General features: G+C 36.8%; 9 protein-coding genes, 2 non-coding genes and 2 pseudogenes across 16 annotated transcripts; 5 read left to right on the forward strand and 8 right to left on the reverse strand.

Annotated features, from left to right (window-relative positions):
- Positions 1 to 17,044: 17,044 nt before the first annotated feature.
- On the forward strand, positions 17,045 to 19,373 carry LOC116108677 (uncharacterized endoplasmic reticulum membrane protein C16E8.02-like). The gene is made up of 4 exons (XM_031394919.1): positions 17,045 to 17,486; positions 18,838 to 18,900; positions 18,982 to 19,053; positions 19,151 to 19,373. Exons 1-4 carry the CDS (start codon positions 17,133 to 17,135, stop codon positions 19,307 to 19,309), a joined length of 648 nt encoding a protein of 215 aa, XP_031250779.1. The 5' UTR covers positions 17,045 to 17,132; the 3' UTR covers positions 19,310 to 19,373.
- Positions 19,374 to 27,033: 7,660 nt separating this feature from the next.
- Positions 27,034 to 27,140, reverse strand: LOC116108696. The gene has a single exon (XR_004124670.1). It is a non-coding gene; the product is annotated as a small nucleolar RNA R71 (small nucleolar RNA).
- Positions 27,141 to 39,022: 11,882 nt separating this feature from the next.
- Positions 39,023 to 40,156, forward strand: LOC116108667 (protein JINGUBANG-like). Its single transcript, XM_031394909.1, has one exon. It carries the CDS (start codon positions 39,023 to 39,025, stop codon positions 40,118 to 40,120), a length of 1,098 nt encoding a protein of 365 aa, XP_031250769.1. The 3' UTR covers positions 40,121 to 40,156.
- Positions 40,157 to 44,555: 4,399 nt separating this feature from the next.
- TRNAT-UGU lies at positions 44,556 to 44,627 on the reverse strand. The gene has a single exon. It is a non-coding gene; the product is annotated as a tRNA-Thr (tRNA).
- A 100-nt stretch (positions 44,628 to 44,727) lies between these two features.
- On the forward strand, positions 44,728 to 47,230 carry LOC116108675 (protein MHF2 homolog). Of its 5 annotated transcripts, none has more exons than XR_004124664.1 (8): positions 44,728 to 44,791; positions 44,886 to 44,934; positions 45,006 to 45,046; positions 45,128 to 45,167; positions 45,265 to 45,318; positions 45,412 to 45,524; positions 46,492 to 46,614; positions 46,820 to 47,230. XR_004124664.1 is itself a non-coding variant. In XM_031394915.1 (7 exons), exons 1-6 carry the CDS (start codon positions 44,768 to 44,770, stop codon positions 45,513 to 45,515), a joined length of 312 nt encoding a protein of 103 aa, XP_031250775.1. In that variant the 5' UTR covers positions 44,728 to 44,767; the 3' UTR covers positions 45,516 to 45,524; positions 46,820 to 47,230. The 5 variants fall into 5 exon arrangements, 3 of the variants coding, with proteins under 3 accessions (XP_031250775.1, XP_031250776.1, XP_031250774.1); XR_004124663.1 differs by having other exon boundaries at positions 46,507 to 46,614; XM_031394915.1 differs by lacking the exon at positions 46,492 to 46,614.
- An 881-nt stretch (positions 47,231 to 48,111) lies between these two features.
- On the reverse strand, positions 48,112 to 50,206 carry LOC116108624 (leucine-rich repeat receptor-like serine/threonine/tyrosine-protein kinase SOBIR1). Its single transcript, XM_031394871.1, has one exon. It carries the CDS (start codon positions 50,170 to 50,172, stop codon positions 48,262 to 48,264), a length of 1,911 nt encoding a protein of 636 aa, XP_031250731.1. The 5' UTR covers positions 50,173 to 50,206; the 3' UTR covers positions 48,112 to 48,261.
- A 4,593-nt stretch (positions 50,207 to 54,799) lies between these two features.
- Positions 54,800 to 58,206, forward strand: LOC116108617 (protein-L-isoaspartate O-methyltransferase 1-like). The gene is made up of 4 exons (XM_031394859.1): positions 54,800 to 55,074; positions 56,569 to 56,839; positions 57,196 to 57,360; positions 57,687 to 58,206. Exons 1-4 carry the CDS (start codon positions 54,865 to 54,867, stop codon positions 57,935 to 57,937), a joined length of 897 nt encoding a protein of 298 aa, XP_031250719.1. The 5' UTR covers positions 54,800 to 54,864; the 3' UTR covers positions 57,938 to 58,206.
- A 481-nt stretch (positions 58,207 to 58,687) lies between these two features.
- LOC116108616 (28 kDa ribonucleoprotein, chloroplastic) lies at positions 58,688 to 79,917 on the reverse strand. Its single transcript, XM_031394857.1, has 4 exons — positions 79,296 to 79,917; positions 79,084 to 79,185; positions 59,252 to 59,533; positions 58,688 to 59,009 (listed from the first exon to the last, which is right to left on the reverse strand). Exons 1-4 carry the CDS (start codon positions 79,824 to 79,826, stop codon positions 58,947 to 58,949), a joined length of 978 nt encoding a protein of 325 aa, XP_031250717.1. The 5' UTR covers positions 79,827 to 79,917; the 3' UTR covers positions 58,688 to 58,946.
- Positions 63,903 to 67,802, forward strand: LOC116108618 (annotated as a pseudogene).
- Positions 79,918 to 87,107: 7,190 nt separating the features above from the next.
- Positions 87,108 to 90,804, reverse strand: LOC116108668 (annotated as a pseudogene).
- Positions 90,805 to 97,710: 6,906 nt separating this feature from the next.
- LOC116108635 (probable galactinol--sucrose galactosyltransferase 2) lies at positions 97,711 to 101,935 on the reverse strand. Its single transcript, XM_031394881.1, has 14 exons — positions 101,531 to 101,935; positions 101,156 to 101,418; positions 100,965 to 101,055; positions 100,818 to 100,866; positions 100,641 to 100,732; positions 100,419 to 100,526; positions 100,201 to 100,320; positions 99,706 to 100,116; positions 99,483 to 99,624; positions 99,061 to 99,128; positions 98,805 to 98,939; positions 98,490 to 98,716; positions 98,312 to 98,400; positions 97,711 to 98,225 (listed from the first exon to the last, which is right to left on the reverse strand). Exons 1-14 carry the CDS (start codon positions 101,707 to 101,709, stop codon positions 97,944 to 97,946), a joined length of 2,256 nt encoding a protein of 751 aa, XP_031250741.1. The 5' UTR covers positions 101,710 to 101,935; the 3' UTR covers positions 97,711 to 97,943.
- A 4,330-nt stretch (positions 101,936 to 106,265) lies between these two features.
- LOC116108692 (aldehyde oxidase GLOX-like) lies at positions 106,266 to 108,062 on the reverse strand. The gene has a single exon (XM_031394930.1). It carries the CDS (start codon positions 108,060 to 108,062, stop codon positions 106,365 to 106,367), a length of 1,698 nt encoding a protein of 565 aa, XP_031250790.1. The 3' UTR covers positions 106,266 to 106,364.
- Positions 108,063 to 109,207: 1,145 nt separating this feature from the next.
- Positions 109,208 to 115,181, reverse strand: LOC116108630 (E3 ubiquitin-protein ligase RGLG2-like). 2 transcript variants are annotated; one of them, XR_004124661.1, is made up of 13 exons: positions 115,013 to 115,181; positions 113,960 to 114,231; positions 112,020 to 112,104; positions 111,804 to 111,944; positions 111,604 to 111,717; positions 111,408 to 111,505; positions 110,899 to 110,978; positions 110,719 to 110,824; positions 110,491 to 110,618; positions 110,214 to 110,391; positions 109,939 to 109,995; positions 109,721 to 109,857; positions 109,208 to 109,273 (listed from the first exon to the last, which is right to left on the reverse strand). XR_004124661.1 is itself a non-coding variant. In XM_031394876.1 (12 exons), the coding sequence occupies exons 2-12, from the start codon at positions 114,206 to 114,208 to the stop codon at positions 109,777 to 109,779; spliced, it is 1,317 nt and encodes a 438-aa protein (XP_031250736.1). In that variant the 5' UTR covers positions 114,209 to 114,231; positions 115,013 to 115,181; the 3' UTR covers positions 109,515 to 109,776. The 2 variants fall into 2 exon arrangements, 1 of the variants encoding a protein (XP_031250736.1); XM_031394876.1 differs by lacking the exon at positions 109,208 to 109,273 and having other exon boundaries at positions 109,515 to 109,857.
- Positions 115,182 to 135,159: the final 19,978 nt, after the last annotated feature.

The raw sequence follows: 135,159 nt of genomic DNA on the forward strand, positions 1-135,159 counted from the left end.
TGCCCTTTACTAGGGGTCATGTGTACAAAAATCTCACGCCACTTTGGGTTGGCAACTAAGAACTTCACAACCGCCAAGAATAACTTTAAATCCAGTGCAAGTTGTCAAAATGTCCTGACATTTTCCCATGGAATATGGACCAGTTCAACACTTGCATTCTCTTGGGTCCTATTGTCGGCACTACAATATGTTGCCGTAAATCTCATAGTCCTATTAGAAATAGCTTCTGTAAATTTACCAATCCATGTCCTAATTGTTAATAGAATATAGGTGTATGAAAGATTTTAAGGGTTGATTATTAGTAGCTTCCTATTATAATTAAATATGTATTAATGATTTGTTTTTAAATAATGTATACAGTAGTTAAAATAGTAAAAAAGTGCTAGGGAGTATATTTGGGCTAGAAAGATGTCACTTACTGTTTGGTCAAGAAAGGAATTTGGTTATTAGCAAGAGAATAAGAAAGAGAAGAGAGGGAAGAATTGAACATTGGAAAAATTACTAGGAAAATCAGGGAGGAAGCTAGCCCTCGGAGTCCAGCACCGTTTTGGGTTACCTTGTTGAGTTTATTACTATTTTGCTTTGTCTAAGTATTGATTGAAAACTACTTTTTGCTTTTTTTTTTTTTTTTTTTTGGAAATATCAACAGAATCCTGGACCGTTGTTTTTCTTGGTTTGCTTACTAGTTGTGTTGTACTTTCTGGGTTTGTGTTAATTTTGTGTTGGTGTGATTGTGCTGAGATTGGTTGAGTTATAGCATCTCCAATAGTACTCTTTATTTTAAAGAGCTTATTTCATATAAATAAAGAGCATCTTCATTAATTTTTAAATATAAAAAACAAATTTTTTTTATTCAAATCCAATGGACTCTTTAAATTTAATGAAGATGCTCTTTATTTTCAAGAAAGAGACTTAATAGGAGAGAGAGTTAATAAATAAAATGCATAGAAACTTGTAATTTATTAATTAAAATTAGGATAGAGAGTGAAATTTGACTCTATAGATGTGGAGAGTCAAACTCACTCTTTAATTTATATTTAAAGGATAAAAAGTCTGTTGAACTCTTGTTTTTATGAATAGACTTTTTATAATAAAGAGTTTGAGTCATATAAAGAGTCATTTGGAGACTCTCTTAAGGCCGAATCCTAACAAATTGATATCAGAGTAGTTCATCCTAGGGTATGGTTGGCACTAGAATGGAAGAGAGAGTAGAAAATTTGGAAAGAGAGGTGTTGAAGTTAGTAGGTGCATATGGGTACAATAAAAAAGACTTCACGGTAGAGATGCAAGGATGGATGAGGAGAAAAGATGAAGAAGACGTGAGAAGAAGAGACAGAGAGATTTCGTCAGAGAGATAAAGATCAACAAAAAACGAACAGGATCAAAATATGGGGCATCATGTTGAGGGAGAAACTTCGTACATTGGTGGACTAAGTTGGAATGATCTAGGTGGCCAAAAGCTGGAGCTTCCTTTTTTTTTTTTCGGCAAGGATCCTTATAGGTGGATCTTCCGAGACGAACAATATTTTTTAGTCAACGGAATTGCCGAACTAGATTGCCTCGTAGCGACAACCGTGTGCATGGACGGCGACGCTATGAATTAGTACCAATGGATGGAAGTTCGATCTCTGGTCACTTCTGGTAGGTGTGATCAGGACTGGGTACCCTATAATTTTTTGAGGAACCGAAACTGGTCGGTTCCTAAAATTAGGAATTGGAATAGGAACTGATCAGTTCCAGTTCCAGTTCCCGTTCCAAGTACCCTGGATAATTAATTGGTCCCTATTAGTTTACAAAATGACAAAAACACCTTTAACATATACAAATACACCCCCAGATGTTTACATATTCTTTAACTTTTCTCTTATTAATTAATTTAAATATTTCAAATAATTTAATTATATAGTCTAAGACTCTAAGACACATCAATCATTCATAGCTCCTTCTTTATATCCAAAATCCAAATGTTCCAATTCCAAGTTCCAACTTCTAACATAACAAATTGAAGTAACATAAAATTGAAATAACATAACAAGAGGCAACTAGGAACAAAACGATACAAAACTCCCAACTCCAGCCATAAAAACCACCCAAACACCAAAGCACAAAGCACCCAAAACAATACAAAGCATGACAGCTCCACCAAAGCACAAATCACCCAAAAATCACCCAATAACCTACAACTAGCACAAGCAAATTGCAAGTTTGCAACCACCCCAAACACACCACCACCCTGCCACAAATCAACCTCATCCCAGCCCAAACTCGACTTCCAACCCAACCCCCATCAACAGCTCCTAACAACATTTCATGCTTCAATATTGGAAGAATTCTAGATGGATACCCTTGTTGAACTTGAAATGCTCTAAACTTTACAAAATAAATACAAGAAAGTAGATTAGTAATTTATTATGTCATTATTAATATAAGAGATTGATAATATTATAATATTATGTTACCTGAATCATGAACTTCTTCATCTTCCAAGTCATCCTCAAAAGTAGTTGCTGCAAGTGAATTGCATAGTTTAACCAATCTTGTGTACAGATTAACGCTTCCACAACAGATGTACTTAAAGAACTCCTAAATTGATCAAGTACACGATCCGATGTACTGAAAGCTGACTCCGAAGCAACGTAGACACTGGAATAGCAAAACATCTCTTGCCATATGCGAGAGAACCTTATACCATGTTGTATTTGTTTTCCACCAATCCAATACATTCAACTCAAACTTCAATGGTAGACATGCCTCCTCAAGGTAAGTTTCTAACTCTGATTAGTTTAGAACATGTACACGTGCCTGCATGTTCTCCAAATATGCATCCATGGCAGGGTTGTATTCATCATTATCATCACAACCAACACCTACAGCTGTAGACTGATCAATACCCATTGGTTAAAAGGAACTGAAAGCTTGACTATCAACTAATTGTGACGAAAGATGCTCATAATAATTTACCAGTTCTTGTAACACTTCTCTCAAGATATCAATAATCATCTCAGCTTTTTGCATGCCATCGACATAAATCTTTTTGTAGCCCCACTTCACATATTGCAACTTATACTGAGGATCTAATATTGCTACAACTAGTACCATCAGGTTGACTTTGTCAATGCTCCTATAATACTTTTCAAACTTAACTCTCATTTTCTTAGACATGATGTTAAGGACCGAATTAGAGTCTTTCTCCTAGTCATTCAAAGAAAGGACAATGCCAGCTATCTCCTAAAAATAAGTGTTAGAAGTCACATATTTGGACCCAACATCCTTTTCGTAGCTTCATAAAACTTTTTTAGGAATTTAGCAAACACACTTGCTTTTTCCCAATCCTTAGATAAAGGAATATCATTTAACAAATCAATATTGTAGTTAAGGTCCTGATCTTGGAACCTTTAAAAAGCTTTCCTGTGCATCGTCCAACATGAGAAAGGTGGAGTTCCATCTAGTAACAACATTAAGACATAGACCACCTTTATAAGTTATCCGTTCTTCTTTGACACATCTTTGAAATGCTTCAGCTCCAGCGGGAGAACTTCTCACATACTTAACCGAATTACAAATTTGACTAATGCAATCCCTTGACTCACTTAGACCGTGTTCACAATCAGATTCATAATATGAGCTGTACATCTCATATGAAAACATTTGCCATTCAAAATTAAGTCACTCCTATCTGCTAATCTCTCCCTCAAGTAAACGATTGCCACATCATTGGCATTAGCATTATCAATTGCAATACAGGACACTTGTTTTTCAATACCCCAATCATGAATGCACTTCTCAACAACTTTCCTTATTTCCCTACCCCTATAACTACTAATGGGCACAAAACTCAAGATTCTTTTATGTAAAACCCACCTCTTGTCAATATAGTGACCAGTGAGGTATAAATAGCTAATATTCTGAATGAAATTCCATATATCGGTTATTAGAGCAATCATAGACTTCAAATTGCACAAATTATTTTTCAACGTAACCTTCTCACAATTAAAAATCTTCACAACATCCTTAACCACCATATGACGTGAAATATTATTTCATAAAGGGTGCATTGAACTTAGCAATCTTTTAAAAGTTGGTTGCTTCACCTTTCTAAAAGGTTCTTCCTTAATAATTACATATTCCGCAAGCAATTGCCTAGTGACATCTTGATTAAATCTCCAAGTAGAAATCGTACTACTACTATCCCCTTCTTCTTTGTTTGTGGTGTTGAAATATGAGAGAAGTGTTTGGGCTATATCTGCATTGTGAGGATATTTCTTACAACTTGATATGTGCCTGTGCATCGAGAAGAAGTACCATTATTCACATTGTACTTCAACATCTTATCACAATACAAACACTTTGTATGGTCAACCTTATTGGTTGTCTCATTATATATCTTCTGAAAATGTTGCCACATATCAGAATTGATAGGTGGTGGCTTAGTACTTCCCCAAAGAGTTGATGTTGTCTCTTTACGAATATTATTATTAGTCATCGGCATTGTCATCTCTATTTAAAGACATTATTCCTATGGAAACATAAAAAACAAAGATATTAGACTAATCATAACAAAGCTTGTTTAGACTAGAAATGTAAAACTTTTGTGCCATATATTTAAAAAAAAAAAAAAAAAATTGACAAATAACAAAAAACCAAAAAAAATAAAAAATTGGGCTTGGCCCAGCAGACCAACATGGAATAGCCTAATGTGCTATTGCAACCAGATCATGATATAACACATTTAAAGGAACTAACTTGAAAACACTTTGAAGCAGAAATGAAACTACAAACAACGTAATCAATTATATTTATGGCCTATTCATCCTGTGTTCAAGCTTATATACCAAAAAATTTGTTTTACTCTATATCAACGACAAAGCATGCCAACAAAACGTCTTCCAAAATAATCAAATAACTGAAAATTTTAAATTCTGCCTCAGTTGCATAAGTTTATATATTACTAAGTTTTCCTCAAAATCAATGATCCTCTAACAATCTGGCCTACCCTTTCATGATTTCATCTCTAATTGTGTCCAACTGCATAACAAAGACTGCCACTCTAAAAGGGATATACAATTGAAAACGTTCAAAGCATTATGTTATAAAAAATTATTTTCTTAAAAAAAGTAACAACATTTAAGTATTTTGTATGAGAAGAAAAATTTGTTTTAATTGGATTATAACAGGTAGGACCCTATCACAAGCTATTAATTGATCTTGTTTGCCTATGTAACATCTCACATAATTTTCGCAAATCAAACTCAAACGTCAAACCTATCCATTGTTAATCCATTTCTACTTTTCTAGTCATCAGATCACACCAAAATCTAAACTCGTTGGCAACCATAATGCAAATATTATACTATTATACTATTATACCCATTTAAAAACATGAAAGTGGCATTCTATAACAACACAAAATTACTCAAATAACATAAATTATCAACTAGAAACTATCCAGTATCTACAGACTACAATGCTATTTAACAAGTCAAAAAATCAGTCTTATCTCCTCAACTCAACACAAAAAAGGCAGAGAAAGAGAAAGATTAGAGAAGCAAAAATTACTTGTAGCTTAGCTATGAAGAAGAAGAAGAAGTGTAGGTTCACGATTCGCCAGTGAAGCTCTCACTAAGTCGTTGTTACATACGTCGGAGATGCAGACGAAGTTCAATGAAGAGTGGAGATGCAGATGAAGAGAATGGAAGGGATTCAAGTAGACTTGATGGCTTACTTGGGGAGAAAAACAGTAAAGAGTGGAGAATGGAGACACAAATGGCGTAAAATTGATTCAGGGATTTCAAGAGAGAAGAAGAGAACAGAAAAGTGAAGAGTAAAGTCGTCGTAAAACTAAAATTGATTTGGGGATTTCATTTTCATTTGTTAGGTTTAGTTTAGAGGTAAAATTAATTAAAATCACCCAATTTTGTATACTAGTTATTTTAAACCCCAATTCTTCTCTCGGTTCCTAGTAGGGTACCCTATTCTAGGTTTCGGTTTTGGTTTTCAATTCCTGGAATGAAGGAACTGGAACCGAGGGGTCTCGGTTCCTATTTTTTAGAACTGTAACCTACCATGTGAGGGTTGGTTTCAGTTACTACCCGGAACCAAGATCCCGGGTACCTATCGGTTTTGGGTAGAACCTATTTTCTTATTCACCCCTACTTCTTGGGCAGCCTTTAAACTATCATTGCTTCACCGATTTAGTGGATCGCAAGAAGGGAGTCCATATGAGACCTTGATGGGAATATGACAGTTGGGCATGGTGGAGGAGTACAAGCGTCGTTTTGAGGCAATAATAGCTCCACTAGTTGAAGAAAAGGAAGAAATTTTAGTAGTTGTGTTTTTGAATGGGCTCAAATCCAATATTAGGGCTAAGATTAGGTTGAATCAGCCTACTAGTTTAATCCAATTGCTGGAGTTGGCCAAAAGAATTAAGGAGAGAAATTGGGCTTTGGAGGAGTTAAAGTTTGGGTTGGGTAAAACTGGTAAACTGGGCTTACTAGGAAGTGGGTTTGGTGGATACAGGCAATTAGAAATTGGGCCTGGGCCTGGGCATGGATCAATGGTAATTGGATCGGGTTGGTTTAATGGGTTAAATGAGATGGGGATTAGGAACCAGACTTATTCCAATTACAATTCGGAGAACTCACGTTTGTCCATTATCAACAAATAACATCAATTTCAAAAAAATCCATCTCAGGCACGTTAGACATAGGAAGAATGACAGTTAAATTCCACACCAAATTTCGGTTATTGGAGCAGTAACGCTTCAATCCACAGAAGTTCAAAAGGTAACCCATTCTCTAGAAGAAATTATATCCTGTTTAAACATATGACAGAAGGCGAAATTCAGAAAAAGAAAGGAAAGGGTTTATGCTTCTGGTATGATACAAAGTTTGCTCCTGGGCATAAGTATGGGAAGAAGCAATTTCAGGTTATCTTAGTTGATGATGAGATGAAGAGAGCCAAGAGGAGGAGCAGGAGGATGATGAGAAAGTTCCAAAATCCAAATCCACAACAAAATTCACTAGAGCTCTCTCTTAGTTTTGTAGTGGGAATTAACAGGCCTAAAATGTTGAAATTAAAAGGGAAGATTAAGGGTACAAAGGTGATAGTATTGGTTGATAGTGGGGCATCTCACAATTTTATTCGTCGAGACATCATCGATAAGCTTGCTCTTCTAGTGACATAGACAAAAAATTTTGGAGGTGATGGTTACAAGGTTTAGAGTGAGGGTAAGTGATGGTTACAAGGTTCAAAGTGAGGGTGAGTGCCAAGGAGTTTGTTTGAAAATTCAAGGGGTTTCAATTGTCCAGAATTTTTTCTCGTTTGACATGGGTAGTGCAGATGTTATATTGGGTATTACGTGGCTTGAGACTTTAGGGAAAACGACAACAGAGTAGAAAATGTATGTCATGAAATTCTAAATGGGGAATTAAAAGGTTACACTGGTTGGTGTACAAAACATTGGTTTCGTTAAAAGCGATGATCAAGACTATCTAGAGTGAAGGACAAGGCTGTTTGATTGAGTTCAGCCAAATTCAAATGCAAAGCATGGCTATTGAAAGTATGAATTCTTGACTACATATTTTATTACATGAATTTGTTGTTGTATTTACTCCACACGGATTTACCTTTTGTCCAGACACAAGACCATGCCATTCGTTTAAAATCGGACGCATTATCCCCAAATATACGGCCTTACCGTTACCCATACTATTAGAAAAATGAAATTGAGAGTCTTGTGGGAGAGATGCTCATTACTTCTTTGTTCAAAGTGAATTGTTAAAGTTGGTGATAGGCCATTTTGGCTATACGTAAGTAAGTGCCAGCTAAGGACTCAATTTGATATGCATGCTAAGAAATCTCTTCGTAATAGGTGTTGGTAAACTTGTTTTTATCCCTTTTTATTTGAGCTCGAGTTGGAACCCCATTTTTTCTATCGAGCTCGAGCTTGAGCTCCACATCTGAAGCTCGGTCAAGCTCGAGCTCTTCATGTTCATGCTGAGTCAAGCTTGAGCTCCCCAAAGCTCAGCTCACCTCAGCTTGATAACACCCTTAGGTGGTGTGGTCAAGATTAAAAATATTTTTTAATTATAAAATTTTTATTCATTTACTTATTTTCCCTTCAATTGTTAAAACCAACCATAAAATACTAACGGTTGACAAACAATAGGGGGGTCAAGAGCTATTATCGAAACCGTAAAGTGTTTATTTACTTAAGGTATACCTTGGGGGTTTTACAATAATATCCTCCTTGTTAAAATTTAAGGGCTTGTTTATTTTATTTTTTAAAAGCCTATTCTAATATCCTATTGGGTTTAAATAGTAACAGAGGGCGTTTGTTTTAATATTCAAATAAAATAACTAAAATCCTATTCAGAATCGTATCCTGTTGGATATTTTACCGTTGTCTCTCTCATTATTTATTTCGTTCTCTCTCTGATTTTCTTCTTCCGTCTTCTTCACTCATTCACCACCGAGCCAAACTCTCTTTCTCTCTTTCATTCTCTCTCTCCATCAACTTGTAATGGAACAGTCTCACCAGCAAGAAGGTTCTCCATCAACACAGCTTACCTTGCCCATTTTCGGCCTAGATCCGGCCAATCTTCTCTCTTTTGGCTCAGATTCGTAAGCACGTCTGCTCTCATCTTTTTGTTTTTTCGTTTATATATGAAGTCTTCCTGGCTGCTTTTTTTTTTTTTTTTTTTTTTTTGGCTGGGGGTTGGATACTGGCTACTGCGTTGGTTTTGGGTGCTGTTGGTTTTGGGTATTAAGGGTTGTTGTTATGTGTTTTGTTTGTTACTGTGTGTTTTGGTTGTAGGTATTGAGGGCTGCTCTGTGTGTTTTCTGGTTGAGAATGACATATCACTCATGGCATGCTCTACTTCAAGATACGGGGTTCAGTTGGGATTATTAGACTCAAACTCCAACATGTTCTAAAGAGATTTGGCAAGAATATTTAAAGGTAAACTGCATATTTTTTTTTTTAAATGTTTATAACACAGTAGTTGGTATGCATTTTTTAGGGGAATATGAAATTTAATGTATATCTGTTTTCATTAATAGCAAAACCTAAGGGCGAAGGATTTCGTACATAAGGACTTGTTGATAAAGAGTTATATGAAGTTATATTTGAAAAGCAAAATGCAACTAGAAGATTCGCTTACACATCTCCATCTCAACCAGCAGAATCTAACATGTTTTTTCTCGATCTTGTAGAGGTGGACATTGATGAAGCTGAGTTCAAACCTTATATGAATAAAATAACTAGGGAAAAATGATCAAACATGTCTGGATATGGAAGATCCATAGATATGAAGAAGAAATGCGTTCGGGGAAACCCACTACTGGGTGTGATTGGTAAATTGACTGAAGTTATTTCTAATAGGAGTATGGGATCTGCGACAGCATATCGTAATGCCGATGATGGGACCCAAGAGAATGCAAGTGTTGGAATTGATCCATATTCCATGGGAAAACGTCAGGACCGTTTTGAAAATTATGCAACTAGATTTAAAGTTATTCTTGGCGGTTGTGGAGTTCTTACTTGCCAACCTAGAGCAGTGTGAGATATTTGTACACATGACACCCAAGCAAATGGCATTTTGACTTTATAATGACTTTGGCAATTCGTAGGTGAGAGTGTTTGTCTTACTTGTTGAACCAATATTTTTAACTTGTTAGTTGATACTTATTCCTTTAACAATTGGTTTTTTTTTTTTTTCTTTTCTTTTTACTACCGTCATATTAATGACTTCACTTGCTTTGTTATTATAAGAATTGATGAAAAATGTGTTGTTGTGGAATGTGAAATAACATGTTTCATATATGTTGGAGATTGTAAGTAGATTTACAAATTGAATATTATATTTTGCTAAGTGCTGCAAAAAATATGAATTGATGAACAAATTGTTTCAAACGGACAGGTATACTCTCATCTACGAATTGCCAAAGTCATTATAAAGCCAAAATGCCCTTTACTAAGGGGTCATGTGTACAAATATCTCACGCCACTTTGGGTTGGCAACTAAGAACTTCACAACCGCCAAGAATAACTTTAAATCCAGTTGCATAGTTGTCAAAATGTCCTGACATTTTCCCATGGAATATGGACCAGTCTCAACACTTGCATTCTCTTGGGTCCTATTGTCGGCACTACAATATGTTGCCGTAAATCTCATAGTCCTATTAGAAATAGCTTCTGTAAATTTACCAATCCATGTCCTAATTGTTAATAGAATATAGGTGTATGAAAGATTTTAAGGGTTGATTATTAGTAGCTTCCTATTATTAATTTAAATATGTATTAATGATTTGTTTTTAAATAATGTATCAGTAGTTAAAATTATTGTTGTGAGGTGGCAATTGATTTATGCCCATGTGGAAGTCAAAGTTTAATTGGGCAGTCAAAGTCATTTTTGCTAAAGCTAAGGGGCAGTTCTGTCAAAACCAGTTTTCAATAAACCTAATTCAAATTAGGTTTTGCTCATTTTTCATTTCTCTCGAGTGTTCTCTCTTGGTTAACAGAGAGATAAAAGTTTGTTACGAAATGTTGGATGCGCTGGAGTTTTGAAGAGCGTTGATGGAATCAACGGTAGTGGTAGGTCTTAGCTGGATTGTTTTTCTGTTTTCCTCTTCTGTATAAATCTATTCTAATGCTTGGTTATTTGGTGTGTGGTGTATGAGAGGTGTTGAGATCTGGGTTTACAGAGGGGTGTGTGCACTGTGTAAAGGGTGAGCGTATCTCTGTAAGATTCTCTTATTCTCATAGTGAAAATCTGCTTATTGCCCTAGAGAGTGGATGTAGGTAATCTATAAGATTACCGAACCACTATAAATCTCTGTCCCCTTGACATTTCATTTTTATCTGCTGCATATATGTGGATTTTATTTGCTGCTTATATGTTGGATTTTATCTGCTGTTGAATGTTGGTTTTCTTGCTTTTTGGTTTTACGATTTGGTCTCTTAAGTTTTAACACGCGGTATCAGAGCTAGGTTATCATTCTAGCACCTAGGGTTTTTTTCTAGGTTAAGAGATCTTTTGCGAATCTGAAGCATCTAGGCTTAGATCTGGGTTCCTTTTTTTTAAACAGCTGGAAGTTAGGGTTTCTGTTTAAGTCTTGGGTAAATTGGGGCTTTTTATTCTAGGAGTCTGTGAAGGGTAGGAACCAGGAAAATGTCTAAGTTTGAGGTGGAGAAATTCACAGGGGATAATGATTACGAATTGTGGAAGATGAAAATGAGAGCTATCTTAGTTAATGATGGTTTGGCTGATACTTTAGAAGGTAAGGATAGTTTACCAGACTCCTTGTCTGAGAAGGAGAAGAAAAACCTGTTAGATAAAGCCTACAGTTCCTTAATTCTAGGTTTAGGGGATAAGGTCTTAAGGGAAGTTAAGAAAATGGAATCACCAGTTGAAATTTGGGAAAAACTAGACTCTTTATACCTGTCAAAGTCCTCTCCTAATAGGTTAGTTTTAAAACAGAAGCTGTTCAGTTTCAAAATGGATGAAAACAAAATATTAGGAGACAATATGAATGACTTTATGAAACTGGTACAGGATCTAGAAGGGCTTAGTGTTAAGGTTGAGGATGAAGATCAAGCAGTAATCCTAATTAACTCACTTCCAAAAATTTTCTCTAACTTTGTGGACACCCTTAAGTATGGTAGGCAAACCCTTAAACTAGATGAAGTAGTGGTAACAATTACTACTAAGGATGCTGAATTTAAAAAGGAAGGTAAACTAGATGGTGAGGGGTTTTATGTAAGAGAAAGACCTGATAGGAAAGGCCACAAGAAAGGGAATTTCAGGGGTAGATCAAAGTCTAAGTCTAAGTTCACTAGGAAATGTTTTCACTGTCATAAGGAAGGTCATTTTAAGAGGGACTGTCCTGATAGGAAGAAAAAGTCAGGGGAAAAGGATGCTAGTGGAAGTGTAGATATAGCTTCTGATGGTTATGAGAGTTCTGATGTGTTAATTGTTTCTGAAAATGAAACTGATGCTGAATGGGTACTTGATTCTGGATGTTCTTTCCACATGACTCCAAACAGGAGTTTTCTGTCAAACTTTAAGAAACTTGAGTCTGGAAAGGTGTTGATGGGAAATAATGCAGCTTGTAGAGTCTTAGGAATAGGAGATGTAAGGCTGAATTTTCATGATGGAAGCTCAAAATGTCTCACTGATGTTAGATACATACCAGAGCTAAAAAGAAACTTAGTTTCTCTAGGAAGTCTAGATTTAATTGGCTATTGTTATAAAGCTCAAGGTGGAGTTCTTAAAGTAACTAAAGGGTCCTTAGTTGTGATGAAGGGTGAGATGAGGAATGGGCTGTATATTCTAAATGGTTCAACCATCACTGGAACAGCAGCAGTATCCTTATCTCAGAAGTCTAATAAGACAACTTTATGGCATAGGAGATTAGGGCACATTAGTGAAAAATGTTTAGTTGAGCTAGGTAAGCAAAAGGTTCTTGGAGGAGATAAAACAGAGAAGCTGGTTTTCTGTGATCACTGCATTTATGGGAAGATGAATAGAATCAGATTTAGTATGGGAAACCACTGTTCTAAGTCTATTTTAGACTATATCCATTCAGATGTTTGGGGACCTACTAAATATCCATCCTTGGGAGGTTGTAGATATTTCATCAGCATAATAGATGACTATTCTAGGAGGGTCTGGGTTTATTTCTTGAAAAATAAGGGAGAGGCTTTTAGGAAATTCAGAGATTGGAAAGTCATGATTGAAAACCAAACTAGGAAGAAAATTAGGAAACTTAGAACTGATAATGGTTTAGAATTCATAAATGAAGATTTTGATAATCTGTGTAGGGAAAGTGGAATTCTGAGGCATAGGACTGTAAGGCACACACCCCAGCAGAATGGTTTAGCAGAAAGGATTGATGGACCATTCTAGAAAAGGTTAGAAGCCTATTATCCTGTTATAAGTTACCCACTATTTTGGGCAAGGCTGCCCACACGGCGTTTACCCTAATTAACAGAATACCCTCATCTGCTATTAGTTTAAAAACACCCATGGAAAATGGTCTAGGCATCCTGCAAGCTATAGTAACCTTAGGGTTTTTGGCTGCACTGTTTTTGTTCATGAAAAAACCATGTTCAATCAAGGGCTATTAGGTGCATTTTCTTAATATCCTGAGGGCATTAAGGTTTATAAGTTGGGATATTGGAGGGAAAAGGTGTATCATAGTAGAGATGTCAATTTAATGAAGATGAGTTGGGTTTTTGGGTCAGAAGAGAGTAACAATGCGATAGGACAGAGGTCTTAAATCTGGATCTAGGTGGAGATTTTTCAAGTCTGAACAATCCTGTTTTAGACACTGTTTCAGATTCCTTACCCAGGAGGAAGAATCTAGATTAGGAGAAATGGTGATGATGATGATATGGACATGACCTGCAAAATTATCAACTAGCTAGAGATAAGAAGAAGGGAAATTAGACCACCTAGGAGTACTCACATGCTGACATGGTAGCATTTGCTCTTCAAATTGCTGAAGAGATTGATGATGAGCCTAGGACTGTTAAAGAAGCCATATTAGTAAAGATTCCAAGATGTGAACACTTGCCATGCAGAAGAATATAATTCTTAATAAAAAATCAGACCTGGATTCTTGTTAACAAACCTGAAGGCAGTAGGGGGGTTAAGTGTAAATGGGTTTTCAAAAGGAAAGAGGGTATACCAGGGGTAGAAGCACCTAGGTTTAAAGCTAGTTGTGTAGCCAAGGCTTCACACAGGTTGAGGAGTTTATTATAATGAAATTTTCTCACCAGTTGTGAGACATACCACTATCGAATTCTTTTAGCCTTAGTTGCTCAGTTTGATTTAGAATTGGAACAATTAGACATCAAAACTGCTTTCTTGTATGGTGATTTAAAGAAAGAATTCTGATGGAGCAGCCTGAATTGTTTGAAAAGGGGTCTACAACCAGGTTTTGTTTGTTGAAAAAATCACTGTATGGATTAAAGCAGTCACTTAGGCAGTGTGATAGAAATTTGACTAGTTTATGGTGAATGCTGGATTTATTCGAGTAGCTTTGATGGTTGCTTTTATTTTAAGTGTTTGTATATTGAGTGCTACATTTATTTGGCTTTGTATGTAGATGATATGCTTGTAGCTTGTAAGATCTTTCTGATTGCTAGGTTTAAGGAAGAGATGAGTAGACAATTTGAAATGAAAGACTTAGGGCAAGCTAAGAAAATCCTAGGAATGAATATTGAAAGGGATATAAAAATTGGAAAATTGATCTTGTCACAAAAGGAATATGCTGGAAAGTTATCAGGAAGTTTAATATGAGTAATTCCAAACCTGTCAAAACACCCTTAGACAGCACCTTACCATTCAGTTCAATGCCCGAAACAGAAGAAGAAAGAAGGAAATGAACTGCATTCCTTATGCAAATGCAATAGGGACTTGATGTTTTGATGGTGTGTACCAGACCTGATTTAGCCTTTGTAGTTAGTTTTGTATGTATTTTATGAGTAATCCTGGGAGAATCAGTGGAAGCTGTAAATGGGTGCTTAGGTATTGAGGGGTACAATGACTACTGGAATTGTTTACAGTAGGGAGCAAAATCAAGGAAATATCATTGTAGGATATGTGAGTGTTATGCAGAAATGTAGGTAATAGGAAATCCATGACCGGTTTCTGTTTCTCTTTTTGGATAATCTGGTTTCTTGGAAAGCTAATCTGCAGCAATTGTTACTTTGTCGACTACGGAAGCAGAATACGTTGCCATTACAAGAGCTGTTAAAGAAGCAATGTGGCTCAAAGGAATGCTTGAAGAAATGGGTTTGAACCAGCAGCAGGTTCCAATCAAGAGTGATAGCCAAAGTGCAATTTTTCTATGTAAAAATCAAGTGTTTCATGAGAGATCAAAACACATTGATGTCATGCTGCATTTTATAAGGAATTTGATTGAAGATAAAGCCATCAAGGTGGAGAAAGTTCCTGGTTGTGAAACCCAGCAGACATGTTCACCAAGTCTATTGTCTTGGACAAGTTAAGGCTCTTTAAGAGCCTTCTTCACATTGAAGAAAAGTAGAAGGAAATTCTAGGGCAGTAAGTGAGGGTAATGATCAAGTGCAAAGGTGGAGATTTGTTGTGAGGTGGCAATTGATTTATGCCCATGTGGAAGTCAAAGTTTAATTGGGCAGTCAAAGTCATTTTTGCTAAAGCTAAGGGGCAGTTCTGTCAAAACTAGTTTTCAATAAACCTAATTCAAATTAGGTTTTGCTCATTTTTCATTTCTCTCGAGTTTTCTCTCTTGGTTAACAGAGAGAGAAAAGTTTGTTACGAAATGTTGGATGCGCTAGAGTTTCAAAGAGCGTTGATGGAATCAACGGTAGTGGTAGGTCTTAGCTGGATTGTTTTTCTGTTTTCCTCTTCTGTATAAATCTATTCTAATGCTTGGTTATTTGGTGTGTGGTGTATGAGAGGTGTTGAGATCTGGGTTTACAGAGGGGTGTGTGCATTGTGTAAAGGGTGAGCGTATCTCTGTAAGATTCTCTTATTCTCATAGTGAAAATCTGCTTATTGCACTAGAGAGTGGATGTAGGTAATCTATAAGATTACCGAACCACTATAAATCTCTGTCCCCTTGACATTTCATTTTTATCTGCTGCATATATGTGGATTTTATTTGCTGCTTATATGTTGGATTTTATCTGCTGTTGAATGTTGGTTTTCTTGCTTTTTGGTTTTGCGGTTTGGTCTCTTAAGTTTTAACAATTATTATGGAGAATTTGTTTTTAATTTAGTGATAGAAAAATTATCAAACAAGAATTTAATATTGTTTAAATGTAAATAGAAAAGTTTTGGAATCAAATAATAAAATATTTTAATAAAATGCACCAAAATATTCTATAAAATCCCTTTTTCCAAAAATATAAAACAACTATTCAACAATTTATTCAACTCTAATATAATATCCAAATAATTTACCAAACACATTTTCAAATTCAAATCATATTTGATTTAATACAATTCAAGTCAACTTTTTAAGAAATACTATTCTAAAAAGTGTACCAAGCACAGCCTAAGAAAATCAGGGGCCCTTTGGTACACTATTTTTCCCTACTCTATTCTATATCCTATCCAAAATACACATTTATTTCCTTATTCTTAAAATATTATTCTATTTTATTTAATTCTTTTTAAACCCCCTAGGTTTGTTAATTTAACTAAATACCCCCAAAAAAAATTTAGAAATTGACAAAAACACCCCAGCAACCCATATTTGTCAAATTCCAGCCACCACCGCCGGAAGCTAATATAATGGCGCACTATCAACTGAATCTGACCAGTAGTGCGTTGATCTAGCCTTTTTTGGCCAAATCCACTGTGGATTCGGCCAAAGGTCTGGTCGTAGCCAATCGTCAACAACGGCCAAGATATGGCCATCGTTGACCATCAATGATGACCATATCTTTGGCCGTCGTTGACGACCAAATGCGGCCAAATCTGGTCGTCAAAGGCCAGATCTACAGCTAGATCTGGCCTTTGACGACCAGATTTGGCCGTATTTGGTCGTCAACGACGGCCAAAGATATGGTCATCATTGATTTTCCGACCAGATTCACAGTGGATCTAGTCGAAAAATGTCATATTGATGCACGACCAGCCAAATCCAGTGGGTCTTACACCGATACAATGACTCTGGCCACCCTCAGGTGGTGGTGGCTGGCTGTCGGTATTTAATGGGTAGATTAGGTGTTTTTGTTAATTTTTAAAATTTTATTATAGAGGTGTTTAGTAAATATACAAATCTAAGGAGTATTTTTATTAATTTTTAAATCTTATATCGTAATAACCATTCAATTTTACTTTTTTTAAATATTATTTTAAAAAGTATCATAACAATCAACCAATATTGCATCCCACTTTTTATGTAATATTGGAGTAACTTTTTCCAGCTAGACAGTTAAGAGTCAACGGCTACATAGTCCACTAGGTAAGGTTACCGCAGAGTCGTCCCGCCCGGTAATACTAAACTACTAATAGATAATATTTAATATTAAGCAACTCCAAAGAAATTAAATAGCAGCACTCTTTTCCAGCCTGTCTTTGAAACCACTTTACCTTCCTGGAAACAGTTTCGAAATTCTCTTCTCTAAATTCTGCATGGCAAAGATTGGTTTATTTGATTTAGAAGAGCACTTTGCTTTCTATGGAGCATACCATCGTAATCCAATAAACATATTTATTCATATGTTGTTTGTTTGGCCAATCTTTTTCACTGCTCTTCTCATTCTTTACTTCACTCCTTTCTTTAACGTCCCTCACGTAGAGTTTTCTTTCTTTGGAACCGATTTTGTTCTGGTTTTTAACATGGGGTTCTTGTTTGCTTTGATATATTCTTTCTTCTATATCTTTTTGGACTTCAAAGCCGGTTCCTTGGCTGCTCTTTTTTGTCTGGTTTGTTGGGTAGCCAGCAGTTCTGTAGCGAGATGGCTCGGATTTTCACTTGCTTGGAAGGTAATAGATTAGTTAATTTTGTTTTTTGGTTTCTCTATCACTGATATGATATAGGATCAATTTCCCTTGGAATCGATGTTTCTTTATCCTAAATGTCACCATGAGATGAGGCCACATTCTTTGTATTAGAAATGGGAGAAAAACAATGTTGCATTTCATGTATCATCGTCAATATAATTGTATTATTTATTTGCGTCTGTTTCTCATTGGAACTTAGCATTCTGTCTTATTCTTAATTTGGCATGCTTTTACAATATAAGGAATTAAATATGTCCTTAATTGTATTAGATAATAGATAGGTTTCAAGTATATTGGATGATCATGGAAGTATTAGCCCCTTGTTAGTATGTTGTTTTCTCCCTTTCCATCTTTTTAGAACCCAATTTGAATTCTTCTGTTTATGGTATAATCTGTGCATTGTACATTGAAAATTAACCCTTCTTTTTTCCAATCAAGGTGTCCTCCTCCACAATCATTGCTATTTAATTGGTTATCAAGGGATGTCTTACTTTTAATTCCTTTCTTTTGATCTTGTAATATATTCAGAATTCAGGCTTCAGAGAAATACATTAGAATTTAAAGAAACAAATGATGACTGAAAGTTATTTGGCCATCTGCACCACCTTGAAAATGAAACATGACTATTACTTTAATGAATAAAATTACTTTGCATGGAAACAAAATTTTGTATGTTTGACAATTTGCAAAGACCTTGTATTGTCAGACTAAATTTATTTTAATAGCTCTGGCTTGGAAACAAATTGGGAAAATTATGTGCCAACACAGGGAGTTTAACTCAACTGATAAATTATGAATTTCTTGGTTAGGAAGGACTGCGTCAATGCAGTTCAATTATGTTGGTTACCAATAATATATGAGATGAACATGAAGAATTCAGAGCACCTAGAGTTAACCAGTTTAAATAAGTGGGGCATTCCAGAAGAATAAACTATAATTTAATAGCTTATATATATAAATATTCTTCAGTCTAAGCATAATATTTGCATATTGTGGACTTTTTTATAATCATTGTTTCCACGAAATGCTCAGTCTTGACAATAATTGATTCAGTTATTAACTGAACTGTGATGTTGGTTGCTTGTATTATCATTGTGCATATTTTCTAAATGAGACAAGGGCATTTATCAGCAAGTCTCTCTCGGAATAGATCAACCTGGAGATGTTTGGTGTTCTTTAAACATTTAGTTTGTGTGACACAAAACATAGAGTGCATTAGCTAACTATGTCCCATGTGATTTAAGTTTCACCCTCTGTTCTTATTACTTGTAAAAAGTAATCATATAGTGGTTTCATGTCAGCTTGGTTGTTTGACCTGAAGAAACTTTTTCAGGTTGTTCTTGTGGCTCAGCTATTGTGTTGGACTGGACAGTTTATTGGTCATGGAGTCTTCGAGGTAGCTAATTTTAGTCAGCAATAAATAATGACTTTGTATTATATGCATACTCCTCATACTTGGGTTCATAATAACCTGCAGAAACGAGCACCAGCATTGCTGGACAATCTTGCTCAAGCCTTTTTAATGGCTCCCTTCTTTGTGCTGCTGGAGGTAATATTTGTTGCGATTTTAATTTAATTGTTGTAATTCTTTGAAGTTTTTGGAGTTGTGAAGTATAGTATTGTGCTGCTTGTTTTGATTGTTTCAGGCTCTTCAAACATTCTTCGGTTATGAACCATACCCAGGGTTTCGTGCAATTGTGCAAGCAAAGATTGAAGATGAAATCAATGAATGGCAAGACAACAAGCAGAGATTGATTCCCAAGGTTTGCAATGAGGTCTCTGCTCCTTTTAGTTCACAAACATGATCAAGCATAAGTAAACTGTGCCGTGCTTGTAACGTTTATATGTATGAACACCATGTGACTAAAATGCTAAACTTGAAATATACATAAGTTTTAAAAAAAAGAAAAATGAAGAAAGGGCTATACGGGCCAACACCTAAGAATCAAATATCTCTCGGGACTCAGAACAACTCTTCTCCTTTATTCTTCTTTCCGCTCTGCCTCATTCTTTTAGCTTAGTTGCTCGTTTGTATTTAGAATTGGAACAATTAGACATCAAAACTGCTTTCTTGTATGGTGATTTAGAAGAAAGAATTCTGATGGAGCAGCCTGAATTGTTTGAAAAGGGGTCTACAACCAGGTTTGTTTGTTGAAAAATCACTGTATGGATTAAAGCAGTCACTTAGGCAGTGTTAGAAAATTTGACTAGTTTATGGTGAATGCTGGATTTATTCGAAGTAGCTTTATGGTTGCTTTTATTTTAAGTGTTTGTAGATTGATGCTACATTTATTTGGCTTGTGTATGTAGATGATATGCTTGTAGCTTGTAAAGATCTTTCTGAAATTGCTAGGTTTAAGGAAGAGATGAGTAGACAATTTGAATGAAAGACTTAGGGCAAGCTAAGAAATCCTAGGAATGAATATTGAAAGGATATAAAAATTGGAAAATTGATCTTGTCACAAAGGAATATGCTGGAAAAGTTATCAGAAGTTTAATATAGTAATTCCAAACCTGTCAAAACACCCTTAGACAGCACCTTAAACCAATTCAGTTCAATGCCCGAAACAGAAGAAGAAGGAAGGAAATGAACTGCATTCCGTAGGCAAATGCAATAGGGAGCTTGATGTATTTGATGTGTGTACCAGACCTGATTAGCCTTTGTAGTTAGTTTTGTATGTAGGTTTATGAGTAATCCTGGGAAGAATCATTGGGAAGCTGTAAAATGGGTGCTTAGGTATGTGAGGGGTACAATGACTTGGAATTGTTTACAGTAGGGAGCAAAATCAAGGAAATATCATTGTAGGATATGTGATGCTGATTAGCAGAAATGTAGGTAATAGAATCCATGCACCGTTTCTGTTTTCCTTTTGGAATAATCTGGTTTCTTGGAAAGCTAATCTGCAGGCAATTGTTACTTTGTCGACTACGGAAGCAAATACGTTGCCATTACAAGAGCTGTTAAAGAAGCAATGTGGCTCAAAGGAATGCTTGAAGAAATGGGTTTGAACCAGCAGCAGGTTCCAATCAAGAGTGATAGCCAAAGTGCAATTTTTCTATGTAAAAATCAAGTGTTTCATGAGAGATCAAAACACATTGATGTCATGCTGCATTTTATAAGGAATTTGATTGAAGATAAAGCATCAAGGTGGAGAAGTTCCTGGTTGTGAACCCAGCAGACTGTTCACCAAGTCTATTGTCTTGGACAAGTTAAGGCTCTTTGAGCCTTCTTCACATTGAAGAAAAGTAGAAGGAAATCTAGGGCAGTAAGTGAGGGTAATGATCAAGTGCAAAGGTGGATTTGTTGTGAGGTGCAATTGATTTATGCCCATGTGGAAGTCAAGTTTAATTGGCAGTCAAAGTCATTTTTGCTAAAGCTAGGGGCAGTTCTGTCAAAACTAGTTTTCAATAAACCTAATTCAAATTAGGTTTTGCTCATTTTTCATTTCTCTCGAGTTTTCTCTCTTGGTAACAGAGAGAGAAAAGTTTGTTACATGTTTGATGCGCTAGAGTTTCAAAGAGCGTTGATGGAATCAACGTAGTGGTAGGTCTTAGCTGGATTGTTTTTCTGTTTCCTCTTCTGTATAATCTATTCTAATCTTGGTTATTTGGTGTGTGGTGTATGAGAGGTGTTGAGATCTGGTTTACAGAGGGGTGTGTGCATTGTGTAAAGGTGAGCGTATCTCTGTAAATTCTCTTATTCTCATAGTGAAATCTGCTTATTGCACTAGAGAGTGATGTAGGTAATCTATAAGATTACCGAACCACTATAAATCTCTGTCCCCTTGACATTTCATTTTTATCTGCTGCATATATGTGGATTTTATTTGCTGCTTATATGTTGATTTTATCTGCTGTTAATGTGGGTTTTCTTGCTTTTTGGTTTTGCGGTTTGGTCTCTTAAGTTTTAACAATTATTATGGAGAATTTGTTTTTAATTTAGTGATAGAAAATTATCAAACAAGAATTTAATATTGTTTAAATGTAAATAGAAAAGTTTTGGAATCAAATAATAAAATATTTTAATAAAATGCACCAAAATATTCTATAAAATCCCTTTTTCCAAAATATAAAACAACATTCAACAATTTTATTCAACTCTAATATAATATCCAAATATTTCCCAAACACATTTTCAAATTCAAATCATATTTGATTTAATACAATTCAGTCAACTTTTTAAGAAATACTATTCTAAAAAGTGTACCAAGCACAGCCTAAGAAAATCAGGGGCCCTTTGGTACACATTTCCTACTCATTCTATATCCTATCCAAAATACACATTTATTTCCTTATTCTTAAAATATTATTCTATTTTATTTAATTCTTTTTAAACCCCTAGGTTTGTTAATTTAACTAAATACCCCCAAAAAAAATTTAGAAATTGACAAAAACACCCCAGCACCCCTTTTGTCAAATTCCAGCCACCACCGCCGGAAGCTAATATAATGGCGCACTATCAACTGAATCTGACCAGTAGTCTTTGATCTAGCCTTTTTTGGCCAATCCACTGTGGATTCGCCAAAGGTCTGGTCGTAGCCATCTCACAAACGGCCAAGATATGGCCATCGTTGACCATCAATGATACCATATCTTTGGCCGTCGTTGACCCAAATGCGGCCAAATCTGGTCGTCAAAGGCCAGATCTACACTAGATCTGGCCTTTGACGACCAGTTTGGCCGATTTGGTCGTCACGACGGCCAAGATATGGTCATCATTGATTTTCCGACCAGATTCACAGTGGATCTAGTCGAAAATGTCATATTGATGCACGACCAGCCAAATCCAGTGGGTCTTACACCGATACAATGACTCTGGCCACCCTCAGGTGGTGGTGGCTGGCTGTCGGTATTTAATGGGTAGATTAGGTGTTTTTGTTAATTTTTAAAATTTTATTATAGAGGGTGTTTAGTAAATATACAAATCTAAGGAGTATTTTTATTAATTTTTAAATCTTATATCGTAATAACCATTCAATTTTACTTTTTTTAAATATTATTTTAAAAGTATCATAACAATCAACCAATATTGCATCCCACTTTTTATGTATATTGGAGTAACTTTTTCCAGCTAGACAGTTAAGAGTCAACGGCTACATAGTCCACTAGGTAAGGTTACCGCAGAGTCGTCCCGCCCGGTAATACTAACTACTAATAGATAATTGGAGTCCTTAAAGTAACTAAAAGGTCCTTAGTTGTAATGAAGGATGAGATGAGGAATGAGCTGTATATTCTAAATGGTTCAACCATCACTAGAACATCAATAGTATCCTTATCTCAGAAGTCTAATAAGACAACTTTATGGCATAGGAGATTAGGGCACATTAGTGAAAAAGGTTTAGTTGAGCTGGGTAAGCAAAAGGTTCTAGGAGGAGATAAAATAGAGAAACTGGTTTTCTGTGATCACTACAATTATGGGAAGATGAATAGAATCAGATTTAGTGTAGGAAACCACTGTTCTAAGTCTATTTTAGAATACATCTATTCATATGTTTGGGGACCTACTAAATATCCATCCTTGGGAGGTTGTAGATATTTCATCAGCATAATAGATGACTATTCTAGGAGGGTCTGGGTTTATTTCTTGAAAACTAAGGGAGAGGTTTTTAGGAAATTCAGAGATTGGAAAGTCATGATTGAAAACCAAATTGGGAAGAAAATTAGGAAACTTAGAACTGATAATGGTTTAGAATTCATAAATGAAGTTTTTGATAATCTGTGTAGGGAAAGTGGAATTCTGAGGCATATGACTATAAGGGACATACCCCAGCAGAATGGTTTAGCAGAAAGGATGAATAAGACCATTCTAGAAAAGGTTAGAAGCCTATTATCCTGTTCTAAGTTACCCACCAGGTTTTGGGCAGAGGCTGCCCAGACAACAGTTTACCTAATTAACAGAATACCCTCATCAACTATTAGTTTAAAAACACCCATGGAAAAATGGTCTGGGCATCCTGCAAACTATAGTAACCTTAGGGTTTTTGGCTGCACTGTTTGTGTTCATGAAAAAACCGATAAGTTACAACCAAAGGCTATTAGGTGTATTTTCTTAGGATATCCTGATGGCATTAAGGGTTATAAATGCTGGGATATTGGAGGGAAAAAGTGTATCATTAGCAGAGATGTCAGATTTAATGAATATGAGTTGGGTAGTTTGGGTCAGGAACAGAGTAACAATGCAGATAGAACAGAGGTCTTAAATCTGGATCTAGGTGGAGATTTTTCAAGTCTGAACAATCCTGTTTCAGACACTGTTTCAGATTCCCATACCCAGGAGGAATAACCTAGCTTAGGTGAAAATGGTGATAATGATGATGATGGACATGACTTGCAAAATTATCAACTAGCTAGAGATAGGGAAAGAAGGGAAATTAGACCACCTAGGAGGTACTCACATGCTGACATGGTAGCATTTGCTCTTCAAATTGCTGAAGAGATTGATGATGAGCCTAGGACTGTTAAGGAAGCCATGATTAGTAAAGATTCCAGGAAATGGAAACTTGCCATGCAAGAAGAATATGAGTCTTTAATCAAAAATCAGACTTGGATCCTTGTTAATAAACCTGAAGGCAGTAGGATGGTTAAGTGTAAATGAGTTTTCAAAAAGAAAGAGGGTATACCAGGGGTAGAAGCACCTAGGTTTAAAGCTAGGTTGGTAGCCAAAGGTTTCACACAGGTTGAAGGAGTTGATTATAATGAAATTTTCTCACCAGTTGTGAGACATACCCTATCCGAATTCTTTAGCCTTAGTAGCTCAGTTGATTTGGAAATGGAATAATTAGAAATCAAAACTGCTTCTGAATGGTGATTTAGAAGAAAGATTCTGATGGAGCAGCCTGAATTGTTGAAAGGGGTCTACAACCAGGTTTGTTGTTGAAAAAATCATTGCATGGATTAAAGCAGTCACCTAGGCAGTGGGTATAGAAAATTTGACTGGTTTATGGTAAATGCTGGATTTATTCGAAGTAGCTTGATGGTGCTTTTATTTCAAGTGTTTGTATGGTGAGTGCTACATTTTATTGGCTTTGTATGTAGAGATATGCTTGTAGCTTGTAAAGATCTTTCTGAAATTGCTAGGTTAAGGAAGAGATGAGTAGACAATTTGAAATGAAAGACTTAGGGCAACCTAAGAAAATCATAGGAATGAATATTGAAAGGGATAGAAAATTGGAAAATTGATCCTGTCAAAAAGAAATATGCTGGAAAAGTTATCAGGAAGTTTAATATGAGTAATTCAAACCTGTCAAAACACCCTTAGGACAGCACTTTAAATTCAGTTCAGTTCAATGCCCAGAAAAGAAGAAGGAAGGAAGGAAATGAACTGCATCCGTATGCAAATGCAATAGGGAGCTTGATGGATTTGATGGTGTGTCCCAGACCGATTTAGCCTTTGCAGTTAGTTCTGTAAGTAGGTTTATTGATAAGAGCTTGAAAGTATACATTTTATTAGTGATTCAATTGGATATTTGTGGAAAAAAGGTGTTTAATGTTGGAATTTGAATTATTATTTCATAAATACGTTTTACGGGATCACGGGTGTATATGAGTATTTTCATGTTCAAACCGTATTTGAAGGAAAAAGAATGATGTCGATGGAATTCGTGACAAGTAGGAACAAACGGTGCAAGAATCGGAGTTGAAACGAGAAAGTGTGACTCGTCGAAACTACAAAAGTAAAATCTGGAAATCCTTTAAGATGAGCATGCTTTTGTTTGTATATAATGACGCGTGGTAATCGGAAATTGACGATTCTGGTGGCGTTGGAAAGCTTATCAAAGAGCTACAAAGGTCATGTTGATGAATTTACCAAATTCTGAAGTTCACGGACTCTGGGGACAGAAAGAACGATCGCGCAGCGATTGTTTCTCATCGCCGCAGCGATGGGTCTCGGGCCTATTTGGGTTATTGCATTCTCTAATTTGAGTGGGTTAAGGATTTTAATTCTTTTCCTAAGTAACTTGAAAACCCTAGACTATAAATAAGGATTTTTAATTAGTTTTAAGGGGATTTTGAAGAAGGAAAAAGGACGGCCACTACTTGGAGATCGGAATTCTTGCGATTCTCGTTCACAATTAGAGAAGTGTTCTATTTTCCATTCTTGAACTCATGTTATTCAATATAATGGTTGTTTTCATTACGTATTTATGAACTAATTCTCTTCTAGGGCTAAAGATGTAGCCCAATTTATGAATATGTGTGACTTTATTGTTGTTAATTCTTATTGAGCATAATTCTAAGTTTTATTATTGTGTGTAATGCTTTCAATTCTTAAGGATCCGAGCGTGAATGATATCATGGGTTGGGTTGAGATCGAGAGATGAAACCTAATTTGTCTAAGGTAATAAAACCATAGATTAAGCGAACGCTAGAGATAGGTTACCGCGATCTGTGAGGCTGGGAAATTCCATAGATCTTAATGATTCTTAGCTCCTAAATCCATTTTAGAGATAACTTGGGTTGTTGCTTAAGGGTTAATTTGCTAATTGCTCGAGAGAGAGTTAGTGGAATATTAGGGGATTTGGCTTTTAGAATAGGCTTAATTAGGTTAACAACAAATATCAATACATAGGATTAAATTGGTGCGAAATCTATGCCCTAGGTTTAGTCATATTGTTTTTACTTCAAAGTGTTTACAAGTTTACTTTATTCAGTACTAATTTTAGTTGTTAGTTTATTTACTTTTCATTAAATCATTCTTAAACTTCAGTTTAATCAAATAGCAATAAAATATATAGTTTGGTACTTGGTAGGTAGTTCCCTTGGGATTCGACCACGTTTACTCGAGTTTTACTACTTGCACGATTTCGTACACTTGCGAATAGCCTGTCAGTTTTTGGCGCCGTTGCCGGGGAACTATTTTATTTTAACAATATCAATACAAAATATTAGTTGCTAATTGATTTGTTTATTCTATTTACTGATTTTTTATTTTGTTGTCTTATTTGTGGTTTTCAGCTAGAATTTGGAGAGTTTACGTTCAGAGGTCGTGGTCATCTTAATCCACTTGATTTTGGAGATCGAGAGAACCGTAAAAAGTTGAGAAGAGAAAAGAGGCAAGCTGAATCTGAACAAGCAATGGCTAACACAGGAGTGTCAATCCTAATATGCAAAATCAAGAGAATGAGTGAGGATAATTGGAAGGAAATACAATGGGTGGTAGCAGTGGTTCAGAGAGCATTGAAGGACTATTTAGTCCTACTATTGATGGTTGTTATTCAAGTTTCAGGAGACCACCCATTCAAGCGAACAATTTCGAGATTAAGCTAGCAATTATTGGAATGAGTCAGCAGTCAATCCAATTCGCTGGGTTATCAAATGATGATCCCAACCTGCATATCGCAAATTTCCTCGAGTTGTGCGACACATTCAAGCATAATGGGGTTTCGAGGATGCAATCAGACTAAGGCTTTTCCCTTCTCTCTACGGGATAAAGCTAAGGCTTGGTTGATTCATGCCATCGGGAGCATCACGACATGGAATGAGTTGGCTCTCAGCGTTCCCACTAAGTATTTCCACCTGCCAAGTCGGCCAAATGAGGAGTGAGATTACCAACTTTTACCAACAAGATTCAGAGTCATTGTATGAAGCATGGGAAAGGTTTAAGGATCTTCTACGGAGGTGCCCACATCATGGTACCATCTGGTCACAAGTGCAAACGTTCTACCAAGGTTTGCCACCAACATTCAAGCCATGATTGATGCTGCCAGTGGGGGAGCATGACAACCACACACACCAGAAGAAGATTGAACACCCCAACACCAGAAGACAAGCATACAATATGATCGAGGTGATGGCGAACAACAACTATATGAGGACTCCAGAAAGAAATTCAGCAAGGAGATCAGGGGGTGCACGAAGTTGACAGTTACACAACATTGGCTGCTAACTTTCAAACATCAGAAGCAATTAGGTAATGTGTTAAAAATAAATGCAATTGAATCTTCTTCTCTAACATGTGACCTTGTGCAGGAAATCATCCATCCAAGGATTGTCAAGAAGGGAACGTTGCTCAGCCTGACAAGCCAATTACGTCGATAATTTCCAAAGGGGGCAAGGGAATCCATATTCCAACACATACAATCCAACATGGAGGAAACACCGAACCTCGTGGAGCAACAACAACGAGCATAAACAACCTCCTATTTTCAGAATCAAGAGCCAACATCTAACTTAGAGAATGTGCTCACCAAGTTCATGAAGAGACAAACAGAGGTTTGAGAAGACTGACATCCTTGTCCAAAATCAATCAGCCTATTAGGAACCTTGAGACTCAAATTGGGCAGATTCATAACATATTAGCGGGAAGACTTCAAGGGGTTTTGCCGAGTGATACAGAGAAGAACTCGAAGGAACAAGTACATGCAATCACCTTGAGGAGTGGAAGAGTTTGAAAAATTTAGAGGAAAACCTGAAGGATGAGCAGAAGACGATTGCCACGGCGATGAAGATGGTTGCGCGGCGAGCGTGAGCAGGAGAACATCTGTCAGAAAGAAGGACAACACCGCGGCGATGAAACTGGTCGCCGCGGCGACCGTGATGCTATTCATATTTCGTCAGGATCATCTAACGATCGCCGCGGTGATGGATCTGGTCGCCGCGGCGACCGTACAAAGAGCAGAATATCTTCAACCCAGTCACCTTGCCGTACCCACAACGGTTGAAGAATCAGAAGCTCGACAAGCAATTCAGTAAATTCATTGAAATGTTTCGTAGTACAATAATATTTCCTTGTTGATATGCTTGAACATATGTCGAAGTATGCGAAATTTTGAAGGAGATCCTCATGCATAAGAGAAATTCGAGGAACACGAGAAAGTTATGCTGACAGAGGATGCCGTGCGCTGATTCAAAAGAAACTACCACCTAAACTACGAGATCCAGGAGTTTTACTATCCTTGTATTATGGTAGTTGCTATTTGAAAGTGCTATGCGATTTAGGGGCTAGTATTAACTTAATGCCGTTTTTTCATTTATAGGAAGCTTGGATTGGGAGAAGTGAAGCCAACCACTGTGTCTCTCCAACTAGCGATCAATCGATCACATATCCTAGGGGGGTGGTAGAAGACGTCCTGATTAAGGTAGATAAACTGATTTCCAGTTGATTTTAGTGTAGAATGGAGGAGATCGGAAATGCCTTTAATCCTAGGACGACCTTTTCTAGCAAAGAGTAGAGCATTGATAGATGTCATCAAGGGAAACTAATCTAAGGGTAGAAGATGAGCAAGTAGAGTTTAATGTTTTTGATGCTAAGAAGCGTCCAATGACTTAGACACATGCTTTGAGATTAGTGTCTTGATAACATAGTAATAAAAAATTAGAAGAAAATTACCCTAGTTCACCCCTAGAGCAGTGTTTAGTCAACTCTGGACTATGGAGGTTGACTGGAGATGGTAGATGAACAACGATCAAAGCCCTATGTGAATGGTGGAATTAAGGATACAAGGGCTGGATTCTCTAGATGATCGGATGAAGAAAACGAAAAGTCAGCTTACGACTTTAACCAGCGTTCGGGAGGCAACCCAAGTTTTTTTTATTTTATTTTTTTGATTTTTTTGATTAGGTGTGTATTTTTGCGGGTGTTAATTTTCAAGTATGTTAATTTTATTTTATTTTTTTTTGTAGGTAAATAATTTGATTTGTGTTTGTTTCTCTAAATTCATAAATTTAACACATGATGTGTTCCAATGAGGTGCACTGCAAGTTTCTTTGTTTGACAGAATTAAAAGACAACAATAGAATGAAACGAGTTGGTGATCGAATTGTCATGCGTATTCGCACTTCACGATTGCAAAAGGGGGTACTTTTCTCTTTCTCTATTTTACGCTTAACATTGGGGACAATGTGATTTATTGGTTGGGGGTAGGAATTCAAGAAACTTAAATTGAGCAGAATTTTTGTATGGATTTAGAGAGCAGTTTTTTTTTTCTTTTAGTTGGTTGTTGAGCTTTATTTTGTCTTTGGATGAATCAATTGTCTATGATAGGAAGTGATTGCAATAACATAGAACTAATAGAGGACATTAATTTTTACCTTTGCTTTCAGATGAGTGTGAATATTAATGACATTGAGTTGAGACCCTAGTGAACTGTGGATTGAAAGTGGTTTAGTCACTTATTAGAGACGTGTATGTATGAAGTTTCCATGAACTTTATTGTGATCTCAACAAACTCTAGAACTCATTTGAAAATCACTCAAGGCGAAATCCTAGAATTCACATCACTTAGGAAATGATTTAGGCTGTTTTGGACCAATTGAGCCTTTCAAGCACAACCCTTTTATCATTATCTAGTTAACCCTTGAGCCTTTATTTTAAAATAATTAATTTAGCCTGTTTTTTCGTTCTTTGAACTTAATGTTTACCTATCCTGATTTTGAGCCTAAAAACCAATCCTACCCGCTTTATCATTAAGAGACTTTATTGTTCTTCAAGCTTATTACGAGTTTGGTAAAAAGTGTGGTTGTCACAACCCATGCGTGCGAAGAAATTGATTGGGGGTTGCGAAATGTTTGTAAAATCAGTGGGGATGTGCATGTGTGCATGTTTCAGCCTTCTTATTGTTATTATAGAAAAAAAAAAAAAAAAAAAAAAAAAAAAAAACATTCTGACTAGTTGAAGGGTATTTCGGCTGGAAACCAGAACCCGCCTTAAAAAACTGCCTAGCAGTACATTGACAACCTCTGGTATAACAACGCCACGTACACCTAGACGCATCTCCCTCGCCGCATTTATGGTATCAAAAAAAAAAAAAAAAAGAAAAAGAAAAAAGAAAGATACAAGTTTGAGGGGTGTAAATTAGTGGACACACTGGTTGGTGGTTGAGAAGAAGTGGAGTGCGATTTGATTTTAGAGTTGCATGAGGAAAATTAAGTCTCTACTTGTTTTTCAATCATTTCCTTGGACCCATACCCTGGCCTAAAGTACAACCTTACAAAGACCTATTGATCCCAGGGGATATGAAATTCTACATTAGTGGAGAGTGGTTTGAAAAGTGAGCCTAGGAGTTTGATTCCATGATTCAAATATAAGTCATAACCCGAATACTGAGATCAAAATTTGTTCATGAATGTTGTGCATAACACCATCGAGTTTGTAGACTAATGGTTTGTGGTGTATGGATGTTCTAGGGTCGTTAACGAAAATGAAATTGATGTTTGCATTGTCTGTGAGTTTTAGGTGAATTTAATTAATCTATTTATTTTTGTGATATGCAATTTTTGAGACGTCTTTATGAATGATCCAAGACTTTTGTTAGGGTGTTCTTGTTATGTTTATGTTTGTTACTTTTAGAGTTTAGGATAAGTTAGTGTGGGATGTTTGTGGGTATCGTCGCTGGAAACCCTCACGAGACTACAACTTCCAACTAGGGCGCTAGGGGTTTAAAGGCGTGCATACGCTAAATGCAATCGTGTCAATCTACGAAAGTGGTTAGGATAGTTTAGATATAGGTTTTTATGGTTATTTTATTTCAAGCTTAGAGACTTATTTTATCGCTTAGTTTGCTAGGGACTAGCAAAAAGCTGGTTGGGGGTTGTGATAAGAGCTTGAAAGTATACATTTATTAGTGATTCAATTGGATTATTTGTGGAAAAAGGTGTTTAATTGTTGGAATTTGAATTTATTATTTCAAATACGTTTTACGGTATCACGGGTGTATTTGAGTATTTCATGTTCAAACCGATATTTGAAGGAAAAAGAATGATGTCGATGGAATCGTGACAAGTAGGAACAAACGGTGCAAGAATCGGAGTTGAAACGAGAAAGTTGTGACTCGTCGAAACTCAACGTAAAATCTGGAAATCCTTTAAGATGAGCATGCTTCGATGTTGATCATAACTTGAGCTGTGGTATCGGAAATGACGATTCTAGTGGCGTTGGAAAGCTTATTCAAAGAGCTACAAAGTTCATGTTGATGAATTTACCAAATTCTGAAGTCACGGACTCTGGGGACAGAAAGAAAGATCGCCGCAGCGATTGTTTCTCATCGCCGCGCGATGGGTCTCGGGCCTTTTGGGTTATTGCATTCTCCTAATCCGAATTGAGTGGGTAAGGATTTTAATCTTTTCCTAAGTAACTTGAAAACCCTAGACTATAATAAGGATTTTTAAAGTTTTAAGGGATGTGAGAAGAAAAAGGACGGCCACTACTTTGGAGATCGGAATTCTTGCGATTCTCGTTCACAAATTAGAGAAGTGTTTCTATTTTCCATTCTTGAACTCATGTTATTCAATATAATGGTTGTTTTCATTACTGTATTTATGAACTAATTCTCTTTCTAGGGCTAAAGATGTAGCCCAATTTATGAATATGTGTTGACTTTATTGTTGTTAATTCTTATTGAGCATTAATTCTAAGTTTTATTATTGTGTGTAATGCTTTCAATTCTTAAGGATCCGAGAGTTGAATGATATCATGGGTTGGGTTGAGATCGAGAGATGAAACCTAATTTGTCTAAGGTAATAAAACCATAGATTGAGCGAACGCTAGAGATAGGTTACCGCGATCTGTGAGGCTCCGGGAAATTCCATAGATCTTAATGATCTCTTAGCTCCTAAATCCATTTTAGAGATAACTTGGGTTGTTGCTTAAGGGTTAATTTGCTAATTGCTCGAGAGAGAGTTAGTGGAATATTAGGGGATTTGGCTTTTAGAATAGGCTTAATTAGGTTAACAACAAATATCAATACATAGGATTAAATTGGTGCGAAATCTATGCCCTAGGTTTAGTCATATTGATTTTTACTTCAAAGTGTTTACAAGTTCTACTTTTATTCAGTACTTAATTTTTAGTTGTTAGTTTATTTACTTTTTCATTAAATTCATTCTTAAACTTCAGTTTAATCAAATAGCAATAGAATATAATAGTTTGGTACTTGGTAGGTAGTTCCCTTGGGATTCGACACTTGTTTACTCGAGTTTTACTACTTGCACGATTTCGTACACTTGCGAATAACCTGTCATTTATGAGTAATCCTGGGAAGAATCATTGGGAAGCTGTAAAATGGGTGCTTAGGTATGTGAGGGGTACAATGACTACTGGTATTGTTTACATGCAGTAGGGGGCAAAATCAGGGAAATATCATTGTAGGATATGTGGATGCTGATTTTGCAGGAAATGTAGACAATAGGAAATCCATGACTGGTTTTCGTTTCTCTTTTTGGAATAATCTGGTTTCTTGGAAAGCTAATCTGCAGGCAATTGTTACTTTGTCAACTACAGAAGCAGAATACGTTGCCATTACAGAGGTTGTTAAAGAAGCAATGTCACTCAAAGGAATGCTTGAAGAAATAGGTTTGACCTAGCAGCAGGTTCCAATCAAGAGTGACAGCCAAAGTGCAATTTTTCTGTGTAAAAATCAAGTGTTTTATGAGAGATCCAAACACATTGATGTCAGGCTACATTTTATAAGGAATTTGATTGAAGATAAAGCCATCAAGGTGGAGAAAGTTCCTAGTTGTGAAAACCCAGCAGACATGTTCACTAAGTCTATTGTCTTGGACAAGTTAAGGCTCTTTAAAAGCCTTCTTCACATTGAAGAAAAGTAGAAGGAATTTCCAGGGCAGTAAGTGAGGGCAATGATCAAGTGCCAAGGTGGAGATTTGTTGTGAGGTGGCAATTGATTTATGCCCACGTGGAAGTCAAAGTTTAATTTGGGCAGTCAAAGTCATTTTGCTAAAGCTAAGGGGCAGTTCTGTCAAAACTAGTCTTCAATAAACCTAATTCAAATTAGGTTTTGCTCATTCTTCATTTCTCTCGAGTTTTCTCTCTTGGTTAACAGAGAGAGAAAAGTTTGTTATGAAATGTTGGATGCGTTAGAGATTTGAAGAGCGTTGATGGAATCAACGGTGGTGGTAGGTCTTAGCTGGATTGTTTTTCTGTTTTCCTCTTCTGTATAAATCTGTACTAATGCTTGGTTATTTTGGGTGTGGTGTATGAGAGGTGTTGAGATCTGGGTTTACAGAGGAGTTGTGTGCACTGTGTAAAGGGTGAGCATATCTCTGTAAGATTCTCTTATTCTCATAGTGAAAATCTACTTATTGCCCTGGAGAGTGGATGTAGGTAATCTATAAGATTACCGAACCACTATAAATCTCTGTCTCCTTTACATTTAAGTTCTTATCTGTTTATTACTCGTGGATTTTATCTGCTGCTTATATGTTGGATTTTATCTGCTGGTTGAATGTTGGTTTTCTTGCTTTTGGTTTTGCGGTTTGGTCTCTTTTTGTATCAACATACACACACACACACACACACACACAGACATATATATATATATATATATATATATTGTTGCCTTTATTGAATCCCTCTTCCATTATATTATTACATTTGCATCCTCTCAGAATTTCTCTTCTAATTTATTTATTTTACCACATAAGTCATTTTTGCTTGTACACCCACCTTCTTAACATGTAAACCCACTGCCTGTGCCTATAACAATCTCTTTTGATATATTACTACATGTAGTATAATATGAACAAATAATCGAGATACAAATTATATATAGAATGCTAATTAGTTAATCTACTTTTATCTTATTCTAAAATTGTTCTTGTTTATGAATGTTTTAAATTTTTATCAATTATTGTTTTTATAATTTAAATAAAATTCTAAAACATGTTAGGGCGTGAACCAAAGTCTATAGATGTGGGTGAATTTGTAGTTGTAATAGTTAATTAACTATTCGCCAAGGTGTCAAGAGAGGTGTGAGCTTAGATAAAGCCTTACCCTCTCATGATTTGAGCTCATTTGAACTTTTAAAGATTGTATGACACATGTGCTTTTTATTTTATTTATGGTTCAGATCTATATGTTTAGTACATATTTTCTTATTTTATAGTCATTAATCACAAGCCTTTAAAAGTTGGACCTCAGCTCTGATTTAGTGAGGATCTTAGTCTAGTCAATAATGGTCAACTTATCCATTTCAACAACCCTTATTGGAATTTATACCATCATCAAGCTAATTACAAAGGGGAATTATGCAAAACTGTCGTATTTAACACTGTATATTCAAGGGATTTCGATTCTCTCAATTTAGGAAGAATAATTTGACATGAAATAAGAATTTTAAAACTTCTACTGTTACGGTCAGTTAATGCTGAACAATTTTGGGGCATTGGTTTCCTCTCGTACACGTCTTTATTACGTTCGTTGTTTCATGAGATCTAGCTAAATCAATTTTCTGATTTATATATTCAATGACCATGTTCAATAAGGATATAACCATCGACTGTAATTAGTTAGCTATCTGCTATTACTATCTAATTTAAGTATGCATGATATTATATGTTTTTTTTTTTTTTTTTCAATTTATTCTTTAATATCAAATTCAGTACACACTTGTTTAAATAGTGATCAGTTTCTCCGATTCAGACGTACAAATTGAAATCTTTTGTGCTTTTAGCCATGGCGTTATCGATGATATTCTCACTAATATTTATTTCTATGATTTCGATTATTGTCAAAAGGCAGATAGAGGTTTTATTGCTCCTCTTATTCATCGTAGCTCACCAGAATCACCTTTTTATGACCCAAATGCCTCTCCTCTTGATCTTTTGAGAGCTTCTTTACGTAAATCTTCGGCCCGCACTGCTTATTTTAGTTGGCTCAGATCAAAGAATTCTTCAAATTCCACGAAATACCCAATGTCTCCTGTGGAGGAAATATCTGAAGACTTTGGCATGAGATATAGCATTGGCGCTCCTCCATTAGACACCTATGCAATTCCTGACACTGGAAGCAGTCTAATGTGGCTGCAGTGCCTCGATTGCATCAATTGTTACGAGCAAACTATACCCATATTCGATCCTTCTAAATCATCTAGTTATGAACCGGTCGGATGTGAAACTGATGAATGCTATGATGCGGCTTACTCTAGTTGCGATATGTCACAACATACATGGACGGTGGACACTCGATAGGAAACCTAGCCAAAGAATCGTTATTGTTTAAAGACAGTTTCCAACCGGGTCGAAACTATACTGTGTTTAACGTGGTTTTTGGGTGCGGTCACAGTAATTCAGATGTCCTAGGTTCAGATGTGCCAGGAATTGTGGGTCTAAGCAGTCATATTCATTGGTAGGACAACTAAGTTTCAATGAGCTCTCTTACTGCATATCATCCAACGGTAGCACCGGTCATAGCCAAATACGCTTTGGATTAGCAGCCATAATTTCCGGGCATTCCACCACTGCATTATCTAACAATAGTGAAGGTTAGTACTATTTCAAAAGCGTAGAGGGTCTTTACGTTGATGGTGAGAAAGCAGAAGAAATTCCAGAGTGGATGTTTCAACATGTAGAGGGTGGACTTGAAGGTTTGTTGGTTGATTCCGGATTCACAGATTAGCCTTGATTCAATTAGTAGAGAAACTGAAATCGAAAATTTCTTTGGAACCAGAAACTGATGTTACTAATGAATGGGAGTTGTGCTACAACATGAAGCATCGATATACCGAACAGCTGCCAGAGATATCCTTCTGGTTTGCGGATAATAAAGAGCCTCATCCTCTGAGTGACCAGAATGCTTGGATTGATAATTCTTCCGATCAATTTTGCTTGGCTATGAAACGAAGCAATGATACAATATCAATTCTAGGGATGTATCAACAAAGAGATGTGAATGTAGGGATTGATTTAAAGAATTTTCAGGTTTCTTTCATGTACGATTTTAACTGTCCAGAGTATGTACTCTAAGATCGTACATTGTGATCATTATTTAAAAATAAAAAGAACCGACAGTGAAATTATGAAATTAATTGGAACAATAGTTTCATAGTCTCCGAAGGGATTTAACTTTGGAGATACAACATCCTGCTGCTTGTTGGACCGTTTAGATAATTTATAGATTATATTAAGCGAAATGAGATCTTCCTCTTCAATTAAAAATATTGAAGCACAGATTAAATATCATATTAATAGAATTTTCATTCACACCTCTCTTCTTATGGTCGAATGACAAATATTTTAACCATTGGGATTAATTATACCCAATAAGTTTTGTGTTTGAGTCGCAGAAGAGGTATCTATTACATTTGTGTAACTATTTTGGTTGGATACTGTAGTAAATATAAGTTTTAAAAATAAATTAAGCAGAAAGCGCGAGAGAAACCATCGGCATGTAATTTAAATTTCCCTTAATTTTTGTTCTATATAGATTGATAAGTATATAATTCAATTAAATATCAAAGGTCTAGATTGACGCTGGAAATGGAATGATTTGAAATGTAATTAATTAAATCATATGGGTTCTCCCTTAGACGTCATTTGTCACTTGTGATGAATACACTGTACAAAATAAGGAAAGATTTCATCATCAGGTAAAGGGTTTCACTTTCAAGATTTAGATGCATGATTAAGCTCTCTTTATTTCTCTTTAATAATATAAACCAGCATGCTAACTTAAGCATCGATCAGAGAACCATCCTTGGTGGAATCCCCTTGGATTTTCCCCTAAAATTATATTGCAAGACTCATTCTTCTTTTCGATCACCGTCTGCTATAGCTAGGAACAATACCAAGCAATAGACTCACTATGATTTTTCTTTGTGCGTCCAGCATTATCTCACAGCAAAAACTTCAGCTTATACTTTTTCAAAAACGTAGAGGATCTGGTGAGAAATAAATGAATGGAATTCCTAGAGAAGGTCTTAATTTCAACATGCGGAGGGTGGACTTGGCGGTCTGCGCCTGATTGATTCTGGAACAACTTACGCAGAACTTAACAGATTAGCCCTGTTTCAATTAATACTGCATGCAGCTTTATATGAAACCACGAAAAAAAGATCTTATTAAGCAACGGGAGTGTAAGCAGTGAAGGCTCTTTATCCATATATTATGGGAATGTATGAGCAAAGGGATGTGAACGACGGGATCGATCTGAAGCGTGCTCAGGCACCTTTCATGTACGAACGATATTTGATTGTCCCCAGGCTGCGTAATAGTAAAAGATGATCTCATTACGTTTGCTCAGATTCAGGTTATTGAAATTAACTATCTTTTGGTGCTTTGGTTATGATTATGTCGTAGTGGTTGATCACATGTTTTAAAATACTTCAGAAACAGAACCCATAAATATATGCGTTTCAACGGTGTTTCCAAAATCAAATATACAACTATACTTTTTCAAGGAATTGCTAATTTATTAATCCCAGTCTCACAAATTCCGCGACACTTGTTTTTTGCTTATGGATTGCTAATCAATTTATGGGATTGTTAATTAATGACCTTTACTTTTGTTTTTGTTTTTTTAATCTTTCTGCGTTGTGCGGATTTTTCAACGATTAGATTTGTCCCACCTGTCCCTACATCATACCAAGACTTAACGGCCATGCTTCCTCCACGTGTCACCCCCACAACAATGATATTTTGAGCAAGATTATTGGTATTAAGCATGGTACGTATAGGAATGCCCATTCAGATTCGGATGACGAGGGATTATACGTATAATCCATCTTGTAACAACAACTCCCAACCACTGTTAGATGGTGTATAAAAAGGAAAAACCACCTCATTTTTTGGGGACCGACCATTCATACAAGAACAAGAAACCCACTTAGAGAGAGTTGATCCTCGTTTGTATGTTCTTTTTCTCTGTAATAAGTCTGTGTGTGTAAGACAAAAGAACCTAATGACCATGCTCGTCTCATGTGTCGTCCCCACAACAGATGACTTCATCAGCAAGATTATCAGTATTAAGTATGGGTGATCAGTTTTACGCATGGGAACGCCCACTTAGATCTGGATTACGAGGGATTATGCATGTAATTCATCCCGTAACAACAATTTCCAACCATTGTCAACGGTATATAAAAAGTAGAAACCACCTCAATTTTGGGGGATCAATCATTCACACAAGAACATAAAACCCACTTAAAGAGTGTTGATCCTCATTTTTAGGTTCTTTTTATCTGTAATCAGTTTGTGTGTAAGGCAAACATAAAACAATAACATAAAAATAGATGTAGACTTGTTTTTAACTTTCCGAACCACTTTAAAAATCGTTTCTTGTCCTTTTATTATCTATTTTCTAATCTGTTCTTGGCTGGTTATACATAACCACACACACATCTTATCTAGTTCCGTCAAGGTCGATTGGAAATCTCTAATTGTTGCGTTTTTGTGTAATTTATTAATCTCAGTCTCACAAATCCAACCACACGTGTTTTAGGGCTTATGGATTGCTAATCAATTTGTGGTATTGATCACTTAATGACCTTTACTTTTTTTTTTTAATCTTTCTGTGTTGTGTGGACTTTTCAACGTTTAGATTTGTGCCACCCATTCTTACACCACGTCGGCATCTAACAGCCATGCTCCACTTTCAATTGATTCGTAGGCCCTCAATTAATTCAGCTGTCCACTGCTACACTTGCCACGTTTCAACTTCATAAAACCCAAAACTAATTGCTCCATTAAAATAATTTCCACATGTTCTACAACCCTAACCTCAGTCTGGATTATTATATATTTCTCATGTCTCACTCTCCCATTTGCTCTCCCAAAACCCAAAAAAAATCATGTCTTCCAATGGGCATATTTTCTCTTCACTCTCTCACGAAAAATTCCAACATCAATGCATTACCACGCTCAAAATTCCAAACCCTCATATCAGCTGCCTTGCAGCCCGCAACAACCTTCTCTACGTGGCCTCCATCAATGAAATCAGCGTATTCGATTTATCTAACTATACCCTTATCGATACATATAGCAATGATTTATCTTCTGGATCCGTCAAGTCTATAGCTTTTAGCAGTACAAAAGTCTTCACCGCCCATCAAGACTGCAAAATCAGAGTATGGCAAATGACACCATCGAAAAAACACCAACTTGTCTCTACACTCCCCACTGTCAAAGACCGTTTTCTCCACTTCATGTTGCCCAAAAACTACACGACTGTCAGGCGTCACAAGAAGCGGCTTTGGCTTGAACACTGGGATACAGTTTCAGATTTAGTAGTCAAAGAAGGGTTAATGTATTCAGTTTCTTGGGACAAAAGTTTTAAGATATGGAACCCCACAACTTATCGGTGCTTAGAATCTGTAAAAGCGCATGAAGATGCCGTAAACGCAGTGGCCGTATCGGATGTCGGCGTCGTTTACACAGCGTCAGCCGATGGACTTATAAGAGCTTGGGAGAAAGTTGATAAAGATGGTAAACACACGTTAATTGCAACATTAGAGAGGCATAAGTCAACAGTCAATGCTCTTGCATTGAAGGGTGACGGTTCGCTTTTGTTTTCGGGTGGTTGTGACCATTCGATTGTGGTGTGGGGGAGAGAAAACAACGGTGATCAGATGGTGTTTGTGGAAGCATTGCGGGGTCATACAGGAGCTATATTGTGTTTGATCAATGTTGATGATTTGATAGTGAGTGGATCAGCTGATCGAACGGTGAGGGTTTGGCAGTGTGGGGAGAATGGTTATCGTTGTATTACAATCTTAAAAGGGCATGAAAAACCAGTAAAATCGTTGGTAAACATCAAAAGAGGTGGGTGCAACGGTGTCGTCTCGATTTGTAGTGGTAGCCTTGATGGAGAAATTAAAGTGTGGGAAGTGCGGAAAAAGAAGCTGAACAAGAAGTCCCTTTCAAATGTATTTGTAATTAAAAATAGTTAACCAAAGAAAAAGAAAAGTTAAAATAATTAATTAATTTGCTAGCTTGTTGAATATATACAATGAATGTAGTTTTGTATTCAATCATATGATTTGAATTCATTATTAATTTTAAACCTTCTTTCCCACGAGTTAGTGCATGTAAAAAACTTCATCCACTAATTTACTCCATAAATGGTGAACAAGTTTTCTTTTTTTACTCCACAGACATGTCTTCTAAAGAGCAAAGTGGGTTTCAGCCTGTCTTGTTCGAAGAAACTCGTAAAAAAAAAGTTGCATCACATGCAGTCCACTGCAGTCATGCTTAAGCTAGGTTGGTGCTCCTACTATTATATTATATTTCATAGTGAGAGATGAAGAATTTTATATTTGCTCCAACAAATTATTGCAAGAGAGCTAGGTTGATGATGATCATGTTGTCAAATTTGATGGTTCAGAACTTAGATTGCTGAATAAAGCTAACTACTGGTCAGCTTTTCCAACATTTACGTTCCTGATTAGTGGGGAGCAACTTTCATTAATTATATCTTACAAAGCTATGAGTCATGCCACTTTTATGTTTTAACAATCCTCTATTTTGAGTTTTTTTCCTTTTTGTTGCGTAAGTGCTGGTGTAATTTGTAGACTTCTCAAATAGAACTTGTAACAGTGAGTTCAGCATTTCAAAGGTAAATCCTGGTTTTTTTTACTCTTAAAAGTTAAAAGGTTTAATAATTTGTTTCAGTCATGGTTCCTGGTTGTAGCCTTCAAGTTCCGTATAAACGACTTTTTCCCACTCAAATAATGTATTAATAACATTTTTTCACTGACTTTTAAAATACCACTTTACTACTTAAATTTATATTCTGTTTTCGATTTTGGCATCGTTATGACCTCACACCACCACTATTTTCTTTCTCAATCATTACTCACAAAACCCCTCAAACTCTACTCCTGGCGACCCCGCTAATCACTGGCAACCGAATGATTAGGGTTTGCACAACCGCCTCTTCCAAGTCAAATTCTAATAAATCTCAACCATCAAAATCCAACTTTCTACTATCAAAAGACTCATCGGTCTCCCCTCTTCAAAATACCCAACAACCTAGATCGAGTTTATTCTCTATTCACCGTTGGAATATAAATTTGGATAGTAAAGTGATATTTTCGAAGTCAGTGGATAGAAAAAAGTCATTAAACTATTATTTGGATGGAAAAAAAATCATTAACTCTCAAGTTCCATATTACCAATCTCCTTAAGAATGAATCGCATGTGCATGTGTGGTTTAGTGGCTAAGGATTAATGTATCCAACAACCAATCTCATTTCTTATTGAATGAAAACCATCCAAAAAATTATCTGTTTCTAAATCAACACGACTCTCACGTAATTTGTTTAATAACTAAGTAATTTTTTTTTCCCTAAATATTCTTCTTGGATTACCTAAAGATACCTCATTTTATCATTATAATAATTATATGCATACCCCAAGACAGATTTGTGACAGCAATAATCTATGCTTTAAATGTAAGAGGCTCCATCATCAACATAAAATAATAAAATGTATGATGATTCGTGATTTTCTGAATAATGCTGTCTTACCTGCATCCACCAACAACCCAAACTGCCTCTACCGTTCTTTTATTCACAGTGGTATATCTAGAGAATACTTCCACTCAGTTGTCTTTTTATGTTCATGTTCAAAGTCTGAACCAATAAGCTTCGGCTTCATCATAGCACCAACAGTTATACCTTGAATTGTGCGTATGTGTGCAATATGTTTTGTTGTTTTCCTTCTTTGGATAAGACTTCAAAGAGAGACCTCGAGCTTATTTTTAACATCCATATATACCTTGCCACTATTTCGAGGATCTACACTCACAAACGAGTCCCCAGCTTAATCTGGTATACTGGTACAAAGGAGATGTGCCCTTGATGTCAATCAACAATTTATTCACTGATGGAGAAATGCCTTGTTAAAACAGAGTAATTCCAGGTAATTGTTAGTTAAATGATCAATATTTTCTCACTTAGGAGATGTTATATTGGGATCACAACAATACAAGTATGCCCGCAAAAAAAGCAGAATCAACCTTCATTGAAGCGATTGAAAGTGAAGGTCCAAGCTGTTTATCTAGATCCCAGACTACTGTGAAGCATCATATATGAATATGAACATATTTAAGTCACAAATTCTAAAAACACGTTTGATTGTCATCAAAACAATCACTAATCAAACTGAAATCCCCTTTCATAGACAAGGAGTGATAATTGATGGCGATTTTGTTTAAATAGATATTTTATCAAACTACCCCAAAATGAAAAAATTCAATACTACAACAGAATATCAGCTAAAGATGTTGGCATTCATAGGGGTTGATTAAATCAAAATTTTGTGATAGTGACTACGAGGCTACGACATGACAAAAACCATGAAGAAAAGGATCATATGTCACAGAGAGTGATAATTGATGGCGATTTTGTTTAAATAGATATTTTATCAAACTGCCCCGAAATGAAAATATTCAATACTACAACAGAATACCAGCTAAAGATGTTGGCATTCATAGGGTTGATTAAATCAAAATTTTGTGATAGTGCCTATGAGGCTACCACATGACAAAAACCATGAAGAAAAGGATCACATGTCACACAATGCACCTTGCTATTTAACTCTCCAGCTTACTGTGTAAAGGCAACTTTAGAAAAAAGTAAATAATGGAAAAGTGGTATATTTTCACAGTGATTCCCTTTTACATGGATAACAACCTAAAATTTAAAATTTCAACTAAATAAAATGTATTTAAGTCAACTATAGAAACCAGTATTTCCATCTCTCTCTGTTTACAAACCATACACTCAAATTAAATCAAAGGCCATGGTAACTTTTATCCCCACCTAAACCACATTCCGGTTTCTATCTCAAGCATCGTCATTGGAACCCTTCAACCGGAACCATTTGCACCTCCTAAAGGAGATGATAGGCTATGTTGAAATGGCAAACCTAATATTACTCCTGTCAATCATGTGCCAGTTGGTTCTACTTCAACCTTATCTCAACTTATGTCATTCCACAATTCGGCACATATAGTCTCAACAATCTTAACTTTACCAATGCATACTAAATTACAAGTTTGTTCTTTAACTAGCCAGAATCTATATTACAGACTCTAGCACTGAGGAAACAAACTTCTTCAAAGTAAAGAACTAATCAGAACAAGTAATCAAATCTACATAGAGAGAATAATCAACTACACATCTCATTCCCGGTTAAGAAAGGCTAGAAAACAACCCAATATATGACTAAATCTAGGAGTTTGAAGTAATTATTGTAAGTCATCAATAAGCATATATCAATATAATTTTCTGACACTAAAATCACTCAAAACTCAACAATATTTAGTGTGCTCAACAAAGTAATATCTATTTAACATAAAAAAATAAAGCCTATGAGCCGAGCAGGAAAGAACAGCATATATGATATATGTCGATAATTTTGATTCCTAGCAGCACATTCACAATAAGAATGTTATTCTAACTATGCAATTCTATATCGTGATTGTAAATAAAATACCTACAAAGTTAATTGCGTAAAACATATTATGTGAGCTCAAAGACATGAATTCCGCATCAAGATTTCTGAAGAAGTCCCCAAATTTATAATTAAATGACTTAAAAGATTACTATAAACTAGTCCAAAACAAAAATTGTCCCAAGGAGACTTTGATGGAAAAGCACCACTAAAACACGAAATCCTCACCTAATAAGCCTAAGTTTTTCGCCTCAGACGCTTCCTAAGCTTCTTGTACTTATGCTTATTCATCTTCTTCTTCCTCTTCTTCTTCACACTATCCGCCCAAATCGTCCTGGCATCATCAGTCTCCACTTCTTTCTCGGCCTCAATAACCTTCAATTGATCAAACCCACATGAAGAAATCGGATTCAAGCAATACCCAAAAGGGAAACTAGGGAAAAATTGCAATTTTTGAGTAGAGACGGCACTGTCTGTTGTTGAAGGATCTGAAAATAATATGGGGTTGTTTGTGTTAATAAGAGGAGGTGTGAATTTCGGGAAATTTAAAGGGATTTTGTGACATGTGAAGATTCTTAGATTTGATTTGTTTCTACTGAGTTTCTGAAATAGATTAGCCATGTTTTGAGAGGAAGGAGGATCGAGGTTTCATACAAAAGCCAATGCAAGTAAAGAGCTCAAGAGAAGAGTTAATACACAGAAGTTTAGTGTTGTTTTTCAAGTCTAAGTTTAGTTAATGAGTTCTGGATGGACCGAGGTAAACGATGTCGTTTAGCGACTGACAAGGTTAGACGACAGCCTGTAACAGTACAAAATTAAAAATGTAAAACTACAGCGTGTGACATACAAAATAAAAAAATAGACGGAGAGAAAACGGTCCGTTCAAAAAAATTAACGACAGCGTGTAACAATACAAAATGAAAAAAATGCCCTCACGCAGGATCGAACTACGGACCTTCAGTTTACAAGACTGACGCTCTACCACTGAGCTATAAGGGCACATTTGTTAGTTTATAATGACAAAAGTTTTTCTTAATTCAATAAAACATCATACGCAGAAGAGTTAGATGTGCTTTCAATTTCAGCTTTGCATCGACACAAGTTGTTCACTTCATAGTCAAAGGCTCGAAGCTTCACCAATGGAGGCCGACACTTTTGATCCTGTAAGGCTTCCAATTCCATACCTTTTACTGATAATTTCTTCCGAATTAATGTGTATAATATATTAAAGTGAATTTTGTACATTAAATAATTTAGGATTTAATTCATGCGATCTTTAAGCAAATATGGACCAGAAGATTTCTAGGTTTGTAATTCTCACTCTTTTTTCTCCTCCTTTCCCTTTCTATCAACCCCATTAATTCTTCACCGTTATAGAGCGTGAAAGGAACGGTGGTAATGATGCTACGGACTGCGAGGTACTATTTGTTTATATCAATTTATATATTTTTTTTTATTTTTAGCTGTAATTGGTCTCTAAACAAATATAATTGGATCAGGTAGGAGCTGGGACATCCAAGAAAAATCGGCCCACTTCTGGTAACTCTTATCATTGTTATTTTGTTTCGTTGAATACTTGTTGAATGGTAACCAAGTTTGATTGTTATTTCTCTATGTTAATCTTCTTATGATGCAGCTAATGCAAATGCGGTGAAGCTGAGTTGTGAACTTCTCCGAGTATTTGTTACAGGTTTGCTTTAATTGGTTGAATTCGTTGTTTTCTTTATAAGGCTAAAATTTGCTGTGTTATAGCATTTTGTTCAAGTCCTTTGTCTTAATGCAGAGGCTGTGCAACGTGCTGCTGCAATTGCCGAAGCGGAGGGTGTCATTAAGGTTGAAGCCACTCATTTGGAGAGGATTCTTCCTCAGTTACTGCTGGATTTTTGAGCTACAATGGTACTCGAGCACAAACTTTACTAAGGTCTCTTATTTGCTATGCTTATGAAATTGAAAGAGGATTTTTTTATTCGTAAATGTAATATTGGAGAGTCAAGAACGTTTTCATCCGGTTCAGTTTCATGTTTTCTACATATATGGTTTGTAAATTTATTAATTGAAATTATGATTTCTCAACCTTCTTTGTTTGTTGTAAATTATATTGTGTTAATATGGTTAAATCATTTTGGAGTTATTTGTTGTAGTTTCTCTGCTAGTGAGACTTAAAATTTCTTAATATTTTCTTATTGATGCTTTAGATTCCTACCTTTAGTATTTCACAACTGTATTACAGCTTCAGAGTTTTTATGAAAAGAGGTCCTCTGAGTCTACAATGTTTTACTGCTTTCGAAATTTTCCATTTGTATGGAACTTCTTCAGTTTATTTCGGGTCTGTTCTTGGTTCTGGATACAAAAAGGTAGGTTAGAAACAATGAAATTTATGTGGTGTGTTGACAAGGATTATTTCTAGTTGATATCATAGAAATATAGGGTGAGTTGATAGCACCACTATTATTAATCTTTATCCTTCTTTATATGGGTCTGTTTTTCAGGGCTTGATTATTGTCATCTTTTTATTTTTTATTTTTTTTGGGTAAGGATCCAATGATCCTTGTTATTTTTAAGTTGTGTAAGAGAAGTTCATACGCCTAGAGTCATTCTAATCATGAGAGGGGGTTTGTTTATCTTCTAGCTATTAAGTCTGATAATTGAACTCCATGGATATTTTGAATGAGGAGCTAGCTTTTCCTCTGGTTGATTTAGAGCATCTGCTTTCTGCAGAAGTTCTTCCTCGCCATTTCTCATCTTGCATTCTCGTATTGGGTAACCCAATTTCATTTGCATGTGAATTACGGGCATCATAATTTTGGTTCTGACTTTCTCTAGCACCATGTTGTTTACCATGTCTATATTGTTATCAAATAAGTGGATAAATAAGCAGGCTAGAAGAAACTTGTTTGGGAGTTTACAAGTCTCTACCATCCTGAACACTCTTTGCGAGACTGTCAAAGACTTAAAGGTGTAGAAGATTAAGCTCTATTATCGTCAGGTACTAAAAATTATTTGGACTTTTCTGTGGAATAATAGGAAAAGACTTGAAAAGTAGAAACGTGAAATTGATTGGTCCCTTCCCAGAAGACACGTTTTCTCTGTTTTTCTATTTTTTTTTAATCCATAATAAATGAAAAAACTCACATGGATGACGGAACTTTCACTTTCACTTTCACAAAATTTTGATTGAAATTTCTTTACAGAATGAACTATTGACCTTGGGGATTGGTTTACTGCAAAGTGCCAGTGGATTTTGCAATAGTTCCTTTGCGAAATGAAAGGCTTGATGGTGATGCCATAGTAGTTGGCTAGTGTGAAGTGATTAATTAACCACTTTGGAATCTGTAGAAGACCCTGCTAAATTTCGCAGTCGTCCACCCTTTGATGAAGAAATGAACGTAATATTGAAGGGAACCAATGACTTCTAAGCATTAAAGGAGCGTGTATGACCCGTGTTCGGTGTTTCTGTGTGCAGCTATTTTCTTGGTCTTTGTAGTGCTACTTCTTTGTGACAAAATGATGATACCTATTTTACCAGTACACCAAAAATTAATTATTTGGAAAGTCGGTGGTATAGTTTATTTAATAAAACTTATGAAAGTAGAATTTGTAGTGAAGCTTTTACGAAATATTTGATAGTTGTTTGATTAGAAAGATGCAAAAAGAGTGTTTTTGTTAAATTAAATATACAAAATAGTAAAAGATATTTTAAAAATTTTAATATTTTAAATAAATTCAGATATAAGTTATGGTAGAAGCTCAAATTTTGCTTTTTTTTTAAATCTTATAAATATTTTAGAGATGCAGTAAAGCAATCTGATTTTTTTTTTTTTTTTTTTTTTTATTTTGGTTAATAAATAAGTTGAATCTAACTTTTAGTCTCAAAAGATATGTGCCTTTTTCCTCAAAAATACATTGAACTTAGTTATAAGTAATACTAGATTCACAATCCAATCTCATAACCTCCGATGTGGCAGTTTGAAATTAATCAGTTCGTAACCAATTGTGAACTGTTATGCCGAGGGTTATGAGATTGAGTTGTGGATATAACATTACTTTACTTAACGTGCTACTAGTTCTGCAAAGGTTTATGAACTTTTGCCCTCAAGGCATTACAATGCTTCATGCTTGTTAAAAGAAGGGGATATAATTGGTTGTCAATTTGGAAAGGAAAATGTTACACTTGCAATCTCTTTTCACATACTTTCTCTCACAACCCTGACGTGATTGTTTGTAATTGGTTAGTTCGTAATGGGTTCTTCTTAGATCCCACTTTAATAAATTATAGTTGATCAATTATAAGCTGTCACGTCATATTGTGGGTGTAACATTACTTATTTGAAAGTAAATCTTGTTATTATGGAAACGATGGACCGCCCCACACATACAGGCCATAATAGGGAAAAAAAAAATGATATTGATACTAATTACCTTAATATATGTAACTGAATTTATAGAGGAAAAAGTAAAAGAACTCCAATCATATGAAAGAAGTATGTTATAACTTTCTGCAACGATACACAAGTTCAGAAAAGGGTAATAATTATACATCTTACAGACTTGGATCAAACCAAAGGCATAGGATGTTTATCACATGTTGCCTTATTCTAACACATCTTGAGAAAACATTCCCTTGCATAATTAACTAATTTTTCTTAATTTGGGACAACATGCACCGAACATCTTTACTATTGGGCCTGTCCTTAGGATTGTCTACAGTGCAAAAGCATGCGATCTTTAAGATCAAAAGCATTTGTTCCTCAAACCCATTGCCCAACAGCTTGGAGTCAATCGCTTTGTTAGGATTTTCGGAAGTCATTACATTTCTCATCCACTTCACCAAGCTCATCTCTTCTGTATGCTGGAAGAACTCATCAGAAGGAAGTTTTCCCATCACCAAAACTGCTAGCAACACCCCGAAACTATATATGTCACACTTGTCAGTGAATTTCAATGTCTGGTGATACTCTGGAGCTATGTAACCCACAGTTCCCGCCAAATTTGAAGTGGTGATATGTGTTTGAGCATCAGGCATTTGCTTTGCAAGCCCAAAATCAGCGATTCTTGCTTCCATATCATCATCCAAAAGCACATTTGCGGGTTTTAGATCTCTATGAATAATGCGCGGGCTATGACTTGTGTGAAGATATTCAAGTCCAGCTGCCACACCCAATGCGATCTTGTGTCTAGTTTGCCAATCTAATTCTCTGTTGCCTTGAGAAACATCATTCAAAATATCTTGTAAACTTCCATTTTTCATAAATTCGTACACAAGTAAATGACAGTCAGGTCGAGATATATGAGCCAACAAAGGTATAAGGTTTCTGTGCCTAATTTGCCCAACAGTATTGATCTCAGACCGAATTTGCCTCATTTTCTTGTTCAATAACTTGCTATCTTCATCAGTCAACTCTGCTGCATCCTTGGGAGGCTGAATAACCTTTTTAATAGCAATCATCTTGCCATTGCTTCCTGGTAACTCAGCCTTGAAAACTTGTCCACACCCACCTGATCCTATGATTTCCAAAGAAGCCAGACCATCATCTTTTTCCAGGAAAGCCAAGTCTTCAGCTTTCTTTATTAATGGACTGTATATTGCTGGACCAGAATCTCTACCTCCACCTTTAATCGCTGCCAAGATTAACTTAAACAACACCGAAAAGACAAAACCAGAAATGGTACCTGCTAGTGCTCCGGCAAGAAATCCTAAAATCCATCCACTTAGCTTCCTTTTACTGTTTTTTTTGTGCTTGGGAGTTGATGGTGATGGACTAGGAACTTGAGCACTAGAATCGTTTTTTTTTGAACCTGGAGCTGGAGCCGGACCCAGAGAATTATTCCTTCCTGTAGTTGGAGCCTCAGCTAAAATGTACCTTTTTGGATACTGAATCGATGAGGATCCAGTTTTGCTTATCACTGGTACTGGACCATCAAGGAAATTATTTCCCGAGAAATCAAAGTGTTGGAGGTTGCGAAAAGACCGTATAGAAGGTGGAATTTTCCCGGAAAAAAGATTGTTTGCGACAGAAAGATATTCCAAATTTGGAAAATATTTCAAGAAATTCAAATTCCCAGAAAATTTATTCCCTGAAAGATCAAGAACTCGAAGCCGTATCAACGAAGACAAATTTGCTGGGATTTTACCAGAAAATTGGTTGTTCTGGATGTCAAGAGTTTCAAGTTTCTTGCAGTCAACGATCTGGGGCGGTAGCTGGTCAACCAAAGAGTTGTTAGCTAGAGACAACTGTTTGAGCTCTGAAAGCCGTCCAATTGATGGAGAGACAAACCCAGTAAGGCCCTTAGAATTGAAAAGGAGTCTAGTTATCTTCAGGATGTAGGTGTTATTCTTTGAGAGCCTCCTCTCACAAAAAACACCGGCGGTGTTGCATGGATTAGTGGAAATGAGGCGTTGACTGTCGCTGATGTCGAAGTCTTTAAGGATAATGGAGAGGGCTCTGTAATCAGAAGGACCAATACTGAGTTTTGCACGACTGAAGATGAGTAAAGAGAAGAAAGTGAAAAGAAAGAGGGGGAGTTTAGGCGGAGAGAAAGCCATTGTTTTTGGTGGCAACGCTTGCTACGATGAATAATTCAAGAGCTGTTTGATTGATGGGTTGGTCTTAGTGTTTTAACATGGAAGATTTTTATAAGCAATACCGCGTGGAAAAAACATGGCTGTGGAGCCCATTCTTGTTGAATTTTCAAATTTCTTTCCGGTAATTTGCCTTTCGCACAGTAAACTTGATTTTTTGAGGGTCATTTTTTCTCACCTAAATTTCTTATATATATATATATATATATATATATTTCAATAACTTCAGTTCACCTTATAAATTCTTAACCTGCAGGTTCAACAAACAACAATGATTTTTATTAATAGAATAACAGGTAGACAAAAAAAAGTTCATGTATATACAATGTGTTTAATGTTTGCAGAGCAGAAAGCAGGAAGAAAGATGAGAAGAAGGGTGAATAAGGATATTGAAAAGTGTTTTTGGTCCTGAAGAAAATTAAAATTATTACAGCTCGCTGTTTTTTCTCTCAACGTACTCCACGAAGATGAAAATAAGTTGAGTTTTGGAAGCTACTGCGAAGTTTTCCAAGTCAATACCCCTTATAAGGGTTTCGGCCACCCAAGTCAACCATTAAGTGTCCAGGTCTGCTGCCAATTGTCAGCCCTTGGATCATATCATAGTTTCCATCTTTTGAGGTTGACCTGAGATCGATTGATTGGTGGTAAAATTAAACAATATTTTAACTTAAAAGTTCTTGGTTCATTTTGAGTACTCTAAATTAAAGTTGATATCACCAAAAAATCCAAGTTATTGATGGTAAGTTTCCAAATTATTCAGAAAATCTAAGGCTCTGTTTGATTCACATTTTTACATTTTTGGGAAATTTTTTTTGAAAAAAGTTAAAAAAAAGTTGGCTTCGTTTGGTTGCATTTTGGGAATACTACTTTTAGTATTCCCAAAAAAGTTAAACAGTAAAATACCCAAAAACCAGAGTTTTTGGGAATACTACTCTCAATATTATTCAACTTTTATTAAACCCCTTAAATTTGTTAATTTAATTAAATACTTCTAAATATTTTTTAAAAAATTGTAGAAACACCCCAGTAATCCACATTTACCAGATTCCGGTCACCACTGCAGGAAAATGGTCGGAATCTGGTAGGATGGCACACTACCGGCTGAATCTAGCCGGTAGTATGCCGATCTAGCCTTTTCTGACCAGATCCACGGTGGATCTGGCCGGAAAAGGTCGGATCTAAGGCCAAAGATATGGCCGTAACAGTCGGTAACGACGGCCAACAAACGGTCGTCGTTGACCATCAATGAAGACCGTTTGTTGGCCGTCGTTGACCAGCAAATACGGCCAGATCTGGCCATAGATCTGGCCTTTGCCGGCCAGATCCATGGTGGATCTGGCTGGAAAAGGCCATATCGGTGCATGACCGTCAAGATCCAGCTGGTCATGTGTCGATACGGCGACTCCGGCCACCTTCTGGTGGTGGTGGCTGGCTGTCCGTATTTGAGGGTGGGTTGGAGGTGTTTTTGTTAACTTTTAATGTTTTATTATAGGGGGTGTTTTGTAAATAAACAAACATAGGAGGTATTTCAGTAAATTTATAAATCCTACATCGTAATACCCGTCCAATTCAACTTTTTTCAAAAAACTTTTCCCAAAAACACAAAATTGTGAACCAAACAGAGCCATTGAATTGGACGGGTATTACGATGTAAGATTTATAAATTAATAAATACCCCCTATGTTTGTTTTTTTACAAAACACCCCTATAATAAAACATTAAAAGTTAACAAAAACACCCCCAACCCACCCATCAAATACGGACAGCCGGCCACCACCGCCGGAGGGTGGCCAGAGTCGCCGTATCGGCGCATGACCTGCTGGATCTTGCCGGTCGTGCGCCGATCTGGCCTTTTCCTGGCCGAAAAAGGCTAGGTCGGCGCACTACCGGTAAGATCCAGCCGGTAGTGTGCCAGCCTACCAGATTCCGACAGTGGTGGCGGGAATCTGGTATAATGTGGGTTTAGGGGTGTTTTTACAATTTCGAAAAAAATATTTAGGAGTATTTAATTAAATTAATAAATTTAGGGAGTTTAAAAAAAGTTGAATAATATTGGATAATATTGTGAGTTTTTGGGCCTTTTATTGTTTAACTTTTTTTGGGAATACTAATAAGAGTATTCTCAAAAACCAACCAAACGGAGCCTAAGAGTTTATCAGGCACTTAACTTAAATAATATAATAATTAATTATATTAAACTATTAAGTGACAGAAGAATAATTATTTTTGAGTGACCAAGTGGTTCGATAGAAACACTCTTAGGTGTATTATTTAAAAAGTTTCGAGTTTGAATATGTCCCCAATTGGTAGTTATTAGAGCTTTTACTTAGTTGATAGTTTTAAAGTCTCGAGTAATTAGTTAAAATACGCATAAATTGGTTCGGACACCCCGGTCACCAAGATTAAAAAAAAAAAAATTGAAAGAAGAATTTAGGAGACACATGAGACGCATTTCATTAATATATTTACTTGTCAATTGTCATATTAAAGAATAGGGAGGACTAAGACAATGACTCAACTAAAGTAAGTAAACGTCCCTGTGGGATCAGCTTTGCCGTTTTATTAGGGCAAGACTTGGGAGTTGGGACGATATGGAGGAAAGACTTGTCTGTATCTTGAAATTTTTATGAAGGGCAGGTCCACAAACTACAACATCCTTACAATTTCTCAGCTACTCGGTTTGTAACATCAAACGACTAGTCTGTTTTACTTAGACTTTTGATAAATTATTAAAATTGAATTTATAAATATTTTATTTCATTAGATAGTGAATTAATTAGTTTGTTAATTTTACTTCATTTTATATGATATTTTAGTCAAAGAAATGGGATTAGAATATGCCTGAACGTATTTGGGTTGATGCGCAATATCGTTGAATTGGTCTTTCTTTTGAAAATGTTCTTAAATAGAATGGTCGTTTTCCACCGTTTCTGTTGGGCTGCAATGTTTTATATATACAATCATATTTACATCTATTGTTGTTACGTCTAAAATAAGGGCTAACCCATGCTAACGTCATCGAGCACCAATCAAAGTTCAGAAAGAGTTTTCACTGTTTAGAACCTGCCACGTCTCCAAAGAGTTGTTGTCAACAACTCAACTGACTCAAACATTTATCTATGAATGAATTTGGTTCGCACATCTATACAAGCCTCATTTAATTTAAAGATATTTTTTTAGTTCTCAACGAATGGGAAGATGGGAGAGATCTGCACGGCACTAGGCTACTTGCAAAAGTGTAATCATTACTTTGAGCACAACAAGTATAAATAGGCAGCTCCCTCTCAAAAAATTAAGAGTATACACTCTTGAATTCAATAAAAAAAAATAGCAAAGACACACTACTAAAAAAAGACTGACTTGATATTCTCTAAGAACACTTAGAACATCAAGCACTTGTAATACCAGTTTGCAGTTTGCGACACCTTGTAATCTTGGCTAACGACCAGGAACATACTTATATAAAAGAATACAGTGGATGTAAGATTCGCTTTAAGTATTTGAACTACTGCAAACAGAACCTCACCCATTTACTCTAATCATTTCACGTATGACTTCTTAGCATTTTACACATGCAAACTCGTTAGTGTTAAAATCAAGCATCAACAATTGTTAATAAATAGTTGAATAGACACGGGGCATGAGTTGGGTTGTTAAATTGAATGACGTGGAAGACAATGCAAATCTACTGTAATTTTAAATGCAAGTGGTATTTAAATGTGTGTTTTTGTTAAGGTTGTAACTAGCCAACTTGGTTTAACACTGATCAACAGCTTGTTCGAAGAAATAGGGAGAACGATATTTTCCCACCCAAGGTTTGGGGAAACAACACTTTTCCATCCGTCAAGTTTCAAAATGACACTTCTCCATCCATGTTAAGATCCATCTGTCAAGTTTAATTGAGGATGTCCGAACCAGTTTACGTGCACCTCAATTAATCTCTCGGTCCCTTGGAACTACCAACCGGATAAGAGTTTCAATGGTAACCCCTATTAACAATCGAGGAGAGACTCGAACTTAAAACCTCTTGAGTAATATACCCAAAAGTTCTTATCGAATCACTTAACCATCTAGAGATAATTGATTTGCTTAATCTACCTGAATCGTTACAATGCTGTTTATTTTGAACAAAATGGGCTTTATATAGTTTAGCCATATGGCCATACAGTTTTAACTTCCCAATTATCAATGACTGACCCAACTTAAACAAAACCCGCTACTCAAAAAGAAATAATTTTATTGCCACACGACCTAAAATCCAATGCCTACATGTCAACCTCAAAAAGAAATAATTAACATAACCATATTAGTTAGTACACTAACCTACCATCACCTGTCTTTACTAGGGATTAAAATACCATGGGTCATAGCATCATCGGGCTTCATTGGCCCAGTTTCAAAATTGTCCAACCTCCAAGTCCAGGGTACGGAAACGCGGTCCGCAATAAAAGACAGCCCAACAAAAATATCCTGAGCCTGAGGTTTGCCAAAAATGGTTGGGTATGAGTAAGGCGAAGTGAGAGGTGACAAGTGTGCCGGTCTGCAGAGACATTCTTGAAGTCTTGAACAGAAAGTAGGAGAAGGAACTCGAAAAAGAAAGAGAATATTAAAAAAATAAATAAAAGTTAAAAAAAAATAAAAAAGTTATATGTTGATATGCATCAGTACCCGGCAGTAGCGTATAGTTGCCGCTATTATATGCCTTGTCTAAAGCAGTTGGCAGCCTTCACTACTCTCATCCCCCATCATTGTCATCGTCATTATCCCCGTCCTCACTTATCAACTCTCCCTCTATCTCCTAATTTTCATCTTCCCGCTAACCTCAACCGTCTCCTCACGGGTAACTCTTTATTTTACCGAATGGAGGTACGGCTATGTCTTTGTTTTTATTTTTATGTTTTGGCTGGCTATGAGATTTTTTTTTTATTTTTTTTTTATGATTGGATTGGACTCACATTCTTTTAGGCCTTGTTGTTGCTGGTTGAACATGGGTTTTGTTTTAGATTACATGAAATGATTGATTAAGTTTAGAATTGGTATTGGAATGTGGAAGGTTTTTAATTTCTAGAATCGGAGAATTTAGAGAAGTGGATGTGTTTTAACTGAAGAATACGTGTGAGCCTCATGAGGCTTTTGCTTTCTTCCAGTCTTGAGTAAAGAGAGAAGCTTTGGATTTAAAGAATTTTAATCTTAATCATTTCTTTAGCATTAGTTTAACAACAAACTGCTGAATTGTTGGATGACAAAAAATTATATAGTATGCATTAATAGAATTCAATGACTTGATTAGACTTTGTTATGCTTTTAGCTATCAGAGTTTTAACCATTTGTCGTGTTCATGGTCTGGTCTTCTGCTATCCTGAAAGTAGTCTAGAATTTGCCCTTAAATGCTAGGGACATGCGTAAAAACTATAAGAAGCAGTTTAAAGTAAGTCTTTTGATAATGGAAAAGGGAATGGAAATTATCAAGCGCTTGAACTTCCTTCTTCTAAATTCAAAAGTGGAAGTTCATCGTTTAGAAAATGGTGTATTCTCTTTTATGGGTTCATTCAAGGTGAGGAGTCATAGGTAGACCTGAGCATATTTGTGAAATGTTTTTATTGAAGTCAATAACTCGGGGTTTTATGAGTTTTCTTCAACTCGAAATGCTTTTAGGATTCTACCTAACTCTAGGTAATGAAGTCATCTATGGTGGGATTTGATCTTGTCAAAATTGACCATATTGTTGATCATTTCAGATAGTGGGATGTGGTTGTCTATGGTTGGTTAGTTTATATTAGCGGCCAAGTCTTTCTTGAAATTTCATTTGTCATGGACTTGTTGCCAATATAGTTTGTTGGAAATCTTTGATATCTGCATTTTCAGGGAAGTTCACCTTAAGTTGTCTGGGCATTCTGTGTTGTACTGAACATTTTCATTGGTGCTTATTGCACAATCTTTAATGATGCTGTCACATTACACACATTCCCAAGGGAAATAGACCCCCAAGTTCAGCTCATATCCACTCCTATAGTGGAGGCTATGCACGAGAATAAATTTACTTTGACAAGCTTGAGTTCAAGTTCACTTGAAGAGGTTGATGCATCTTGTGGACATTACCTCGTAAATAGTTGTGGTTATGGACATACATACATAGGCATTGTAATGTGGTGCTAGCTGCAAAATTTGGTTCAAGATTGTACTTCTTCGTTTCTCTTATTCCATATAATCTTTCCCATACAGCCAGCAGGTTTCTTCCCGTTTTGCTAAAAGATTAAACTTTTCATCAGTTCTAACTCACTTTATGGCCTTTTTATTCTTGTTCAAGAGTTAAATAAAATTGCATTGAAACTGATTTTTTTATTTTTTTTTATTTTCCAGCGATTCTGGAGTGGTAGTAACATCAACAAGAATAAAGAAATGGTAGAGCACCTGCGGCATTATGGAGTTATTACATCAAAGAAGACAGCTGAAGTAATGGAAACTATTGATAGGGCTCTATTTGTACCAGATGGGACCCCACCTTATGTTGATAGCCCAATGGCTATAGGTTACAATGCCACTATTTCTGCACCTCATATGCATGCAATGTGCCTCCAATTATTGGAGGAGAATTTGAAACCTGGCATGCACGCTTTAGATGTTGGTTCAGGTGTTTTAACTTTCCTATGTTGCATCTCAATTTATATCAGCTTCCATGCCTATATTCCAAAAGCATATATGTTCTTGAAGTCGTATTTAGCTTCTGTAACCGCATAATTTTAAAATGGTAGTATCTTTGAATATATAAATTTGGAGTGGAGGAGGGTTTAATCTTCTTCCTTTGTGGGTGTATCAATTAACTGGGGCACTCAATAACATGCATATAGTTTTGGCAGTTTTTACTATAGTTTAAATTATCTGGATCACCACACCGAATATAATGGTAGTTAAGAGTAGTTTGACTACCTTGCAGTTTTCAGATCTTGTGCTGCAATGATTTTATAATTCTTTGTCATGTTTGTGTAGGAACTGGGTACTTGACAGCATGCTTTGCAGTCATGGTCGGACCACAAGGGCGTGCAGTAGGTGTGGAGCACATTCCCGAGTTGGTGAATTCATCAATCAAGAATATTGAAAAAAGTGCTGCGGCTCCATTACTGAAAGACGGTTCTCTCGCAGTGCATGTTGGTGGTATGTTTCCAGGAGCTCAGAGTTTTCTTGATATAATTGTTTTTTCTGTTTGCCTCTCTGTACTAATGCAGTAACTTATAATTACACCATAAAAATGCATTTGAGTTTGATGATCTGGAAATATGTATGTATTTTCATTGTGAAAAAAATTAAATAACTCTGATGGTTTAATAGCATCTGTAACATGAGATATAAGTGCTAGGCTATATGGACATAATATATGATTTTCATTTTTGTCCACTTGCGAGAGGAATTTATTATCTTTGGTTTATTTATAATCAATTTGTTCACTTTTTGAATGTGAGTATCTGTCGCTTATATGATAGATGGAAGACAAGGCTGGCCGGAGTTTGCACCATATGATGCTATTCATGTTGGAGCAGCAGCAGCGGAAATCCCACAAGCACTTATTGATCAGTTGAAGCCTGGAGGCAGAATGGTAATTCCAGTTGGTAATATATTCCAGGATCTGAAGGTAATAGATAAGAACTCAGACGGTTCAATTAGTGTTAGGAGTGAAACTTCTGTTCGTTATGTTCCTCTGACCAGTCGAGATGCCCAGTTGCAAGGCAGTTAAGGTTGATTTGACCTTGACATTAAGATGACAGGCAAGTCTCTGGCCAAAGGAACAGTTTGGTCTTGTAAGGATCAATTAGATCCAGGAGTTCGTCTCTTTATATACATATATATAGTATGCTACTTCCACTCAAGTATTTATAAGCTGTCTTTTCACTTATGTACCACTTGTGGCTTGTAAATGATCATACTTAGTGTTAATCTTGTTGAACCTGCAGACAATAAAATGCTAGCTTTTGCGCCCAATACTATTCCTAGTGGATTGAATTACAACCTATACTTTAGCTGAAATTTTGTATTAGTTCTGATGCTCAAAGCAAATATTAAGTTCAGTGATAAACAAGCTTCAGAAAAAGTTACATTCGTAAACGAGAGCAAGAAACTAACATTGGACAGTGTTCCCTAAAACAGGCTAAGTAGCACTCTACTTCAATGAGAAGCTTGTATCATTTAAGGGAAAATGATGCTGAACACCAAAGATTTATTTTTGAAATTAATCTGGTCCAATAAACTTTATTAATAATAATAATTATAATGAAACTTGTACTGTTGTGCATGCTCCCATCTATGTAAACCCTCTTTTACGCATGAATCATTTGAAATGTGTTAGTAGATGGCATTGGCAGTTCTGGAAAAATGGTACTTGGCAAAAATGGGCAACATAAATTGTTAGGTCAATATTAGTCTGAGACATGACAGTTTTTCCAGGAGAATAATTAAAATAAGTAAGAACAGTATAGATCCAACATCAACACTGAAAACAAATACCTTTGTAAAAAAATTATCACAGTCAATCATATTTTACAGAGTATGTGACAAATTTCAAAGAACCAGAGGTACAGAAACTTCTACTTTTGCTCCATATGAAAAATTTCCATGAACCAGCTGGAAGAACCTCAACACTGTAAATCTCATTCCAAAATAGTTAAGAAAACAAAGCAAAAAGGAAATGAGGGAGAAAGGAAGTAATCAAAAGAAACGGCCACTAGACACCTATGTCATCTCTTAGGTTAAAAGGAGCGCCTTTGTCTTTCCTCGGCAACATTTACTCTGATTGCCCTCCCATCCAGATTCTGAAAAACCCATGAAAAATATTATCATACAACAAAAAAAGAAACCAGAAAGATATTGTGATACATCAAATTATTATCAACTGCAGTCCATAGTATCAAATTATATGGAACTTAATAAAATTTAGAAACCGAAGTAGCCTGTCTCAGTATAATCTTAAAACAGTGTCCTCTACCCAAAGTAATATATTATCTGAATTTCTATATTATAATTATTTAAATAAAAGAAAACACTCTTATGATACCTGTCCATCAAGAGCAGCAATGGCATCATTCAATTCAGTTTCGTTGGACATGGTTACAAAGCCAAAACCACGTGAACGACCAGTCTCCCTGTCATAAACTACCCGTGCACTTACGACCTTACCATGTTCACTAAAAACTTGCTCTAGACGAGCATTATCCACTTCCCAAGGTAGGTTGCCCACATAGATTCTAAAAGCAGGTTCAAATACACGAGGGGGGCGTTCTGGCTCTGTTCCTCTGGGAGCTGCCTTATTTACAGTCAGTAGCCTTCCATCTAAATCCTGTTCAAAATACAGAAGCAACAGTCAAATACTTATGTGTTGTGTGTATGTGTGGTAGATTAATGACACTTCATGTTCTGCAAAAGACTTTGATATTGTTAGACACATTGTATAAAAGCACTATTAAAGGTTGAAGTTCTATCATACATCAATAATAAATGCACCTTAAGAATGATACAGATCAAATATAATCTCAACTATTCAAATTGTTTTGATTTAATGGTCAATAATTAATGTCACAAAATTCTTCCAATGTCTTCTATGGAAAAACTACTCTAAATTCATTTTTTAGAGTAATAACTAATCAGATATATATTATTTTGATACTTTAAATCCCCAAACTTTCATATGAGTTTACTGAGTTCTAAAGCAAGAATATATCTTATCTGGGATCAAATAATTCAACAGACTAAAATATGCAAGTTTTAAAAAGGAGTAAAGGTTCCTGATGGATATTCATCTAACATCTCACGATGTGTAAGTGTTAAAGAGTGCAAGATAAATGGTCTCAAGAGCCATGATTCTCATATTCTTTTAGAACAACTTCTTCCTATGGCAATACATGGAATGTACCAAATATGTGTATGATGCTATAATTGAATTGAGCATTTTTTTTTTTGGAGGTTATGCTCAAAAGTGTTGAAAAAAGAGCATTGAATCTCAAATTGTAAAACCTTGCAAATTAGAAAGAATCTTTCCCCCAACATGTTTTGATGTTATGGTGCACTTAACTGTTCACCTGCAACTGAAGCAAAAATTGCGGAACCTGTATAATGATGGATGTATCCTATCGAGATGTAAATTTTGTTTTCATTATTTCATATATCTATTTTTGTTTATAAGTGGGTGGTTATAATAAATATTAATTAGCTGAAGAAACATTTGTATAGGTTCTTAGGAAAATTGAAGCATTATGTTTGTAATAAAAGTCAACAGAAGGTTCTATTGCAGAATGGTACATTGTGGAAGAAAGTCTATATTTTGCTCAAGATATTTAAATTGTATTGAAACTAAGCCTGAAGTTGAGAAGAATTTTGAAGGTAGTAATGTTGATTCAGGCAAAGGGTTATCTATATTTCATTAGTATGGATATCCTTTAAGAAGGGATAAGTGTAGGTCAATTGAAAATAATGAATGGAAACAAGTCCATCTTATGTGTTGAAAAATTGTTAAGAAGTGCAACCTTTTTACGGTATGATTGTTTCCTTGTTCATTTTTTTTTTTGGTGCTTAGTTTTTTTTTCTTTTTTTTAATGTACTGTTTCATTGTTGGTTCTTACTTTATTTTCAAATTGTTTGCAGTGAACATAGCAAGGCATGTAGGAGGATTTATGAATGGTTTTATCATCGAGTAAGGTTTCTTTTGTGAAATTATTTATGCGCATTTTGACATTTAATTCACTCTTCCTTCTTGTCTTCTTTTTAATAGGTTGTACAATTGTATAAAGAAGAGAGTACATATGTAAAGAAGATCTATATCTTTGTCTTGTGGTCTTTTTATGGTATATAAAGGTTTTCAGGCTATATCATAAATGGTTTTAGGTTTCACAACTAAGCAACTTGAAGGAAAAAGGGTAAAGCAAAATAGTGGTGTTGGTAAAAGGAATGGTGAAGAATAAAAATATAGATTATTATGGAGTTCTTAATGAATAATTGAACTTCAATATTTGAATAAAAAACGGATTGTGTTATTTAAATGTGATTGGTGGGATGTTCATGTGTTTGGAAGAGGTGTGAAGAACGAAAGTATGGTTTTGTTAGTGTTAATACAACTCAAAAATTATATACGAATGAACCATTTGTGCTTGCATCTCAAGCACAACAAATATTCTATGTTAATGATAGTTCCAATCCTATTGGCTTGTTGTTTTAAAAGGTCGTCCGATAGTTGTTATGACCTACCATGTGGTGAAAAATATCTATTAATGAAGAAGTCTTCCAATAAGACAACTCGGAAATAGATCCTCAAATTACAAATAGTTTGAAGATGATGCTGACTTAATCAATTCGAAGAGACATGAGATATCTGGTTGTGCGTTGTTGATGATGGTCATAGGTTGATGAACAGAGAGATGATGAAGATTTGCTCATATAGATTATAGATTGTTTGTTACATTTTTTTAATCTTTCATATTATATTTGTTTGAAAGCTTCGAGATTTTTGATACAGTTTTTATTTTTAAATGATTGTACGACTTGAGTTCAATCTTTATTTTACAAATTATGCTTTCAATTTATAAGTTTTATGGTTATACAATCAATTAATTTGCTTTGCATATTAATACTTTGTGAAGTGAGACAGGTTTTGAAAATATTAATGGTGTTTTGGTTATTTTGATATATGCACAAAGTTTATATTAAAACTAATCTTCCAGACAACCAAATATTCTTTTATCAAACGTATAAATAATTTAAATAGTTTATTAACATGTCATCTCATCATTTAAAACATACATACAAATTCATATATAAAATATGAACATTACCAACTTTTATAATATATCACTCATACCTAAAATCATTATATTTTATAAAGTGTTAGTTTTAAATCATCATAGAAAAGACAAAAACCTGAAGATCCTTTAAAATACAATTTTTTTTACAAAGTCCACTTTTAGCTCGCTAAAGAGTTCTTTTAAGTTAGTTATTGGTTTAAGGTTCTATTTACTATTGACCTTAGTGGTGTGATTAACACTATATTTGACTATAATTATTTAATTCATAAGTAAAAAAATATATTACTACTAGGATAAATCAGAATATTTATAACTGCATACCATAAAGATTGTAGCAAATTAATTTTCACATTCTTTATTGCACAAATTCAATTAATTTATAGCTAAACACACTATAGCTATATATTAAAACTAGTAGCTAATAATGATACTAAAATGTGTCACTACCATGAAAATAAAACTTGTATAGCTAGATACCTTAATTAGCTACAAATTTTAAAATTTTATAGGTAATGACCCATAATAGCTATATAATTAAACTTGTAGCTAATAATGACACTATATGCCATGTACATAAAATGTTATAGCTAAATACATTAATTAGCTACAAATCTCAAATTTTATAGTTAATGCACAAATAATAGCTATATAGTTAAAACTCGTAGCAAATAATGATACTATATGTCATGTAAATGAAAATTTATAGCTAAATACATTAATTAGCTACAATGTTTTACCATAGCTAATACATTGTAGCTAAATGAATAACTATTGCCACAATTTTAATAAGTTAAAGTAATAGATGAATATTAGCTTTGAGAGAGAATTCTTATCACTAAAATTATTTCAATTAGCTATAAATATTGACTTTATAGCTGAAATATGTATTTGCTACAATTTTTCTTTTTGTAGCTAATTTTCATAGCTATAAGTGTATATTGTTGTAGTGATTCTCTAAGAACACTTAGAATATCGGTTGCAGTTCGCGACACCTTGTAATCATGGCTAATGACCAGGAACACTTATATAAAAGAATACAGTGGATGCATGATTCGCTTTAAGTATTTGAACCACTGCAAACAGTACCTCACCAATTTATGTAATCATTCACGTATGACTTCTTAGCATTTACACATACGAAATCGTTAGTGTCAAAATCAAGCATCACATTGTTAATAAATAGTTGAAAGACACGGGGCATGAGTTGGGTAGTTAAATTTAATGACATGGAAGGCAATGCAAATCTACTGTATTTTAAATGCAAGTGGTATTTAAACATGTGTTTTGTTATGTAACTAGCCAACTTGGTTTAACATCGATCAATGACTTGTTCGAAGAAATAGGGAAGACGACATTTTCCCACCCAAGGTTTGGGGAAACAACACTTTTCCATCCGTCAAGTTTCAAATGACAATTCCATCCATATTAAGACCATCCATCAAGTTTAACTGGGATGTCAAACCAGTTTACGTGCACCTCAATTATCTCCCGATCCCTTGGAACTATCAACCGCCTAAAACTCTAATGATAACCCTATTACAATGAGGAGAGACTCAAACTAAATCTCTTGAGTAATATATCTAAAGTCTTTATTGAATCACTTGACCGTCTAGAGATAGTTGATTTGCTTAAACTAACTGAATCGTTACAATGTTGATTTGAACAAAGTGGGCTTATATAGTTTAGCCATATGCCCATACACTTTTAACGTCCCAATTATCAATGATGACCCAACTAAACAAAACCCGCTACTCAAAAAGAAATAATTTTATTGCCACACGACCAAAATCCGATGCTACATGTCGACCTCGACAAATTTTTAACACCATATATATATACAGTACATATTACATAACCATATTAGCTACTTAGCTAGTACAATCTACCATCACCTGTCACTAGGGATTAAATAACATGGGTCATAGCATCATCGGGCTTCATTGGCCCAGTTTCAAAATTGTCCAACCTCCAAGTCCAGGGTACGGAAACGCGGTCCGCAATAAAAGACAACCCAACAAAATACCTGAGCCTGAGGTGTGCCAAATGGTTGGGTATGAGTAAGGCGAAGTGAGAGGTGACAAGTGTGCCGGTCTGCAGAGACATTCTTGAAGTCTTGAACAGAAAGTAGGAGAAGGAACTCGAAAAAGAAAGAGATATAAAAAAATAAATAAAAGTTAAAAAAAAAAAGTTATATGTTGATATGCATCAATACCCGGCAGTAGCGATAGTTGCCGCTATATATGCCTTGTCAAAGCAGTTGGCAGCCTCACTACTCTCATCCCCCATCATTGTCATCGTCATTATCCCCGTCCTCACTTATCAACTCTCCCTCTATCTCTAATTTTCATCTTCCCGCTAACCTCAACCGTCTCCTCACGGGTAACTCTTTATTTTACCGAATGGAGGTACGGCTATGTCTTTGTTTTTATTTTTATGTTTTGGTGGCATGAGATTTTTTTTTTTTTTTTTTTTATGATTGGATTGGACTCACTTCTTTAGGCCTTGTTGTTGCTGGTTGAACATGGGTTTTGTTTTAGATTACATGAAATGATTGATTAAGTTTAGAATTGGTATTGGAATGGGAAGGTTTTTAATTTCTAGATCGGAGAATTTAGAGAAGTGGATGTGTTTTAACTGAAGATACGTGTGAGCCTCAGAGGCTTTTGCTTCTTCCAGTTTGAGTAAAGAGAGAAGCTTTGGATTTAAGAATTTTAATTTAATCATCTCTTTAGCATTAGTTTACAACAAAACTGCTGAATTGTTGGATGACAAAAAATTATATATATGCATTAATAGAATTCAATGACTTGATTGACTTGTTATGCTTTAGCTATCAGAGTTTTAACCATTTGTCGTGTTCGGTCTGGTCTTCTGTATCCTGAAAATAGTCTAGAATTTGCCCTTAAATGCTAGGGACATGCGTAAAAACTATAAGAAGCAGTAAAGTAAGTCTTTGATAATGGAAAAGGGAATGGAAATATCAAGCGCTTGAACTTCCTTCTTCTAAATTCAAAAGTGGAAGTTCCTGTTTAGAAAATGGTGTATTCTTGTTTATGGGTTCATTCAAGGTGAGGATCATAGGTAGACCCGAGCATATTTGTGAAATGTTTTTATTGAAGTCAATAACTCGGGGTTTTATGAGTTTTCTTCAACTCGAAATGCTTTTAGGATTCTACCCACTCTAGGTAATGAAGTCATCTATGGTGGGATTTGATCTTGTCAAAATTGACCATATTGTTGATCATTTCAGATAGTGGGATGTGGTTGTCTATGGTGGTTAGTTTTATTAGCGGCCAAGTCTTTCTTGAAATTTCATTTGATGGACTGGCCAATATAGTTTGTTGGAAATCTTTGATATCTGCATTTTCAGGGAAGTTCACCTTAAGTTGTCTGGGCATTCTGTGTTGTACTGAACATTTTCATTGGTGCTTATTGCACCATCTTAATGATGCTGTCACATTACACACATCCCAAGGGAAATGACCCCAAAATTCAGCTCATATCACTCCTATAGGGAGGCTATGCACGAGAATAAATTTACTTTGAAAGCTTGAGTTCAAGTTCACTTGAAGAGGGGATGCTCTTGTGGACATTACCCTAATAGTGTGTATGGACATACATACATAGGCATTGTAATGTGGTGCTAGCTGCAAAATTGGTTCAAGATGTACTTCTTAGGTTTCTCTAATAACTCACTTTATGGCCTTTTTATTCTTGTTCAAGAGTTAAATAAAATTGCATTGAAACTGATTTTTTTTTTTTTTTTTTTTTTTTTTTTTTTTTTTAAATTCCAGCGATTCTGGGTGGTAGTAAACATCAACAAGAATAAAGAAATGGTAGAGACCCTGCGGCATTATGGAGTATACATCAAAGAAGACAGCTGAAGTAATGGAAACTATTGATAGGGCTCTATTTGTACCAGATGGGACCCCACCTTATGTTGATAGCCAATGGCTATAGGTTACAATGCCACTATTTTGCACCTCATATGCATGCAATGTGCCTCAATTATTGGAGGAGAATTTGAAACCTGGCATGCACGCTTTGATGTTGGTTCAGGTGTTTAACTTTCCTATGTGCATCTCAATTTATATCAGCTTCCATGCCTATATTCCAAAAGCATATATGTTCTTTAGGTCGTATTTAGCTTCTGTAACCGCATAATTTTAAAATGGTAGTATCTTTGATATATAAATTTGGAGTGGAGGAGGGTTTAATCTTCTTCCTTTGTGGTGTATCAATTAAGTGGGGCACTCGATAACAGCAATAGTTTTGGCAGTTTTACTATAGTTTAAATTATCTGGATCACCATACCGAATATAATGGTAGTTAAGAGTGTTTGACTACCTTGCAGTTTTCAGATCTTGTGTGCAATGTTTATATTCTTTGTCATGTTTGTGTAGGAACTGGGTATTGACAGCATGCTTTGCAGTCATGGTCGGACCACAAGGGCGCGCAGTAGGTGTGGAGCACATCCCGAGTTGGTGAATTCATCAATCAAGAAATTGAAAAAAGTGCTGTGGTCCATTACTAAAGAAGGTTCTCTCGCAGTGCATGTTGGTGGTATGTTTCCAGGAGCTCAGAGTTTTCTTGATATAATTGTTTTTCTGTTTGCCTCTCTTACTAATCAGTAACTTATAATTACACCATAATATATATATTTAATAAAAAAGAAAATTTTGGGCCCAATTTCTTTATATTATTTTATATGTATTTTATTATAAGAATTTGAACAGTAGTGGCTATTACAACCTGGGATATGAAAATATTGTTTACAACTACAATTACATTTATAGTGAGGCCATCATGATCTTCAAAGCAACTCATGATTTTTGGCACAATGAAACATCAGAGTATTGCAAGATAAAAAAAGTGTTTGATTATAGGTAACAATTAAATTTTGGTGGTGCAGGATATTAAAATTGGTCGGCTTAGAAACCTGGTTACAAAGCAATTTCATCCATAACAAAACATAAGTCTCTTCTTATTCAGGTACATGTTTGCCTTTCTATCAATCAAACATTTAGTTATATATGGACATACTAGCATCCATCTATAAACAAAACAATATATACTATATATGTTGATAATCTTCTTTGTGGAATGTATATTTGAGTGGATGACTTCTAAATTAATGTCTGTGTTTCACATTAGTTATTTTTCATTTAGTTTATTCGGAACAAGTAGTTATTTCATTTTTTAATTATTATATATTAATACTTAAACAAGATTGCAATGGACAAACAATGGATGCAATGTACTGATAGATTGTGTAATGAGTATAGGACAGGAGTTCAGAGTTTTCTTGACTTTGCTTTTAGTCACACAAACTTAGGTGGTGTGATCCCATGCCCTTGTATGAAGAGTAACAATGTTTTGCACAAAACAAAAGATGAAGTACATGGTCACTTGTTAATGCATGGAATCGTCATCAAAGGATATACTCATTAGTTATATCATGGTGAATTTATCGCTAAAGAGAAACATGTCCCTAATGACTTAAAAAAAAATGAAAAAGATTATATAATTGGGATGATTCATGATGTAGCTGAACCTAACCTAATGGATGCTATAATGCAAGATGTTTGTGTGCTAGACACTATCGAGCCTAACAATCCTAATAATGTTGAACATGATGCTTCACCATTGGTTCCAAATAAAGAAGCCTTTACATTTCTTAAGCTATTAGAAGATGCCCAACAACAACTTTATCCTGGTTGTGATGAGTTCTCAAAGTTGTCATTCATTGTGGAATTATTTCAGATTAAATGTCTTCATGACATAAGTGATAAAGCAGCTGACTGCATAATGTAATTGCTTAAAAAGGCACTTCCTCATGGTGAAAATTTACCAAAATCTTTTTGTGACGCAAGAAAGTTATAAGAGATCTAGGTCTTCACTATGAAAAAATAGATGCTTGTGAGAATGATTGTGTTCTTTTCTAGAAGGACAATGCAAATGATGAAAATTGTTTGATTTGTGGTGAATCTAGATGGAAATCGGTTGAGAAGAATGCGGTTAATCCTAAAAAGAATGGCAAGAAGATTCCTAGGAAAGTCTTACGCTATTTTCCACTAAAACAAAGATTGCAAAGACTATTTATGTCATCAAAAACAGCTTCAGATATGAGATGACATCATGAGGAGCGTCCCCAAGATGGCATTCTAAGACATCCAGCTGATTCTGATGCATGGAAATCTTTTGATATTTTACATCTAGGATTTTCTAGAGAGCCTCGTAATGTTAGACTTGGGCTAGCATCTGATGGAATCAACCTTTTTGGTAATATGAGTGTTTCGTATAGCACTTGACCAGTAATTGTTAATGTATATAATTTACCTTCTTGGATGTGTATGAAGCAACCCTATTGTTTGCTATCATTGTTAATACCCAGGCCTAAAGCTCCTGGGAATGACATTGATGTGTACTTGTAACCTTTAATATAGGAGCTACATGCATTATGGAGTTGAGACTTTTGATGCTTCAAAAAAGGAAAATTTTTGCATGCGTGCTACACTTTTATGGACAATTAATGATTTTCTTGCATATGCTAATTTGTCAGGGTGAAGTACTAAAGGAGCAATGGCTTGTCCTTCATGTAATGAGGAGAACCCATCTACTCGACTTAAAAATGGTCGTAAGTTTTTCTTACATGGGGGCTCGTCAATTTTTACCTATGAATCATAAATGGCGAGAGAACAAGTCTTCCTTTGATGGAAAATTGGAGAAAAGGTCTACTTCCAAGAAGATGTTGGGAGATGATGTGTTGAACCAATTGCAAATGCTTCAACTTGTTACATTTGGTAAGGCTAAAAAGAAGCAGATAAATGATAAAAATCAAAATAGGCTAAATTGGAGGAAGAAAAACATTTTTTTTTAAATTGCCATATTGGAAAAAGAACTTATTACATCACAATTTGGATGTCATGCGCATTCAAAAAAAAAAAAAAAATATTGACAATATCATAGGTACATTGTTAGATATTGAGGGGAAAGTCAAAGACAACTTGAATGCTCGTCGTGATTTGAAGAGAATGGGTATAAGGAAGGATTTGCATCCAACTCAAAAGGATAGGAAGTGGTTTTATTCAGCAGCATGTGACACCTTATCTTCAGAGGAAAAGACTAAAATATGCAAGTTTTAAAAAGGAGTAAAGGTTCCTGATGGATATTCATCTAACATCTCACGATGTGTAAGTGTTAAAGAGTGCAAGATAAATGGTCTCAAGAGCCATGATTCTCATATTCTTTTAGAACAACTTCTTCCTATGGCAATACATGGAATTGTACCAAATAATGTGTATGATGCTATAATTGAATTGAGCATTTTTTTTTTTGGAGAGTTATGCTCAAAAGTGTTGAAAAAAGAAGCATTGAATCTCAAATTGTAATAACCTTATGCAAATTAGAAAGAATCTTTCCACCAACATGTTTTGATGTTATGGTGCACTTAACTGTTCACCTTGCAACTGAAGCAAAAATTGCGGAACCTGTATAATATCGATGGATGTATCCTATCGAGATGTAATATTTTGTTTTCATTATTTCATATATCTATTTTTATGTTTATAAGTGGGTGGTTATAATAAATTATTAATTAGCTGAAGAAACATTTGTATAGGTTCTTAGGAAAATTGAAGCATTATGTTTGTAATAAAAGTCAACCAGAAGGTTCTATTGCAGAATGGTACATTGTGGAAGAAAGTCTAATATTTTGCTCAAGATATTTAAATTGTATTGAAACTAAGCCTGATAAGTTGAGAAGAAATTTTGAAGGTAGTAATGTTGATTCAGGCAAAGGGTTATCTATATTTCATTAGTATGGATATCCTTTAAGAAGGGATAAGTGTAGGTCAATTGAAAATAATGAATGGAAACAAGTCCATCTTATGTGTTGAAAAATTGTTAAGAAGTGCAACCTTTTTTACGGTATGATTGTTTCCTTGTTCATTTTTTTATTTGGTGCTTAGTTTTTTTTTCTTTTTTTTTAATGTACTGTTTTTTCATTGTTGGTTCTTACTTTATTTTTTCAAATTGTTTGCAGTGAACATAGCAAGGCATGTATCAGGAGGATTTTCATGAATGGTTTTATCATCGAGTAAGGTTTTCTTTTGTGAAATTTTATTTATGCGCATTTTGACATTTAATTCTTACTCTTCCTTCTTGTCTTCTTTTTAATAGGTTGTACAATTGTATAAAGAAGAGAGTACATATGTAAATGAAGATCTATTATCTTTGTCTTGTGGTCTTTTTTATGGTATATAAAGGTTTTCAGGCTATATCATAAATGGTTTTAGGTTTCACACTAAGCAACTTGAAGGAAAAAGGGTAAAGCAAAATAGTGGTGTTTTGGTAAAAGGAATGGTGAAGAATAAAAATATAGATTATTATGGAGTTCTTAATGAAATAATTGAACTTCAATATTTGAATAAAAAACGGATTGTGTTATTTAAATGTGATTGGTGGGATGTTCATGTGTTTGGAAGAGGTGTGAAGAACGATAAGTATGGTTTTGTTAGTGTTAATACAACTCAAAAATTATATACGAATGAACCATTTGTGCTTGCATCTCAAGCACAACAAATATTCTATGTTAATGATAGTTCCAATCCTAATTGGCTTGTTGTTTTAAAAGGTCGTCCGGATAGTTGTTATGACCTACCATGTGGTGAAAAATCATCTATTAATGAAGAAGCTTTCCAATAAGACAACTCGGAAATAGATCCTCAAATTACAAATATGTTTGAAGATGATGCTGACTTAATCAATTCGAAGAGACATGAGATATCTGGTTGTGCGATTGTTGATGATGGTCATAGTGTTGATGAACAGAGAGATGATGAAGATTTGCTCATATAGATTATTAGATTGTTTGTTACATTTTTTTAATCTTTCATATTATATTTGTTTGAAAGCTTCGAGATTTTTGATACAGTTTTTATTTTTTAAATGATTGTACGACTTGAGTTCAATCCCTTTATTTTACAAATTATGCTTTCAATTTTATAAAGTTTTATGGTTATACAATTCAATTAATTTGCTTTGCATATTAATACTTTGTGAAGTGAGACAGGTTTTGATAAACATATTAATGGTGGTTTTGGTTATTTTGATATATGCACAAAGTTTTATATAAAACTAATCTTCCAGACAACCAAATATTCTTTTTATCAAACGTATAAATAATTTAAATAGTTTTATTAACATTGTCATCATCATCATTTAAAACATACATACAAATTCATATATAAAAATATGTAACATTACCAACTTTTATAATATATCATATCTCATACCTAAAATCATTTATATTTTATAAAGTGTTAGTTTTAAATCATCATAGAAAAGACAAAAACCTTGAAGATCCTTTAAAATACAATTTTATTTTACAAAAGTCCACACTTTTAGCTCGCTAAAGAGTTCTTTTAAGTTAGTTATTGGTTTAAGGTTCTATTTACTATTGACCTTAGTGGTGTGATTAACACTATATTTGACTATAATTATTTAATTCATAAGTAATAAAAATATAATTACTCATAGGATAAATCAGAATATTTATAACTGCATACCATAAAGATTGTAGCAAATTAATTTTCACATTCTTTATTTGCTACAAATTCAATTAATTTATAGCTAATACACACATATTAGCTATATATTAAAACTAGTAGCTAATAATGATACTAAAATGTTGTCACTACCATGAAAATAAAACTTGTATAGCTAGATACCTTAATTAGCTACAAATTTTAAAATTTTATAGGTAATGCACCAATAATAGCTATATAATTAAACTTGTAGCTAATAATGACACTATATGCCATGTACATAAAATGTTTATAGCTAAATACATTAATTAGCTACAAATCTCAATATTTTATAGTTAATGCACAAATATAGTTATATAGTTAAAACTCATAGCAAATAATGATACTATATGCCATGTAAATGAAATATTTATAGCTAAATACATTAATTAGCTACAAATCTCAATATTTTATAGTTAATGCACAAATAATAGCTATATAGTTAAAACTCGTAGCAAATAATGATACTATATGTCATGTAAATGAAATATTTATAGCTAAATACATTAATTAGCTACAATGTTTTACCATAGCTAATACATTGTAGCTAAATGAATAACTATTGCCACAATTTTAATAAGTTAAAGTAATAGATGAATATTAGCTTTGAGAGAGAAATTCTTATCACTAAAATTATTTCAATTAGCTATAAATATTGACTTTTATAGCTGTAAATATGTATTTGCTACAATTTTTCTTTTTGTAGCTAATTTTCATAGCTATATGTGTATATTGTTGTAGTGATTCTCTAAGAACACTTAGAATATCGGTTTGCAGTTCGCGACACCTTGTAATCATGGCTAATGACCAGGAACACACTTATATAAAAGAATACAGTGGATGCATGATTCGCTTTAAGTATTTGAACCACTGCAAACAGTACCTCACCAATTTACTGTAATCATTTCACGTATGACTTCTTAGCATTTTACACATACGAAATCGTTAGTGTCAAAATCAAGCATCAGCAATTGTTAATAAATAGTTGAACAGACACGGGGCATGAGTTGGGTAGTTAAATTTAATGACATGGAAGGCAATGCAAATCTACTGTAATTTTAAATGCAAGTGGTATTTAAACATGTGTTTTTGTTATGTAACTAGCCAACTTGGTTTAACATCGATCAATGACTTGTTCGAAGAAATAGGGAGAACGACATTTTCCCACCCAAGGTTTGGGGAAACAACACTTTTCCATCCGTCAAGTTTCAAACTGACAATTTCCCATCCATATTAAGATCCATCCATCAAGTTTAACTGGGAATGTCCAAACCAGTTTACGTGCACCTCAATTAATCTCCCGATCCCTTGGAACTATCAACCGCCTAAGAACTCTAATGATAACCCTTATTAGCAATTGAGGAGAGACTCAAACTTAAAATCTCTTGAGTAATATATCTAAGAGTCTTTATTGAATCACTTGACCGTCTAGAGATAGTTGATTTGCTTAAACTAACTGAATCGTTACAATGTTGTTTATTTTGAACAAAGTGGGCTTATATAGTTTAGCCATATGCCCATACACTTTTAACGTCCCAATTATCAATGACTGACCCAACTTAAACAAAACCCGCTACTCAAAAAGAAATAATTTTATTGCCACACGACCTAAAATCCGATGCCTACATGTCGACCTCGACAAATTTTTTAACACCATATTATATTATCTACAGTACATATTACATAACCATATTAGCTACTTAGCTAGTACAATATCTTACCATCACCTGTCTTTACTAGGGATTAAAATAACATGGGTCATAGCATCATCGGGCTTCATTGGCCCAGTTTCAAAATTGTCCAACCTCCAAGTCCAGGGTACGGAAACGCGGTCCGCAATAAAAGACAACCCAACAAAAATATCCTGAGCCTGAGGTGTGCCAAAAATGGTTGGGTATGAGTAAGGCGAAGTGAGAGGTGACAAGTGTGCCGGTCTGCCAGAGACATTCTTGAAGTCTTGAACAGAAAGTAGGAGAAGGAACTCGAAAAAGAAAGAGAATATTAAAAAAATAAATAAAAGTTAAAAAAAAATAAAAAAGTTATATGTTGATATGCATCAATACCCGGCAGTAGCGTATAGTTGCCGCTATTATATGCCTTGTCTAAAGCAGTTGGCAGCCTTCACTACTCTCATCCCCCATCATTGTCATCGTCATNGGAACGAGCTGTTAAGCTTCATGGATGCATACTCGGGATACAATCAAATCCCGATGTATAAGCCAGATGAGGAGCATACGACCTTCATTATGGATCGGTGGCTATATTTCTACAATGTTATTCCCTTCGGCCTTAAGAATGCAGGTGCGACCTATCAGAGGTTGGTCAACCGAATGTTCTCCGACCAGATTGGGAGGACAATGGAGGTCTATGTGGACGACATGCTGGTCAAATCTTAGGTCGCCTCGGAGCATATTACGCATCTCGCTGAGATGTTTGACATACTCTGGCTCTACAGAATGAAGCTGAACCCTCTCAAATGTTCATTCGGGGTATCGTCAGGAAAGTTCCTGGGACATATGGTCAATCAGCGGGGCATAGAAATAAACCCCGAAAAGATTCAAGCTCTGCTTGATATGGAGAGCCCGACCAGCAAAAAGCAGGTCATGAGTCTGAACGGGCGAATAGCGGCACTGAGTCGCTTCATATCAAGGCTAACAAACCGCTGTTTGCCATTCTTCAATGTTCTGAAGGCCAATAAGAAATTCGAGTGGACTTCCGAATGCGAGCAGGCATTCCAGAGTATAAAAGAGCATCTTTGGAAGCCACCTCTCTTCTCTAAGCCTCTTCCACAGGAAATCCTGCTCATCTACCTGTCCGTATCTCAGTTCGCGGTCAGTGCAGCTTTAATACGGGAAGAGGAAAAAGCTCAGTGGCCGGTATATTATACAAGTAAGCGTCTATCGGATGCCGAGATGCGGTATCCAGAAATGGAGCGACTAGCTTTTGCCCTGCTGGTCGCGTCCAGAAAGCTGCGACCTTATTTCCATGCCCATACAATCAACGTAATGACAAATTACCCCCTCAGGCAGGTTCTCCAGAAACCAGAGGCCTCGGGTAAACTGCTCAAATGGGCCATGGAGCTGAGCCAGTTCGACCTAAAGTATAAGCCCAGGTCGTCCATCAAAGGGCAGGCTGTTGCAGACTTCATCTCGGAATTTTCCTATCTCCTAAGCGAGCAACAGTCTAGCGAAGTCGGGCAAGAAACTATTCAGAACCTGTCGACCTAGAACCTCTCTTTTATTTTATGTTAAACACTTTTCTTTTAATAGGTTAATTTAACATATTATGGTGATGATACTTAACTCTCTGAACATGACACCAAGTAACAAGAGAAACTGTAGTTTTAACTGTGAGTTACATTTTAACAAAATGAAGGAAAGAGGTATGGACTTTGTTATGCCTGGGAAAATAAAGGAATGACGTGGAGAGTCACGTGAAGGGTGACCTGCTCCCGTTAGAGCGACACGCACACGTCAGGGCTGCCAAATGATATGAGCTCACACGCGTCCATTTCCTGTATAAATCGTGCGAAGTCAGCTTGGGAAGAGAGCAATGGGACATAAAGCGGATATATCCTGACAATCACACCAAACCATGGATTTAATGATGATTACAAGCTTCAGTTTGATATAAATGAAGAAGACCCCTTCATTAAGGGGATTCGGCCATTTTCATACTGAGAAACACTCTCTCTCCCCCCTGTAAACACATTTACTTTTCCCACTCTTTTGTAAGTCAGTCCGCAGTTGCGACCTGACCCACACTAATATCAATACAAATCAGTGGATGTAGGACTTGCTACCTTAGCATCCGAACCACTTAAAAAAACTCCCTTGCATTTATTTCGCTTATATATTCCATTTCCACGTGTATTTAACAGCCAATCAACGTTACGCACGTGACAATCTTGTTGGTGCAACTTCCAGCATCAACAGTTTGGCGCTAGAAGGAGGGCTGATTTGTGTCTACCCTTCATCAGGAGAATCTTTGACCTACTGGTCTTACAGCAACAAATGGCCCGCAATCTGAGCCTGAGCAGGTCAACTAGCATGCTGAAGGAGTCCCCCCAGCCCAGAGGGACGCCCCTTCCAACATAATTCCAGTTTCGCAAAATGCTGCTGGGAATACCCCAGCAGCTCGCAACTGGACCCTGCCATCAGAAGCTACCTGGAAAGGTTCGACAATACTCTCCAGACAGTCAACCAGAGGTTGGACCGTTTGGACCAAGGCATGTCATCTCGACAGCCGGAGCGGTACAACTGCCAAAAACGCCTGCAGGTCGCCGCGAAAGCACGGCAAAGGGCTATAGCCCGCGCCGCGAGCACTGCAGCGAGTAGCGCAAGGGTAAGCAAGTGGCAAAAAATAAGCCTACGGGCTCCCAAGGGCGGTGAATACAAAAGGGCGCCCCGAGCAGGATGTCGGCAAAGCATGGGACTCGGTGAAAAAGTGAATCCCGAGCTGTCCCATGCCACACGCAGGCAAACCCAAGCGAAAATGCTGGGCGCAATGATTCCGATCACCACAGCAGAACGATCCCCGATCGTTCTCATGCGGGTGGCCCCCCACCTCGCGGGGGCTGTTCGTACAACCGCGAGGGTCGTGAAAGTGCCCCGCACAACCCATCGGCCTTCACACGCCTCTAGTCAGCGTGTGTCAAGTGCGGCCGCGGAAATGCCGGCCGAGGCGAGGAGGAACCGACCTCCGGACTTTCCTGAACCGCAACCGAGAAGGCAGGCTGCACGGGGTGAAAGCAACCCCCAATTGGCTCGTTACCACAAATTGAGGAGCTGCAGCGAGCTCTGGACAGGTTAAGGGAGCAGCAAAACGAACAGGCGCAGGTGCCTCTACATCCCCGTTTTCTCCTGAAGTGCTAGCGTCCACTTCCACCAGGGTTACAGAATGCCATATGCGGCCGTTTGATGGAAACTATGATCCGCAGGATCATTTATATGAGTTCAACGACCTGATGGAGCTCCACCAGGTTTCAGACCTTGCGAAATGCCGTTGTTTGCCGTGACGCGACTTCTCACGCCAAACAGTGGTTAAGGTCGCTCCCAGCGGGATCGATCAGTTCGTGGCCTCAGATGAGCACGACGTTCCTGCGGCATTTCAAGCCAACCGGAAATTTTCAATGCCTTTGAGCTACCTCAGCAACATAAGGCAAGAAAGAGACGAATCCCTGCAGTCTTACATTGACCGCTTCACAAAGGAACTAAACAAAGTGGCTTACGCTCCAGAAGAGTCCATCAGAACTCTTATAATAGCTGGAGTTCGCCCGCAAACTGACCTGTGGAAAGAACTGCAGGTCTGAGGACGATATTTCCCTCACCAGGTTCCATAACCTGGCAGAAAAGTATCTCCGAATAGAGAATTCACTGGCGGCACTCCGCCGTCGTGATCACGGCACTTCCAAGTAGTACGCCTGGTCGGGGAGATAACAGGCGAGCTGATCGCAAAGGAGACACTGACGATCAGCAAAAAGGGAGAAAAGAACCCGTTAGAGCAGAAAAAGTCTTATGCTCCTGTTCCTCGTCGCGACGCGACGGGGCTCAATATACTCCGCTGAATGTGTCCATATAAGCAATCCTTGATAAAGTCTGAGGAGGCCAGCCTGCGGTGAGCGAACCCATGAAAACCCCTACTACGGCCAGAGAAACAACAAAAATACTGCCGTTACCATCGGGATATGGGCACCTACTGATGAGTGCCGAGCTCTAAAGCAGGCTATCGAAGAGCTCATCAAGAAGGGGCACTTCAAGGAGTACATTGATGACTCTCCAAAAGAAAACCAAGGGAGCAAAAGAAAAAGCGCCATGATCGCAGCGGGTACGATAGTGTCAACATAATTTTTGGAGGTCGACCTCGCGGGAAACACAGCAAGGAGTGCAGGAAAGATATGCTCGTGAAGGCACCATGACCGATCAGGGTAATGAACACTTCGCAGCAACCTCAAAAAGCCCGAAAAGAGGAACCAATCACCTTCTGCGAGGAAGAGGCAGCTCGCTTACACCATCCTCACGAGGATGCTTTGGTGATTACCCCCTCATAGGGGTCATAAGTCTGCAGATGCTTGTGGACAACGGGACGCTGTGTGAACATTCTGTTCAAGTCCGCTTTCGATAGAATGAACCTGGCCGAGGCCGACCTGAAGCCAGCCTCGATGCCTCTGTACGGTTTTACAGGGATCACCTAATCCTCAGCGGAAACAATCCAGCTCCCCGTCACGCTCGCGGACTACGACGAGGGTGACTAGGGTTACGAATTCTTGTCGTGGACTGCCCATCGGCCTTCAATGGAATCTTAGGGCGACCTTTGCTGAGAACTTTCAGGGCAGTCACTTCCATTTATCATATCAAGATGAAGTTCCCACTCCATCGGGGATCGGGGAGGTAAGCGGATCGCAAAGCACATCTCCGAATGCTATGTAAAAGCGGTCCAATGGCCGAAAGGGAAGGGCATTTCGCGATGTGGCCCCGCCAGGCCATGGCGATCGACCGGATCGAGCCACAGCTGGTCCAGCGGAGGATAATATAGATCGGGAATTCAGGAAATCCCCCGAGCGGCCCGGTTGAGGATCTGTCAGAAGTTTCGGTTGATCCAAAAGAGCCGAGCGAATGCTAAAGAGGAAGCTGTCTCAATCCTAGCTCACTTCCGAGCTGGTAAGCTTCTTGAAGGAGAACATTGATGTGTTCGCCTGGTCGCATGCAGATAATGGTCGGGATCAGCCGAACGTTATTTGCCATTCACTGAACGTCAGCAGTGAAGCTAAGCCAGTTCGCCAAAAGAGAAGGGCGATGGATCCGGGCGGTACGCCGCGTTAAAATCAGAGAAGTGGAGAACCTTCTCAAAATGGATCTGTTCGCGGAGGCTCTCTCACGACCTGGGTTGCTAACCCGGTCCTGGTAAAGAAGCCAAATGGCAAATGGCGGGACCTGCGTAGACTTCAGCGACCTGAACAAAGCTTGCACGGTCTCTAATTCCATCCAAATATAAAACAAAATTCCACAAGCTTGAGTTTATAGCATCCAGCAACAACAAACACATCTTTCCTGCCCAATAAGACACAAGCAGCCTGACCTGTCAATCAATAATTGATCAAGGGCTTTCCTATCATGGTATCCATATCTGTCGTATTCTGCAATCTTCTAACTATTCAATCACCTATATTCACTTCCATAAGAATCAAACCTCATAAGCTACAGTGCATACAACATAAAATGAATAACTCATATAGAAGAATGTCTTCAAAATTGCTGAACGAAAACATTTTGTAGAGAAAACATTCAACACAATCAACCTAAGCTACATGGACAAAGTAAACCTAAATTTCTGAACGAAAATATTTTTATAACTCCTTCAGACTAACAGAGATGTTAAACATTATGTATTCATACTATGATAATGGTAATCTTACGATGTTCAACTACACACTTATTCTGGCCACAGCATTTATCGTTCACAGATATAAAAAGTAATATTTCATCTTGAAAAAGGAATTCCAAACTTACGTAGCTGTTAAGAGTTTCCACAGCCTTTTCAGCTTCCTCAACAGTACTCATTGTCACAAACCCGAAGCCACGACTCCGGTCAGTTTCCCTGTTGTAAATAACCTGCACCCACAAACATCAAAACAAAACATACCTCAAAACTTTGATTGCTAATATCGCATCAAAATAACCCAATAAAACACAAAACTTTGATAACCAAAAGCAGAATTGACCTCAGCAATCTCAACAGTTCCAGCCTTTTCAAAAAGCATAGCAAGCTTCTGACTATCAACATCATATGGCAAATTCCCAACAAATAACTTGGCTTCCTCAGGTGGTTCGGCAAAGACCTCTTCACTACTCTCTCCCTGGCCTTCACTTGCCTCAATCGCTGTGTCTTCCCCTTCAGGTTCCCAATCTGATACATTTGCTTCGGTCCCATTGGTTTCCTGATTTTCCCAAGAGGGCTCTTCTTGATCTTGTTCCAGAGTGACGGTGGTGTTGCTGATGTCTTCTTCTTGATTGGACCAATCAGAGGAGACAAAGGTGGTGAAGTGAGAGAAATTGGTGTTTTTCTTGAGGTTAAGAGATAGAGTTTGTGAAGATAGAGAGCGTGAGAAATGGAGTTTGAGGGGCCGAGAAGAGATAGAGAGAGATGAATGCGGTGGCCTTGTGGTAGTGGTGAAGATAGAGGGTAGAGAAAGTAGAGAGGTGGAGTCTGCCATTGATAAGGGCTTGAAGATAGGCGTGGTTGAGGCAGACATATTGAGAATTGAAAGAGAGGGCTTCAGAGGAGAGTTGTGAGGATAAGGAGCAGAGGGGAGAGAGAAGAAAGAGAGGTTTAGTAGAAAGACAAAGGGAGAGAGGGTAAAATAATATCAGTCCCAGAGAGCAGGATGTGTATGGTCCAAAATGGCCTGGGAGATGAATGGGCTTATTTAATAACAGTTGGGTTCTGAGATATTTATGGAAGGCCCACTTTGACAAGTGAATTATGTGGATGCGTTTATTTTAGTATTTTGAATAGTATCTTTTAAAATGTAAGAGTTTGATGATAATAACGAGATAAAATTTAAAAATTAATAAAAACATCATTCTAAGTTTGATAATTTACTAAATAGTTATGTAATAAAAATATTAAAAATTACAAAAACACCCCCACTCATCCATTAAATACTGACAATCGGCTACTACCGTCAGAGGGTGGTCGGAGTCACAGTATTGGTGCAAAACTGGCTATATCTGGCCAGTCTTATGCCGAGATGGCCTTTTCCAGCACCAGAAAAGGTTAGATCTATGGTTAGATCTGACCATTGACGACTAGATTTGACCGTGTTTGATCGTCAACGATGACTAAATATATGGTATTCATTGACGACTAGCTATAGCCATAGATCTAGCAGTCAACGGCGAGTTTTTTGGCCATAGATCTGGCATTTTCTGGCCAGATCCAGAGTGGATATGGTTGAAAAAGGTTATATCGACACACTATCGGCCAGATCCAATTGGTAGTACGCCATTATACCAGATTCCGACCACCTTTCGGCGGTGGTGGCCTGAATTTGACAAATGTGGATGGGTGGGGGTGTTTTTGTTAATTTTTAAACTTTTTTTGGGTGTTTAGTTAAAATAACAAACTTAGGGAAACAAACGCACCAAAAAAAAAAAAAAAAGTTTAGAAATTTGTTAGAAATAATTAAATAAAATATAATTGTATTTCCAAAATATGGAAACAAATGTGTATTTGGAAAATGATAGGAATAAAAAAAAAAAAAAAAAAAGGGAAACAAACGCACCCACATTTCGCCTTGCTATGCCTGTACTGTGTAATGCATATGAATGGAGCCCGTGATCAGTCCCATTGCAGGTCAAAGCGTCGGATTTTTTTATGAAACCATTTCAATTCTGGGTTTGGCTGTCTAATAGCAATCGTTTCGTTTTAATTTTATGTTAAAACACTTTTTCTTTTAATAGGTTAATTTAACATATTATGGTGATGATACTTAACTCTCTCGAACATGACACCAAGTAACAAGAGAAACTGTAGTTTTAACTGATTGAGATTACATTTTAACAAAATGAAGGAAAGAGGTATTGAACTTTGTTATGCCTGGGAAACTAAAGGACTGACGTGGGAGAGTCACGTGAAGGGTGACCTGCTCCCGTTAGAGCGACACGCACACGTCAGGCCTGCCAAATGATATGGAGCTCACACGCGTCCATTTCCCTGTAATAAATCGTGCGAAGTCAGCTTGGGAAGAGAGCAATGGGACATAAAGCCGGATTATATCCTGACAATCACACCAAAGCCGCATAGGCAAGAAGAAGAACTTGTCTCGTAGGCCCCGCATTGCTGGGATAGTTTGTATCCCCGCAGCAATGGTAGGTCGCCAAGACAAATAGTATGAGTCCTGTCCCTGCTCTTTTTGAGATAGTAGGCATGCCGAGCTCCACTGCAGTTGGCTCGCCCAAGCCGCTTTCACACATGCATGTACATCGCGACAGCGATGACGTACGCGTTTGGCGTCAGCTGCATCGGCGCGATCCCGAAGTGATCCAGGACTGACCTGATGAAAGGATGGGGAATCCTCCCTCCACCCTTGAAGATCTCTTCAGAGATCGCGGCAAGCCATTGGCCGGGCACCGTGATGACCTGGTATGGTCGAGGAACACCTCCGCTGGACGTCAAACTGCTGTTTAATCCATCGAATTCCTCTGGGGTGAGGACCGAAAGACGTCAAGGGACGCATCCTCGGAACTTCCCGCGGAGAGCTGGCTCCTTCCTCGGGTCTGGATGTTGACGGTTCCATTCCATCTCAACATCGACAGACACGGTCATTTAGGCCTTCGTGTTTGCCCGTGCGGTGGTAGGGGACAAATTCTTAAACCCTAACAGTAACTCGAGCCACCGTACACGACTTGAATCCAATGACGGCGTCACATCCCTGGTGAAACACCGGAGACCCACGCCATCGCCCAATCAAGCAAATGCAAAGAAAAAGAGAAGAAGAGAATCTTACCTTCTGCGATGAGTAACCGAGACCGAAGCTCGTTTCAGTTGCCTGAGAAGTGCCGATCGGAAAAGAATGGTTTCTGGTTTGCAAAGGTTTATCACTCGAAACAAAAGAAATTTGGTGACCTCTCTGAAAAAGCGAGTTTTTTATATGGATTGCGAATCGACGGTTACCACCCCTCGGAACCGAAACGACAGCCCACTCTCTCTCCCCGCATTAAATGCGCCCCACGTCGCATTAAATGCCGTGATATATCGTCGTTTCGAATGCGCTGTGCAACTATGCTGTTCAAAACAGTGTCGGGTCGCACACGATGTATTTATGTGTCTGACAAACGCTTCAGCGCGTGCAGAGCGCCTGACAGTGCAGAACCAGGTTCATTGAATCTCTAAGGCACAGGAAGGAGCGTCCATCAGATCCAGGTCGCTAGGATGAAGATGTCAGTGCTTAAGCAAGGAATTGCGCGAGAGCGTGTTTGCCAAGAGTCCTGTGCCGAGCTCATCCCATTCAGGTCGGAGCGACCAAAACCTCCTATACGGCTTAGTTTCCAAGGTCGACCCTCAAACCTTAAAAACTAGGGGGCTTCTAGCCGCGATCACGACCAGAAAGCTGAAAGACTTCGTTTTCAAGAACATAGTGTGCCGCTACGGAATTCCTCACACCCTCATCTCAGATAATGGAAAGCAATTCGATAATGAGGAGTTCAAGCAGTTCTGCGACGAGCTGGGCATCCATAAAAAATTTGCCTCAGTCGCCAGACCGCAAGCGAATGGCCAAGTTGAAGCAGTCAACAAGACCATCAAGCACACTCTGAAGGCCAAGCTCGGGGCAGCCAAAGGAAATTGGGCTGACGATCTCCCCGAAGTCTTATGGGCGTACAGGACAACTCTAAGGACCTCCACCTCGGAAACCCCATTTTCGCTAGCCTATGGCTGCGAAGCGATGATCCCTGTAGAGGTCGGGACCGGTTCACTTCGGAGGGACCTGTACAATGAGGATGAAAACGAAGCACTTCTGAGAGCGAGTTTGGATCTGGTCGAAGAGCATTGCGGCAAGGCTTCACTAAGGATAGCAGCCTACCAGCAGCGAGCAAAAAGGTTCTTTGACTCAAAGGTCAGGCGAAGAGACTTCCAGGTTGGAGACCTTGTGCTAAAGGAAGTTCTCCTCGGGACTAGAGAGCCAAGTGCGGGGGTACTAGGATCTAACTGGGAAGGTCCGTACCGGGTCGACAAAGTGATCAGACCGGGGACCTACCATCTCAAAAGGTTGAACGGCTCCAAGGTACCCCGAGCTTGGAATGCCGAGCACCTCCGACCATACTATCAGTAATCCCGAACTCAGCTCTCAATTTTAGTTAATTTCGTTCAAGTATTACTTTGTTCGCTCAAAACAGTTCGCATGTGTTCTGTTCGCGTGTAAGAATTTATATGTAATCGCATGTGAATCGATTGTAAAGTGTACATATTTATGAAAAAGCGAACTGCAATTGTAAAGAAAATATGTCTTCATTTATGTACAAAAAGTCAAAGACTCGATTACAATGAGGACAATTCATTACACTAAGGCTGGTCGAGGGGATCCTTCGAGCGGGAACCACCTGCCTGGTCGGGTCCCTGAGCGGCTGCGACGGTCTGGTCGTCCTCCTCGGCCATGATCCGCAAGGTCGCCTGCCAACCCTCCGGGAGGTCGGACAAGTCCAAATCCGGGTTCCTTGCTCGCAGGGTGTAGATGGACCCGATTGCCCAGTTTGCGGCCTTCTCCTCCATCTCCCCTGACTGGTTTTGCATTTCTTCAGTCAGAGAAGCGATTCTCCCCCGGCTCTCCTGGAGCTCGGCCTCAAGAGCTAGCCTTTCCTGTTCGGAGGCCTCCCTATCTTCTTCAGCTCGCTGAGCCCATGCGAAGGTCGCCTAGAGCTCCTGGTCCTTTTCTCCGATCTCCTTAGAGAGCCTGACGGTTGTCCTTTGAAGTTCCTTGACTTCCTCTGCACGTCGATCGAGCTCCGTCTTCTGGAAGTCCACTGTTCGTAAAGCAGCGTTCTTTTGGTTCAGATACCTGTTCGCCGCTTCGAACGCTTGAGTTCTTTCTGCTTCAACGGACTCCAAGCTCTGCTTCAGCTTTGCGACCTCTTCCTGAAGGTCGCTTGTCCTCTTGGCGGCCCCCAGCCGCATCTTTTCCATGGACATCCTCATCGCGAGCAACGCCTGCGAACAAGATATGAGTTAGAAATAAACCAGAATGAAATTTCAAGTACAGTTCGTTTACCTTGCTCAGATGCTGGAACGACGTGTTCATCAGGTCGTCGCCCGTGTCGGCAAACTCGTCGTACGACTCCGATAGCTCGCACTCAAGCAGGCCATAGACTATTGGCTGCAGGTATTCGGGCAGACTCCCCAATGAGTCTAGAACCGGCGTGTCCTTCGCCTTGCCAGCAGCGACCGCCTCGCCCACGGGCTCCTTGCCCGACCTCCTGGGTTCCTGGCGTGACCTCAGAGGCTGTTCCTCAGATTCAGTCTCTGACTCTTCGGGCTGAATCTGCTTCCTCTTCTTCGACCTCTGGGCCGGAGCCTTCCGCTTTGGGCGAGCGGTTGGCGCCTGAGCGGCCTGTTTCGTCCTGGTCGCTTCTTGCACAGGACGGGGCTGGGAAGCCGGGACTGTTTGCACCGGCTGTGCCGGGATAGGACGAGCAGCTTCGGCCGCCCTCTCTCTCCTCGATCGAGGGAAGACGAATGGCGCTCGACGGGGCTGCCTGGACTCCTTTGGAGGCATCGTTTCTGCATTTAAGCTCGTTAGTAAACGAAATCATCCTACGACCAGAAGGGAACCAGTATAACTTACCTTCTGGGGGTTCTATAGACGCCTTGTCGCTGAAAAACCCGTACTTCCGCAAGTTCGCGGTCGTCACAAGCCTCCTCGTCCCGGCTCTCCTCGTCCAGTACTCCAAAGGATACGAGCCTGTTTGGGTCGGCAAGTAAGTCTTGGCTGGTCGTTCTGTTAACTGCAAAAGAAAACAGGTCGTTACTATAGATCATGCGAGCAGACAATGGACCCAGCGAAGAAAAACCTACTTGGATCCTGAAAGCGGCAGTAGCCGTCATAGCAAAGAAGAAGAACTTTGTCTCGTAGGCCCCCGCATTGCTGGGATAGTTGTGTATCCCCGCAGCAATGGTAGGTCGCCAAGACAAATAGTATGAGTCCTTGTCCCTGCTCTTTTTGAGATAGTAGGCGATGCCGAGCTCCACTGCAGTTGGCTCGCCCAAGCCGCTTTCACAGCATGCGATGTACATCGCGACAGCGATGACGTACGCGTTTGGCGTCAGCTGCATCGGCGCGATCCCGAAGTGATCCAGGACTGACCTGATGAAAGGATGGAGGGGAATCCTCCCTCCACCCTTGAAGATCTCTTCAGAGATCGCGGCAAGGCCATTGGCCGGGCACCGTGATGACCTGGTATGGTCGAGGAACACCTCCGCGTGGACGTCAAACTGCTGTTTAATCCTATCGAATTCCTCTGGGGTGAGGACCGAAAAGACGTCAAGGGACGCATCCTCGGGAACTTCCCGCGAGGACGAGCTGGCTCCTTCCTCGGGTCTGGATGTTGACGGTTCCATTCCAGTCTGCAACATCGACAGACACGGTCATTTAGGCCTTCGTGTTTGTCCCGTGCGGTGGTAGGGGACAAATTCTTAAACCCTAACAGTAACTCGAGCCACCGTACACGACTTGAATCCAATGACGGCGTCACATCCCTGGTGAAACACCGGGAGACCCAACGCCATCGCCCAATCAAGCAAATGCAAAGAAAAAGAGGAAGAAGAGAATCTTACCTTCTGCGATGAGTAACCGAGACCGAAGCTCGTTTCAGTTGCCTGAGAAGTGCCGATCGGAAAAGAATGGTTTCTGGTTTGCAAAGGTTTTTCACTCGAAACAAAAGAAATTTTGGTGACCTCATCTGAAAAATGCGAGTTTTTATATGGATTGCGAATCGACGGTTACCACCCCTCGGAACCGAAACGACAGCCCACTCTCTCTCCCCGCATTAAATGCGCCCCACGTCGCATTAAATGCCGTGATAATAGTCGTCGTTTCGAATGCGCTGTGCAACTAATGCTGTCAAAACAGTGTCGGGTCAGCACACGATGTATTTAATGTGTCTGACAAACGCTTCAGCGCGTGCAGAGCGCCTGACAGTGCAGAACCAGGTTCATTGAATCTCTAAGGCACAGGAAGGAGCGTCCATCAGATCCAGGTCGCTAGGATGAAGATTGTCAGGTTGCTTAAGCAAGGAATTGCGCGAGAGCGTGTTTGCCAAGAGTCCTGTGCCGAGCTCATCCCATTCAGGTCGGAGCGACCAAAACCTCCTATACGGCTTAGTTTCCAAGGTTCGACCCTCAAACCTTAAAAACTAGGGGGCTTCTGTTATGCCTGGGAAACTAAAGGACTGACGTGGGAGAGTCACGTGAAGGGTGACCTACTCCCGTCAGAGCGACACGCACACGTCAGGCCTGCCAAATGATATGGAGCCCACACGCGTCCATTTCCCTGCAATAAATCGTGCGAAGTCAGCTTGGGAAGAGAGCAATGGGACATAAAGCCGGATTATATCCTGACAATCACACCAATCTATGGATTTAATGATGATTACACGCTTCAGTTTGATATAAAATGAAGAAGACCCCTTCATTAAGGGGATTCGGCCATTTTCATACTGAGAAACACTCTCTCTCTCTCTCTCCTGTAAACACATTTACTTTTTCCCACTCTTTTGTAAGAACCCACACTAATATCAATACAAATCAGTGGATGTAGGACTTGCTACCTTAGCATTCGAACCACTTAAAAAAACTCCCTTTGCATTTATTTTGCTTTATATATTCCATTCTCACGTGTATTTAACAGCTAATCAACGTTACGCACGTGACAATCGTTGGTGCCAACTTCCAGCATCAACAAACTTCTAGGCAGAACATTTATTTTACAAGCTCATGTTGCTTCACTGATTCTGATACACACCCCAGCTGGGACGTTGCAATCTCAGTAGGTAATTTCAATTTCTCTCCACTTACATTCGCCTTGTAGCTTGAATGTCAATAATCCATCTTTGGAATTGTATAAGAATTCCTCCTCTTTTTTCTCTACCTTACAAGGCCTTGGTTTTATGTTGGAATATGTTCCAAAACGCCCACACCCTCTTACTTTTATCTTGACGGTACTATTACTATAGCTCATGGCTTCAACTGCTCCTCCTGAATTGTACATATCAACCAGTCCAATTGGAGCAAACTGAATATCCTCATCGAAAACCTGTTTCAATTACAAACTCATTAGTACCTTCAGCAATGAGAGACGATGAAAGGAGAACCGTGGCTTATACTACTGACCCTGATTGGAGAAACTGTGAAGAGTTCACATGTCAAATGATCTAAGGACACTTGAAAGTTTGCTTTCTGTGGCATTGTAGAAAGAGAACCTGCAATGTGAAAACATTGTTAATGGTAATAACATCAAGCAAGGCTTAAAGGCAATACAAAAGAATGTTGACGAGATCACCTGAATTGAATGCATATACTGCACAGTCTCCCCTCCAATTTTCATCTGCAATCTCTTCTAGAGAATCAATGTCCAGGGGACTAACAAAACCTGAGATGAATGAAGTTGCTTCTGATGATGGTGTATATATAGCACCTGGCGTAGGTGGCCAAACTCACCCTCTTTGGCAATTAAAAGCACCAATGATCCCTGATAACTTATTTAAATTCCAAATCTTCAGGAGACTGCAGTTAGTACAGTACAATGTGAATGACGTCCCGGTCATTATCTGCCATAAGAGTTGAAACAAGATTGTTTTATTATTGCAGCAACAATATTACCTCTTTCCATCAGTGACTTGATCATTGAAAAGACAGTCGAGTCTTGGTCGGCCAGCAAGTTTAGCCCTTAAGATTGAGCCATCCGGCAATACTAGTTTTTTGATGACATTGAAATTATGACTGTGGGACATCACTGTAGAAAGAATATGAGAGAAACATTATTCAGTGAAAATAATTTATATTTTCGTGTTAGTTGAGAGCTTAATTTGAATTTATTTGACTCTCCTCACATATACCGGGCAACCAACTATTGCTCTTGCTGCACCATGGAACTCAGCAGTATAATGATCACTCTGAAAATGGACAAACGAAGATGGACTTACAGATGCTGCAAATCTTGCTGATAAGCTTCTATAAGAGAGCTAAATTGGCAGTTGGTTTTCGTAAAAGAAATAAATGTAACACTGATATGAATGTTCCCCTTTATCAATCAATATAGGGGATTTGAATGGATAATATCCAAAAGGACTGAAGCCTGGAAAAATGCAATTAACTTCTATATTATGTGGAGTGGGAAAATATAACACATAACGGATTTAACTAATCTTACGTAGAACATATCCCAATCTGGTACTACAAATTTCCCCCACAAAGAGACTAACAAAAGCCATAGTGGCAATATGCAGCGTCTGAAATGTTGGCTCGTTTGGCTTGAAATCCTCTTATACTCTGGCATTTGCAGCCTTCTTCAAGCTGAAATTGACTAAACAACTCATTGAAAGTTCACATTTATAAGTCAACTTTAATTTTAATGACTGAAATTTTATTCAAACCTGAATATATTCTCTGTACCCATGCACATGGAGTTAATTAGGTTATTGTCTTTTAAGTTCTTCAAAACAGAATCCTGAAGGGCTTCTAGGTAACACCTAGTAAGAGTGACCCGGCCCCCATAACCAGCACCAAGCATTTCTAGCAGAGTCTGGACATCAACTTTGACTCCATCTACACCACAACTCGCGAGATAGCTATGATAATCATTGTAAAAATCGTAAATTTTCGAGGGGTCGACAATCCCAACTTTGGTTTGCTCCAAGCTGTCCAGAGTACCACATATGACATGTCTTAGGTTACCTGGGGACTGAAGTAATTCTACATTTTTTGGTTTATATTTTTTCATTGCTTCAGATGTTGGAAGTACTCCTCCCCAGTAACCATGGATAGCATGCCACACATATACCAATCTGCGTTGTTATTGAATCCTCTTACTAACTAAATGCAGCAGCAGGGTTAGAGAAATACTTTAAGTAGATGATTAGATCAGAGCATTACTTCAGTTCATATTTCTCTTTGATGTAATTCACCAAGATCTGCACAAGAAATTTCTGCGCACAGGCCTGTGAATTTAACATTTTCCTCAAAACTCGCCAACTTAGCTGCAAACCTATGTAACAAGAAGTAGAGCAGTGGTGACAATTTGTGAACTGACTAAAAAAAGCCACCAAGTTTTCAAGGATTAAAAACTTAGTAGTATTACCTTGGTTGTTTAATGGGTGGCTCGCCATTCTTTCTTGGTTCTATAGCTGCCGTTTGCCATCCATCATCAATAACCAGGAATTTTGGAACGCAGCCTCCTTCTGATAAACTTTATGAGAAGGAAATGTGCCATATTCTTAATAAAATATTAGACGGAATAACCTGTTGAGACCATCTTCGATTCCGACTGGATCGGCTTTAGTATAAAATGCATCCCAGGTGGTCCATCCAAACCAGTCTATACGTGCAGGGAGCTCTCAATCAAAACAGCAATGATTAATGTTTTGATCAAAGGTTTTAACTTAGAATCAAGAATTTCACGTTATTATATTCCACTTCTTGTTCTCTATGAAGCTAAATATACCTTTATGCTTCACCAATATACTGCACCATAAGCAGATGAAATCATATGGCCGACAGAAAAACATGATTGCCCACCATTTCAGTATTACATTAATTTCTCAGGTTAAATCTTTCAATGTAAGATAAAGCAAGCCTTGATCGGCCAGTCAAGTAGCAAATTTTTAATGGCTGTTACAGAAGAATCCTTTAATTATAAACAAGTCACCAATAAAACATACCTGAGAGAATTTTTGACGAGCTTAAATGAGTTGTCTCCTGAATTTATGAAAACTGCCTCCAGAACATGGGAGGTCTGGACATTGGGATCCCCTGACAACCAAAAGTTCAATCAGAACCAAAAATAAATAAAACTAAATAGGAAAAATAATAAACCTAAAAAAAAAAAAAAAAAAAAAAATTAGTTAGAGATAAATAACCACTTCGAGGCATAATTGAAGCTGATCCATAGGTGTTCCTTGCCAACGGCCGAAATGTACATCAAGTACAGGTAATAACAGAACATAGAAGGTGTTCACAGTTTTTTGCTCGAGATTTTTTTGGATGGTTGATTCTTCTTTTGCTTCCAAGAGAAAGAATTGAGTTTCTTGGGAAAATCACTCGCTTTTCTTCCGAAACAAGGTATCATCCACCAGACTTTGAATCTATAGAGAATCATAAGTCTGTGTCCCCTACAGTGAGGATACCAAATAATAGAAGTTCAGAAAATGCAAAGAAACATGGAGCAAAGTTGCACTTCTCATTGACAAAACTTCATTCAATTACATTACTAAAAGAGAACCAAAATATATTACCATGAAGATTCATCAATAGCACAAAAGACAACCCAAAACCAACATATCTCTCTCAAGAACTCCAAGACTTAGACATGACGACTGCTTGGACTAGCTGAACTTGCTCCAATGAAAGCTGAGCCATCAATCACGGGCTTAACCGTGATATTATCCGGAACCTGAGACAGAACAACTTGCCGCGCACCCGGCAAGGACGCCATCTTTGATGCACGGCGTGCTAGTGATTGTCATTTTTATCAAACTGCTAATGTTTCTAACTTACTCATATAACATTTAGTTTACCAACCCTACATTCTCACTACATATATAAGTTCTGCAATTTGTTTCTGTTACTTTCTTAGCGGCAAGCTGCTCTTTTAATCTGAAATCCATTCTTCAGAAAGATTATACAGATATTCTTTTGGCTCTATGTTAGAAGATTGAGGTTGTTTGTATCTCTTACTTTCTTTCAAGTCAGTGGAGTAGTTGTATTAGTTGAAGTTTTTTGGTTAAAATGTTTGATGATCCTTATTTTAAGGAACTGTTGCTACTTTATGTATGTTGTGCTTTAATTAAGGGATGGTGCGTCAGATGTTTATATATTTTGTTAGTCATGTATATTGTATTGACGTATATGTGAATGAAATACAGCTTCAGCTCTCGTCTGTTTTTTCTTTTGTTTCTCTTGATTTGCTTCCTTATTGCATAAATTTGTCTTGCTTCATCAGTCTAATTCATTCTCAGCCTTGACAACATGGTATCAGAGCTTTTCTGATCTTAAGGGGTGTGTTCATTCTAAAGTTATCAGAGTTTTAATATTCTGTTTTGATCAGTAGTTCACCATGGCTTCTTCATCTTCATCCATGTCACCACCAGTGATAACGGTGAGCTCTATCATTTATGGGCTGTCAAAATGAAAGGCTACATGAGAGGATTAGGCCTATGGCAATATGTGGAGGAGGAGAAACAACCTCCTCCTTTGGGGCCAAATCCAACATTAAATCAGTTAAGATTGCATGAAGAAGAAGTTGCTAAAGCACCTAAAGCTTTATCAATCATTCATCAAGCTGTAACTGATGCAGTATTCACAAAGATTGTTGTGTGTGAGACTGCTAAGGAAGCATGGGAAAGATTGAAGAAGACTCCTTAGGGAATGAAAGATCAAGGTAGATGAATGTCCTTAATCTAAGGAGAGAGTTAGAAGTTCTGAAAATGAGGGAGGCTGAAACTATTAAGGAATATGCTGATAGAATTATCAAAGTTGTAAATCAGATAAGGTTAATGGGTGAAACTCTTTCTGATCAGAGGATTGTGGAGAAAATTCTAGTGAGCATTCCTGAGAGGTATGAGGCTAAAATCTCCTCTCTTGAAGACTCTAAAAATTTCTTTGATCTTACCTTGTCTGAAGTGATAAATGCCCTGAAAGCTCAAGACCAAAGGAGAGCTAAGGCATGAAGAATTTGCAAAAAGTGCTCTTAATGCTAAGCTGCAGAGAAACATTCTATCAATAACTCAATGAAGAAGCAGACTGTTGACAGAAAGGAGGAGAGAAAAGGAAAGGGCAAGTTGCAAGGTGAAAAGAAAGGCAAGTATGCTCCTTGTCCTCATTGTAAAAAGAAGGGGCATTCTCCATATTATTGCTGGTACAGACCTAACGTCAGATGCAGGTCATGTAACCAGCTTGGACACATTGATAAAGTGTGTAAAAATGTAAGTGGAATCCAAGCTCAACAAGCTCAACAAACTCAGCAAATTCATTCAATTGAGAAACAAAAAGATGCTGGAGAAAATCTTTTTGTTGCAACTTGTTGTGCAACTCAGAATAATCAATCCTCCTGGTTAATAGATAGTGGTTGTTCAAACCATATGACCTTTGATGCTAACATTCTCAAAGACTTGGATGAATCTTATTTGTCCAAAGTGAAAATTGGAAATGGTGAAATGCTAGATGTCAAGGGAAGAGGAGCAACTGTGATTGATACTCCAGCAGGTACCAAATACATTCAAGATGTTCTTTATGTACCTAAGATTAATCATAACTTGCTAAGTGTAGGGCAGATGCTAGAAAAAGTTTATTCTCTACATTTTCAAAATAAATCATGCACCATTGTTGATCCTTGTGGTAGTGAACTTATGACTGTCAATATGATAGCAAAGAATTTTGCTATAGACGGGAATGTAGCTAGCACTAAGGCTTATCAGCATACTGAAATTGATTCAAATTTATGGCATAGAAGGCTTGGACACTTCAACTATGCAACTTTAAAAATTATGCATGATAAGGAGCTAGTGCTAGATTTACCAACTGTTGATGATCATCATGGCGTCTGTGAAGTATGTCAGTTCGGCAAACAATCCAAGTTACCTTTTCAAGCAGCAAATGGAAAGCCACTGAGAAACTGCAGCTTGTTCACTCAGATTTATGTGGACCAATGAGTGTTGCTTCTCTAAATGGGAGCAAATACTTTTTAATCTTTATTGATGGCTTCTCAAGACATTGCTGGATTTACTTCTTGAAGCAAAAGTCAGAAGTTTTTGATGTGTTCAAGAGATTCAAGGCAGAAGTGGAAAAGCAGTCAGGGTGCAAACTAAAGTTGTTCAGATCAGATAATGGCTCAGAATATACTTCAAAAGAATTCTCCTCTTTCTGCAAAATAGAAGGTATAATACATCAACTGACCACTCCTTACACTCCACAGTAAAATGGAGTGAGTGAAAGGAAAAATAGGTCAGTGATGGAAATGTCTAGGTGTTTGATGTTTGAAAAAAAACTACCTAAACATTTTTGGGCTGAGGCAGCAAATACTTCAGTGTATTTGTTAAATTTGTTGTCCACTAAAGCCTTGAATAATGCCACTCCTTATGAAATCTGGCATGGTTGTAAACCTTCTGTTGATCATCTAAGAATATTTGGATGAGTTTGTTATGCTCTTGTTCCAAGTGAAAGAAGAAGCAAGTTAGAAGCAAAATCAGAGAAAGGGGTGTTTGTTGGTTACAGCCAAGTATCTAAGGGCTATAGAGTGTACAATCCCTCAACCAATAAATTTATGGTTAGTAGGAATGTCATATTTGATGAACAAGCAATTTGGAGCTGGGCAGATGATAATGAAGTGAAAGTAGGTTCAAGTTCAAATCCTGGAACCAATATCTTGTCAGAAAATTATTCATATTCCGGTGATGAAGAAAGTACTCTTGCAACAAAAATGTGATCTCTTGAAGATATTTATGGCAGGTGTAATGTGGCCTCTTTAGAGCCAATTTCATTTGATGAAGTTGTCTGCAATGAAGGGTGGAAAACAGCAATGAAGAATGAAATGGAAATGATTAATAAGAACTCTACGTGGAGCCTAGTTCAAAAACCAGAAAATCACAAGGTGATTGGTGTCAAGTGGATCTATAGAACAAAATTCAATCCTGATGGCACTATAAACAAGCTCAAAGCTAGATTAGTTGTCAAAGGATATCTACAACAATATGGCATTGATTTCACTGACACTTTTGCCCCAGGAGCTAGGTATGATACAATCAGATTGCTTGTGGCTTTATCTGCTAAACTTGGCTGGAAAATATACAATCTTGATGTTAAAGCTGCTTTTTTGAATGGTATACTTGATGAAGATATATATGTAGAGCAACCTGAAGGTTTCAAGGTGCCTGGGAAAGAAGAGCAGGTTTATAAGCTGCATAAGGCTCTTTATGGCCTGAAATAGGCACCAAAAACCTGGTACAGCAAGATACGTACTTACTTGTTGAACCAAGATTTATGCTGCAGTCCAAATGAATCCACTCTTTATGTTAAGAAGGTAAATGGTGATCCATCTCTTATTGTCTCCTTGTATGTTGATGACATCTTTGTGATAGGAGGAGATATGAAATCAGTATCTGATTTCAAGGAGAATATGGAAAAAGAATTTGAGATGTCAGACTTGGGTGAAATGAAGTACTTTCTGGGTATGGAAATAAATCAAGATCACTCAGGCATATTCATCTCTCAGAAAAAATATGCTTAAGATCTGTTGAAAAGATTTCAAATGGAAGGTTGCAAGGTTGTTGCAACACCTTCAGCAGTGAATGAAAAATTGAAGAACATTGATGACTTAGAAGAGAAAGCAAATGCTACATTATATAGAAGTCTCATAGGCAGCATGCTTTATTTATCCTCTACCAGGCCAGATATAATGTTTGCTACATCTCTACTGTCCAGGTTTATGCATTCACCAGGAAAATCTCACAGGTGTGCTGCCAAAAGGGTGTTACGGTACATAAGGGGAACTATTGATTTTGGTTTGTGGTTCTCTAAAGATGGTAGTAGTCAACTTATAGACTACTCAGACAGTGACTGGGTAGGGAGCTTAGATGACTTTAAAAGCACTTTGGGTTACTGTTTTTCATTTGGAAGTGCTATTCTGTTGGAACTCAAAAAAACAAGAAATAGTAGCTCAATCATCTGTAGAAGCTGAGTATGTAGTTGCTGCAAGTGCTGCTAATCAGGCTATTTGGCTGCGAAAAATTCTTTCAGATTTGGGACAAGATGAACAAGGAAGTGTTACACTCTTTGTGGATAACAAGGCAGCCATAGCAATTACCAAAAATCCAGTTCATCATGGTAGGACTAAGCATATTAGTGTCAAGTTTCATGCTATTCGTGAGGCTGAAAACACATGTGAAATCAACTTGATGTACTGCAGTTCAGAAGATCAAGTGGCAGACATTTTGACCAAAGCTCTTCCTAAGCCTAAGTTCGAAAATCTGAGAATGAAACTTGGGGTATTAAATAACAAACACCTCAAGGAGGAGTGTTAGAAGATTGAGGTTGTTTATATCTCTTACTTTCTTTCAAGTCAGTGGAGTAGTTGTATTAGTTGAAGTTTTTTGGTTAAAATGTTTGGTGATCCTTATTTTAAGGAACTATTGCTACTTTATGTATGTTGTCCTTTAATTAAGGGATGGTGCGTCAGATGTTTATATATTTTGTTAGTCATGTATATTGTATTGACGTATATGTGAAGGAAATACAGCTTCAGCTCTCGTCTGTTTTTTCTTCTGTTTTTTTTCCTCTGTTTCTCTTGATTTGCTTCCTTATTGCATAAATTTGTCTTGCTTCATCAGTCTAATTCATTCTCAGCCTTGTCAACCCTCTAGCAGAGTGATTACATGGCCAATACGTGTGGATAGAAACAAGTTAGCATAAAACGTGTCCTGTCCTGCTCTTAAGAAAACCATCGCGTATGGCCATGAAACCGCATGTGGCAGCTAGTAAAAGAATTTGTGAAAGAGATTAACAAGTATCTTCCCCATCGTTTGGAAAGTACTCGACCTTCTAAGCGGCAACAATGGAGATTGAAACTGGCCACTAATTCTCCCAATTCAGCAAGTGTCCATAACACATCACACTTAGATTTTCCTTCAACTATTAACGTACTAAATTAGATTATATTAAATTGAAACTCCAGTACCCTCCCCACCGCTGCAAAAACAACCGTTGTATTTGGCTTCAGTCACTTTAGGAAAAATGATTTTGTTGATGCTTGATTTTGGATGCCAACGACTTGCACGTGCAAAGTGCTAAGAGAGCCTTAGAAATTACATGTGATGAATCCATGAAATTTGAATATGTAGCTGAGATTATATATGTTGCAAAAAACATGAATAAACTGACAAGAGAGGTTTTTATAGTGGTTCGGATGCTTAAAGCAAATCCTACATCCACTGTTATTTTATTGATCTCTGACTATCTCTATGATTTTGCCCATAAGACATACAAACATGAAGAAATACAATGTTTACAAAGAGAAAGAATTGAGCTCAAATCTATGCCTAGCTCTCATATGCCCGGCCCCCTTTTTCGGGAAGAGAAGTGTCAATTTATACACCTTTGAGGTCAATGTAATGAGTGTTTTGCAAGTTGCCTTGACACGTGGAAGACTCTCATCCATTCATCTTTTGAAATAAGATAGGGTTGGTATGAAGATCTTTGAGGAGGTATGGGCTTGACAGCTAGTACAAAAAGACATTTATTGAGCTGACATAAGCGTGACTTTTTAGGCATAATAGAAGCCCCCCAGTTTTTGGAGTGTGTAATCGCGCTTCAGAAACTAAGGTCTTTGATCTGAATGTCTGTTGCACTATAGGCTACAGTCTCGAACCGAAGAGCTCGAATTATTCCTGGCGCGATCGAGTGTTGAGAGCTAGGACTGCGATCTGAGAGTTTGGAGCGATCTAAAGCTGAGGCTGTTCGCAATATCAAAGCTAAAAGCTGATCGCAATTTGAGAGCTAGGAGCTAATCGCGATCTAATAGGAGCTCGATCTGAGATAATAAGGAGCTCGATCAAAAAGCATAACGAGCTCTATCAGAGAGCATAACGAGCTCGACCTCAGATCATAAGGAGCTCGATCTCAGATCAAGAGATCAAGGATCTCAGCGTGCAATCAACGATCTGAACACGCGATTTGAAGCTAAAGATCAACGATCTGAAGCCGAAGATCAGGACAACTTGAGCTTGCGATCAGCGATATGGCCATGCGATCTAGGCTATTTGAACGCGCGATTTGAAGCTAAAGATCAGCGATCTGGCCACGTGATCTAAATGCGTGATCTCAACTATCTTAAATGCGTGATTTGAGTGTGCGATCTGAGCGTACGATCAACGATCTGGGCATGCGATCAGAGAACTTTGACGAAGGTTTGAGACCTGCATAGGCCACCAAATTGTTGACGCTTGATTTTGGACATCAACGACTTATACGTGCAAAGTGCTAAGAGAGCCTTAGAAATTATACGTGATGAATCCATGAGATTTGAATATGGAGCTGAGATTATATATGTTGTAGAAAACATGAATAATAGACTAACAAGAGAGGTTTTTATAGTGATTCGGATGCTTAAAGCAAATCATACATCCACTGTTATTTTATTGATCTCTAACTATCTCTATGATTTTGCCCATAAGACATACAAAGATGAAAAAATACAATGTTTACAGAGAGAAAGACTTGAGCTCAAATCTATGCCTAGCTCTCATATGTCCAGCCTCCTTTTTCGGGAAGAGAAATGTCAATTTATACACCTTTGAGGTCAATATAATGAGTGTTTCGCAAGTTGTCTTGACACATGAAAGACTCTCGTCCATTCATCTTTTGAAATGAGATAAGGTTAGTATGAATATCTTTGAGGAGGTATGAGTTTGACAGCTAGTACAAAAAGACATTTATTGAGCTGACATAAGCATGACTTTTTATGCATAACAGATTTTATCTGGGTTTTCAATTTATCGGCGCAAATATGAAATGTACCTTCTGCTTTATAACCACTAATGCAACATTTAAATCAGTCCTTGGGAGATGCAGCAATTCTTCGTTTCTCAAATTACCTTGAACATGCATATGACACTCAGTATACAAATTCAATCTCTCTTAAATTACAATCACCATCAAGTTTGACAGTCAATAGTCCATCTTGAGCATTGTAGGTGAATTCTTCTTCCTTCATGTCCACGATACAACACTTCGGTTTAGTGCTTGAGAAGGCTCCAAATCGGCCACAGCCTTTGCCTTTTATTTTTATTCTGCATTCAGAATGATCCCTGATGTAATTCATTGCTTCCACAGCTCCTCCTGTGTTGTACATGTCAAGCAGCCCTATTGGAGCAAACAGAAGATTCTGACCAAAAACCTGTTTCACACAATATATAGGTTATTGCTATTAGACCTTATAAAAAAACTGAATTCACAAGATAAAAAGTGTGGTTGATTACTGACCCGAATAGGAGAGATGGTATATATTTCACATTGAAGAGTGGCCAAGGATACTTTGAGATTTCCTTTCTTTGATAACTTAGAAAGAATTCCTACAATACGAAAAAATATCTCATTAATACGAAAAAAATTAATTTGTTCAATTGTTCAGGTCAAACTAAGATGAGAATCAAATGTTAACCTGAATTGGTAGCATATACTGCACATTCTCCATTCCAATTTTCGCCTGCAACCTCTTTGAGAAATTCAACATCAAGGGGACTAACATGGCCAGAAATGGATGAAGGTGGAGATGGTGTGGTAGGCACATCTTCAGCTGCATGTTTCAATGGCCAACTTCCAGCTCCTTGGCAGTTAAACACACCTACGACTCCAGATAATTTATTCAAATTCCATATCTTCAGCAGACTTCAAAAGAGGCAAGCACGTTGCGATTATGGCCAAATACTTGTTGAATTCTATAATCAATCATGAACTAGAGAATTTTATAATATACCTTTCTCCATCCATGACAGGATCTTTAAATAAAGAATCTCGAGTAGGACGGCCGGCATGTCTAGCTCTTAGGATAGACCCATCAGGAAGCACAAGCTTTTTAAGGATTTTAAAGTCATGAATGCCTGGCTGGTCACTGCAAGAACATGAATCCAAAAAAAATTAATGCATTATATCTCTTTCAGATCATAATGAAAAAAATCATTATAATTTTCTGTAATGTAGAGGACATTAGATCATCGGCTTCTTTGATTTACCTTACATATATTGCACACCCACCCAATGCTCTTGCTGCAGCATGGAACTCTGCTGATTCATGTTTGCTCTGCAATGAAGAAAGAAATAATTTAACATATTTGCAACTTGTGGATCTATGTTTCTGCAGTAATGAGAAAAAGCACTTGAAGATGGAGTCTTGAATTCTAAATCTATAAAACAAAGCTATGTTTCAAAGCTTATTAACTATTTCTCCTCTTTTGCTCAAATTAACTTGGTTTAGGCTTAATCATATATCATTTTTCAAAGCGTTTGTTACAGCAAGAATTCTTAGTTTGGGCTAACTAATAGCGATCATTTTCTTTGTATCTTGTTATGAATTTTAACAATTTTCCCCACTCTGTTTGTCGGGTTCAGGAAAGTTTTCTAAACAAAAAAGTGAATGTATAAAGCAATATCTTACGTGAAACATGTCCCAATCTGGCACCACAATTTCCCCCAGTAAAAGACTGTTAAAAGCCACAGAAGCAATATGTAAGGTCTGGAGATTTAGCTCTCTTGGCATAAAATCCTCCGATGCTCTTGCAACTGCACTCATCTTTGAACTGGCAATAACCATCACTCAAATTAGAACGTGTATTCAAACTTGTAAGTTTAGATAAATGTTTCCAGAAGCAGGTACAAACCTGTAAATTGAGTCAGAGTTGTGACTCATGCAGCAAATCAGGTTGTTGTCTGTGAAGTTCCGGGCTTCGGATTGTTCAAGTGCTCGTTGATACCGTCTAGTCAATGACACCCGTCCGCCATATCCAGAACCTAAGGTTTCTATCAAATTCTGAACATCAACCTTCACCCCATCTACCCCACTGCTAGCAAGGTAGCCATGGAGATCATTGTAAAAATCAAAGATCTTCTGGGGATCAATAATTCCAACTCCATATCTCTCCAAACTGTCCATGGCAATGTCCCTGAGATTCCCGATATTACCGGGTGACTGAATTGGATAAGCAAGCTTTGGGTTGTATTTTCCCATTATCTCAGATGATGGGTGAACACCTCCCCAGTAACCAGCCAAAGCATGCCACATGTAAACATATCTGCATTATTTGATAATTCTCAAGCGTTATATACTGTAAAGGAATAACAAAATCTAAATTCCAGATTCAATTTGTAAATCTTACTTTAGTCCATATTTCTCCTTGATGTCATCAATAAACCCATGGAGATCTATGCATGTGCTATTAGAGTTTGAACTCTTGAACTTGTTGTTTTCTTTGATGTCTACCAATCTGGTGGCAAACCTACAGGTCAACAGAGAAAGGAAGTCATAATTAACAAATTGAGGCACATTGCTTCTACATGCTGCAAGGAACTATTAAATTATGAAAAGGAAACTTACTGTGTCCCCTCTATTAGTGGTTCACCTTCTTTGTGGAATTCATTTATTGTCTCTTGCCATCCATCGTCAATGATAAGAAATTTTGGTGAACATCCACCTTCCAGAAAACTGTAGGTAAAACAGAACTAGGTTAATGGTTGTTTGCGACATTAGATAAGTTACAGATTGGTAAACCTTCAATTCAAATTACAAAAGTGAAATAGATATGAATTTTTATCATACCTCTGAAGGCCCTCTTTGATTCCTTGGGGGTTGACTTCTGTATAAAAAGCATCCCATGTGCACCATCCAAACCAGTCTAAATGTGCAGGGATCTAGTAATTAAAGCATAATATTCAGTAATTGGAATGAAATTCCCATTAATCAAATGCCCAAACTATAAGGATTTGGATTTTCTACCTTCTTGTTTTCAATGCGACTGAAAGTACCCTTGTGCTTCTCCAATATCCTACGCAATTAGAAATGCAGAAAAATCTCTGTTAATTTCAAAAGAGATTACGTATTGAAAGAAGGTCGTGACTTCTAATATTTTTGAATAGACATTACTTGATGGAATCCTTGATGAGCTCAAATGGATTGTTTCCTGAATTCATAAAAACTGCCTCGTAGGATTGAGAGGTTTGAACATTGGCATCTCCTGAAGATTCGAAAGCAAATCAGAATAAGAAAAACATGAACAAAATGACAAATGGTTTGTTATAAAACGCTAGAAGTAATTCATAGCTGAGCCAACTGACCACTCTCGATGCAGAACTGGAGCTCATTCGCCGGAGTCCCTTGCAAAGTTGTCCTGAATTGTCCATCTAACACAGGCAACAAAAGAATGTAGAAGGTGTCTTCTGAAGCAGAATCAGAAGAAGCCTCATCGTGCAGGGCAGAGTCTTCTCTTGCTTCCAAGAGAAGCATTTGAGTCTCCGTGGGAATTTCACTACAGGATCTCCCAACGCGTGGTATCATCCACCAGATTTTGAATCTAAACAGACACAAAAACTTATATCCCCTGCAATACCCACATTCATGTAATTATGTAAAACCAAATTTAATTTTTAAGAAAGAAAAGACAAATAACATACTTGATTCTGTATAACAGTTGACAAATAAGAAAAACTTACTGAAGCACACCAAGAGTGAAAACATGGCGAGAACTGGGAGTTGTAGAAGTTGCGCCAATGAAAGCTGAGCCGGAGTTTGCCGGAGAAACAACAACATTCTGAGAAACTCCAGTCAAAACCACCTTGCCCCTAAGCATGAGGCAGCCATCTTTGATGCTAGGGGTGGCTGTGATTGTCATCTTCTAAGTTCTAACTATAAATGATTTGGTTTCTTGGATCAAAATGACCAATGCGAAAGCACCAACAGATTTACGTGTATAGAAATGATAGAAAGAAAATTTGTCAATGGAAGCTAATATGTGAATGTGGAGCTATGCTATTTATATTTCAACTTGTAATACTTGTTTAGAAAAAATAATAAACTGCAAATCTGCAATGAGCGTGCGCTTTCTGTGGTCAAATGAAAGTAAGCGGCAGTTTCCAGATATTTTTGTTACCGACGAGTTGCAGATAAAATCATAATAAGAAAAAGGGGTTGGTACAAAATTGAATAATAGAGATAAGTGAGACTTGTATTTGACGAGGTGATCTCGATGGTTCCAAGCTGGTCCAACTGACGAGGCGATGAATCGGATTAGAGTGGATTAAGATCCTGGTTTTGTTTTGACTTTTCTTTCGAATAGATCTTTCCGTCTGAAGATTGAAATTCCTTGGGGTGCGAAGTAAACGAATAAAAATACAACGTTGACTTGATTGAAATTTGAACGTTAACTTAAATAAAAACAAACAAGGTTTTGCCTTTTAATTGTTGAACTCTTTTTCTTCCAACTTTATTTACCAATTACTTATGTTCAATCATGACATATAAAAACACTGTCTCAAAGGCAAGGATGACTGTATTTTTTTTATCGGAAAATAATTGGAAATTAAAGAGTGAATTTTGGTGATATAAAGGGTTAATAATAGTAATTCTTTTGAAATTTAATCTCCTATCTTTAATTTTAGATGTTAAAATAAATGATAGAACAATAATAAAATATACATTTATTAACTATTAATAAGTACGACAAAATAGGGAAATATTTGATATTTTGGAAACTTTAGCGGTCAATTCATTAGCCCTAAATTAATAATTGAATGTTAAAATTTAGTAACACAAATGACACATGATAATAGATCTTCAAAAGCTTAGATAAAATTAAATAAGAAGAGGATTTAAATCCATTCCAAATATAAATAAATTTTAAATGAATCTAGCCTATTGAAATAAAATATATGACTTCTTATCTTATTTTTATCAAGAAAACATATAAATTTATCTGTTATTTTAATGAATCGTGAAATGAAATTCATATACGAAGTAGAGAGTAATAATTTCCATTTAAGTTCAAAATATATTAGACTATATAACATTCATCGATAAGAAATATTTCGATTAAAATATTAATGGTGGATTGATGGTATCCTCTTTATGTACAAATTCAAAGTCCCAAACCAGCAAGGCGACAACGGAAGTATACAGCAATTTACCAAAAAATACTCTTGTCTTTAATTATGTACCAAGAGAAACTTATAGATTAACATTGTCAAAGGGAGAGCGACATTTTCCCACGCAAGGTTTGATAAAATGACACTTTCCCACCTATCAAGTTTCAAAATGAAATGACATTTTCTTACCCTTCGTTAGGTTCTGTTAGTGTTTTTAATTAATATTTGACTGAAAAAACGAAAATATCCTTAAATAGTTTATTTCTTAATTAGTTTATTATAAATTAATATTAGTTAATTTAAAGTCTTTATTCGATTATTTATTAGTCCGGGTATAAAGATACATTTTTTTCTTTATTTATTTAATTAATTAGGAATATTGATTTTTTATGTTAATGAGTAAAAATGAAAAACATTATAAATAATAGTGATGTGATATTGATGACATTATAAATAAATATTAAGATTATTTAACTTTAAATAATTTTATAGCATTACTCCTAACTTTTTAGGTAAGGTTAACTATTTTTTTTTTTTTGAATTTTTTAAATTTGACTTTTTGGTTAATTAAAAAATAATAAAAAATTTATAAAGTAAAATATTTAAGGGTATTTTCGTATTTTTAGTAAAATATTAACGGAAAACATAATAGAACCTAACGAAGGGTGGGAAAGTGTCATTTTGAAACTTGATGGGTGGAAAAGGGTTGTTTTGTCAAACCTTGGGTGGGAACACGTCGTTCTCCCCATTGTCAAATGGGCCAAAGTGAGCCGAGGTGTACCTAAGCAAAGCCCCAAGTAACAACAACTCTTTTTGTTATATTGTGGGAGAACATGACTGAGTTGACTACCAAAAAGGAAATACAATGCGACCATTCAATTACTGCGCTGCCTGAAACTCAAAGTTGATAGCTGTCGTACCACACTCAGGAAGGCGTCGCTGAGTAGCATGAAAACAACGAGACATATATGACTTGAATCAGATGCATGACTCTCCATGTGACGGCGAGCTTGGTAGAAGCTTTGATTGCCGATGAAAGAGAGAAACGGCGGTCTAAACCATGAGTATCGACTTACTTCTGCCCATTACATTGATCAAGGTAGAAGAGATGCTCTCACATTTTTCCATTTTTTGATTACCTATACAAACAGTTGAATGTATTTTAGTGATGATTACTTCTCAATAAAACCTTGCAGATTCATGGCGACAAGTGAGTGTGATGCTGGTAACGATACAGTTCAATGAGAATCTTAACCCATCTTGTTGCACTTAGATCATTGGTTAGATATGAGGATACATTTGAGCCATAAGCCCAATAATAAAACATGAGCTTTCCTCATGTTCTTTACTGCTGGTTGGCGCAAAGTTGACTGCATATATAATGTCATAATTTGGTGTCGGCGAAGGTTTTAAGATAAAAGTAACCGTGGGAAGAATTAAGTTTACAAATTTTTCATAAAGGCTAAAAGTATTCAAGATAGTAAAGAAAGAGTATGTAATGAATTGTTTTCGCCATGTTAATGCGATGAAATTACTGTTGAATATTAAACTTGATTTTGGCTTTAGAATATTTTGGATTTATCAATTAAACTCATATAGATTATTAGCTTAATATTTTCTTTTAACTCAATGTAAAATGTATATTTAGTTCAAATAACATGACGTAATTAGAAAGATGTTGTAAAAGTATTTCATTTAAGCCCAGTAGAGGAGGTGACCTCTAGCCATTTTTGTATAAGCAAAATTTGAGAAACAATTGTTTCTCCCAAAACACTTATCTTCTCAATTCCTCCCAATTAGCTTTGAGCTAAAAGCTCAACTGTTGTGATTATCAGATTGTACATAGAGATATATTGATAATGGTTCTGTTGATATTTTTCTAAGAGATATACAAATCAATACAAATTATTAGTATTACCATATCGTGCAACATTAAAACCTGTACACCGCATAATACATTGAACAATCAATTGAAATTTAACATAATAATGATATTCAAGCAATTTTTCCAAGTGAGTACCTAGAGCTAGAAGGCAAGCCATGAAGGCCCTGACCCGTGAAAGATCTATTTCGACATTTTAGAGCAGGATTGGCCTGCATAAACAGATAATTTCCACTAAAAAGATCATTCATATGAACCTTCCCATCCTTTAACCTCTTCAAAATCTTACTACATGAAACTTTAACTCTAGAGAACAACTTTGGTCTTTTTCTCCTGAAAGTTCTCAACACCTGAATCCTAAGACTTGGTCGCTTCCTAAAATTGAACTTCCTAAACCTCGACCCGTTCCTACTTTTTCTGAAAGCCCTCTCTTCAGCTTCTTTTCCAAATTCTGCTTCATTTCTCAGTCTTTCATAAGAGAATTTTGGCATTGAAGCCATTTCAAAGGCAGAACTGGCAGCCTTTAAAGAAATGAGTGGTGATTTTTTTTCTCTACCTTCACGGGACCGGATGGTGGCCTTATTATCTCTTTTTGCTTTCTTATATGTAAGTGACGACAGTACAGAAAAAGTAGTTGATGGAATGTATTGAAGGCAACCAATGCAGGTGGAAATTGGAATTTGTAGGTAATGGTAGTTAGAATAAAATCCTACAATTGAATAATATCCACCAACCTTAATTAAGATAGAGAGTGGTTTGTTCATGATAATTAGCCTGAAGTTAATTAATTAAATAACGTCACGGATATCATCATCGTCAACCCTATAATTATGTGCTTAATTAGAGGGAGATCAGAGGTTTTAAGAACCTACTACCATGTTTATCTCGTTATGTGACGAAGACTAACCACCAAGAGAGAGATTAATTTGTCGGCAGCACTGTTGCTATCTTACCAAAATTTAATCTTACAACTGCTGAAAGAATATTTCTGAATTGAAGAGTTTTAATTTTCATCCGTAAACAGAATATTGCAGGCAGCTGAGAATGAATCTTCACTCGGCTTTCTTTTATCTTGAGATAGAATTAATGTGAATATAATAGAACTCTCAAGAATCATGCATGCATAAATGCAGCAATTGGTAGGTGACCCATTATTGAGTGATACTGATAACATACACACGTACGGTACTACTAGACCCACAAAATAAATGTTCAGTCTACCTTTTAGCTAATTAGTGTTCGGCATGGCGGTGAAAAGGATGGATTAAGTAATAATTTTTTTTGTTTGTTTCTTTTACATGACGCATTCATAATGTGAATTTTAACGGTATATATCAGCAAGCAGTACAACTTATTTAAAGTTAAGCACAATCTGATCATTGTCTTAGGAAGTATATGGAGAGACATCCTTACTACAAGCACTTAAGATACCATCAATGTAATTCTTCTTACAAAATGTTTTGCAACAGAACCCTAATTTCTTTACCCAAAATTAAAAAAGAAAATCCATTATTATAAAAGGGATCATGCAGGTTTGAACCTAACCCATTGGGATATGCTAGGAATTCCTCCATTAACAACTGTTAGCATGTAATAACCAGGAGGTGCAACATTAGAAGATGGAGGTGCCTCCAAATTTGCCCTCATCCAACCATCCTCCACCCTAACCAAACTTCTGCACCTCAGTTTTAACATCCTCTGATTCATTGAAACCGCGTGTGTAGTGAATGGTGGTGCATATGCAGTAAACTCAACCACATTGCTAGGTCTCCTTGCCAGCAAGAACTGAACACTGAACTTTTCTCCATATGTTACACCATAAGTGCTGTTATTATAGTTTATTGACACATTGGCAGGCCTCTGGGTATCATATTGCTCGTCCATATATGGGGGGACGAATGCTTGTAACCTTAGTTCAGTTGGGTAGGTCACATTTGTGAAAGTGTACCTATTGTTAGGATTACCGCCGGCGACTAAGATCCTACCATCAGGTAAAAGTGTAGCGGATGAGTGATACATTCTAGCTATTTTAGTGGCTCTAAGGACTGAAAATCTTTTGCCTAGTATTTGCTTTGGCTTGTAGAGGTATGGTTGAAGAGAGGGGCTTGCTGCTTTGCCATATCCTGCACAACCACGTTTTGCACCATTGATTATCAGGATCTGCCCAGTTGGAAGAATCAACATGTCGTTCATGAGACGGGGACCGGGCATGTTTTCCATATTCCATTTGTGTCTGTTGCCTGAGATCACCATTCTCCCACAAGAGCGAAGTCCGTTCAAGAATCTCCCTTGTTCTGCGGTTCTGTAAGCTCCCGAGGCTGCACCTCCACACACCATGACTTCCACATTTTGGAAATTGTTTGTGTAGTCCAAAGGGAGAATTACAGATGAGCCTGAGCTTGGATAGTTTCTTGCACCATCGCCGGGAATCCGAGGGAAAGTTTTGACCACCTGGTTCATTCTATAATTGAAAAGTATTGATTCCCGATTGGCAAAAATAAACAAATTGCCATCCGAAACGAGGTGGAGGAAGGGATAGAGGTTATTTCCTCTGGAATGCCTGTCATTAGTGTGGTGTAAGAATGGAAGATCAATGGACGTGTCTCTAGAAGACGGTTTGGGAACAAATTCATAAGTGAAGACCCCCCTTCCTCCTACAACCATTACCCGATCATTCTCAGGTAGTATTTGAGTTGAAGAATACCAGCGTTCATCATGTAATGCCCGCTTGGATTGCTTCCAATCGCAACGGCTTCTTTTACAAGGCCTAAAGTATCGAATCCTTCGTGAACCACTGCCATATCCACCAGTTTGTATGAGCGTCCCATTGCTTAAAAAAGCAGCCGAAGAGCACCAGGGATCGGTATCAAGTCTTAGAGGCCTAATGCTGTTGTCTGAAATGCTGTACTCAACAGAATGAGCATAGCAAGACCAGTCTTCTAAGTCATCACGGTTGCCTCTGCACTTTGCTCCATTATATCGCCGGCGAAGTCTGTACCCAGACTGGCCTGCTCCCGTTTGGTCAAATATTATGACAGCATTGTGGTGAGTTAATGCCATATGCATAGCTACCACCCCAGTGTTGTTTAGAAGGAGCTGCCATCTTCCTTTGCCCCCTTCCGACGACCCCGCAGCTACACCAAAACCAACAAAATTCAATAACAAGAAGAGGGTCGTGATCATGAATTTGATAATTAAAAGCAAGTTTTCCTTCTTCGCCATGGTTGTGAGAGACGGATTTGTTTTTGTGAACTTTAATTTATATTAGCTTGGTTTGGTTAAAGATGATTCGGTAGCCATCCATGCATTCAAGAGGCATGACTACAACTAGTCAGGTTAAATTCAGGTGTAACTCATAAACATATAAAATTAAATAAAAAAAATTAACCAGTCTTTTTGCGAGCAAACTATAACTAGAAGCAGAGTGAAGCTTTGTGCGAACGCAATTAAGTAACACGCCTGTCTTGCAAAGAAAGTAAAGGTGAAGCTTTGTGTGCATCCTCTCACGGGTTTATGCATGAGGCTGTAATTTGACGAACGTAGTGGAAGTTGTGAATTGCTTGGCTCTGATGCCATAATATTTGAGCATAATGTTACCAACGTAACCCCAAAAATTAAGCAAAAGAAAACTTTATTGTATTCCCCAAAAAATTGAAAATTCGAATCATTTCATATAGAAACTGGTTACTATGTCTTGCTTTGAGTATAAAATTAAGGTATGAATACTATAATTAATAAAGATTGACTTACAACTTAATCTCACAAACTCTCTCTCATAATCTCAACATAACAACTTGCAATTGATTGATTCGCAATTGATCAAATAAGAAAATTCATCAAAATCCAATTGCGAGCTACCACGTCGGGATTGTGAGAGAAAGTTTGTGGGATTAAGTTATAAATGTAATTTTGCCCTACTATAATACATTACAATATAGTCACTGCACAAACATCCACACCTCGTTAAGAGCATAATAGGCATTCTTAGGAAAGGACACTCAATTCGACTGAAAGTTTTGACTCTTGAAATTCATTTCTTATAAAGCAGCTATTACAAAGTTGCTTTTACAATCTATGTGGCATCCTTAAATTTGGCTAAAACCGAAAGGAAAATGAGACTAAAAAAATTCAAACTAGGTCTGCTATGTGATTAACACGAGGAGTAGGTTATGAATGAACAAATTAAAAGATAGGGAACTTATAACATGTATGATTTGTAATCCAATATAACAGTTAAAACCCACCACCAAAGCGATGTAGTCCAATTAAACATACCTGATGTACATCCAACGATTATTTAGCTGATAATAACTTTATACTGCTCATTAAATTGACAAATGAGACATCCAAAAGATCTCGATGAGAAAACAAAAGCCAGAACTATGTACATACCATCATAGGAGATCTGATATGGAAGCCAGACAATCCAACATCTAAGTCCTTGCCCAAAAAGGGACTTGTAAATAACTTANGAAATTCATTTCTTATAAAGCAGCTATTACAAAGTTGCTTTTACTATCTATGTGGCATCCTTAAATTTGGCTAAAACCGAAAGGAAAATGAGACTAAAAAAATTCAAACTAGGTCTGCTATGTGATTAACACGAGGAGTAGGTTATGAATGAACAAATTAAAAGATAGGGAACTTATAACATGTATGATTTGTAATCCAATATAACAGTTAAAACCCACCACCAAAGCGATTTAGTTCAATTAAACATACTTGATGTACATCCAACGATTATTTAGCTGATAATAACTTTATACTGCTCATTAAATTGACAAATGATACATCCAAAAAATCTCGATGAGAAAACAAAAGCCAGAACTATGTACATACCATCATAGGAGATCTGATATGGAAGCCAGACAATCCAACATCTAAGTCCTTGCCCAAAAAGGGACTTGTAAATAACTTATACTCTTTGTAATGCTATTTAATAGAGTTTTATTCTTGTTTGGATGTTGCTCCTGCAAATGGGGCATAATTGAAGATCTTGTCCACACTCACAGCAAGTCTGTAAATCCATAAGTCTTGTAAATATATTTCACTAACTACTCCCAGTAAACACAAGCAGAAAAATGCATAGAAATGTTACCTGATGTCCGCAACCAAAAGCCATATCCTTAGGATTGCTAATGCAAATAGGGCAAACCTGTCAAATCACATGAAAGTTCAAAGGCTATTTAATTGCTTGAAAAATTAATGATAATCAAGTTTTCTTTCAATGGCATCTGCAGTTCACTTTCTATTATTCTATTATGTCGCAATCATGCTACTCAAAAGCCCTAGTATCAAGACTGAAAGTTCATCGGTTTTATATGAAAAGATCAAAAGGAGGTTAGAGGGAAAATATGAGAAGAATTCAAATACATGATTGTCAGATGCAGAACTTGCAGATGGAGCTGTGCCAAAAGTTGTATCATGTCTACCCGAAGGTGCACTTGGACGAAAAATAGTTGACCGAGGAGTTTTTGGGGTGCCGAAAGAAGCTGAACCATATTGAGGTGGGGGAAGGGAAACCCTGTCAATACCCTTCCCTCTCCGACCACTGATTGGCACGAAAAGAAAACAAATAGCAATTAAATTCAGCCCATTGCCATGGTAGTGAAATTCCCACGAGCTTAATTTAGAACACTAAGATTATTACCCCAACAAATTAAGTTCTAGTGTTGCTTTATACTGAGACGGTATCTCCATTAAGGCTCCAAGAGCAAACTCAGCTTCTTTTCTGGACCGGTCAACATTCTTTGCCATAATTTCTGTAAAATTCACAAACTGCAGAAGGAAAAATAATTTTTCAAAGCAAACAGAAGAGCCCATACAAGGTACAAACTTGAAGAAACTGGAAAACTAGTTGCGATCTGGATATACTTGCCTGAAAATTATCAAACCCTCGAGCAGGTATGTTATCATCAAATTCCCTCATCATGTCCCATGGCCCATCCCCAACACCAACTAATATAATGGATAACGGGTACTCACTGCAAATTAGCAAAAATGTCAGAAAATTTGGTCTAGAAAAGAAAAGTTGGAAACATATAATCTAAACATTCACCTCGCTTTCACAATAGCTTCAACAGTTTTTTTTTCCTGTGGGCTTAGTTGATTACGCTCAGTATCAACACTCCTTGTCACCTGTAAACCCATAGTGGAATTAATATACATGCAGAGATTAAAGTCACAATACAATGGTATGGCAAGGATGCACAAACTGATAGTTGACATGCCAGGATGGTGATGTAGTCGCATGTTTCACTCAGCACCACTAAGTTTTGGCTAACATATTGATATTTGTAACTACTTGCACCAAAGCAATTGGTGGTTTTGTGGCAATATACTAATTCTACCTCAATAGTTCAATGCCAAGGCTCATATAGCTGTGGTACAAAAATTTGTGCAGCCAGTTACACAGCCAGCCAGTTACTTTAAGGGTACAACCAGCCCCAAACCCCAATTTTTTATTTTTGGGAAAAAATAAATGGAAAAGAAACTATGTTACAGATTTAATAGATAATGGGTATTTATGTAAAATTTTGGACATGAATTTCACACAGTCAAATGTACCTGTCCATCAGCTATTATCAGTAAAACATGGTACTGGCCACCACTTTGCTCAACAATAGTGATAGCCATTTCAATAATAGGGGCAAATGATGTTGGTCCTGTAAAGAAAAGATAAGGTGAAAAGAAAAATGAAACAACATATCAGCAAAAGAAAAAAAGTTGGATACAATAAGAAATAATTGAATCAAACTGCAACCTGCAAGTCTTAGGCCAGGGACCAATTCTCGATATCGTCTCAATACTTCTTCAAATCCATTACAAAACTTCTCATCTGGATAGAAACTGAATACTTCTTGATCATGTGTTGACGCTGCCAGTTCACAGTAGCAGTTTAAATCAATTAACTAGGAAAAAATATTACAAAAATCCAATGCCAAACCACTTCAAAAAGAATACCATCTCCAAATCCAAAACATGGAATTAAATTGTCTTCATCAAAGGAAGACAATGTTTTTCCAATAATAGATATTGCCTGCTCGTAGGGATTTTGATCATCTCCAATATGATGTAGACTTCTCCTCTGGAATGACCTTGCACCTAATATCAAACCAAGTTGAGCATGTTTTACAATAAGTAAAAAAAGAATTTCAATGCATTTTAACAAGGTCAAACCTGTCCACTCATTGCTCTTTGTGAAATCAATACCAACAATGAGATTTGAAGACTCCAGGCCAGCACGTGCAAGTGCTTCAGTAACCTGTGGATACAAAAGAGTTCCAAGAAAAAGTCATTTTGGTCACAAACAAAAGAAGTAAAATTGAAATCAGCATCACTGATAAAAGTCCAGCATGAAGTAACAACTTTCAAATTCATCCTATTTCTAAGGAAGGGTGACATGAAGAAATGGATTTATGTATGGCCAAGCAATTAATTAAATGTTCTCCTGGAACAAACATCAATAGGCCACAACATGGTGAATGTAACAAGAACAACAAAATTAGTACATTTAACAGTAAACCTACTTATCTCCTAACCTATGTAATTAACTATTTCATAAAAAAATTTACCTCATTTGTTTAGATTTGCGCCTATTCTCCACGAAAGGTAAATAAATACATAACGCAGAAATTGATGTCTTCAATACCAATAAGGCAGTTGCCATGAGATGCCCAATGCTTCATTATCTCATCCAAAGAAAACATATGTGCTTGATAGTAAATAAACCAATAAAATGTATAAGAAAACTATCAAAATGTTTAGGGTACTAACTCCACAGTCAATGACAAAAGGGCAATGTACAGTAATAGCAGTTCAGATGTCCAAGGTTGTCCAAAAGCCTACTAATTTCAACATCCATATGTCTATTCATAGTCAACAGGAATAGAATATGCATTGTATGTAGTTTGAACATCATTTAGTCCATGCAAAAGTGCCCCATTGCTGGTCCAAACAACAAATACCAGCTAAGAGACAAAACATGGTTTTGAAAAGTTATTCCAACAACACAGTAAGTTATTTTTACAGGATAACTCTAAATATTAGTGCACATCAACTAGAAAAATTCAGTTCAGGGATACTGAGGGATTGAAATGTTGATTTGCAATAATTTTAACGCTTAGCACAAAAAAACTAAGGCTGAAACGAACAATATCACTAATAATATATTATAATTGCCACCTGCTGTAGTGAACATTTATTTGAGTGTCCTCAGCCAAAAATTTGACCCAGCACCAAATCCAGTATCCAAACTATTTTCAAATGACCAGTCTCTGACTCTCTAAAACAATGGGAAAACCACTCATCACTACAGCAAGCCAGATTAATGCCTGACCACTGAAAGAAACCAACTACTAATGAACAAATCAGAGTCAAATCATAATTATACTTACTTACAGCAATACTAAGAGCTCTACTAACTCTTTGCTGATAGTTACATCACTAACAACAACTAAGATTCCAATGCACTCTCAGTTCCTTAATACATGCTGTCAAGAAGCTTACAGATTATTATAACAGTAATAACAAATGGAGATCCTCAATTTTACAACATAAGGAAAAACAAAATGTCAAATGGACTTTTCATGTCAATAACTTTAAAGTCAGAAATGGCATTAAAGCGTAAAAAATCATCCTTAATGAAATGTGATAAAGTGGACTTGGGTAGAACTCACTCCCAAAAGCTAGCTCCAAGAAGGAGGGAGCCCAATTACTTATATACACCATAACAGCCCATTATTGGGACGATGTGGGACAAATTCAACTTCTAACACCCTCCCTCACGCTCGGCGTGCAAGGCCGGGGTCTAAACCCATCATCGCCCCAACCAAAGAGGGGAGAGAAACAAACGTGGCTCTGATACCATGATAAAGTGGGTTTGGGTAGAACTCACTCCCAAAAGCTAGCTCCAAGAAGGAGGGAGCCCAATCATTTATATATACCATAACAGCCCACTATTGGGGCAATGTGGGACAAATTCAACTTCTAAAAAAATGGATCCTTAGAACACTTCCCAGAATGAGTATTATGTGCACTCTGAATGGAAATAGCCTATATTGTTCATATCTAGCAAATACAAATTTAGATATGCCAAGAAACAAAGAATATTATCTAACCTGCTCAAGGCTATTGTAATCATCATTTATCTTTGAATATTTCCTCTCCAATTTCCTTTTTGACTCAGAGGCCTGACCATAGTTGTTTTGAGGGGGCGCATAATGCTGCTGCGGCACATAATCTTGGTTTGGTTGAGCATACGGTTGAGCATATGGTGGTGGTGGATAGTTGTGATGACTCCATGAATGTGAACTAGATCCGAAAGAAGACTGTCGAGAACTTGTTCGTTTTGAAAGTATCCCACCCATCAACTCTTTGACTGACAGATATTCTGAAATATCAAGCAAATGTAAACATAATTAAGAGAGATTATCTGAAAGGACCTTTTGAAGCAGATTCAACACCATGAAAACACAAGCCGAACAGAAATGAAAATCTCAACGACGCAATCTACCACATAATTTAATGACAACAAAAGTAATTGAAAACTACTTAATCATCTTATATCAATATAAATGTCGTTTTTTAATATTAAAATGCATTGCTCCCTCATCGAAAATTCAAGGTTCAGAAAACTTTTTAATTTACAGTTAGTCAAAATGTGGGGACACGAAGGAAAAAAAATGACAATTGGATTTAGACATTGCAAGAAATTAAAGACAAGAAACGAGACCATTAGAAGCGAAATCAGCTATGTATAATAACGATACAGCATCTTAATGCCACAATTTACGCAATATAAACTCCAAAAAGTTTGTACATTTAATCAAAGCTTTGCAAAGTTTGGTCATCGAGCAGTTACTGCAAATAACAGTAGATAAAATTTTGGTTACTTAGTCCTTACATAACCTAACAATGCATTTCCTCTAACTTCGATAATACCCATGATGTTTAACTCCAAATTCAACAAGAATATTGAATACCCAACTAAGCTTCTCATGAGTTCAGATCTTCACCACCATTTCGGCATTTCCAACAAAAAAATAATAATAATAAAAAAAGAAAAAAGAAAAAGCAATGAAAGTTGAAATAAACACACTTGTTAAAACAGAGGAAACGGAAAGGGAAAATCTAAGTGTATTGTAGATAAATATAAGTTGAGATAGACATACCTTAGTGAAATTTTGTAAGGTTCTGCAACAAGGGTAAAGAGTTGAGAGTGGGTGTCAATGGGCGGAAATAGCCATGTCAAAGTGGTGTCGTGATATATTAAAAAGTAGGTAAAAGTAACCGGTGTAGGCTGTTTCGAGGAAGTTTCGTTTGATTTGCATAATCCATAATTTTGATTTTTGAGTGTTTCTGTCTTTGTCCACGCGAAACTGACACCCGTAATCCAGTTGTCTCTTCTAGTCTTCTCCTTCCTTTGGCCCATAATTTATGTATTAAGCTATCATGTCTTATAATAAAGTATTTAATTATTTATATAATATATGGTTTTATTACTTTCTTAGATAATGATTTTCAGAAAATTGTAAATAATCCTTTTAACCTTAGATTCCAAGACTTTTATTGGGTCGAAATAGTATGAAAAATAATTGTTAGAACATAAAAAGATAATTAACATTGGCGAGGAATATAGAGTTTGGACGTGGTCAATTTCGTTTCTTTTAATGAAAATTTAGACAGACGTCAAAATTGATTGGAATCAATGAAAAGAATCTTTGATTAAATTATCAATTATTAATAGATTTTATTGTGGCTGTCATTTTCTTCCTCCTTTTACAACTTTATCATGAAAGGATCATATTCCAGAACCAGAACCCCACTGGATAATGGAATGACTAGGGCTTCGTTTGGTTCACAATTTTGTGCTTTTGGGAAAAGTTTTTTAAAAAAAGTTAAAAAAAAATTGAATTGGGAGGTATTACAATGTAGGATTTATAAATTATAAAATAACCCCTATGTTTGTTTATTTACAAAACACCCCCTATAATAAAACATTAAAAGTTAACAAAAACACCCCAAACCCACCCTCAAATACGGACAGCCGACCACCACCACCGGAGGGTGGACGGATTTGTAGTATCGACGCATGACCGGTTGGATCTTGCCGTTCGTGTGCCGATATGGCTGGCAAAGGTCAGATCTACGGCTAGATTTGGCCATTGACGGCCAGATCTGGCCGTATTTGCTCGTCAACGACAGCCAACAAATGGTCGTCGTTTATGGTCAACGACGACTATTTGTTGGCTGTCGTTACCGACTGGTTAGGGCCAAAGATCTGGCTTTTTTCGGCTAGATCAACCGTGGATCTGGCCAGAAAAGGCTAGATCGGTGCAGCCGGTAGTGCGCCATCCTACCAGATTCCGACCATTTTCTGGCGGTGGTGGCCAGAATCTAGTAAATGTGGATTGTTTGGGTGTTTTTACAATTTTAAAAAAAATATTTAGGGGTATCTAATTAAATTAAAAAATTTAGAGGGTTTAAAAAAAGTTGAATAATATTGAGAGTAGTATTCTCAAAAACCAGAGTTTTTAGGTATTTTACTGTTTAACTTTTTTTGGAATACTAAAAGTAGTATTCCCAAAATGCGACCAAACAAAACCTAGGTGCCGCCTACAATGTATACTGTACGTATTATAATAAAGTTGCAGCTAAGTCTTTATTGATAATTCCAGCGGTTTGAAGCTCAAGCTCAAGGAGGTCTTATCACCGCTTACTATTTTAATCAATAAGAATTTTATTTTACTATATACGCCAGAAGATTGAAAATTAATAATACTCAAGTAAAATTCTCATTCAAGAATTAGAAAAATGGCTCATTCCAATTAATTTATCATTACAAGCTCCCAGATTCCTTAAGAGGAACTTTTTGTGCATTGTTACCCCACTCTTTCTTCCATATCCAAATCTTCAATTCTCATCCCTTGTGGCAATTTCCACTCAAAACGATACAGCAATTGCAAGTGCAAGCTCAATTATTGAGATGCCAAGATTCATTCCGGGACACTCTACCCCAAATGGTATACATAATGCTACAGACATCAGATTGTACATCGAATACGTGTCACGTGCTCAAACCAGCCATGTATCATATTAACAATATTTTGTGAGTGAACACCGTTTATCAACTATGGATGGCCGTTCATTGTTATTGGATGAGATCCATTTATAGACGAGTCCATTACTATAGACGGGAGTCCATTTACTAACGTGTGCACCTATAATGGACGCCTGCATAGTTTAAATTTAAAAAATTTGAAATCAAAAATCATGGACTCCCGTCCTATTCAACGGACGAGGGTCCATACTAAATAGGTGCCCACATAGATGACATCCATCCTAATTTAAATTAAAAACATATTTAAAATAAAAGTAATGGACGCCGTCCATATATTATGGATGGAGTCATACTGAACGGACGGTGTTCACCTTTAATGGACGCCCATCAAAACTTTAAATTAAAAAAAAAAAAAAATTATAAACAAATTTAGGATGCTCGTTCATATGTTATGGACAGACGTCTCTGAATAATGACGGGTGTTCACATATAACGGACGCTCGTATAATTTAAATAAAAATAATAATAAAACAAAATTTATGGACGACGTCCCTATTAGAAAAATAGTATATCTTCTCTTCAAACTCTTATTCCTCATCCACTCTCATGTCATCCAGGCTTTCAGTTTGGTTTTTTAGTAATCCAAATAGGAAAAAAAAAAAAAAAAAAGGATGAGCTACCCGGATGAAGCCTTCCGAGCGGGTTGGGTTGGTCCAACCAAGAAAGTCAGGGGAAAGCTAGGGGAGAAAGATGAAGATGCACAAACGCGAAAGGAAGAAGGTTGTTCAATTCAGTTTTCTGGTTCGTAAACATTTTGTAATATAATAATGAAGGCCCGTCCATATAATATGGATGGGTGTCCATACGCAAATAAAATGTTTTTTTAATTTACATAATTTGTTTTTCAATTGGTAAAAACCATTAGCTTGTCTAATAAGCTTCTCCAAAATAAGCGCCAAAATTTTTACACGAAAAAAAATAAAATAAAATAACTTCATTTTAAACCTATTACCTTTCGCTTCATTGTTCCCATCTTTTCTTCGCATCTGCGTGTTATATTTAGTGTTGTACCAGTTTCTTCCTCAACAGCCGCAACCGGTTTCTTCCTCAACAGCCGCAACCGGTTTCTTCCTCAACAGCCAACAAGCAGCTACTATGGCAAGAAAGAAAGCTACTAATTTTTCATGAAACAATCGTTTAGGGTGGAAAGGGATAAATTTTTTTCAGATTAGAAAGATTTGTTTAATTTATGCATTTATTTAGTTTTGTATTATATTTTGGATTGAATATATTTTACAATAGAAAATAACTGATAGAGAATATTTTTTGGCGATTGTTGTGAATCAGATTCATGAACGCAAACACTAGTATTGGTTTTGCATGAAATTACGGAATATGGAAGAGTCCAGTTTGCCTCATTTCAATGATGTTGAGGTAAATTGTGCTCGAAACCTTAACTTTTTTGTTAACATGATTTTAAATTTGTTGTATCGTATTGTTTCTTATGATGTGTTGTATTAGTACATTCTAACTTTGTCCATTATAAAACTATTAAATGATCAGGAAAATGAACATGATGAATTAGAAGATATAGGATGTTCGGAGGAAGAAGTGGAGCCTCATATTGGAATGGTGTTTGATTCAGTTGATAGTCTAGTGAAGTATTACAAACGGTATAGTAACAAAATGAGTTTTGAAGCAATGATACGTACGTCAAAGAAAGGCGATGATGGGGAGATGAGATACGTGATAGTGGCGTGTTCTTGTTATGGGAAGGAGAGATGTCAATCCAGAAATACCTTGAAAAAGCAACTTGTTGCCAAAACAGATTGTAAGAGTTAGATTAGTGCAGCTTTGAATGGTCAATGCAAATGGGAAATTAAATCAGTTATACTTGAACATAACCATGATCTTACAAGTCTGACAAAAAGAAGATATTTCAAGGTTAACCGAACAATACAACCTTATGTGAAAAGGAGGCTTAAAGTTAATGATGTGATTAGGATTAAATTGTGCAAAAAATTTTAGTCATGTTCAGTTGAGGTAGGAGGTGTAGAGAATTTGACGTTTCTACAAAAAGATTGTAGGAAATACATTGAAAAAGTGAGAAGGCTATGACTTGGAGTTGGAGATGCTTAGGCAGTACTCGGGTATTTTATGAAAATGCAAAAGGAGAATTCAAATTTTTGGTACATGATTGATGTAGATAAAGAGAGTCGATTACAGAATGTGCTATGGGTTGATGCTAGATGTAGGGCCGCATATAAAGAATTCGGTGATTTTGTTATCTTCTACACAATGTATCTTACGAATAAGTATGATAGGCCATTTGCTGCTTTTGTGGGGGTTGATCATCATGGACATTCGATATTGTTAGGTTGTGGGTTAATTTCCCATGATGACATTGAGACATTTGTATGGCTATTTTGTTCTTGGCTTGAATGCATGGATATTGCTCCTAATGGAATTATCATTGATCAAGATAAGGCTATGCAAAAATGCAATTGAGATTGTTTTCCCTAGTACAAAACATAGGTGGTGTTTGTGGCATATAATGAAGAAACTGCCTGAAAAGTTAAGAGGGTATAAAAATATGAAACTGTAAAGTTTAAGTTACAAAATATTATGTATGATTCCTTTACACGTGAAGAGTTTGAAGAACGTGGAACCAATTTGTTGATGTGCACAACCTTCACGAGAATGAATGGTTATGTGGATTGTACAAAGAAAGAGTATGATGGGTGCCTGCATTTCTTAAAGATACTTTCTGGGCAAATATGTCTACTACCCAACGTAGTGAAAGTATGCATGCATTTTTTGATGGATATGTAAATTCCAAAACTACTTTGAAACAATTTGTGGAACAATATGATAATGCATTGCGAGATAAAGCGGAAAAAGAAAGGGAGGCTGATTTTAGATCTTTCAAATCGTGGATACCATGCATAACTAATTACCCTATTGAGAAACAAATTCAAAGTGCATACATAACTGTAAAGTTTAAAGAGTTTCAAGAAGAGATTGCGGGGAAGATTTATTATGAATTATCTTTTCTGAAAAAGTGTGATTCATACGAGGAGTATCAAGTTTTAGAAGATGTTTGGTTTGGAGATAGTAGTCGTTGTGTTCCCTTTGCGGTATACTTTGAAGAAAGTTCGTGTGATATTTGTTGTACTTGTCATTTGTTTGAGTTCCAGGGGATTTTATGCAAACATGCCATTATCATGTTGATTCATAAAAGGGTTTCACATATTTTAGAAAAGTACATTTTAAAGCATTGGAGGAAAAATATAAACAGATGCCATACGAAAATTAAGGTGAGTTATAATAGGTGGAGCATCAACGTTGAAGGACAACTTTTTGATAAGTTGTCTAATATAATGTTAACAGTAGTTGATATGGCATCAAGCAATGAGGAAGATTGTAATATGTTAATGGAATTTATGATTGACATGAGAAAAAAGTTGGAGCAGAAGGAAAGTGAGGGAGGGCTTGGTAGAAAAGTAAACATCTCTTCCACAACCGGTTTAAGTAGTAAAGATGCGGACAGTCCTCTGAAAGAGGGAAATAGTCTAATTATTAGTCCACAAGCAGTTCGCAGCAAAGGTCGTCCTCCATGCAAAAGAAAACAATCGAAGGTTGAAGAAATTGTACGTAGGGTTAAAAATAAAAAAATTACGAAGACAAAGAATTGGTAAGAGTTATGTACCTATTCTTACATGATATTTGTTTTTCAAACATTATTTACTTATTTGAAGTTTATAATAATATCGACGTGATTATTAATGTGTTATGCTACTTTTTAAGAAAATGATCATCAGTAGAGCGAGAAAAGGAACAGTTTCTGTCATCTACTTCAGTGGCAGATGCCCTCCCATATGATTATGTCAACATTGCTGAAAGTATACCAGAAACTCAAGTGTTGTCGAATGAATAATGTTGTTGCTACCTAGGTATGTGTTATGGATGTTGTATAATTGTAATTGGCTTAAGTTTTCTATAACGTGTGCTAAATTGTGGTTGTTAAACATTGACAGTTGTCCACTGGTCTAGTTTAGAATCTCGCAGGAAAAAGTAATTTATGTACTGGGTAGGAGTCTATAAATGATGAACATGTTTCGTTGGGAGAGATTTGATGTTGTTGACAAGTTGAAGCATACAGAATTGTATTTGGTAGAAATTATTTGCACTTTGGTTAATTTCTGATGAATACAGTTGAGTTGTATGCTGATTTAGTTGTTTTGTTTTTATTATTTTAGTCGTTGGTTGTATATGAGTAGGCTGTCAGTTGTAGGGTTGTGAATTCATGATAATGGCCTTAATGTTAGGGCAGTTCAAATCCAGATATCCGATCCGATCCAGATTTTCGGATCAGGATATATCCTGATCCGAATCCGATCCAAAATATGTGGATATCCGGTTTTCCGGATCGGATAACTGGATATCTGAAATCTATCCGAATTTTAGAAAATTCTTATTAAAAATTTAAAATCAAATAATTCTTCTAATAAAATTGAAATTACAATGCATGATTATTAACAAACTAATCCACAAGTTGTTTAATGCCAACTTAACATAGAATCTGTTGCCAAAATTACAATTACAAATTTAATAAAAAGACAAACAAAACAGCCAACTTAATACTAATACAATTTTTTATCTTCATGCCAACTTCATCACACCGACTTCACTCTATTTCCTTCCTGGACTGAATTGCGAGCAGGGTTTTTCATTCTCAAGTTAAAGCTTGCCTTTATGCTTCCAACCTGCAATTTACAAAATACAAACTTTAAATCTAGAATTTATGCTTCTTTAATTATTCATCCCTAAAATTTAATTCAGCCTACTAATATATAAAGAGAACATTAGCAACCTCTAAAATGTCCAACCAATGTTAATGGATCCAAAACAGCAAGTATACAACCAACAAAGTCATAATCATAAATTAAAACACTTCTATTTTTCCAATCAAATAAACCAGCCCCACCAATTGGCTGGATTTTCCCACTTCAACAATCAACACATTAGACAATACAACATCAAATAACCAGAAGGCAATCAACAACATTAACATAACAACATTCTTTATCCAACATATATAATTAAATTATATTTGGGGAAAAAAATCCTATTCTTGGTAAAACTAATTAAACAATAAAAAAATCAATATTCTACCTTTTGGGGGGCTGCACCAATACAAAATGACATAGAAATGGTCTTAGTCAACAATCATCTAGATGAACTCGAGAATTTTCCGTTGCCAAAGATGAAATCCCTACAAAAAGTTGGACAAAAACATAATATGGGTAATGATACCAAATATATTCAACACGAAAGATATAAGTTATAACTAAATATTAATTATTTGAAAATAAAGCAAAAGTTTTACTTGACTCAATTTCTGATAATTCATCCAAGCTCTCCTCATTGACGAAACAGTGCACGCATAGCCCGAATCCAATCTTGTGCACAAATAAAAGCCTCCACTGACTTAGGAGTAAGAGAACTACGAAATGAATCTAATATATGACCGCCAGTACTAAAAGCTGACTCCGATGCAACAGTAGAAACAGGCATAGCCAAAAAATCTCATGCCATCAAAGAGAGAATTTGATATCTTGATGAATTCATCTTCCACCAAGTCAAGATATCGAAGTTCTCGTCTTCATCATCTTCACATGCTTCCTTTAAATATTTTTCCAACTCAGATTTAGGCTCCAAAGCATGTTGTCCAGCCTTTTGTCTTTAAACATAGCCTTCATACCAACTTGAGGAGTAACATTTGTATCAGTCAAATCAATATTTCTTGCAAGTTTAGTTTGTTGACTTGATTGCGCATTGGGAGAAGCCTTAGCCAAACTATATTCCTCAAATAGAGCAAACAAAGTGTCATGCACTTTTGTTTTTAGTTTACCAGCTTTATCATCATCATACGACTTATCAATAGCCCAATATACATATTCTAACTTTTTGTTGGGATCCAGTACCCCTACAATGAATAACATTATGTTGATATTATCAACATTTCCCCAATATTTTTCATGTTTTCGTCTCATTTTTGCTGCCATCAAATGTAAGCTCGGATCATTACTTGTACACTATAGACGTAAAAATCTACCGTCATGAAAATAGGGTCTGATCCCATGAGATTGAGGCCACTGATAATCCGCTAGACCTGCACACATGAAAGGGCAAGCGTGAAGCTTCCGAAAAACACCCGGATGGTGTTTGCCGTAGGCACTCCGACGCTCAACTCAGCAAGGTTGAAAGAGATTTAATAAGAATTAAGGAGAAGAAGAATTACCAAGAGTCTTGTTGGAGGCTAGGACTATAGCGGAGGCGTCGGGTTCTTGAGACCAAGAACTTCAAGAGCAGATAGATGGTTTTGAGTGGTAGAGATTGACTATGGGAGATTGCATGCTTAATGAGAGGGCAAGCCTCTGTTTTTATAGTGAACCCAAGAGGTTGGAATCCTAGTAAGACATTGAGTCCTCTTTTTGGGGAGATAATCCCTATCAGGAAAGAAATATGATTCCTTGACCTTATCAAATTAAGTTTAATAGTTTGAGTAAGATTTAGAATCTTAGTAGAAGAGGAAATAAAATGAGATTCTGATTTCCTATTTATAGACTGTTGCAGGCTAATGGGCTGAAACCTAATTTAGCTTAACTTATAAGATAGCCCAACTCATAGAGTAGGTAGTTCACAATGTGATTTTAAGCGTAGGCCCGATCGGGATTAGGTTGAGGCTTTGGACTGTGACATGTTTATTTCGTTATTGGGCCTCGTCAAGCCCAAGACGATTTTTGGCCCTAACATACACCATGTCAAAATCTTCAAGCCAATGCCATATATCTCCTCCATGTATACATTAGCGGTGACATAAAGGGAACCTGACACACATAGAGTTGCATCATTAAAAACTTTCAAAAAAGGCAACAAGTATCAAGCATATTCCCAATCAGTAGGCGTAGGCAAACCCCTTGACTTTTCCTCGCTAGTAAGCTCTTCTCTATACTTATTATCTTGGATTTCTAACAAGTCAAATGCTTTCTGAAATTTTAAAGCGACATCCAACATCAAGTAAGTGGAGTTCCACCTTGTTTCTACCTCAAGAACTAAAATACTTTTTGTTTCAATTTTTTCTTACTCCACACACTCCTTAAACCTATGTAATCTCGTTAGAGTAGACCTCACATATCTCACCGTAGAACGAATTCTAAATATTGAGTCATCCATATCTTTTAACCCCTCTTTAATAGTTAGACTCAATAAGTGTGCACAAAACGTAAATATAATCTTTGTACAAAAAGCTTAGTATTTGAACTACACATAATGACAACTAACATTCATAGTGCGTTCCCCAAGGATGTTGAGAAGGAGGAGGCTGTTGAGAAATTCTTCATCATGGTGTAGGGGGTGGAGGTTGACTGGAAGAGGAGGAGGCTATTGAGAAGTTCTTCATCATGCTAAAAATTTATTTCATGCGTTCCCCAAGGATGTCAACAGTTTCTTTTATTCTTGATGCGAACGAGTTGAAATCACTTTGCAACTGATCCTGTTGTTCCTACATTTTCCTCTTAATACATGAAAAACGCTCCTCTTGAAATTTTTTGATCCACTTAAATCTGCTTACTATCTCGTCAAAGTATGAGAAGACATATCTTCTACATTCTGAGATGATCTAGGTTCGATACTCGTTCTTCTTCTTTTGCGCACATAGAGTTGTCCTTTATTTACCCCTTCTAGAACACTACACCTTCCTGAACTGTTGCATCTCCCTCCATTTGATCCCTAATCGCAAACCATTCTCCTGTCATATTCTTTTTAATCAAACCCATTTTACACAATGTCACATCCCCCAATAAATTATTTGCAGAAAACTTAATCTTATTTGCTTCATCATTAGGGGTGATCTGAATACCCAACTTCTCACATATTAACGTAACAAGCATCCCATAATATATTTCTCCTTTTTCTGCCAGAACCTCTCCCAACTTCTTAATCAATAACTTTGCTGAATTTACTTGCCTCTCTGTTACTGTTGCTTCCATGAACAATAAATCCTTAACCATCACATTTCCATTTGTCTATTTTCTTTCATTAAATGTGTAAGTCAGATATCTGTGAAATACTCTCATAGCAGGATTCTTTAATTTTGTAGATTTACACATATGTGGATGGTAAATCCTTATTCTAGAAACATCCATCCAAGCTTGTTTGGAATCCCACGTTCTAGATACGTTATCCAAACCTTCAAAATCAAATCCTATCCAGGTTGCTAAATCTTGTGGTTTCACTACAAAGTTCTTATTCTTTAATATAAAAAACATTGTATACGCCGGAAACTCATTAGTATCTGTCTCCACAACTTCAAACTACCAAAAAACTCGTAGATCAAATCCTTATATCCATCATATCTAATACTCACCAACTAGTCCCATTTCAAATTACGGATCCAACCATTAATTTCATCAAATAAACCCAAACTTGTTATAAGTCCTAAATCCAAACTTCTTCCAAGGCAAATATCTCTTTTCGACACTTCCTCGTATTGCTTTTTATGTTGCAAGTCTCGAAATTTGACTCCAGATAATGATGTGCCTCCATGAGGAATGGTTGTATTCTTTGCTCTTACCATTTTCTGCTTTCTTTTAAAACCTGTATATATAAAAAATGCATAATCATAATTAGTGCATAGAGATGAAAACCTGTGAAAATCAACCTCTAAGTTACGACATAAGTGCAAATAATAAGAGAAATCTAAAGTCTTGGTTTCATCTACTATTCTACATTTCGAGCCAAAATGTGAAAGATGCAAAACAATCAATTAGAACACCCACCTAATTGCATTCAGTGTTTTTATTTCTTTTATCTTTAGCTGTAGCACTTCCTATTTCCTAACCAAAAGTCTGCCCTAGCTACAGTAAACCAAAAGCTCTTTCAAACTAAACAGTTGTAAAAAGATGTTCATGTTTCACACCATCCAACCTAATTTATACAATTTGATCATCACATTGTTTTTCTGCTTGATAAAATATTAGTTTAAGGTCATCATGTTTTACAATAGAACTCATTGACTGTACTTATTGTATTCTATAATCAAGCACTTGGATTGTGAGACTGTATCCGTTTCAAGATGAAGACACAAAAGGCCAAAGCAGATAATTAATAAAAATGATAATAATATCATATATTATAACATAAATGCACTGTACATAAGCATCTTCAAAGGGTCACTTAGGAGATAATTCTAGCAACCGGAGATAGTCTAGTTGGTAGCAACCCATTACACTCAATAGGGACTCTAAAAAGGCTACGAAAAAAGGGTCAAATTAGCAAATGAGATGACATTAATTAGCAGAAATGGAACCATAAGTGGGTAACTAAGCTTTTGTTGGTCTACATTAGAGAGACTGAGGTGGCACAATAGAACATAACTCTACAGATCCATAGTCAAGAAGTTCATGAATCATTAGCTTCTTATCATGCCTATGATGGTAGAAAGCCTTAGCATTTGCATCATCACTGTGGCATTTGCACCAAAAATGATAGCAATTTCTCAATTCTCAGGACAAGAAAGCTAAACCTATAGCAATACTTTCAGTTTTCAAAGAGGACTCATTCAATCTTTTTAGTCAAATGCAAAGGTCCAAAAGAAATCAAAACAATCTACAACAGGCTAGTTACTAATTAACATTCCAATTAAAGTTCCAGCAATCTACAACAAGCACCACCCTTGATTAAAGTTCCACCAATCTACAACAAGCTTACATTGAGGACCACGGCCAAACAATTCACACATTCACAAATTTACTAGTTAAAGTTCCAAGCAATCTGACCCACATCACACATGATTAAAGTTCTAGCAATCTACAACAGGCACCACCCTTGATTAAAGTTCCAGCAATCTACAACAGGCTTGCATTGAGGACCACGACCAAACAATTCACACATTCATAGATTTACTAGTTAAAGTTCCAAGCAATCTAACCCGCATCACACATGATTAAAGTTCTAACAATCTACAACAAGCATCACCCTTGATTAGAGTTCCAACAATCTACAACAGGCTTGCATTGAGGACCACAACCAAACAATTCACAAATTTACTAGTTAAAGTTCTGAGCAATCTGACCCACATCACACATTTACTAGTTAAATTTCACTTTTTTCAAGCATCTCATTGAGTTCTTTACAGCTCAATCATTAATCAAAACCAATGAAACATGATAAACAAAAACCAAATAAACTCAAGCACTTACAATGACAATAGTAGATGAGGAACTTTGACGAAGAAAAAGAGCAGTAGATGGGGAACTTCAATGAAGAAGAACAACGGCAGATAAGGAACGAAGAAGAAGAGCAGAGATAAGGAACAAAGACGAAGAAGAAGAGCGGCAAATACTTGCTTTTGTTTTTTAAAATTAATTTGGGACCCAAAATTGCTCTGACCTAATTAAATTGTAATACTCGTATGTCAATGGACGGGAGTCCATTATATGTGGACGCCCGTCCACAATATATGGACGGGTTTAAATTTGTTAATTTAAAGTATGGACGGGCGTCCATTATATGTGGATGCCTATCCATTATTCAGGGACGCTCGTCCATAAAATATGAATGGGCATCCAAAAATTTTGTTTATAATTTTTTTTTAATTTAAAGTTTGGACGAGCGTCTATTAAAGTTGGATGCCCGTCCATTCAGTATGGCTCCTGTCCATAATATATGGACGGGCGTCCATTACTTTTGTTTTAAATATATTTTTAATTTAAACTATGGATGGGCATCTATTCTATGAGGATGCCCGTCTATTTGGTATAAGAATTTGGTGCACAGTCCTAGTGTCTGTAGCATTATTGATGGTATAAACTCAAAGTTTTGTCCCTTCAAATCAATTGAACTATCCTAGAATCTTTCAAGTTGAAACTAGTCATGACTTTACCCAATATTGAGGGTTTGTTGCTATAGCTTTTGCATTATTAAGAACCCTTGTTTTGGAAGGAATTGTGTACCCTCTAACAAAGCAATCCTCAATAGTTTCTCTAGTGACTAGTAACGGTGCTGGTGGATGGAGTTGTAGGACACAAAACTGATCAAATTAGAGAAAAATAGATTCCTAGGTTTCTAGTTTAGCAAGAACACAAACAATTAATTACGAGTAATCAAAAGAGCATAAAGAGAAAAAATAGAGTAAGTAAAGAACACACACAAAATTATAGTGGTTCGGTAATCAATTGATTACCTACGTCCACTCTTCAAGGCAGTAGAGAAAAATTCACTATGGAGAAAGAAAACCTTACAAAGTTTATAGCTCTCTCTTTATATGAAGATCCCCAAGGAAGCCCCTGTATAATACACCCAAAATAACCCAGATGTTCCTCACTTCTCATACATTAAAAAGCCAAAACATCAACAACCATTTATACACAAAGAAAGGAATAAAGGAATAACAAACTAGACTCACCATCACCGTTTGATCCCATCCAACGATCTTTAAGCTCTAACTCAACAATTTTTGTAACAACCTTTCTCTCTCTGTAACCAAGAGAGAATAACCATGAAAGAACAAAAAATGGGGAGAAGCAATTAGATCTAACAAATGCCCCAATTGGGAAATCCCATAAAAGTCCTTGCCTTTTTAAAAAATGGCCTTGACTAAACATATTGAAGGTTGACTTCCACATAGGCACAAAACAAATGCCACATCACCACAAATCTCCACCTTGGCATCTACTTTTGCCATTCCTCACTGCCTTGGAACATAACTTCAACTATGTTCAATATGCAGTAGGCTCTTAAAGAGCCTTAGCTTGTCCAAAGTGACAACTTTGGTAAACATGTATGTTGGGTTCTCTTTTCTTGGAATTTTCTCCACCTTAATGACTTTGTCTTCTACCATATTCCTAATGAAATGTAGCCTCACATCAATGTATTTTGATCTTTCATGAAAGACTTGGTTCTTACATAAAAAGATAGCACTCTGGCTATCACCCTTGATTGGAACTTGCTACTAATTGAATCCCATTTCACTAAGCGTTTCCCTGAGCCAGATTGATTCTTTCATTGCCTCGATAATTGCAATATAATCTGTTTCAGTAGTTGATAAAGTCATAATAGCCTGCAAATTTGCTTTCCAACAGACTAAGTTATCCCATAAAGAGAAAACAAAACCAGTCATAGATTTCCTATTGTCTAAATTCCTTGCACAGTCTGCATCAACACATCTTACAATGAAATTAATTTGATTATGTCCTCTGCTATAAACAATACCAGTTGAAAATGATCCCCTGACATACCTAAGTATCCATTTCACAACTTCCCAATGACTTTTTCCAGGATTACTCGTAAACCTGCTCACATAACTAGCTGCAAATGCCAAATTAGGTCTTGTACATACCATTAGGTACATCAAACTGCCTATTCCATTTGCATAAAGAATACTAGCCATTTCTCTTCTCTGTTCTTCATATTCTGGACACTATTGTACACTCAATTTAATATGTTGACCCATGGGAGTTTTGACAGGTTTACAGTCATACATATTAAACTTCCTTAGAATCTTTTCAGCATATTCCTTTTGAGATAACATCAGCCTTCATGTTTTCCAATCTCTTTCAACATTCATCCCTAAAATCTTTTTAACTTGTCCTAAATCCTTCATTTCAAATTGCCAATTCATTTCACCTTTAAATCTAGCAATTTCAGAAAAATATCTACAAGCTAAAAGCATATCATCAACATACAAGGCTAGATAAATATAACAATCACCATACAAGCATTTGAAGTAAAAACAGCCATTAAAACTACTTCTAACAAACCCATCATTCATCATAAAGCTGTCAAACTTCTTATACCATTGCCTAAGGGACTGTTTTAAGCCATATAAAGATTTCTTCAAAAGACATACCTGGTTTGTAGACCTCTTTTTAAATATTTTAGGTTACTCCATCAAAATCTTCTCTTCTAAGTCACCATTTTAAGAAGGTTGTTTTGACATCTATCTGCTCTAACTCTAATTCATACTGAACCACCAAAGACAAAAGCACTCTAATAGTTGTATGTCTCACAACTAGTGAAAAAATTTCATTATAATCAACTCCCTCAACCTGTGTGAAACCCTTTGCTACCAATCTAGCTTTAAACCTAGGTGCTTCTACCCTTGGTATTCCCTCTTTTTTTTTGAAAACCCATTTGCACTTAACAACCCTACTACCCTCAGGCTTGTTTATAAGGATCCAAGTCTTATTATTTATCAAAAAATCATACTCTTCTGGCATGGCTAGTTTCCATTGCCTAGAATCTCTACTTTCCATAGCTTCCCTAACTGTTCTAGGTTCCTCTTCAACTTCTTTAGCAACTTGAAGAGCAAATGGTACCATATCAGCATAGTCTAATTTGCCTCCTTTCTCTATCTCTAACTAGCTGATAGTTTTGTAGTTCATTATCGTCATCTTAGGCTTGTTCATCATCACTATCTTCTAAACCAGGTTCTTCCTCCTGTGGTTGAGAAATTCCTTGTTCATAATCTGACTATACACTGTCATAATTAATAATAGGAGCTGCACTACCTAAGTCTAGACTAATCACCTCTGTTTTCCCTTTGATTTCACTCTCTTTCTCACTCAAACCACCTTGTTCTTCCTTATTAAACCTGACATCCCTATTGACTATACACATTTTCCTTGCAATATCCCAACATTTATACCCTTTAACCCCATTAGGATAACCAAGAAAAATACACCTAATAGCCCTTGGTTGTAATTTGTCAGATTTTTCATGCACAAACACAGCACAGCCAAAAACTCTTAGGTAACTATAATTGGCAGGATGTCCAGACCATTTCTCTATGTGTGTTTTGAAATCAATGGCTGAGGAGGGTATTCTATTGATTAGAAAAACTATTGTGTGGGCAGTTTCTGCCCAGAATTTGGGGGGCACAGGATAATATACTTCTCACATTCTCTAAGATAGTTCTGTTCATTCTTTCTGCTAGGCTATTTTGTTAAGGTGTATACCTCACTGTCGTATGCCTCATAATTCCACTATCTCTACACAACTTATCAAACTCTTCATTAACAAATTCCAACCCATTATTTGTTCTTAGTTTTCTAATCTTCTTCCTAGTTTGATTCTCAATCAAGATCTTCCATTCTTTGAATTTGCTAGAGGCTTCCCTTTTATTCTTCAAAAAATATATCCAAACCCTTCTAGAAAAGTCATCTATAATGCTAATGAAGAATCTACAACCCCCTAAAGGAGGATATTTAGTTGGCCCCCACACATCAGAATGAATGTACTCAAGAACAGACTTAGAACAATGCTTCCCAATATTAAACCTAATTCTGCTCATTTTCCCATAAACACAGTGATCATAGAAGGATACTTTCTCTATTTTGTTTCCTCCTAACACTTTTTGCTTACTTAGCTCAACTAGGCACTTCTCACTAACATGCCCCAGCCTCCTATGCCACAAAGAAGTCTTATTTGGTTTCTGTGATGACACAACTATTGTTCCAGTGATTGCTGAACCACTTAGAACATACAATCCATTTTTCCTTTCTCTTTTCATTACTACTAGGGACCCTTTTGTGACCTTAAGGACTCCACCTTGAGCCTTATAACTAATGCCTCAGACATTACACACAACATTATTACCAATCAGAGCTTTCCCAAATTCTAATTTCTTAAAATTCATTAGAAAACTCCTATTTGGAGTCATGTGAAACGTACACTCAGAATCTATAATCCATTCAGAATAAGTTTTTCTATCAAAAGCAACCAGAACATCAAAACTTTCATATCTATCAAAGGCTACATCTATACTTCCACTAGCCTCTTTTTCTCCTAGTTTCTTTTTCCTATCTGGACAGTCTCTTTTGAAATGCCCTTCTATATGATAGTAGAAACACTTCCTCACAAACTTGGATTTTGACTTAGACCTACCCTTGGAGTGACCTTTCTTAAACACTTTCTTTTCAAATCTGCCCCTTACATTAAGCCCCTCACCATCTAACTTACCATTTTTCCTAAACTCAACATATTTGGTAGTAATGGCTACTACCACTTCATCTAGCCTAAGGGTCTATCTACCATACTTAAGGGTATCAACAAAATTAGCATACATCTTACGTAATGAGTTAATGAGTATAATAGCTTGATCCTCATCCTCAACCTTGAACACTTAGACCTTCTAAATCTTGCACCAATTTCATGAAATCATTCATATTTTCTCTTAATGACTTATTTTCATCCATTTTATAACCAAAGAACTTCTGTTTTAAAACTAGCCTATCAGGAGAAGACTTGGATAGATACAAATAGTCTAGTTTTTCCCAAAACCCTGCTGGTATGGTCATCTTTTTCACTTCTCTCAAAACGTCCCCCAAACCTAGAATTAGGGTACTATGAGCTTTATCTAGCAGATCTTTCTTCTCTTTCTCACTCAAAGACTCTGGTGAGCTATCGTCACCCTCTAAGGTAACTGACAACCCATCCTTAACTAGAACAACCCTCATTTTCATCTTCTATAACCCATAATCATTGTCTCATGTGAACTTCCCTACTTCAAATTTAGACATATCTAGGCTTATAAACCTCACAGCTACTAAGAGATTAAAAAACCCCAAAATTTAAAGACCTAGAAAACCCGAAATCATGAAACCCATAACCAACAATTTAGATTAAACCTACCAAACATGATCAATCCCCAACACCCAGACTTAATCTGGCTCTGATACCACTTGTGGGACTCAAAATTGATCGAATTAGAGAAAAATAGATTCTTAGGTTTCTAGTTTAGCAAGAACACAAACAATTAATTATGAGTAATCAAAAGAGCATAAAGAGAAAAAATAGAGAAAGTAAAGAACACACACAGAATTATAGTGGTTCGGTAATCAATTGATTACCTGTGTCCACTCTTCAAGGCAGTAGAGAAAAAATCACTATGGAGAAAGAAAACCTTACAAAGTTTATAGCTTTCTCTTTACATGAAGATCCCCAAGCCCCTCTATAATGCACCTGAAATAACCTAGATGTTCCTCACCTCTCATACATTAAAAAGCCAAAACATCAACAGCCATTTATACACAAAGAAATGAATAAAGGAATAACAAACTAGACTCACCATCACCGTTTGATCCCATCCAATGATCTTCAAAGCTCCAACTCAACCAATTTTGTAACAACCTTTCCCTCTTTGTAACCAATAGAGAATAATCGTGAAAGAACAAAAAATTGGGATAAGCAATTAGATCTAACAAATATCCCAATTGGGAAATCCCATAAAATCCCTACCTTTCTCAAAAATGGCTTTGACCAAACATATTCAAGGCTGACTTCCACATAGGCACAAAACAGATGCCACATCACCACAAAAGTCTTAGTGATTCCTTCATAACTAATTTCAAATACATCAATTTTGAAAGATCACCTTTTTCCACCTTCGCTTTTCCCTTTACAACTTCTCTTATCTCATTTTGGACTCTTCTCATCACCCATGGATTCCTCACAAGCTCTGTCATTGTCCAAACAATGGTGGCTAAAGAAGTATATGTTCCAGCTATGAATATATCCTAATCAACAGTAATTAAGAGGATTGACCTTTAGGAAATCAATGAAAATAAGATATTTGAGAGGTATACATACCGTGAGGATACTCTTGATTTGTATCCTTTTGAATTCAAAGAAGTACATCAACGAGATCCTCTAGCTTAGATTTAGGCCTTTTGGGGTCAAGATGCTTTTGTATTTCTTCATTGTAGAGCCTTTCAAGCTCTTTAGAAGTCTTCTATAGGCTTGAATTGATGCGTTAAAGTTGTTAAGCCGTCCATCCACGGGAAATAATCTGCTAAATTAGAATTTCCCATAACAGCTTGTAAATTCACGCATCAAGTTATCAAATCGACTTGCGCCATTATCTCCTCCCTTGAATTTTTTACCAAAAGTGACTCATGACACAATGTTATTTGCTAGCAGAATTTACTCTGATCAATCAATCATAAGTGCCACTTCTTCATTTCTCACCACCTAGAACGATTGTACCCTCTTCGCACTCAGAAGTTACACAATTGCAGTCTTCCTGATTTCCCGCCAATAGTCGCCATAAGAGGCAAATGTTATATTATTACAGTTATAGTTGATTTTTTTTTTTTTTTGAGAGCCTATAATTGAGGTAAACCTGAGAAAATAATATCGTGGGTTTTGAAAATCTCTCTAACAACATCGACCGAGGAAATTACAAAAGTGGAAACTAAGCCTAGTTGTAAGAACATGAGCAATCTATAAATAATCATTTGCAAGATGTTGCAACATTACATGAGGTAAGTCCCCTCTAAGTTGGTGTAGATTTCCTATAATAGGTAGCTTCTTTGGACCAAGAGGGAGCCCCTTAGCTTGATCTCTTTTCCTTTCTTGCTTGAATATCAATAATAATATCAGAAGTGGTGATGAGATAGCAATTAGTGAGAACATCAACAAAAACTGAGAACTCATTGTGCAATTGTTCTCAAGTAAGAAGGAAGAGATAATATGAATGAATGATCCAAAACCTCCATGAAAAACTCAACACAACACCATAAAATAACATGCACAAAACCGGCCAAGCAAGAACCTTCACAAACTTTACACTCGATTTCACTACACAAGAGAATCTAAACCTCCAAACATGCACAAACACAACACAACACAACCAGATTTCGAACAAGGCTAAAACAACCACAAAGATTTTGGCCAAGATAGAAACAAGAACACAAGACTACTTACTTGGATATAAGGATAATGATAAGAAAAATCTTCAAGCATAAAAGATCTCTCCACCAACTTGAAGTTGAATCACCTCCAAATCCCTTGTCAAGATTTGGATAAAGATTTCAAAGTAAAAGGAAAACCATTCCTCTCAAGAGTTTTTCTATTTCATTGTCTAACTAACAAAATGAGAGAGAGTTTGCTTATATAGTAGTATTACAAAGATGATTAACTAATTTAGTAGAGTAAAAACACTACTTAGGATAATTAACTAGAAACATACAAACTAAACATGCCACCTAGGATGACTAATTAAACATAACAAGTAATTAAATCCTACTAATAAGAGTGCACGAGTTTGGGCCTTCGGATTCATTGAAATGGATCCAAAATGAAGTAGCATGAAAAACACTCTCTGGGCTTGGATAATGGGCTGTCTTGGATCACTTGAATACTTAGGCCTTTTTTTTGTTGGACTTGGACTTCACTTGATGACTTAGTGCTTGA

The sequence above is a fragment of the Pistacia vera genome, unplaced genomic scaffold, assembly GCF_008641045.1.
Source record: "Pistacia vera cultivar Batoury unplaced genomic scaffold, PisVer_v2 Contig567, whole genome shotgun sequence".
Classification (NCBI taxonomy): domain Eukaryota; kingdom Viridiplantae; phylum Streptophyta; class Magnoliopsida; order Sapindales; family Anacardiaceae; genus Pistacia; species Pistacia vera.

Coding starts and splice junctions, on each gene's coding strand:
- LOC116108677 (XM_031394919.1), top strand. CDS start 17,133: ATGGCAAAGATTGGTTTATTTGATTTAGAAGAGCACTTTGCTTTCTAT. Junction 17,487..18,837: donor GATTTTCACTTGCTTGGAAG/GTAATAGATTAG, acceptor AAACTTTTTCAG/GTTGTTCTTGTGGCTCAGCT. Junction 18,901..18,981: donor TTGGTCATGGAGTCTTCGAG/GTAGCTAATTTT, acceptor AATAACCTGCAG/AAACGAGCACCAGCATTGCT.
- LOC116108667 (XM_031394909.1), top strand. CDS start 39,023: ATGTCTTCCAATGGGCATATTTTCTCTTCACTCTCTCACGAAAAATTC.
- LOC116108675 (XM_031394915.1), top strand. CDS start 44,768: ATGGAGGCCGACACTTTTGATCCT. Junction 44,792..44,885: donor AGGCCGACACTTTTGATCCT/GTAAGGCTTCCA, acceptor TAAATAATTTAG/GATTTAATTCATGCGATCTT. Junction 45,047..45,127: donor ATGATGCTACGGACTGCGAG/GTACTATTTGTT, acceptor TAATTGGATCAG/GTAGGAGCTGGGACATCCAA.
- LOC116108624 (XM_031394871.1), bottom strand. CDS start 50,172: ATGGCTTTCTCTCCGCCTAAACTCCCCCTCTTTCTTTTCACTTTCTTC.
- LOC116108617 (XM_031394859.1), top strand. CDS start 54,865: ATGCATCAGTACCCGGCAGTAGCGTATAGTTGCCGCTATTATATGCCT. Junction 55,075..56,568: donor CTTTATTTTACCGAATGGAG/GTACGGCTATGT, acceptor TTTATTTTCCAG/CGATTCTGGAGTGGTAGTAA. Junction 57,361..57,686: donor TCTCGCAGTGCATGTTGGTG/GTATGTTTCCAG, acceptor CTTATATGATAG/ATGGAAGACAAGGCTGGCCG.
- LOC116108616 (XM_031394857.1), bottom strand. CDS start 79,826: ATGTCTGCCTCAACCACGCCTATCTTCAAGCCCTTATCAATGGCAGAC. Junction 59,534..79,083: donor TGGAAACTCTTAACAGCTAC/GTAAGTTTGGAA, acceptor TATTTTGAACAG/GATTTAGATGGAAGGCTACT. Junction 59,010..59,251: donor TTGCTGCTCTTGATGGACAG/GTATCATAAGAG, acceptor TGGGTTTTTCAG/AATCTGGATGGGAGGGCAAT.
- LOC116108635 (XM_031394881.1), bottom strand. CDS start 101,709: ATGACAATCACAGCCACCCCTAGCATCAAAGATGGCTGCCTCATGCTT. Junction 100,733..100,817: donor GTCGCATTGAAAACAAGAAG/GTAGAAAATCCA, acceptor TTTAATTACTAG/ATCCCTGCACATTTAGACTG. Junction 99,129..99,482: donor CAGATTGGGACATGTTTCAC/GTAAGATATTGC, acceptor TCTTCATTGCAG/AGCAAACATGAATCAGCAGA.
- LOC116108692 (XM_031394930.1), bottom strand. CDS start 108,062: ATGGCGAAGAAGGAAAACTTGCTTTTAATTATCAAATTCATGATCACG.
- LOC116108630 (XM_031394876.1), bottom strand. CDS start 114,208: ATGGGTGGGATACTTTCAAAACGAACAAGTTCTCGACAGTCTTCTTTC. Junction 111,506..111,603: donor CCCTGGCCTAAGACTTGCAG/GTTGCAGTTTGA, acceptor TTTTCTTTACAG/GACCAACATCATTTGCCCCT. Junction 109,996..110,213: donor GTTCTGCATCTGACAATCAT/GTATTTGAATTC, acceptor GTGATTTGACAG/GTTTGCCCTATTTGCATTAG.